At 43.5% G+C, this 144,179-nt stretch overlaps 2 long non-coding RNA genes across 2 annotated transcripts; one reads left to right on the top strand and one right to left on the bottom strand.

Moving 5' to 3' along the window:
- Positions 1–44,735: 44,735 nt before the first annotated feature.
- On the bottom strand, positions 44,736–94,423 carry LOC134911403 (uncharacterized). Its single transcript, XR_010176540.1, has 4 exons — positions 93,960–94,423; positions 58,524–58,645; positions 50,938–51,077; positions 44,736–45,356 (listed from the first exon to the last, which is right to left on the bottom strand). It is a non-coding gene; the product is annotated as an uncharacterized LOC134911403 (long non-coding RNA).
- A 34,115-nt stretch (positions 94,424–128,538) lies between these two features.
- LOC134911402 (uncharacterized) lies at positions 128,539–129,642 on the top strand. Its single transcript, XR_010176539.1, has 3 exons — positions 128,539–128,610; positions 128,914–128,994; positions 129,577–129,642. It is a non-coding gene; the product is annotated as an uncharacterized LOC134911402 (long non-coding RNA).
- Positions 129,643–144,179: the final 14,537 nt, after the last annotated feature.

The raw sequence follows: 144,179 nt of genomic DNA, 5'->3' as shown, positions 1-144,179 counted from the left end.
ATAAGTGTACACCACCAGTGAAGGGAGTAGACCACAATTAAAGGACAAAGGACCCCTCCCATCCCTGGGACTGATACCAAAGGACAACCTGTAGGAGCAACTTGTAAAGCCTACAAAGGACACAACACTTATTTTGGTGAGTTAATTGCCGCAAGGAGTATCACCTCTACTATAGTCCAGCATTACAGTGAAAATCACTGTACACAGGCCCTGTCTTGTATGCTGTAAAAATACAGGGGTGCTGTTGTTAAAATAAAAGTACACTGGCCCTGTCTTTTATGCAGTAAAAATTATGGGGTGCAGTAAACTAAATGTACACTGGCCCTGTCTTGTATGCTGTAAAAATTTTGGGGTGCACTGAAAATCAATGTACACTGGTCCTGTATGCTGTAAAAATAAAGGGGTGCTGCTGTTAAAATAAAAGTACACTGGTCTTGTATGCTGTAAAAATACAGGGGTGCTGCTGTTAAAATAAAAGTACACTGGTCCTGTATGCTTTAAAAAAAAAAGGGGTGCTGTTGTTAAAGTAAAAGTCCACCAGTCCTGTATGCTGTAAAAATACAGGGGTGCTGTTGTTAAAATAAAAGTACACTGGTCCTATATGCTGTAAAAATATAGGGTTGCTGCTGTTAAAAAAAAGTACAATGGTCCTGTATGCTGTAGAAATACAGGGGTGCTGTTAAAAAAAATGCGCTGGTCCTGTTTGCTGTAAAAATACAGGGGTGCAGTGAAAATAAATGTACACCAGTCTTGTCTTGTATGCTGTAAAATTACAGGGGTGTTGAGAAAATAAAGGGGAGCTTGCACTGTCCATGGTTGCGATGTCTAGGCCTGACCTTCACAACACTGTATGGAAAGAGGAGGCTCCTACCACCATTTGCATGCCCCCTGCAAGTGCTGGGTGGAGCACTGCCAGTCCATTTGCTGATTTTGACATTAAGGATGTCACTGTAGAAGTACACCAGGATGAGGAGGATATGGGTGTAGCTGGTGCTGCGGAGGAAGCTTACGATGAGGATTCTGATGGTAATGTGGTTTGTTTGAATAAGGCACCAGTGGACACAGTTGTTGGTCATAGGATGAAAAAGTCCATTGACATGCCTGGGCAAAATACCCAAAAAGCCACCTCTTCGGTGTGGAATTATTTCTCCACAAATCTGGACAACAGGTGTCAAGACATCTGTTGCCTTTGTCAGTTCATAATAAGTAGGGGTAAGGATGTTAACCACTTAGGAACATCCTCCCTTATACGTCACCTGCAGCACATTCATTATAAGTTATTGTCAAGTTCAGAAACTTTGGGTAATAGTGTAAGCAGTCCACTGACACCTAAATGATGTGGTTTTGTTTGAATATTATTTCTATGTGAGTATGAAGATGAACAACACTGAAGGGGGATCTGAGGATGAGGATGACATTTTGCCACTGTAGAGCCAGTTTGTGCAAGAAGAGATTAATTGCTTCTTTTTTGGTGGGGGCCCAAACAAACCAATCATTTCAGCCACAGTCGTGTTGCAGACCCTGTCGCTGGAATGATTGGTTTGTTAAAGTGTGCATGTCCTGTTTATGCAACATAAGGGTGGGTGGAAGAGCCCAATGACAATACCATCTTGCACGTCTTTTCTTTGCCACATCAATCCAGGGGTGCTTCCCTATATGAGGTGCTACCCCTCTTACCTATCAGTCCAGGGGTGCTGCTCCACTGACATTTAAGTCCAGGGGTGTTGTTGCCTGTCTGCTGTGCTGTGTAATTCTCCAGGGGTGCTGCCTATGCTGTATAAATCCAGGGGTGCTGCTGTGTAATTCCATGGGTGCTGCTGTACTTGATCCTAGGTTTAACTGAAAGCCTAGAGCAGATATGAAACAAGCTTCAACATCACAAACAGATTTGTGAAAACATAGCCGGAGAGGTGGAAATGGAAATTGCTATTTTGACGAAGTGCTTTTAAATAAAGTGGGGAGAGACCACATTTGTGGCCAAAATCAGTGTGACTCAGAAGTGACTGAATCATAATTCAGCGCAATTGCCGGAGAGGTAAAAGTGATATTTTCTGCCGGAGAATTAGAGAGAGGTTCTTCTCAATTATTTCATGTTAGGGACTCACTCAAATTAATGGCTCCAATTAGTCAACCTTAATTTTGATTTATTATTGATGTTCCTCATTTTGGGATTATTTATTTAGAAGATGCGCATTTGTTGTACAGGGATCTTCTTTTCCTAAGGGCTGTGTAGGGTTATCGCAAGACCTTGTGGTGTTAGAAGAACAGAGTTTCAGTGATCTTGCACTGCATCAGCTTTCTACTGAAAAGCTGCACTAGATGGACCAGGAGCTCCTGTGAGGCACAAATAGTTACTGAATAAGGCCCAGTATGGATTCTCATGGGGGTTTACAGTCAGTAAGATGTCTGGCTTGCCAGGTTGAGGCATGCTGTGGGCACAGAGGTTAGCATTGCTTCCTCCCACAGTCCTACTTATAGTATGAAATGAGTTTGGACTGTAGAGTGGTAAGCTCCATTGGGGCAGGAGCTCAATAACAAAAAAATTCACTGCACAGTCCTGCTTAGTACTTTACAGAACCCACCCAAACTCAACTTGCCCCATCCGAGGCTGCTATGGGGGCTCAGGAGGCACTGCTAAAACATCGAAGGGGCTCCTTTATTTCAAAATAAAATATACAAGACACACAGGTATGCTCACATGCGTGTAACTGGGACACACAGGTACAGATGGGTCCATGTTTATCTTGGCCTTTAATAAGATTAACTGAGACTGGGCAGTCGGACTTAATCCCCTTGCGGCGGCCGCAATGCGCATGCGCGACGTTGCCCAGCGACAGGAGTCGCCGGGTTACATCGCGTCTAACAAAGGAAGCAGTCGCAGAACCGACCGCAAAGAAAATTGACAAGAAGAAGGCGTACCTGGGCAGATCCAGACCGTTGGAGATCGTTTTCGGGGAGTAGTAAGGAAAATGCAGGCGTGTCCAGCAGAACAGAGGGCAGATGTCTGACGTCAAAGCCGGCTCCAGCATCGCAGAGATCGTCACACAAGGTAAGTAGGTATAGGGCTGGTCTACTTCTGCTTGAAATTTTTTTAGCTTAGCAGGGCTGCACAAGCGATCACAGCCCTGCTAAGCTAAAATACACTCCCCCATAGGCGTGTACTAGTTGATCGCAGCAGCAGCAAAAAGTTGCTGGCTGCGATCAACTCGGAATGACCACCTTAATCCCCTGCTGTATTGTTCTTTGTATTGTATTGCAGCTGAGAACAATAGATGAAGGGTTTATGTAATTAAACCATAGTTTGCCTAGGCGCAGCAAAGAAGCCAAGATAACCGTGGATCTATCTGTATGCTCACATGCATGTAACTGGGAGCTGTGAAAAACAAAAATAAGGCATCTGCCACATAATATGTAAATAAAAATGCAATAAACAAAATGGAAAAAAAGAAACCCAAAAGATTTTCACAAAATAAGTCTCCAGACACCGTGGAGGGGAAAATATCCAATCTTGATCCTGTGGTATACACCAACTTATTTGCATCCCAGCATTAAATCCAAGATTATCTTAATCCCTGAACATGGAGAAGGTGGTACAAATTCGGAGGCTTTGCCCCCTAGTTTTTCAGTTTGTCCAGTAATGTGGTAATTAATAATTATATATTTGCTTGGTTGAAGTCCTTTCTGTTCCACACCAATACAGGAGTGGAGGTGAAAGCCTGTGTGGTGTTCCTGATTGCGTGTGCCTCTCTAATTTTTAATTACCTTCTTGACACTGTCCTCTTCCTCTTGCCTCTTCTCATAATGTGAAAAGTCATCAAAGAAGGAGGTGGTATGTTTGTAGCTAGTTATGATTCGGAGAACTTGGCAAGCTTTTTCCAGGGGGACCACCTGTCGCTGAAATGATGGGTTTATTAAACTGTGCATGTCCTGTTTATACAACATAAGGGTGGGTGGGAAGGCCCAAGACAATTCCATCTTGCACCTCTTTTTTCTCTTTGCATTATGTGCTCTTTGGGGCCTAGTTTTTAAAACTGCCATCCTGTCTGCCACTGCAGTGCCACTCCTAGATGGGCCAGGTGTTTGTGCCACCCACTTGTGTCGACCTCGGTGCAACCTTTTGGCCTAAAAACAATATTGTGAGGTGTTCAGAATAGACTGGAAATGAGTGGAAATTAATGTTATGTTATTGAGGTTAATAATACTGTAGGATCAAAATGACTCCCAAATTCTGTGATTTTAGCTGTTTTTATTGTTTTTTTTTAAAAATCATCCAGATCCAAAACCAAGACCCGAAAAGTGTCCACTGCACATCTCTGATTATCACCAATATTTTTATGAGGCATTCTAAAAATAATAAGGGTTGAAAAAGTGTTTGCAAAATACAAGTACTCTTAGACTACATGCATACCATGAAACTGGGTTGTCATCACATTCAAATTTATATTTCAATAGATTTTTTTTTTGTTTCAGGACGATTTGTACTTGAATCACTAATTCAGTAATAGGATACAAGGGTTTACCTGAACAGTTCAGAAATGCTAACAGGGTAGATCCTGTTCCTTATACCACAATGAGACACTCCGTCATCTGGGTAGTGCCAGAATAAAAGAAAAACCCCTAAATCTAGGAGTTGGTATTGTTGGAGAAGTCCTGAGGCCCTTATATGAGGGGTCCAAATTTATTGTTGTGCTTCCTGGTGGAAAGTCCCCTTCCCTGGAACCAGGCAACCTATGTCATGAGATGCAGAGTAAAGATTATCTGCACTTCTTACTTCCCTCCTATGCTTACACCTACATTAATCTTGCTTGTCCTATCCTCATATCTCAAAGTATAGAAAAGCACCAAACAAAGCAAATGCGCAAACACCACAAGTGCAGCCCAGGTCAACTCAAAATGGCTCACCACACCATAAAAATGCATACAACAGAAAAGAGAGAGACACCGTGGCGCAAATATGGTATATAATACAATACAGTCCTCTTTATTCCCTTAATAGGGATAGTAGATTTCCTCCAGAAATGTAGTCCTCCTCTCAAGGGATTCACTCCAGACAAATACCTCAAATAGGAGGAAAATATTATTAGTGCAACACTGTTGTATCTAGATGAAAACACACTTTTAATATATGATGTCGCACTCACATTCTAGAATTATTATATATGCCCATCATCCTCCACATGTACGTTCATCCTTCTCCACAGTATATGTAGCTCAAATGAAGAGAGATATATTTAGTGCAACACTGTTAGTTTAAAAACAAGATTGATTTATTACAGAATTACACTCACATAGATTCAAAAAAACAAGGCATATAGAACCTCCTCAAAAGGGTAGGATGACTCTCACGACAGCGAGATTCGGAACCAGCCGGTCCAGCCGCTAAATAAGTATCACCGTCCCCAAAAAGATGTTCCTAGAGGCAAGTCCAAAGGTCCAGAGCACAAGATCCACCTGCTTTACGCGTTTCGGACTCAAAGGTCCTTCGTCAGAAGCATGGTGGAATAAAATCTAATTGGGTTTTTATACCCAAATCACATAATTGGGACCACCCCCACCCCACCTGAGAATGGGCGCCAAATTTAAAACAACAAATAGGGTAGAAAAAACTGAGCCGTTATTAAGATTACATATCTTCCGATTACCGGAAGTATGCGTTCCACTGCGTTCCATTCAATCGTGGAGGTTACGTCTGCTCACTTCCGGTAACGCCCGGAAGTGATGATTGCGTTCCACCGCGTTCCATTGCAGCTCTCCATAGCGCTTCCGTCTGCACGCTCCCCTTACTCTAATTCGGAGGCCCAGCGATGGCGGTTTCCATAGTAACGGGGTTAGTGTTTAGACAGCGGCTCCCATTCTCTTGGGGTGAAAGTGGTTAAAAGTAATCTGTAAAAATAAACACAAAAACATATTGTTATCTAGATAATAAAATACAAATCCTTAAAAAGCCATTTAAAAGGTGCTACAATCTAGAGGAAGTGCTTCAGCTCAAAGTCCCCATTTAGACCTCTAGGGACCAGAGTTTTTAATAAATAAATCCATTTCATTTCAGCCTTGGATAGTCTGAGATCCAAATCCCTTGTTTTCCAATTTGGTTGTATTGATTGAATACCCCAAAAAGATTTAACATGACACTCTTTTGATTGATGTTTCTCTTTGAAATGGGCCGATAATGTATGTAACTCTAAGCCCTTTTTGATATTATATATATGTTCAGCTAACCTAGTTTTCAGATTTCTTGTTGTTTTGCATACATAAATTAAATTGCATGTACATTGTATAGCATAAACAACATTTTTTGAATTGCATGTTATAAAGTCTTTTATGGGGTAAGTTTTACCATTCACCACAAATTCTCTTATTTTAGGGGGATTATTCTTCGTCGTGGTCCTACACATTAGGCAGGATCCACAGCTATGAAAGCCTTGTATTCTGAGGCTGCTTCGTTTAACTTCATCGATACTGCTACGTACTCATTTGTTTTTTAAATTCGGGGCTTTCCTGTATATAAAAGATGGTTTACATGGAAGCTCCTTTCCAATTATAGGATCTTTAAGCAATAAAAACCAGTTTCTCTTAATACATTTTTCTATTTCTTTAGAGTTGGAACTGAATCTACTGGTAAACGCCCATGTATAGCTCTTATCATTTTGTTCTTTCGATTTGTTCCTTAGAAGATCACTCATTTCTATTTTTTCAAGTCGATCTTCTGCCTTGTTGAGTTCTTCCATTGTGTAAACAATAAAAAGGATATTAGCGCTTATTGGTCACAAATGCAAAGGTGTGTCACGATTAAATCACATTTAATGTAGGAATAAAATTGTAAAAAGCAATGCACATTGGTGGTTGATACCACATAAAAACACTTGAATGAAAGAAATTGTGTAACTCCCAATAGTATATTATCCTTATGGAAAGTTTAGCAAGAATGGACCTGTTCCTATGTGTGTCCCCTTGGTTAATAAGGTTCAATGTCCTATTCGTGGATTGAATAGTTACCACCAACGTGTCTCGAGGCAATTAGGCGAATCTGCGTCCGCAAGATGCTGTTCCTCGGCGGGTGGTGAATGATGACTTTCCACGGTGGAATAGGAATGTCCTTGTATCCAATAGGAAATGTTCAATGGGGACTTGGTCCAGGTCCAGGGATTCCAAAAGACGTGGGAGTATACACTAACAAGCAGGTCTCACCGACGCGTTTCGTTGTATACAAACAACTTTTTCAAGGTGCTGGAAGTCCTGCTAGATGGTGATTTATATACCCTACCAATATGGTTGCTCATTAGCATATGTGATTGATTGTGACCACCTATTAGCATTAAATGACCAAATAATGACAGACATTGGAGGTATGATGTATTAATAATTAAGGATTAAATGAATTCATATTTTATAAATAATTTTGCTTAAAACTTAAAAAACATTATTTAATAAAAAGCCAGTCACATGACTACTGATGGGTATGCCCAGGTTAAGATTCTGGAAAGCCTGGAATGGTGATTGAAGGCTGATAAACTAGGAATATAAGTGAAGGAAATGGAATGTATTCCATATTTTCCACTCATCATTAGAAATCGGGGAACGCCCCCTCCGCTCGACATCCCGCGAGAAGTGAACCAGAGACGTGACGATGACACAACAGGGCCCCAGCCAATTAGCTGCCTGTACGTGTAGACGCGGGCGGTGCACAAATGCCGTCGCGTCATTCGTCCGCGCCTCTGGAGACAAAGTGTAACGTGGTTGCCATAGTGACGTACTGACGTCACCAGCATGCTGCCGGGGACAGATGACGCGGTAACTAGCACCAGAATGTCCCCGGAAGTCTCATTACTGATAAACGTAATTACGCAAAGGTTGCCATGGCGACGGTCAATAACAAACGTCGCCAGGACAACCAACTGAATGCCGTCCACTCCTTTATTGATATAGTGGGATTTAGGAAATACACTATTTTATTAGTATGATGGGACTTGATTAAATCAGTCTCCCATAGTACAGCAACTGGTTTGTATTAAAGTGTAATTTATTACATATTGCAAAAAAGCTAAACACTGTATCATTAAAAAATCATAATAAAACAAAGTAACAATATGAAACAATTATTTTAAAGGCTATATATATTTGTGTCTCTTCAGACACCACTGTATTCTCTTCCAATAGTATTCTGACAGATTAATCTATACTGTTGCAGCAACTGTATAAAATTTGATAAACAACACATACATAGAGATATCTATATATATAATAGAATATAAAATATAAATGTATTCATATAAAATAATGATATTAATAGATGAATGAATGAAAAAAGAAGAAAGAAGGAAGAAATAAAAAAATAATAAATAAAAAGAAATAAAAAGAGAAATAAATAGAAAAATAAAATGCACATAAAAAAGGCCGAATAGACACTCGTCTCTAATAGATAATCTCTATAGAAAACAAACTGTCTGTGAACATCACATAGACATTAGTTATTGACTCCAGAATGCAACCAATCATTGATTTGAATTGAATGCTTGAAGGGAAGTTGGGGGGGGGGGGAGGAGGGAGGGGGGAATTTGGGAGATGTGGGTAGGAGGGAAAAGGGAAGCAGATGTAAATTGTGAGAGGGGAGAGAAAAGAATGGGGCATTTGGTAGAATCAGCATTACAATATAGAGTTGAGCTCCACCGCCTCATTCAATCCAGATGGGTGAATGGTATTCAACCTATACATCCAGTACAGTTCTTGTTTGCAGAGTGTTTTATAACGATCCCCTCCTCTTTTGGTCATTACAATGTGTTCAATTGCTATTAAGCCAAGAGAACTAGGGTCACCACCGTGTTTATCCCTAAAATGTCGAGAGACACTATGGGTGGGTAATTTATTAATGATATTGCGACGATGTTCCATAAAACGAACCTTAATGCTCCGAGTGGTGCGTCCCACATACTTCTGATTACAACCACAAGTGAGGAGATAAATTATGTAGTTTGTGTCACAGTTCATAAAGCTAGCCAGATTGTATTTCTCTCCATTTTCAACGATGATATGAGTGGTTCTTCTAGGAATATATCTGCATGTTGTACATTTGGTAGCCCCACAACGATGGAAACCTTTTGGTCTGGAGGGTAACCAAGTGTCTTGTGTTGCACCCCCTTGCGTGGATATAGGTATCTCTTTCAAAAAACTAGGTGCAAGGATATTCTTGAAAGAACGATTTTTCTTAAAAATAAATTTGGGTCTTAGAGGTAAGTGTGCCCTAAGTATGTTATCTTGATTTAATATACCCAAATTTTTTGAAATTATTTTCTTAATTTGCATACTATCCCTATTATATGTAGATATAAAAGCTAAGTTATCCTGTTGGTCATTGGAAAAATCTGACCTAGTCTTATTATTATTTTTATTATTATCTTGATTTTCATTTTCAACAGTTGGTTCCCTTGGGCAAAGTAGATTATCTCTATCTAGATCGGCCACTTCTCTCATGGTTCTCTCTAGCGGAGACCGTGGATAACCTCTTGAAGTGAATGCTTCTACCATGGATTCTGCTTGTTCTATATATTTTGCCCTATCTGTACAATTTCGCCGTAGGCGTAGGAACTGTCCTCTAGGAATGTTCCTCTTCCACGGGGGATAGTGGGCGCTGCGGTAGTGCAGGTAGGAGTTAGTGGAAACCTCCTTAATATAATTCGAAGTATAAATTCTGCCTTCCCTGGCTTCTAGAGTTATATCCAAAAAATTAATGGTGAGAGGGTGATAAGTGTGAGTGAACTGTAAATTAAAATGGTTGGAATTAAGACTAGAAACGAATTGTTGTGCTGAAGTGTAATCCCCGTCCCAAATAATAAAAAGATCGTCAATATAACGGCCATAGAGGACCAGACTCGCGCCAAAGTCCCCACCCCACACATGGATGTCCTCGAACACACCCATGTACAGGTTGGCATAACTAGGCGCAAATCTGGTCCCCATGGCCGTTCCCATCACCTGTAAATAATAAGTGTCCAAAAATAGGAAATAATTGTGTTGAAGAATAAAGGAGATAGCATCCAACAAAAAGGTCCCGTGTCTCGCTGTGAGGTCACCATCAGCACGTAATCTAGTAGCTATAGCCTCACGACCCAAGTCGTGTGGAATATTGGTGTATAAGCTTTGTACATCAAGGGTCATGAAGGCGTGTCTCTTTCCAAACAAAGCCCTGTAACAGTTGGAGGAAGTGTGTTGTGTCTTTGATGTGTGACCTCAAAGTCGAGACACGGGGTTGTAAAAAAGAATCAACGTAAAAGGATAAATTGTAAGAAAGAGAGCCTATACCAGAAATAATAGGACGCCCGGGAGGTGAAACGAGTGACTTGTGTATTTTGGGAAGGTGATAGTATATTGGAACTGTGGGGTGTCTAGTAAACAAAAAATTAAATTCATCTTTGGAGATAACTCCATCAGCCAGGGCGCCATCTAAAAGATGTTGTAGTTCTCTCAAGTAATTTGACGTCGGATCATTAGTCAACTTTTTGTAAAATTCTTTATTCTCTAATTGTCTGTTGGCTTCAGCAATATAATCCCTCCTATCCTGCACAACTAAACCGCCCCCCTTGTCAGCCTCCCTAAAGATCAGGGAGGTATCTTTGGTAAGATTCTGCAAGGCTTTGCGTTCCCATTTGTTGAGGTTCATCCTAGATTTTTTATTATTTAACTTCCCTTGTTGACATAGTTTGTTTAGGTCATCTAGAGTAGTTTTGTAGAAGCATTCTATCATGTTACTCTTGTATGTGAGAGGATAGAACTCTGATTTGCGTCTGAACACACTCTTGTTTATATCAAACACTTTATTAGGGGTATTGATCGTAGCACTGGGATTTTCATCAAGTAATTGTTGTAAAATGTGGAGGGCTGGGTCATCCCCTGAGTCTAAGGTGATGGCCAATCCCTCCTCATTATGTCTGTGCATATTGCGCTGTATGAAATAGCGCTTCCTGCACAATGTACGAACAAAACGATTAAGTTCTGCAAAAAGATTAAACATATTGGGGGTACTAGTGGGTGCATAGCTTAAACCCTTCGTTAAAAGTGATTTTTCAGTTGCAGTAAGTTTCCTAGTGGATAAATCAAAGATGTTGGTGGGGATTCTAGTCTTAGTTGCTAGTCCCACCCTCTTGGCTGTCTCCTTTTTCCCCCCTCCGCACCCTCGAAACTTCTTGATCTTCTTCTTTTTGGTGTTTGTGCTCCCCAGTTGTTTCTGGGGGATGGCCCTCGTCTTTTTTCCTGTCTCTGTTCGTCACGTCTCTGGTTCACTTCTCGCGGGATGTTGAGCGGAGGGGGGCGTTCCCCGATTTCTAATGATGAGTGGAAAATATGGAATACATTCCATTTCCTTCACTTATATTCCTAGTTTATCAGCCTTTAATCACCATTCCAGGCTTTCCAGAATCTTAACCTGGGCATACCCATCAGTAGTCATGTGACTGGCTTTTATTAAATAATGTTTTTTAAGTTTTAAGCAAAATTATTTATAAAATATGAATTCATTTAATCCTTAATTATTAATACATCATACCTCCAATGTCTGTCATTATTTGGTCATTTAATGCTAATAGGTGGTCACAATCAATCACATATGCTAATGAGCAACCATATTGGTAGGGTATATAAATCACCATCTAGCAGGACTTCCAGCACCTTGAAAAAGTTGTTTGTATACAACGAAACGCGTCGGTGAGACCTGCTTGTTAGTGTATACTCCCACGTCTTTTGGAATCCCTGGACCTGGACCAAGTCCCTATTGAACATTTCCTATTGGATACAAGGACATTCCTATTCCACCGTGGAAAGTCATCATTCACCACCCGCCGAGGAACAGCATCTTGTGGACGCAGATTCGCCTAATTGCCTCGAGACACGTTGGTGGTAACTATTCAATCCACGAATAGGACATTGAACCTTATTAACCAAGGGGACACACATAGGAACAGGTCCATTCTTGCTAAACTTTCCATAAAGATAATATACTATTGGGAGTTACACAATTTCTTTCATTCAAGTGTTTTTATGTGGTATCAACCACCAATGTGCATTGCTTTTTACAATTTTATTCCTACATTAAATGTGATTTAATCGTGACACACCTTTGCATTTGTGACCAATAAGCGCTAATATCCTTTTTATTGTTTATATTATTAGGGGTCTGACCAACCCCTGTTTATATACAGCTGCTGTGGTGAACCTCGCATCAAGCGCCTGGGAGTAGCAATACCTTAGGGTATTTCTTTTTCCTATTCTCTGCACACTTAGTCATACTCCAGGCTGCAAGGGTGGGGAGTTTCTCCACATTTAATGACAGACATAATAGGAGGATGGGTTTTCTCAAAAAATGGGATAACCCTATAGATATGGAATGTATGAATGTAAACAATCATTTGAAAGATGAATTTTATAAGTTAGAGGACCTTATGAGATCCGAAACCAAGCACTGGCTTGATGGGACTAATTTACGGAAGTATGTAGACAAAAATATGATACCTAGAGGCCTCAGGTTATTCAAACCCTCTATTTTTAATGGTAATAGGGAATTTGAGGAACTTTGGGAGAAGGCACTAGATAAGTGTTCCCTTAGCCTTATGGAACTCGTGATTTCCTATAGAGACCAAAAGACTAGGGAAGTAGAGGCGGAGATAGAAGCTCTCAAAAATAAATTAGAACCTCACAGTAACACTAAGGAATACAAAGAGAGGGATCAGTTGGTCATGGAAAGGATGACCAAATTTGAACAGTTGGTGGTAGATAATAAGTGCAAAAAATTCCAGAGAGATTTAGAAGATTACAATACTGGACATGTTAGAAGTTATAGAACTCTCAATCGAGAAAGAAATAGAGATCGTGCTCCTAGCAATAGAGAAGGAAAACCCCGAGGGACTTTTAGACCTCGATTTACCAAATTTCAAGCAACAAGAAATGATAATTTTGATCATAGATCCCCCCGAACAATTAAGGAAAGGAATGGTCCTGTAGACCGAATTGATCCCACTCCTAATTTAGGAGCTAGACCACGTGAGTCTAGATTGGACCAACAACAGACTTCTAAAAACTCTGAAGTTTTTTTAGAACAGAGACAGGAAAAAAGACGAGGGCCATCCCCCAGAAACAACTGGGGAGCACAAACACCAAAAAGAAGAAGATCAAGAAGTTTCGAGGGTGTAGAGGGGGGAAAAAGGAGACAGCCAAGGGGGTGGGACTAGCAACTAAGACTAGAATCCCCACCAACATCTTTGATTTATCCACTAGGAAACTTACTGCAACTGAAAAATCACTTTTAACGAAGGGTTTAAGCTATGCACCCACTAGTACCCCCAATATGTTTAATCTTTTTGCAGAACTTAATCGTTTTGTTCGTACATTGTGCAGGAAGCGCTATTTCATACAGCGCAATATGCACAGACATAATGAGGAGGGATTGGCCATCACCTTAGACTCAGGGGATGACCCAGCCCTCCACATTTTACAACAATTACTTGATGAAAATCCCAGTGCTACGATCAATACCCCTAATAAAGTGTTTGATATAAACAAGAGTGTGTTCAGACGCAAATCAGAGTTCTATCCTCTCACATACAAGAGTAGCATGATAGAATGCTTCAACAAAACTACTCTAGATGACCTAAACAAACTATGTCAACAAGGGAAGTTAAATAATAAAAAATCTAGGATGAACCTCAACAAATGGGAACGCAAAGCCTTGCAGAATCTTACCAAAGATACCTCCCTGATCTTTAGGGAGGCTGACAAGGGGGGCGGTTTAGTTGTGCAGGATAGGAGGGATTATATTGCTGAAGCCAACAGACAATAAGAGAATAAAGAATTTTACAAAAAGTTGACTAATGATCCGACGTCAAATTACTCGAGAGAACTACAACATCTTTTAGATGGCGCCCTGGCTGATGGAGTTATCTCCAAAGATGAATTTAATTTTTTGTTTACTAGACACCCCACAGTTCCAATATACTATCACCTTCCCAAAATACACAAGTCACTCGTTTCACCTCCCGGGCGTCCTATTATTTCTGGTATAGGTTCTCTTTCTTCCAATTTATCCTTTTACGTTGATTCTTTTTTACAACCCCGTGTCTCGACTTTGAGGTCACACATCAAAGACACAACACACTTCCTCCAACTGTTACAGGGCTTTGTTTGGAAAGAGACATACGCCTTCATGACCCTTGATGTACAAAGCTTATACACCAATATTCCACACGACTTGGGTCGTGAGGCTATAGCTACTAGATTACGTGCTGATGGTGACCTCACAGCGAGACACGGGACCTTTTTGTTGGATGCTATCTCCTTTATTCTTCAACACAATTATTTCCTATTTTTGGACACTTATTATTTACAGGTGATGGGAACGGCCATGGGGACCAGATTTGCGCCTAGTTATGCCAACCTGTACATGGGTGTGTTCGAGGACATCCATGTGTGGGGTGGGGACTTTGGCGCGAGTCTGGTCCTCTATGGCCGTTATATTGACGATCTTTTTATTATTTGGGACGGGGATTACACTTCAGCACAACAATTCGTTTCTAGTCTTAATTCCAACCATTTTAATTTACAGTTCACTCACACTTATCACCCTCTCACCATTAATTTTTTGGATATAACTCTAGAAGCCAGGGAAGGCAGAATTTATACTTCGAATTATATTAAGGAGGTTTCCACTAACTCCTACCTGCACTACCGCAGCGCCCACTATCCCCCGTGGAAGAGGAACATTCCTAGAGGACAGTTCCTACGCCTACGGCGAAATTGTACAGATAGGGCAAAATATATAGAACAAGCAGAATCCATGGTAGAAGCATTCACTTCAAGAGGTTATCCACGGTCTCCGCTAGAGAGAACCATGAGAGAAGTGGCCGATCTAGATAGAGATAATCTACTTTGCCCAAGGGAACCAACTGTTGAAAATGAAAATCAAGATAATAATAAAAATAATAATAAGACTAGGTCAGATTTTTCCAATGACCAACAGGATAACTTAGCTTTTATATCTACATATAATAGGGATAGTATGCAAATTAAGAAAATAATTTCAAAAAATTTTGGTATATTAAATCAAGATAACATACTTAGGGCACACTTACCTCTAAGACCCAAATTTATTTTTAAGAAAAATCGTTCTTTCAAGAATATCCTTGCACCTAGTTTTTTGAAAGAGATACCTATATCCACGCAAGGGGGTGCAACACAAGACACTTGGTTACCATCCAGACCAAAAGGTTTCCATCGTTGTGGGGCTACCAAATGTACAACATGCAGATATATTCCTAGAAGAACCACTCATATCATCGTTGAAAATGGAGAGAAATACAATCTGGCTAGCTTTATGAACTGTGACACAAACTACATAATTTATCTCCTCACTTGTGGTTGTAATCAGAAGTATGTGGGACGCACCACTCGGAGCATTAAGGTTCGTTTTATGGAACATCGTCGCAATATCATTAATAAATTACCCACCCATAGTGTCTCTCGACATTTTAGGGATAAACACGGTGGTGACCCTAGTTCTCTTGGCTTAATAGCAATTGAACACATTGTAATGACCAAAAGAGGAGGGGATCGTTATAAAACACTCTGCAAACAAGAACTGTACTGGATGTATAGGTTGAATACCATTCACCCATCTGGATTGAATGAGGCGGTGGAGCTCAACTCTATATTGTAATGCTGATTCTACCAAATGCCCCATTCTTTTCTCTCCCCTCTCACAATTTACATCTGCTTCCCTTTTCCCTCCTACCCACATCTCCCAAATTCCCCCCTCCCTCCTCCACCCCCCCAACTTCCCTTCAAGCATTCAATTCAAATTAATGATTGGTTGCATTCTGGAGTCAATAACTAATGTCTATGTGATGTTCACAGACAGTTTGTTTTCTATAGAGATTATCTATTAGAGACGAGTGTCTATTCGGCCTTTTTTATGTGCATTTTATTTTTCTATTTATTTCTCTTTTTATTTCTTTTTATTTATTATTTTTTTATTTCTTCCTTCTTTCTTCTTTTTTCATTCATTCATCTATTAATATCATTATTTTATATGAATACATTTATATTTTATATTCTATTATATATATATATAGATATCTCTATGTATGTGTTGTTTATCAAATTTTATACAGTTGCTGCAACAGTATAGATTAATCTGTCAGAATACTATTGGAAGAGAATACAGTGGTGTCTGAAGAGACACAAATATATATAGCCTTTAAAATAATTGTTTCATATTGTTACTTTGTTTTATTATGATTTTTTAATGATACAGTGTTTAGCTTTTTTGCAATATGTAATAAATTACACTTTAATACAAACCAGTTGCTGTACTATGGGAGACTGATTTAATCAAGTCCCATCATACTAATAAAATAGTGTATTTCCTAAATCCCACTATATCAATAAAGGAGTGGACGGCATTCAGTTGGTTGTCCTGGCGACGTTTGTTATTGACCGTCGCCATGGCAACCTTTGCGTAATTACGTTTATCAGTAATGAGACTTCCGGGGACATTCTGGTGCTAGTTACCGCGTCATCTGTCCCCGGCAGCATGCTGGTGACGTCAGTACGTCACTATGGCAACCACGTTACACTTTGTCTCCAGAGGCGCGGACGAATGACGCGACGGGATTTGTGCACCGCCCGCGTCTACACGTACAGGCAGCTAATTGGCTGGGGCCCTGTTGTGTCATCGTCACGTCTCTGGTTCACTTCTCGCGGGATGTCGAGCGGAGGGGGGCGTTCCCCGATTTCTAATGATGAGTGGAAAATATGGAATACATTCCATTTCCTTCACTTATATTCCTAGTTTATCAGCCTTCAATCACCATTCCAGGCTTTCCAGAATCTTAACCTGGGCATACCCATCAGTAGTCATGTGACTGGCTTTTATTAAATAATGTTTTTTAAGTTTTAAGCAAAATTATTTATAAAATATGAATTCATTTAATCCTTAATTATTAATACATCATACCTCCAATGTCTGTCATTATTTGGTCATTTAATGCTAATAGGTGGTCACAATCAATCACATATGCTAATGAGCAACCATATTGGTAGGGTATATAAATCACCATCTAGCAGGACTTCCAGCACCTTGAAAAAGTTGTTTGTATACAACGAAACGCGTCGGTGAGACCTGCTTGTTAGTGTATACTCCCACGTCTTTTGGAATCCCTGGACCTGGACCAAGTCCCCATTGAACATTTCCTATTGGATACAAGGACATTCCTATTCCACCGTGGAAAGTCATCATTCACCACCCGCCGAGGAACAGCATCTTGCGGACGCAGATTCGCCTAATTGCCTCGAGACACGTTGGTGGTAACTATTCAATCCACGAATAGGACATTGAACCTTATTAACCAAGGGGACACACATAGGAACAGGTCCATTCTTGCTAAACTTTCCATAAGGATAATATACTATTGGGAGTTACACAATTTCTTTCATTCAAGTGTTTTTATGTGGTATCAACCACCAATGTGCATTGCTTTTTACAATTTTATTCCTACATTAAATGTGATTTAATCGTGACACACCTTTGCATTTGTGACCAATAAGCGCTAATATCCTTTTTATTGTTTATATTATTAGGGGTCTGACCAACCCCTGTTTATATACAGCTGCTGTGGTGAACCTCGCATCAAGCTCCTGGGAGTAGCAATACCTTAGGGTATTTCTTTTTCCTATTCTTCCATTGTGTATCCCTTTTCTAAAAAGCGTCCTTTAGTTTCATTAATAAGATCTTTACAGATCTTGGGTTCCGAGCAATTTCTCTTAATACGGCTGTACTGCCCAAAGGGAATACCACTAAGCCTATTGTCGTGATGTTGACTGTCCCTATATATGTAACTATTACAGTCAGTGGGCTTACGATAGTTTTTTGTTTCAATTTTTCCATTTTTTATATATATCAACAAGTCCAGAAAAACTATTTCGCTTGTACTTGTTTGAAAGGTGAGAGAAATATTAAAATCATTAATATTCAAAGAGTTACAAAAAATCTGAAGATCCTTTTCTGTTCCATTCCAGATGAAAAATATATCATCTATGAATCTTTGCCAGGATACCAGGCCCGTCCCCAGCTGGCCGTCATGCCAAATAAATTGCTCTTCCCAGTAGGACATGAAAAGATTGGCATAACTGGGGGCGAACCTGGTACCCATGGCGGTTCCAATAGACTGTAAATAGTAGGAGCCATCAAAAAAGAAATAGTTATTTTTCAAAATAAATTCTATTCCTTCCAAAATTAATGCTGAAGTTTTTTCATCAACATTGCTCTGATCAAGGAAAAAAGACACTGATTCCAATCCTTTTTTACAGTCAATCACCGTGTATAAAGTACTAACATCTGCACTACATAAAATAAATTTATCGTCCCACACCATATCACTCATCTTATTCAGAACGTCCTTGGTGTCTTTTAAGTAGGCTCGAGTGTGTTTAACTAACGGTTGTAGGTGGCTGTCAATAACCGCTGACAGGTTACTTGTAGCACTATTAATCCCAGCAATTATGGGTCGCCCTGGGGGGTGTACCGGATTTTTATGTAGTTTGGGCAAAATATATATGGTAGGAGTATTAGGGGTTTGGATGTTAATGAATTCATATTCTTTCTGAGTTATAACTCCCTTTTCTACTGCAGTTTTTGTAAATTCAATTAACCCTTTTAATACTTTCTCTGTGGGGTCATTCTTTAGTTTTTTATATGTATTTCCATTATTTAACTGACTGTAAATTTCAGCCATATATGCCTCCTTATCCATTAGTACAATACTTCCCACCTTATCTGCAAGTTTTATTATTAAATTCTTATCATCCTGAAGACTTTTTAGCCGATGTCTAAACGCTAACCGCGTTACTATGGAAACCGCCGTCGCTGGGCCTTCGAATTAGAGTAAGGGGAGCGTGCAGATGGAAGCTCTATGGAGAGCCGCAATGGAACGCGGTGGAACGCAATCATCACTTACGGGCGTTACCGGAAGTGAGCAGACGTAACCTCCAAGATTGAATGGAACGCAGTGGAACGCATACTTCCGGTAATCGGAAGATATGTAATCTTAATAACGGCTCTGTTTTTTCTACCCTATTGGTTGTTTTAAATTTGGCGCCCATTCTCAGGTGGGGTGGGGGTGGTCCCAATTATGTGATTTGGGTATAAAAACCCAATTAGATTTTATTCCACCATGCTTCTGACGAAGGACCTTTGAGTCCGAAACGCGTAAAGCAGGTGGATCTTGTGCTCTGGACCTTTGGACTTTGGACTTGCCTCTAGGAACATCTGTTTGGGGACGGTGATACTTATTTGGCGGCTGGACCGGCTGGTTCCGAATCTCGCTGTCGTGAGAGTCATCCTACCCTTTTGAGGAGGTTCTATATGCCTTGTTTTTTTGAATCTATGTGAGTGTAATTCTGTAATAAATCAATCTTGTTTTTAAACTAACAGTGTTGCACTAAATATATCTCTCTTCATTTGAGCTACATATACTGTGGAGAAGGATGAACGTACATGTGGAGGATGATGGGCATATATAATAATTCTAGAATGTGAGTGCAACATCATATATTAAAAGTGTGTTTTCATCTAGATACAACAGTGTTGCACTAAGAATATTTTCCTCCTATTTGGGGTATTTGTCTGGAGTGAATCCCTTGAGAGGAGGACTACATTTCTGGAGGAAATCTACTATCCCTATTAAGGGAATAAAGAGGACTGTATTGTATTATTTACCATATTTGCGCCACGGTGTCTCTCTCTTTTCTGTTGTATGCATTTTTATGGTGTGGTGAGCCATTTTAAGTTGACCTGGGCTGCACTTGTGGTGTTTGCGCATTTGCTTTGTTTGGTGCTTTTCTATACTTTGTGCTATCTTTCACTAATACCAACTAAGTATTGCAGCAAGCATGTTTGCATTTCGGGATTGTCGAAATGAATCTGCTAAGAACCTTTTTGAAACCTCTAATGTGGAGGAAGAATGTAGTGATGAAGATCTCTATAGTCTTAGTAAGAAATTAGAAACAGCTATGCTTAAGGAAAACAGAGTATGGTGGGAGGTTATGACCCTAGACAAGTATCAAACTGAGAGTCTAATACCTAAAGGGTTGCAAATTATAAAACCACCACTTCTTAATGGGATTGATGAAACCTTCTCCACTGAATGGCAAGCTACGCTAGACCATTGTTCTCATAAATTGATTGACCTCATTCTCCGAGAACGGAGGAAATTGTTGAAGACCTTAAATGAGGATATCAATAACCTCCTCGTTCTAATTGGTCCCTTTAAAGATCAAAGGGACTTTAAGTCATCTGAGGAGGAGATAATGAGAAAAATCAATAAAGAGACTCGAGAATTGAAAGAAAAATTCGCAAATTTAATAGAGATCTTAAACAAATAAAAAAACCACCCATTATCCAAATAGATGAGGTGAATATTGATACACCTAAGCTAAAGACCCCAAATGTGTGGAAGAGATTTTTTCCTCCTAGGAATCCAGAAGATAATCATAGGGAATACAAAGCCCCATTATATCAAAGACCTATACAAAAAAATAGATCTAATTCCAGGGATCAAAGGAGTTTCAAATTGAATAGAGAGTTGTGGAGAACACAAGAAAATGAAAATGAAGGATGGGAGGAGAGTCGGAACCACCAATCGAGATTTACTACATAAAAATCCGGTACACCCCCCAGGGCGACCCATAATTGCTGGGATTAATAGTGCTACTAGTTTCCTGTCAGCGGTTATTGACAGCCACCTACAACCGTTAGTTAAACACATTCAAGCCTACTTAAAAGACACCAAGGACGTTCTGAATAAGATGAGTGATATGGTGTGGGACGATAAATTTATTTTATGTAGTGCAGATGTTAGTACTTTATACACGGTGATTGACTGTAAAAAAGGATTGGAATCAGTGTCTTTTTTCCTTGATCAGAGCAATGTTGATGAAAAAACTTCAGCATTAATTTTGGAAGGAATAGAATTTATTTTGAAAAATAACTATTTCTTTTTTGATGGCTCCTACTATTTACAGTCTATTGGAACCGCCATGGGTACCAGGTTCGCCCCCAGTTATGCCAATCTTTTCATGTCCTACTGGGAAGAGCAATTTATTTGGCATGATGGCCAGCTGGGGACGGGCCTGGTATCCTGGCAAAGATTCATAGATGATATATTTTTCATCTGGAATGGAACAGAAAAGGATCTTCAGATTTTTTGTAACTCTTTGAATATTAATGATTTTAATATTTCTCTCACCTTTCAAACAAGTACAAGCGAAATAGTTTTTCTGGACTTGTTGATATATATAAAAAATGGAAAAATTGAAACAAAAAACTATCGTAAGCCCACTGACTGTAATAGTTACATATATAGGGACAGTCAACATCACGACAATTGGCTTAGTGGTATTCCCTTTGGGCAGTACAGCCGTATTAAGAGAAATTGCTCGGAACCTGAGATCTGTAAAGATCTTATTAATGAAACTAAAGGACGCTTTTTAGAAAAGGGATACACAATGGAAGAACTCAACAAGGCAGAAGATCGACTTGAAAAAATAGAAAGGAGTGATCTACTAAGGAACAAATCGAAAGAACAAAATGATAAGAGCTATACATGGGCGTTTACCAGTAGATTCAGTTCCAACTCTAAAGAAATAGAAAAATTTATTAAGAGAAACTGGTTTTTATTGCTTAAAGATCCTATAATTGGAAAGGAGCTTTCATGTAAACCATCTTTTATATACAGGAAAGCCCCGAATTTAAAAAACAAATGAGTACGTAGCAGTATCGATGAAGTTAAACGAAGCAGCCTCAGAATACAAGGCTTTCATCGCTGTGGATCCTGCCTAATGTGTAGGACCACGACGAAGAATAATCCCCCTAAAATAAGAGAATTTGTGGTGAATGGTAAAACTTACCCCATAAAAGACTTTATAACATGCAATTCAAAAAATGTTGTTTATGCTATACAATGTACATGCAATTTAATTTATGTAGGCAAAACAACAAGAAATCTGAAAACTAGGTTAGCTGAACATATATATAATATCAAAAAGGGCTTAGAGTTACATACATTATCGGCCCATTTCAAAGAGAAAAATCAATCAAATGAGTGTCATGTTAAATCTTTTTGGGGTATTCAATCAATACAACCAAATTGGAAAACAAGGGATTTGGATCTCAGACTATCCAAGGCTGAAATGAAATGGATTTATTTATTAAAAACTCTGGTCCCTAGAGGTCTAAATGGGGACTTTGAGCTCAAGCACTTCCTCTAGATTGTAGCACCTTTTAAATGGCTTTTTAAGGATTTGTATTTTATTATCTAGATAACAATATGTTTTTGTGTTTATTTTTACAGATTACTTTTAACCACTTTCACCCCAAGAGAATGGGAGCCGCTGTCTAAACGCTAACTGCGTTACTATGGAAACCGCCGTCACTGGGCCTCCGAATTAGAGTAAGGGGAGAGTGCAGATGGAAGCGCTATGGAGAGCCGCAATGGAACGCGGTGGAACGCAATCATCACTTCCGGGCGTTACCGGAAGTGAGCAGACGTAACCTCCACGATTGAATGGAATGCAGTGGAACGCATACTTCCGGTTATCGGAAGATATGTAATCTTAATAACGGCTCAGTTTTTTCTTCCCTATTGGTTGTTTTAAATTTGGCGCCCATTCTCAGGTGGGGTGGGGGTGGTCCCAATTATGTGATTTGGGTATAAAAACCCAATTAGATTTTATTCCACCATGCTTCTGACGAAGGACCCTTGAGTCCGAAACGCGTGAAGCAGGTGGATCTTGTGCTCTGGACCTTTGGACTTGCCTCTAGGAACATCTTTTTGGGGACGGTGATACTTATTTGGCGGCTGGACCGGCTGGTTCCGAATCTCGCTGTCGTGAGAGTCATCCTACCCTTTTGAGGAGGTTCTATATGCCTTGTTTTTTTGAATCTATGTGAGTGTAATTCTGTAATAAATCAATCTTGTTTTTAAACTAACAGTGTTGCACTAAATATATCTCTCTTCATTTGAGCTACATATACTGTGGAGAAGGATGAACGTACATGTGGAGGATGATGGGCATATATAATAATTCTAGAATGTGAGTGCGACATCATATATTAAAAGTGTGTTTTCATCTAGATACAACAGTGTTGCACTAAGAATATTTTCCTCCTATTTGAGGTATTTGTCTGGAGTGAATCCCTTGAGAGGAGGACTACATTTCTGGAGGAAATCTACTATCCCTATTAAGGGAATAAAGAGGACAGTATTGTATTATATACCATATTTGCGCCACGGTGTCTCTCTCTTTTCTGTTCTATCCTCATATCTGTTCCTACCTCCCTAAGGGCTGTTTTAAGAGTATTGTAGGGCCTGGGCAAAATAATGCACTAAGGGCCCCTACACACCCATTCACAGGAATACATAGCAGCTGGGCGGCCTGCTCAAAGGTCCCTAGAATCGTATGGCATCTGGGCAATGGCCCAGTGTGTCCATATATTAAGATGGCCCTGACCTCCCTAATCCCTTCTTCGCCCAGTGCTGGATTAACAACAGGGTAGCCTGGACGAATGCCCAAGGGACCCCGCACACAAGGAAGGCCCGGTGTGTAGCTACTGTACATCTTCAGCATCGGACTGGCCCATGGAGGGGCAAGGTGCAGATGATGTGATGACATGTGACATTGGAGTAGATGTATTAAACCTGAAAAAGTGATAAAACAGTGATAAAGAAGTGATAAGTGAAAGGTGAAAATGCATCAGCCAATCAGCTCCTAACTGTTATTTTTTAAACTCTTAATGATTGGCTGGTGTGCAGGGCCGGCTCCAGGCACGTTTAACACGTGCGTCCACGCAGGGCGCCATCCTTAATGGGCGCCGCTATTTCAGGCTTGCCTACTCTGTTTTTTACTTTAGCCTCCCGCTACCCCGGCAACCCTGCTAGTCCTCCCGGTTTTTTACTTCCCCTCCGTGAGATTGCGGGAGTCCAGAAAAGCCAGGAGGCGGGGCATACATGGGACGGGAGACAGCACCTTGGGGTTGCATGTAGCAGCTTCTCGTTTCCCTATTCAGTGAGTGAATGGAAAGGGCTGGGAAGGCTGTCAGGCCATATATTGCATCTCCACTGCAGGACAAGCCAGTGCCGGCGCTTCCATCCCCTGCGCAATAGTTCTCCGTTAGGGAACACACTTAACAGGGTTGAGGAGACCCAGGTACGCATGCGCGCCTGTAAGGCACTAGAGCCAGCCGTTGATGTGGAGGCAATTCGTCACCCAGGGAGATGCCGATGATGGGAACTGTTAAGCCGAGGCAGAACGCAGCGGGAGATGTATTCTGCCTGGAGGTATAGTGGGAGAGACCACGGGTCACCAGCGGGGTCCAGTACTGCAGACTTTGGACCCGTGAGGAGAAGGCAAGCCAAATCAAATGTTTATGCAGCAAAAGGATAGGGCAGGCCCCTCCCAGTCAGCACACAGTTCCCCGGGGTGCAGGCACAGGGACATAGTGGTGGTATGAAAAATACAAAGAATTTGTTTGAAATAACGTCTTTGCATTATTCTAATCATTTCTATAGCAAAAACTGTGGAGTAAAAAGTCTATGGCAGGGGAGGCAGTGCCTCACCTGCTTATCTTTTCCGCACATCTCTGATCAAAACTCACCAAATTTTCAGGCGCTTATACTGCCATACTGGTGCTAGCCAGTGCCTCCTGAGCCATTTAGCTCACCGCACGTCCCTGTTGTATAGCCCAGCACGAGACATCCACAACAGTATTAATCACACGGTTACATAAACTGTTGCGGTGCTACTGTAATTACAGGAACAAGCCTATTATGTACATTTTGCAGTCTGTAATGTATAGTATGCTCCTTGTTGCCTGTGTATTTACACTGTAGCACATTGTTCCGTCTTGATTAATTTCTCCCCAAAATCTCAATTCACTTCTCCCCCTCACTTTATTTTTCACCCTCAATGCAATTCTACCCTGAACCTCAATTTATTTTCCTCTTTGATTAACTAATGCCCCCCCCTCCCCCCCCCCACCCACCCACTACCTTAATTTCAGCTCCAGCGCCTTCAGTTTGTCTTTGCCTCAACATTAACGCATAGGGTTGGAGAGACACAGAGGGTCACATACACACAGATGGACACACAGAGCACACAGGAATAGGAATACACAGGGGGACACATTGGATCACAGACACACAGGCTCACAGATAGTGGGGGTCATTCCGAGTTGATCGCTCACTAGCTACTTTTTGCAGCACTGCGATCAGATAGTCGCCGCCTATAGGGGAGTGTATTTTTGCTTTGCAAGTGTGCAAACGCTTTTGCTGCAAAGCGGTACAAAAAAGTTTTGTGCAGTTTCTGAGTAGGTCTGAACTTACTCAGGCGCTGCGATCACTTAAGACTGTTCGTGTCCGGAATTGACGTCAGACACCCGCCCTGCAAACACCTGGACACGCCTGCGCGTTTTTCCAAACACTCCCAGAAAACGGTCAGTTGCCACCCACTAACGCCCTCTTCCTGTCAATCTCCTTGTGATCGGCTGTGCAAATGGATTCTTCATTAAATCCATTGCTCAGCAACGATCCGCTTTGTACCCGAACGACGCGCCTGTGCATTGCGGTGCATATGCATGCGCAGTTTTGCCAGCGGAAAAAAAACTAGCGTGCGATCAGGTCGGAATGACCCCCAGAGTGAGGGACACAGAGAGTCACACAGAGGAACAGACACACTAAGGACACACAGGGGGACACATTGGGTCACAGACACACAGAGTAACACACACAGGGTCACATACTGTATTCAGTGTCACGCAGACACACGGGGTAACACACAAATGGTCATACATACAGTATACAGAGACACACAGTTTCAAAGACTCAATGTAACATATACAGTGATACACAGTGTTACACAGACACACTCATAATAACACACAAAGGGTCACATATACAGTACAGTGTCATACAGTTTAACACACACATGATCACACATATACAGTATCACACAGACACAGGATTACACACAAAGGGTCACACATATAGTGGCACACAGTGTAGCACACACAGGATCACACAGTCACATAGAGACACACAGGGTAACACACTCACACACACACAGGGTCACACAGTATACAATGTCTCACAGAGACACATAGGTTCACACACATAGGTGGGAACCGGTAGAATAGCAGGGAGAATAGGAGAAGATGGTAAGAATAGTGGGAGACAGGAGGAAAAGCGGAAGATGGTAAGAATAGTGGAAGACATATCATGTGTATCTGGCACTGCTGGGGGGGCATAGCATGTGTATCTGGCACTGCTGGGGGGGCATATAATGTGTATCTGGCACTGTCCTACTGGGATCATTATGTGTATCTGGCACTGCTGGGGGCATATAATGTGTATCTGGCACTACTGTGGGTGTATGTGTATCTGGCACTACCGGGGGCGTATGTGTATCTGGCACTGCCCTACTGGGGTCATTATGTGTCTGACACTATACTGGAGACATTATGTGCAAGGAACACTACTATGGCTGTTATGTGTTAGGCTGCTAATTGTGTGTGTAGAGGGGGTGTGAAAATATATTTATTTATAGTTTAATAATATGAAGTTGCGAGGCCATGTCCACTTTTCCACCCTGCTGGTGCGTTATCACTGCTTTATCACTTCTCCAGACTTAATACATCTGCCCCATTGTTAGCTCAGGTGGTCGGAGTAGTGGAGATGTAAAATGTGAAATGGGGCACTGTGTCGTAACATGAACTGGGGGAAATGTGAACAGGGAGCCTACAGAGGGGCAGTGTAGCATAATGTGGAACTGATGCACTGTAATGTGGAACTGATGCACTGTGGCATAAGATGATCTGAGGTAATGCATGGTAGCATCTGAACTGAGGGCTCTGATGTAAACTTGTGGCGCTGTGTAACATAACATGAACTGGGGGTACTCAGGCACAATGTGAACAGGGGGGATTTATGGCATTATATGAATGAGGGCACTACAGTGTGTTCCACAAATGTATTATGCTGGGAGTATTTACATATTAAACTTTTTAATAACATCACCAGTATATCATTTACATCATTTTAATGGCACGGACCCCACAAGTTAGTTGCCCTGGGGCCTCTACAAACCTTAATCCACCAATAAGCACAGAAATATCCCCTAAATGCACCAATGACATTGAGGGGACATCAGGACTCTCTATACTGTATGTAGTACCACTGTGAACTTTAATGTTTTGACATGCACCTAGAACTTTTCAGTAGAGATGAGCGGATTCGGTTTTACTCATCTCTACTTTTCAGCAGAAGTGCAAATTGAAAGTACAAAATATGCCTATTAAAATTATAGTGAATCAATATCCACCACCTCAAAAATGGGAAGAAAAGGGTTGTTAAAAACGTTAAAAAAAAAACAACAATTGCATCACTACATTTATTTGCTTTCAGAATATAGAGATTATTAGGAAATAGAATATTAAGGGACATATTCAATTACTGCACTGGCCCCGATCCAATTAGCGAGGATTCCCGAAGGTGTGCTTTTCCCCACAGCTTCATGAGCTGCGAAGAATAGTCCACGAGAAAACAACACAATCGAGGGTTCAAGCGCAAGATAAAACCTTTGATTCCACTTCCACAGTTTACTTTGAAACAGTGAGTTTCCATGTGGTAATCCCTGATTTTAGGTGTGGAGAATTTTTTTTAATTGAATAGCCTTTCCCTGCATCACACGGTAATTACCTGACAATTAGCAGCAGGGTAAACCCCGCGGCTAATTGAATATGCCCCTAAGCCTCCTTCGGTTATATTAGTCCTCTGCTCAGTAATCCAGAATACAAGGGCTAGTTCAAATAATTATCCAAATAATTAATCCATTAAAACTTAAACTGTAATTATCTATACACTCTCATGTTGTGAATACTGTATGCTAATAGCTGGTATAAAGCCCTGCAAAATGACCAGTCCAAGTCTCCCTCTATTAAAATAAAAGATTCAGAAAAAGCTACAGTATCTGATAAAACATTATAGTATGCCAACATTAATCTCTTTTGATAGATTAAATGTTCTCTATTCATTTTTGATTTTCACTGTCAGCTCTCCAATCCCTCAATGACACTAAATAGCTACAGATAGTTTCCTGTTTGCCGCAGGCATAGGAAAGGTTTGACAGATGAAAATGACAATTACATGGTGAAATTAAATATTAATGTTTTGGGCCTGTGGGCTTTTGGTTCTCCCAGTAGATGTTAATGTAAATGTCTTTGAGGCTCTGAACACAGTCCTCTGTATGTTACAGACCAATGGTCAGTGCTTTGAGGACATAGAAAGGGAGTACTCAATGAACTGTGCTAGATCATAAAAGTCATATTGTAGGCAATGTTCATTGTATATAAGTGTATATCAAATATTACTGTGTATTCTGCAAAGCTATTTTATACTACTCTGCTCAAAAAAATAAAGGGAACACTAAAATAACACATCCTAGATCTGAATGAATGAAATATTCTTATTAAATACTTTGTTCTTTACATAGTTGAATGTGCTGACAACAAAATCACACAAAAAGTATCAATGGAAATCAAATTTATTAACCCATGGAGGTCTGGATTTGGAGTCACGCTCAAAATTAAAGTGGAAAAACACACTACAGGCTGATCCAACTTTGATGTAATGTCCTTAAAACAAGTCAAAATGAGGCTCAGTAGTGTGTGTGGCCTCCACGTGCCTGTATGACCACCCTACAATGCCTGGGCATGCTCCTGAGGAGGTGGCGGATGGTCTCCTGAGGGATCTCCTCCCAGACCTGAACTAAAGCATCTGCCAACTCCTGGACAGTCTGTGGTGCAATGTGGCGTTGGTGGATGGAGCGAGACATGATGTCCCAGATGTGCTCAATTGGATTCAGGTCTGGGGAACGGGCGGGCCAGTCCATAGCATCAATGCCTTTGTCTTGCAGGAACTGCTGACACACTCCAGCCACATGAGGTCTAGCATTGTCTTGCATTAGGAGGAACCCAGGGCCAACCGCACCAGCATATGGTCTCACAAGGGGTCTGAGGATCTCATCTCGGTACCTAATGGCAGTCAGGCTACCTCTGGTGAGCACATGGAGGGCTGTGCGGCCCCCCAAAGGAATGCCACCCCACAACATTACTGACCCACTGCCAAACCGGTTATGCTGGAGGATGTTGCAGGCAGCAGAACATTCTCCTTGGCGTCTCCAGACTCTGTCAAGTCTGTCACATGTGCTTAGTGAGAACCTGCTTTCATCTGTGAAGAGCACAGGGCGCTAGTGGCGAATTAGCCAATCTTGGTGTTCTCTGGCAAATGCCAAACGTCCTGCACGGTGTTGGGCTGTAAGCACAACCCCCACCTGTGGACGTAAGGCCCTCATACCACCCTCATGGAGTCTGTTTATGATCGTTTGAGTAGACACATGCACATTTGTGGCTTGCTGGAGGTCATTTTGCAGGGCTCTGGCAGTGCTCCTCCTGTTCCTCCTTGCACAAAGGTGGAGGTAGCGGTCCTGCTGCTGGGTTGTTGCCCTCCTACGGCCTCCTCCACGTCTCCTGATGTACTGGCCTGTCTCCTGGTAGCGCCTCCATGCTCTGGACACTACGCTGACAGACACAGCAAACCTTCTTGCCACAGCTCGCATTGATGTGCCGTTCTGGATGAGCTGCACTACCTGAGCCACTTGTGTGGGTTGTAGACTCCGTCTCATGCTACCACTAGAGTGAAAGCACCGCCAGCTTTCAAAAGTGACCAAAACATCAGCCAGAAAGCATAGGAGCTGAGAAGTGGTCTGTGGTCACCACCTGCAGAACAACTCCTTTATTGGGGGTGTCTTGCTAATTGCCTATAATTCTCACCTGTTGTCTATTCCATTTGCACAACAGCATGTGAAATTGATTGTCAATCAGTGTTGCTTCCTAAGCGGACAGTTTGATTTCACAGACGTGTGAGTGACTTGGAGATACATTGTGTTGTTTAAGCGTTCCCTTTATTTTTTTGAGCAGTGTATATTTTTTTTACTTCAACTGGAAGAAAAATTCTGTATAAAGGACTTTCACCATTCTAACTATAATTATATGTTACCCATTACACAGCAAGGTCGCTTGTTAGACATCCTAGGAGGATGTTTAGAGTCAAGGGCGTAGCTACCATAGGTGCAGACAGTGCAGCTGCTATGGGGCCCAGAGCTGAGAGGGGCCCACCTTCCCAATCAAAGTTACATGTTGGGTGGTACGTAGTGGTCCTTTCAAACTTTTTCCTTGGGGCCTGCAATATATCTAGGTACAGTATGCCGCTGGACCTGCACATTGTAGTGTGTTATAAAATGAACTGGAGGGCATTTTAATGTTATATAATATGCACCGGGGCACTGTAATGAGGAACCATATGAATGAAAATGATGTAGGGCACTATTTACTACATCAGAAAATGATGTTGGGTACTATAATAGGGCATAAAATTAACAACTGCGGCAGAGAAGTGTCTCTCTAGAAGCACTGAGATGGGGGCCCCTTCAAAAAGTTGCTATGGGGCCCACAAAGCTCTGTCTACACCCCTGTTTAGAGCCCACTGGGTCCGAGTGGGTCAGCTGTGTTTTAGTAATATTACATAAAGAATCTCAATTGGGGGAAATGTATCAATCCCTGGGGAGGGATGGATCATGCATCACATTTTGCATATGATGTATCCCTCCACTCATTGCAAGCATAGTAACATTTAGTAACGCTGCATGCTTAAAAAATATATCAATGGACAGCTTTCCTGATAAGATTTGTCTTTTGCTCTGCAAGATCCTCTGGGTATATGACCTGGGAGTTCTTCTGTGCATGCATCACATAATGTGTGCACCGCAGGGTACACTGGGAGGGATCTGATTTTATCTATCTGCAGTCTTATTTGTCTCTGAATCTGTATACAAAGTGCTACAATGCAGCGGGCACAGCTTTTTTCCATGTCCAGTTCCTTGTGCTTTGTATACAGATTCAGTCGTACACAGATATAAGTTGCACAACAAATTAATCAGCAGTACCTGAAGATGCTCCAGGAGACTGATGATTATGACGCACTTTTGGCAAAAAAGACGTTCGACGCTAGCATACTGTAGTTGAATGGGACCTGGTGGCTCATTCACGCCAGGCATCTCACACTGCATGGCATATTGACGTTAGATGTATGAGGATACATCTGTAGGAGTAGACCAGAGGGTATTACATGCTCTGCAGAATGTTATGCTATCCTGTCGACATAGAATCCAGTGAAAGAGCACCAATCGATCACACTTCCTTCTTTATGTGTCACAGGCATTTATTTACCATTCCTCGATGTGTTTATGTTCAAAATTAAATAGGTCAACATGGGGTGTTTTGCTATTAAAAACATTGGGGGTAATTCCAAGTTGATCGCAGCAGGAAATTTTTTAGCAATTGGGCAAAACCATGTGCACTGCAGGGGGGGGCAGATATAACATTTGCAGAGAGAGCTAGATTTGGGAGGGTTATTTTGTTTCTGTGCAGGATAAATACTGGCTGCTTTATTTTTACACTGCAATTTAGATTGCAGATTGAACACACCACACCCAAATCTAACTCTCTCTGCACATGTTAAACCTGCCCCCCCTGCACTGCACATGGTTTTGCCCAACTGCTAAAAAAATTTCCTGCTGCGATCAACTTGGAATTACCCTTATTATCCTAGTAAATAAACCAAAAAATGAGGAATAATTATTTTGCCTACTCGACAGTGTATAAAAACCCTGCGTGATGAATCAAGGATTTCAGATTTTGATTTAACAAGCCATAACACCTCCTTCCAGTTTTCAGTAATCCACTGGTGGTGCTTAATGCCTTGGACAAGCCACAGCTGTGAGTTAACCCATTACTTGTTCCAAGAATTAGGCCTTTCTTTATATCTCTGAAGTGTAATAAACTTTTTTTTAACTTCTAGCATTGTACCACGCTTATTTTTGTACCATTTCATGGTATTCGCTGGACTTCAATTTCAGTAAAAACTCAAAAAATTAAGACAAAGGAGTATTAATGGTGCACCATAACTAGGCTTACCATACTATCACATAACCTCTGTATTACCCTTTCACACCGCAGCTATAACCCGGTAAATTGCCGTTTTTTAAGCCTTCCAAAACGGTTCTAGCTGCGGTGTGAAAGAGCCACTTTGAATTTACTGGTTACAGATTACTGGTATTTTAAAACGGTTAAAAAGCAGGGTCCTACGCGGTTCAGACCCGTTTCATTGTGCAATGTGAAAGGCTCTGAAACGGTATTTCCAAACCACAGAAGGTGATAGGCTGTCTCCATGTGTGATGTCACCAGGCAGAAGCAGGAAATAAACTGGTGGAAACACATGAGAGTGAAGAAGCATTTTTTTTTATACAGAATACAGTTTAAAATGGCAAATTGGAGTGATGAGGAGGTTAGGGAGCTGCTTAGGATGAGAGGGGATGAAGAAATTGCTAGACAAATCACTGGGACAGTGAAGGATGCAGTAATCTACAAAAACATGGTAAAGATGCTTGAAGCTGCTGGGTTCCATCGTACGACTAGCCAAATTATTAATAATTAATTAATAATTATTAATAATGTGTGGGCTAGAAAAGTCCATTTAAAATGACAACCACTGTTTTCTATGGGAGAAACGGGTTCAGTGTGAAAGGTACCAAAACGGTAATGAAACGGTAATATACCAGTTACAACATGCATTGTGAAGGGGGTTTAACTGCTCAGACCAGTTTTAAGAACCATTTAAAGAACCGTTTCAAAAGCAGGGTTTGTGATGTGAAAGCAGCATAAGTGTCCCGGTAATGGGATAGTATGGTTAGCCTACCCATAACTTACAGCAGTAAATATACTTCTGCACGTAAGGGGGCTTAACTGAAGTATCTGAAGTCTTCAAAAGATTAAGTTTAGCCGCAGTGCACCGGATGGCAATATCTTTTCCAATTTCATATACTATATACATGCAGAAGAGATTTATCTTTCAATTTTGATGGCAGAGTACCACACCCTGCACCCTTCCCCAAAGTTTAGTTGGTGCTTGGGGAGGGGGTTCCAATAGGTTACCAGAAACAGATTCTTGGGAGGACAGCAATCGCCTCTGTCATCCACCTCTCAATCCGACCCTGCTCTGCACACACTGCATGTGGATGGGGTACTTCAGTGGTGCCCCTAAATGCCAGCACCCAAGACAGCTACCTTAGCCAACCTCCATTTGGTATTTGACACACAAAAAGTGATGATGCAAAGTTGAAGCGTATGCTCCACACCCAAGCATAAGTACAGTACCAGTCATATAGAGCCATTTGTAACTCATTTCCACTAATATAAATAAATAAATAAATAAATAAATCAGTATTAAAATACATACATTAGATATATATATATATATATATATGACAAACTAAGAGCATTTTCCTAGTGCTATCTGGTAGTACCAACACACAATGCTATATGTTTTCCTTAGCTTCATGCATAGGCCTGGCAACAAGGATGTACAAGGGGATCCACCTGTGAAGAGGAGCAGAAGGCAGTAGTAGGTAAGTGTGGTCTGGGCTGCAGATAGAAGTGACACAGTGGGACAGGGGGAATGAGCTGAAGACAAAGCACTGGGGAGAAACATCTGGGGAAGGGAGGGGGTCTGAAAGTCACATAGGAAGGTTATGCTGAAAGACACAAGGGAGATGAGCCAATGGCTGGAGATGAAGAGACACAGGGGAATGGTGGTGAAGACACAGGGATGGTGCTGGAGAGGGTTGAAGCAACACAGACAAGGATGAGGCTCAAGAGATATGGGTATAATACTGAGAGACACAGGCAGGTTGAGGCTGCTGTGACAAAGGCTGGAGAGACATGGGGGAGATGAGGCTAAAAGACACGGGAGGAATGAGGCTGAGAGACGCAGAGGAGTTGAGGCTAAGCAACACAGGGGAGATGAGACAAAGGCTTGAAATGGGGATGCACAGGGGGGATGAGTCTGGAGACATAAGGATGATGCTGAAGAGACACAGCAGACATGAGGCTGGAGAGATTGTAGGATGATGTTGCAGCGACATAGGCAAGAGGTGAGGCTAAAGCTGGAGCAACACGGGAGGATAATGCTGAGAGACACACAGGTGATGATGAGGCTGGAGCGACACAGCCAAGTATGAGAATGTATGATAGAGTGACCTGGGCGCCCCCTTTCAGTGGCTGGGTGCAGATGTAATTACTGATGATTCACTTTTTTAACCAGTATAATCAGTAAATATCTCAAAATGAATGTCATCCAATTATATAAAAAAATTACAATAAATTTAATACAATAAGATAAAACAAACATGCATAAAATATTTCTAAGGACAAATGTCCTAAACTCAGAATGAAATCGTACCCATAGGGTAGCAAAGGAGCCGCAGGTGGTATATATGGCAGGGTGGTCCAGGCTTCACCCTGCTCTGGCTCCTAAGCTTACCAGTGGAAGTCTATCCGCAAACGTCCTGGACCCGGAAGTGTGGATGTCCAATAGCCAAACGTGTAGATGTCCAATTACCAACGCGTTTCGAGGTGTATAACCGTAAAGATACTTTGTTTTTAACTTGTTTTACTAATTGTTTGCACTATAGGCACGTTCACTACCAGCGCATGTAGCGCGCATAAGTCATTTATTTAAGTGCTTTGTTTTCTTTCAGCCTCCGGCCCTCCCCCAGGTGACGCATCCCTGGCAACGGATAGAGAGCTGTAGCCGGGCATAGAGGAAACACGGGGTGGGTGACGTCAGCACGCCTGCAGCCGTAACCGGAAATGCAACGGAAGGTGCTGCCCGGACCCAGGGAGACGCCAGCATGGGGCAGGAGGGGGCTGTCCTACATCACCTCAATCACCTACTTAAGGTATGTCACTTGCTAGTGTTTTTTTGTTTAGTTTGGTGTGTTTCACTTTCAGCATAGCACCTTGAAGAAAACGCCGGTAGGGCGTTGAAACGTCGGTGTAACCACTATGCCTGTTTGATGTATTTGTTGTGACCATTACATGTTTGGCTTTTTTTCAAAATCCCGGAGTGCCGCCTGGTTCTTTTGCAGTACGGACAGGAGCAGTAATCCTAACCAGAGAACCATATCTTTTATATCCCTACAAAGGAGGGCACCTGGGTGGCTGAATGTATGGACAGTGAGTGCCGTTCATCTTTAATCAATATGTAATGAACCGCCTGTGGGTCTGAACACTTTAGGCACCGATCCGCTGTATATATATATGGATACAAGACTTTTTACATAGAATTATTCAAAACAAACGAAAACACACTGTGAGTAATCAGGGTCTACCTGCAGCAACAGCACTTCAAGGGCTCATCGTCCCTTGTTCATTCTTAATTCTGCACCATGGATATAACAGCGGCTTTGGCAGATACCTTCTGCTACACGGAGGAAGAAGCGGGTAAAATCCTATTTACAGAGGATCTCCTTACTAGCAATGACAGTACAATGGTGGAGGAGATTTACAATAATCTACTACGATTACAGAAAAAATAAGTGGATTTTCTCCTCCACGGAACTTCAATTTCAGACTACTTTAGAGCTAAACGTATCCCGAGGGGATTCCGGGTTAGGAATGTTCCCACCATAGGACGGAATAACCCGGAATTTTGCTACAAGTGGATCTCTATTTTGAACAAATGTAGTCTTGATTTAATGTTGTTGGTCACAGAGGAAGCGGGTAAGGAGCTGAACAAGTTTAGAACAAAGATTCAGACATATAGGACAGAGAATGCAACGCACTTGGATGACAGCAAGCATAAAGCACTTTGGGAGAAACTAGAGGCACAAGTATCCTAGTATAAAAGTGATTTGATAAGTTTCAAGAAAAATAAATTACTCACTGTAAACCTGGACTATGAAGAAAACCGGGTATACCGGTGGATGTATGGCATGGATAATGATACCCAGACGGGTACCAAGAAACGGGTCAATTGGAGGGAGAGAAAGGCAAGAGGCCGTAGGAATTATAACACGTCTAACAGCGATAGCAACTTCAACATCAATGACTCTGATGAAGTACTTACCCCAGGTCGTGCCCCTTTAGGGGTGACAACAAGAAGAAAGGTGGCAGGGAGAGGAATCGCCCGACTAGACGAGGGGGACAAACCGAAAGGATCCGGAAAGCCTCCAGCAAGTACATCCCGCAAGAGAAATTAATATTTAACCTCTCTCAGAGGCAGTTGAGTGAGGTTGAAGAAAAAGTATTGAGCAGAGGTCTATCTTTCATACCAACGAACCCACACGACCCGTTTAAATGGAAGGTAGAAGAATTCCGTTTCTCAAGATCATTAAAACTCAAGGAATTCTTCCAACATCAACCGAACAGAGAATTTAATCCTAATTTATCTAAACTAATGAAATCTACCTTTGATCCGCCAACATCCGCTGGTTCAGTTAGGACGTTTACTAGACTAGTAGATGACTCAATCACCAAATATGCGGGTGCCCAACCTCGTACCTACAGTAACATCTCCTGGGAAGAAAACAAAGCCATAAAAGATCTAGCAGCATACCAAGATATTGTGATCCGCCCTGCAGACAAGGGCGGAGCAATAGTGGTATTAGATAAAGTGAAATACATAGAGGAGATTGATAGCCAACTTAGAGACCAGAATACGTATAGAAAGCTGAGGGGAGACCCCACAACAGGATTTAAGAAGAACTTGGACACACTCCTTAAAGCAGCAGTGGAGAAAGGCCTGATGGATTCTAAATTACTGAAGGCTCTCACCACACCATTTCCCATTACTCCCATATTTTAGACGGTTCCAAAAATCCATAAAGACAGCCTCAACCCCCCTGGCAGACCAATCATCTCTGCCAGGGGATCACTCACACAACCCATCTCTCAGTATTTGGATATTTTACTTCAACCCTTAGTATCTGCACAAGATACGTACCTCAAGGACACTACACACCTGTTGACCCTTTTGGGTGAGTTAGAGGAGGTACCGGAGAATACCATCATGAGTACGATGGACGTTAAAAGCCTCTATACCATCATCCCGCACGAGGCGGGTATGGAGGCGATGAGGAAGTTCCTGGAGGACAATGAGTTTACTTCTATGGATATCCGGCTATTCATGGAACTGTTGTACTTTACCCTAACGCATAACTACTTTATACACAATGGACATTATTTTTTCCAACTGACAGGATGTGCCATAGGGTCCAACGTGGCCCCTATGTATGCTAATGTATACATGTTTTCAGTGGAACAGGATTTCTTCAGGTCTTCACCAGCTATCAGCAATAATGTACTAATGTACCGCCGCTATATTGATGACCTGCTCCTCTTTTGGTCTGGAACGGCTGTAGATTTTCAGGACTTGTTGTCTTCCCTAGATTCCAGGGAAGCTGACTGCTACATGGAGTGAGAAATCCATCAATTTTCTAGATGTTAATATCTCCATCAACAACAGGAGACTCAGCACTGAGGTGTATACCAAACCCACGGATCGCAATACCCTATTGCAATACAGTAGCTTCCACCCACCAGCCCTAAAGGCAGGGCTTCCAAAATCACAACTTATGAGGGCCGCCAGGATCACGAGTGACAGGATGAAAGTGGAACCAGCCTTGGACAGAGTGGTGGACAGATTCATGCAGAGGGGATACCCGAGAAAATCCCTCCATGAATGTAAAGAGGAGGTTTTGAAGACACCTCGAGAGAGCCTCCTCAATCCAGCCAAGAGGGACCAGCAGGGAAACAGAATACCCCTCATTACGGAATTCACCACCGCAAGTTCAGTCCTCTCAAGGGCCACTAAGGCCTTGTGGCCCATAGTATCTACAGATCCTGAAGTACCATGCTTTAAAGGGAAAAGGATAATGCCAAGCTTCAAAAGGGGACGTAACCTCAAAGATCTGGTAGTAAAACTGGATGTAACCAAGAAGCCGACGACCTTTCACAAGAGCGGGTGTTATAAATGCCTCAAGTGTGAGACATGCAATTACATGGCCCCGGGACAGACGTTTGTACATCCAGGGACAGGTAAAAAATATGATATCAGACACTATGTCACATGTACATCGTCATTTGTAATCTACGCGTTAGTCTGCCCGTGTGGCCTAATATATGTCGGTCAGACCACAAGGACATTCCGTGAGAGGATGGCACTCCACAGATCGGTCATACGTGCCACACTGGAGGGAAAAGGGAAAGACCAACCCGTAGCCAGACACTTTAAGGTAGCCAACCATCGTCTGAATGACTTGAAGTATACCATCATAGATCATGTACCAAAGCCTTTGAGGGGTGGAGACCGGGCCAGGATGCTATCTCAAAAAGAAACTAAATGGATTCATCAATTAGACTCTCTGACCCCGAAGGGTCTTAATGAACAAATCCAGTGGAATGTATTCCTATAGACCTTCTATTAACTGGACTGGAGTCTATTCAAGTATACGATGTAGCAGTATTTCTCAATCTGTATAATATGTCACTTCTGGGGGGCATATTTGCTGCAGTTATGCCATGGTATTGGCTGACGGCAGTAAATATGAGCCTTCCCTAAGTAGGTGCCCCTTGAGCAGCCTCAGTGCCCAGTTAATCCCATGTAGTTCATACCACCCTGTAGTAGTGGTATTACCAGTGATCTCCGTGTATATAAGTGGAAGTTACCTCTGATGCATTTCTCTAGTAATTATTTATATGTGTTATAATGCATAGCTTGTTGTCTAGACAAGTCTTATTAATTGCTTAAATATGCTTGGCAGCCCTGTAAAGATACTTTGTTTTTAACTTGTTTTACTAATTGTTTGCACTATAGGCACGTTCACTACCAGCGCATGTAGTGCGCATAAGTCATTTATTTAAGTACTTTGTTTTCTTTCAGCCTCCGGCCCTCCCCCAGGTGACGGCGTCCCTGGCAACGGATAGAGAGCTGTAGCCGGGCATAGAGGAAACACGGGGTGGGTGACGTCAGCACGCCTGCGGCCGTGACCGGAAATGCAACGGAAGGCGCTGCCCGGACCCAGGGAGACGCCAGCATGGGGCAGGAGGGGGCTGTCCTACATCACCTCAATCACCTACTTAAGGTATGTCACTTGCTAGTGTTTTTTTGTTTAGTTTGGTGTGTTTCACTTTCAGCAAAGCACCTTGAAGAAAACGCCAGTAGGGCGTTGAAACGTCGGTGTAACCACTATGCCTGTTTGATGTATTTGTTGTGACCATTACACGTTTGGCTTTTTTTCAAAATCCCGGAGTGCCGCCTGGTTTTTTTGCAGTACGGACAGGAGCAGTAATCCTAACCAGAGAACCATATCTTTTATATCCCTACAAAGGAGGGCACCTGGGTGGCTGAATGTATGGACAGTGAGTGCCGTTCATCTTTAATCAATATATATATATATATATATATATATATATATCCTGTATATACAGTGGGGCAAAAAAGTATTTGGACAGCCACTGATTGTGCAAGTTGACCCACTTAAAAAGATGAGAGAGGTCTGTAATTTCCATCAGAGGTACACTTCAACAACTGTGAGAGACAGAATCTGAAGGGAAAAAAAACAGGAAATCACATTGTATGATTTTTAAACAATTTATTTGTATATTCTTGCGGAAAATAAATGTTTGGACAGTCAAAAAGTTTAACTCAATACTTTGTAATATAACCTCGGTTGGCAATTACAGATGTCAAACGTTTCCTGTAGTTCTTGACCAGGTTTGCACACACTGTAGCAGGTATTTTGGCCCACTCTTACATGCAGATCTTCTCTAGATCTGTCATGTTTTGGTGCTGTCGCCGGGCATCACAGACTTTCAACTCCCTCCACAGATTTTCTATTGGGTTGAGGTCTGGAAACTGGCTAGGCCACTCAAGGAGCTTGAAATGCTTCTTACGGAGCCACTCCTTAGTTGCCCGGGCGGTGTGTTTGGGGTCATTGTCATTCTGGAAGACCCAGCCACGTTCCATCTTCAGTGCTCTTACTGAGGAAAGGAGGTTTTTCCCCAAAATCTCACGATACATGGCCCCATTCATCCTCTGCTTAATACGGATCAGTCGTCCTGTCCCCTTTGCAGAAAAGCAGCCCCAAAGCATGATGTTTCCACCCCCATGCTTCACAGTGTTCTTGGGATGCCATTCATCATTTTTCTCCCTCGAAACACGGCGAGTGGAGTTTATACCAAAAAGTTTGATTTTGCTCTCATCTGACCACATAACATTCTCCCAATCCTCCTCTGGATCATACAGATGGTCACTGTCAAACTTTAGACGGGCCTGGACATGTGCTGGCTTAAGCAGGGGGACCTTTCGGGTGCTGCAGGATTTCAATCCATTACTAATGGTAACCTTTGTGACTGTGGTCCCAGCTCTCTTGAGGTCATTGACCATGTCCCCCCGTGTAGTTCTGGCTGATTCCTCACTGTTCTCAAGATCATTGATAACCCATGAGGTGAGATCTTGCATGGAGCCCCAGGTCGAGGTAGATTGTCAGTGATCTTGTATTTCTTCCATTTTTTAATAATTGCGCCAACAGTTGATCTCTTCTCACCAAGCTGCTTGCCTATTGTCGAGTAGCTCATCCCAGCCTTGTGCATCTCTACAATTTTGTCCCTGGTGTACTTAGACAGCTCTCTGGTCTTGGCCATGGTGGAGAGGTAGCAGTCTGACTGTTTGAGGGTGTGGACAGGTGTCTTTTATACAGATAACCAGTTCAAACAGGTGCCATTAATACAGGTAATGAGTGGAGGATAGAACAGCTTCTTAAAGAAGAAGTAACATGTCTGTGAGAGCCAGAAATCTTGCTGCTTGGTAGGTGTCCAAATATTTATTTTCCACAAGAATATACAAGTAAATATGTTTAAAAATCGTACAATGTGAGTACCTGTTTTATTTTATTTTTTTCAGATTCTGTTTCTCACAGTTGAAGTGTACCTATGATGGAAATTACAGACGTCTCTCATCTTTTTAAGTATGTCAACCTGCACAATCGGTGGCTGTCTAAATACTTTTTTGCCCCACTGTGTATATGGGATGTAGTCAATTTACCTCCAATCAAAATCCAGACAGCAACTGACCGACGGTAAAAATCCCGGCAAGGTCAAAATCCCGACATGGACAACATACCGACATTTAAAATACTGACAAGGTCAAAATATTGACATGTAAAATGCAGACAGGTCAAAATGCCGACATGAGTTTTTCATGATTTTTTCATTGAAACTGACTTGTTCATACTTTACCATCCCAGTGGACCTGGAGGGGGAATATAATAGTGTGCCGAGCGCAGCGAGGTATTGTGTCCAAAGCATGGCAAGTGCAGCGAGCCATGCGAGGGGATGCGGTACACTTATATGGTGTCCATGTCAACCTATGTCGACATACACACATAAAAACAATCAAAACCGCATGTCGGTATTTTGACCTGTTGGCATTTTACATGTCGGTATTTTGACCTTGTCTGTATTTAAATGTCGGGATTTTGTCCATGTAGGGATTTTGACCGTCGGTCAATTGCTGTCGGGATTTCGACTGTCGGGATTTTGATTGGAGGTATTTCATACCGATCCTGTGTGTATATATAGAGAGAGAGAAAGAGAGAGAGGGTGTGGGGTGGGGGGGGGGTTCAGATATAAGTACTTAACCAACCTATTTCCAGTCAGGAGAGGAATGTTTCTCAATTATCAGAGGTTAACCTGTCACTTGAACTAAACATTGCTGAACCTCCTAGAGAGCAATAGGAGGAAACGAGAGATAGATATTTTGACTCTTAAATGCATTAAAGGAAAGCTTGATAGTCAGCAACTGCTTATCTTCTGTGTAAAGGGTAGTGACAGCTCTCCCAGTGACCATAAGTGTTGTGCGAAAATATTTACCTTTTTACCTCAAAGGAGGAGCCATAAGGAGAGCGAGAAGCAAAGAAAGGAGACATAGGGCCCTTTGGAATAGAATCAGCCTATCCCTGCAAACCTTACATATTTAACATACTGCGGGTGGAGCTTACACTGTCATCCCAGCATTTACAGCACTGAGCAGGGCAGTATCAGGGTCAGGACGGGGCAGAGAAGGAGGCGGATTATTCTCCTCGGTGCCAGCCTTTTGAAAGCATCAATTCGCGGAAGGCCCGCCCAGACGTGCGGCCTGACAAAGATTGGCAGCAGTGGACGGAGCATGTCCTTTTGTAATTTAATTGCTGATCTTCTGTGATAACCTAACCAGTTAACTTAAGGTACAGATGTGTCCACTCACATCTTTGCTATTTTGCTAAATTTGGCACAACATGCCAAACACGGTTAAGCTGTTTTTCACAAGTAGCGAGTGGTTGGACTTTAAAAATGTTCTTTGCCATAACAGAATATGTATAAAGTAACAAAGAAGCTAATTAAGAAAAATCACAAGGCATGGCTAAATTTCTGAGTCTATGGCATGAAAAACCATTCCATACATGGCGGGATATAGCAAAGATATATGTGGACACATCTGTATATCCCGTTGTCCAGAAAATAAAACAGACAGCAGATTCCCGTACAATAAAATCTGTTTATTGTTTTGGTGTGTTCTCAGGCGGTTTAATAGAGGGGCACTTTGATGCTACCAGTTCTCAACAACATCCTACCACAAGTGAGCCTATTTTAAAAGCAATATTAAATTTGCTTAAATACCAGCACTTTTCATTTCTTTGTGATTATACTTGAAATTCCGTAGCGAAGCACGGGTATTCAGCTAGTAGTATATAAAGGTGAGTACAAGGAGGCAGAAGGCATAGACTGACAGGACCGTTGCCTGGAGTGCCATAGCCTGAAGGGTGCAACCTTGGGCCACCACCTGGACTGTTGTCAGTGAGATCACCTTGATTTCAGGCACTAGGTGGACTAGGGATGAGGGGCAACAGGCAATGGCAGACTTTGGGAGTCAGGGTGGTGGAGAGGACAGAGTGCAAGTAAGTCAGCCCTACAGTGCTAGAGGTGTGAGGGAGGACTGTGTGGTCTGTGAGGGAGGGGCCTCTGTGGAGGCAGTGTAATTTGTTAGAAAGTCCTGTGTGAAGGCAATGTGATTTGTGTGCATGAGGGGGGGGGAGTGTAGAGGCAGTGTGATCTGTAAGGGGATGCCTGTGTGGAGGCAGTGTGATCTGTAAGGGGATGCCTGTGTGGAGGCAGTGTGATCTGTAAGGGGATGCCTGTGTGGAGGCAGTGTGATCTGTAAGGGGATGCCTGTGTGGAGGCAGTGTGATCTGTAAGGGGATGCCTGTGTGGAGGCAGTGTGATCTGTAAGGGGATGCCTGTGTGGAGGCAGTGTGATCTGTAAGCGGGGCCTGTGTGGTGGAGGCAGTGCTATCTGTGAGAGGGGAGCATATATATGGAGACAGTGTTATCTGTGAGAGGGGAGCCTGTGTGTTGGGGCAGTGCTATCTGTAAGAGGAAAGCCTATATAAAGAGGCAGTGTTATCTGTGAGGAAACCTGTGTGTGATCTGAGAGGAAGAATCTGTGAAAGTAGGGGGCTGCATGTGTGGGGCGGTGTGATCTGTATAGGGAGGGGGGCTGTTTGAGTAGGGCCGAGTGATTTGTGAGGGGACAGTGTGAGTGTGTGTGTGTTTGTTTGTTTGTTTGTGTGTGTGTGTGTGTGTGTGTGTGTGTGTGTGTGTGTGTGTGTGTGTGTGTGTGTGTGTGTGTCTGTCTGTCTTTGGAAACAATGACAGAAAGAGCACCAAAAGGATATCTCACCATGGGCTCCACTTGGTCTAGAGCCAGCCCTGGGTGGGACTGAGTTGGTTTGGGCAGTAATTTTACAGCAACATTAAAGCACATACTGTATGTGCTACTAACAATAATCACTCCCAAACTCATTTTCCTACATTTACTTTATACAGATGTTGCACAAGAGTAACTATTGGGATACCTAGCACAGTGGCATACTCACATTCTTCTGAACGTCTAGGCACAAATGTTTGAAGCCTGGAGTGTGATCCACTACTAGACATGCACAGCTCCCCTTTAGTCATTTTAAATATGGTGCATCCACACTTTTTGAAATCTTAAAACAAACCGATGGCGCCCATCTCCGCTTATATTTGTCGGTCAACCAAAATACATTTATTAGCAACCTGAGTTGGCAATGTGCCTCTTTTGCAGTGCACACCCCGTGTAGGCACCCTGCCTGCATGCCGTTGGAAATAGCTTTCTTCCAAAGGAATATCTGTAATTTACTATTTTTTAGGGATAGTTGTCATTTGAATTTATGACTGCTTCATAGATCTGTGATGCCACTGATAATCTCACCAATGTGTAGGTATCTTTGCTACTTTTGCATACTCTATATTGGTTTAATACACACATTTTTACTATATAGTCCACATATGTTATGGCAACCAATCAGTGTAGAGGAATGTAACAAGGTTTCATCTCACCTTTGACTGGCACCCATGAAGTACTGGCATTGGGCTAATTGCTCTCCCTGCTGCCTGAAACCTAAAATGTTTCATAATACAAAACTAGCTACACTTTACTTCTGTCCTAAAACTATTTGGTCCCTTTCCACTGTGTCTCTACTGAATGCTTCATGTACTGTATGTGTGTGGAGGGGGGCAGGGTACACAGGGGGAACTGTAGCTGGAAGCTCAAGGGCCTATTTCAGATCTGATCGCTGCTGTGCTCTCCTAAAACTGTGCAGGAAGAATAAGCAAATGAAGGATTGTGAGCTTTAGTATTTCTTTTTTTTTTTTTTTTTTTTGTAATAAAGCTATAGACATCATTGCTTGGGATTGGCTTTTTTATGTTCCCTGCATGCTACTGCCCTAATCTCAATTGCATCTAAGTTATCATTGGTTGAATCGATAAATCCATCTCTACTGTTGACCAGTGTATAGATTTATTGCTAAGGGACAGTGGTCTTGTGCTGGTATTTATGTCATTATTTTTCCCCCTCTCTTCAATGTTGCAAGTTATTAATCATTTTCTAGTATCAAAGACACAATATTATCAGAAATGACAAGCAAGAAATCCAAACTAAAAAAAAATGATTGTCAACATTACAAGGCATTATTTTGACAACACCAAAGGTTACTTTTTCCCATATTTGTAGCAGACAGTTTTGGGCCATGACCTCTATTCGCAGTGTGTGTCCTTGAGATATGAAGTAATTTAGACGTTCCAATCACAGTCTGCAGTAATTCAGTCAAGTTTGATTCGCTCCACACTCTTGGGCTCCTTGTAACATTTATCCTTGTTACAGCTGACAGTGTCGAGGTTTCTTCATCTGTGCCCAGCATACCAAGGACCTCAAGTGATAGACCTACAAAAATTGAGTCCATTGATTTTTCACTATATGAAAGATAAGTTGCATTAGATTGGTTTGCCGGCTGATAATATAGTACTATATTTCCTTTTCTGTAGTATATGACATTTTTATTTCTGGAGTTTTTATTGACACATTCAAATGCTGTATACGTGCCAAACATTTTCCCTGTGTGTGTGAGGTTCAATAATCCATTCAGAATTTGTGCAGCAAAATTGTGTTACGTAGCACTGCATTTTGTAAACAAATAAAGCAACCACAAACATGTAGTCATAATCTATATATGCAATATTCCACCACAGTGAAATCTCCATGTGTGATAAACAAGCATGTTCTGTGGATCATAATACTATAATTAAATAAATTTAACATAAATCTTGATTGAAATGTTTAGCTATCCATCCCAAATGCTACTGAGTCTTGGCATTACCATGTGTGCTGTATGTGAACGAGAGGAGCCCAGTTATAAAACCTTAATGAGGAATATTAACAGTGGGTGTTGGGAGTGCATTGGGGGGAAGGGGGAGGGGGTCAGGGGTAGCTGAATTGTCAATTATTCACATTGGATAGGCAATGTGTCAGTTGATCACAGGTTGACGTTAGTGGGCCTTGCATAGGCAAAGTGGTTTCTAAGATTCTAATATCTGACAACTTCCACACATTCTACTGTACAATATCATTGTTTTCTTTATTGAATTCAGTAGCAACCTGCTCCAGCTTCGCATGGGAGTTGACTTGCTTTACTAAAATTGTCACTGCTTGGCTCCGTTTTGTCATAGATTAATGTTTCACACACCTAAACCTTCCCCGATAAATGTTCTATAGAAGTGAAAAACAGCATCAAAATCCATCCAGAGGTTCTCGAGATTAGCTTGAACAAACAGACAGACGTCTACCAGGGACTTTATTTTATATTATGTAGAGACACAGGCAGGGGCGTAGCTAGAACTTTCATTATTAAAAGGAAAATTGTTCTTACTGGCCATCTTTAGTTTTAATTATGTGTCTCTGAACACGGACTTGTCTCCTTTCATCCATGCTACTTCTAATTAGAAGAGGGGAGATGACAGGTGCACATGGGGAGGCAGAGGCACTCATGGGGAGGGGAGTAAAAGTCACACTTAGGGAGGCAGAAGGCAGACTGGTGACTCATGAAAGCAGGTGAAGGAGAAGCATTAAGGAAAAATGTGATGGGGACATATGTGAAAGATGAGCTGTGATGACTTCCTTCCCATTGCAGAGTTGCAGACTGTATCAGAGAGAGGAGGGACAGGGGAGCTACTGCTTATCAGGCTGACAGGGGGCCTGCAGCGCTAATGATCCCTGCAGCAAACTGCTTCCTAATCACAAGCTAAAGCCTGCCTGTGACTAAGGGATTTATTTACTATGCCTTGGGTGGAGATAAAGTCAGCGGAGATAAAGTACCAGCCAATCGGCTCCTAAATGTCATTTTTCAAACACAGCCTGTGACATGGCTGGTACCGATTGGCTAGTTTGCAGGAGGGATTATCACTCCTGCGGTGCTGATATATCACACCACTCACTGCCCCACACTAAATGTTTCATGCAGCAATATCCCATGTAGCCCTTCCCCCGTGTAGGCCTGCCTCCATAGTTACATAGTGGGAGTAACCAGGAGTCAGAGAGCGCAGCTGTCTGTGATCAGCAAGTTGCTGCATGCTGCAGCCAGTGCAACAGCCACTTTGTTCTCTCACTGTCATCATTGTCATGTCCCCTGTGGTGAGCTGGGTGCAGGGAGGAGGCAGGCCCACATGTGCAGCAGGCCCCATAGCAACTGCACTCCCTGCACACACGGTAGTTACTCCCTTGGATACAGGAATCTGGACTACCTGTAGCTCTAATTAAAAAACTGAACACAGCTACTGCAGTACCACTCTTGGCCATTGTGTGGCACTATAGAGTTCTACCATTATTCTCTTACTGAATTCCTTCACTAAAAACGTCACTGCTCAGCTCTTTTGTCTTAGATTAATGTTCCAGACACTTAAACATTCCTCTGGCAGTTCTTGAGAGGTTTGTGTACAACTATGAATGAGACCCTAAGTTTGTAACTATATTGTTCATCTGTGCAGACATGTACGTGTAGAGAGTTTGTGTGCAGTCACTTCTGACTTCCATTTAAGACCTGCCAACTAACATGATAATTTCTTAAAGTTTTAAATTTATGCTGGATTGAATTCAAACTTTATTAATCATTTATTAATCATTCCATTTAACCTTATCTACTTTTCCACAAGGCATATTTGTTGTATAACTCAACACTGTGTGCTTTAATATTTCATTATTTATACACTTTTGTTTGATTTATCTTGTATATTTTGTTATCAGTTGTTCTAAAAATGTAGGTAATTGAACTCTTTTTTTCTGCTGTTGTATAATGTTATAGTCTTTGACATTTCAGTTTCTTAAACCGTAAATAATTATTTATGATTATGATTGTTTTATATTAGAAAAATATATAGTATGCCAAAACAAAAAGTGAAATATTTTTAGAAGAAAAAATTAATGCGCAAGTCATTTTCTATCATAGGAATTAATGAGCATACGAGGAATGTTAGTTGTTGCATTCCCCAGATAGAAAATGTAACATCGGTTAGCCCGGGAGCAAAAACGCTCATATTGTATGTTTCAAAATATATAGAATTGATAAACTAGGCTATAAACTAGAAAAACTCAATTTGTTCACAGGAGGGTGATTGATCATTACAGTTTTGTATTTTTATACTGTATAACTTCAGCTGACACAGCTAAAAAGTGTTTGTGCTCAAGCAAACATTTTTGCCAAAATGCCTAAATGAGTAATAAATGAAACCCTGGCCATTTTTCCCATTCTACCAACCAATTTATTTTGTGTACCATCCTCCAATGTGTCAATTGCTATAACATGAAGCTTTTGAATTTTACTATAGACAGTAACAATTTGATTTAAAGTGGACCCTCTAACAGAGACTTCACAATGGAACACTCTGCATCTATTATCCCTGTGAAACTGTGTCTGGGCTTTTCGCAGTATAAATGATTAGTAAAGACTCTACAGAACAGAGATGCTTGGCTGGTCTACAACTAGGAATTAAGCCACTAGAAAGACAAAAAAAAAAAGACTTTGGTGCCGTTTCTTTAGATTTAAATTAGTTACCAGCATACAGAACAGCTGTCTTAAATTTAGCACTTCAATCTATAGGAAGAAAATCATGTGATTATTGAATAAAAATGTTTTTGTAGACTGTATTAGGCTTGTGTACCAGAACATAGAAGAAATCACAAAATAGTGGATCCCAAGCTTTTTAGAAAACTTTGTAAAAAAAAATTAAATAATAATAATAATAATGTTATAGGAATGTTTAGTTAAGAAATGACAGTGGGTGATGCGAAAGAGAGCACAGTAGTTCATGGAATTAGCAACCAGGCCAAGCTTGGTGAATTTGGCATTCAAGCAGCCCCCAGTAGCAACATATGAATGTTGCTTACGCAATCAAAATTAGGGGATCTATGAAAAGATCTTTGAGATCTGCTTCAGCCCCTCCTACACAGGGTCGGACTGGCCCACAGGGGTACCAGGGAAACCACCGGTAGGCCCCACTGCCTGAGGGCCCGCTCCTTCCTCTAGGGATCAGGTTTCAGACTGTGCACTTGTATTGTATTATACATGGTAGATATGTTGCATTAAACTGCACTAAACTATTGTGTATTTCAAGCCTCTGTGGAGGCTGGCCACACACCCTTTTTAGGCTGGCCACACCCCTAAGTAAGGGCCCCTATCACTGCATTCCCCCGTTGGGCCCTTCATGCCCCAGTCTGACACTGCTCCTACATACAATCAGAGGATCCTTAATAATTATGGGTACATCCCTAAAAACAGGCCCCTAAAATTGATGCAGTGTTTTGGTGGAAACCACAATAAACCTTGTAGGAGGTTGTAAGGTATATGCTACATGCTATCCATCAATCAGTACCAGGAGCTGGGTATAAGCTTCCTAATATCACATTAAAGCGGCAGCACTGGTTGCCTGAGGACATGTAAGTAAACTAGTGTGCTGACAACTTTAGAGCTGGGATATGCTTTGTAAAATCACCAGAGATCTGGGATTTGTATCACAACCAGATATCTTGGGCCTGATTCTGAGTTGCACACATCTCATAATTTATTTTTGAAATTGGTTTATTTAAACATTTTACAACATTTTACAACAATATCTCTACAAGGAAGAGAAGATACTGGTAGTACAATGGTATACATCAGTATGTACCTGGCAATAGGGCATAAATAAATCACACAAATATACTGTGGAACACTTAGAGCAATATAAGAACTGACAATGTACAGAAAAGCCCCAGCTCCAAACCAGACATTAAGTGAAGGGTGTCAGGTAATTTGTAAACTCAAGTTTGGATCTGTGTGTGGCTCTGTGGTAGGTACATGGTGCAGGAAATGTAAAGAATTACCAGGTAAGCGCTCAATACCAATGATGAACACAAAAATATAAAAATAAACCAATTTATTAAACAAACTAAAAACATATAACACTTTAAAATATATCAGACCACAGCATAGTATTCATATAAAACTGAGGTTTCAGAAACCTCTGGAATGAGCAATGGCATGGACTAATTATAAGTACTTGGAAGGCAGTCACAATAACCTTGGATAAGAGATAATTATCTATTAGCTTTTATCTTTGTTTAAATACTCACCCAAAAATAGAAGCACAAAGATTCTAACACAGCCGTACATATGAGTGTCCTCAAATTTGTGAAAGTTCAATTCCAGTTGGAAAAGTTCATCAACTTCCAAATCCACTAGATGTATGAACGGTGCAGAAATAGGAGTTGTATAATAACTGTTACTCACAGTCTATGTCGGCTTTTCCTCGCTGCACCACAGCTATTTGTTTGAAGCCGCTCTATATCACCCTGTGCACGGGTGAGACATCCGTCAACGGCGGGATTCGTCAGTGGCGCAATCCGTCTGCGGCGCAAGCGGGAAACCGTTCTCCACCCTCCGGCACAGTGTGGATGCACCAATACACCGTTCTCTACCCCCAGCACAGATGGAATAATGCTCACCAGGGCAGGATGTATGGTATTCCCAATAAGGTACAGGGAAATGAACGGTGCAGTCTCGCTGGAGATAAGCAGTTGCCGGCAAATGCTGTAATCAGCTGCTATGAGGACACAATCTTATTCTTGTGGGCAATTGGGTATTGGTGACCCCTTCTCTCTGTACCCTCAACGCGTTTCTCCGCACCCAGTGAACACTCTGCCTCTTGAAGAAGTCGCCTGGGGTGCGGAGAAACTGTGTTTCCCTGTGCTTGCCAACGATGAGTATATGACGAGCCTTGTATCTTTATTCACTTATATGGAGTAAATACGGCATTTTGACAAAATTACAGTGTGCTGGTCCTGTCTATGTTGCTACGTGGATATGAGATGTTATATATATATATAGATATATATCTCCAAGAACAAGCTGGCACTCATGAAGACTTAATAAATGCGCAGACACAGTAATGTGATCAACGTTTCAGGGCTGCTGCCATTTTATCAAGACCATCTGTAATATACAAATATAAAACATTTATACCTTACCCACACCTCGTGCACTTGCTTCCACGGCGCCCGCTGTGAGCCGATGACGTCATTGGCGCGCACCCGCGCCGGCGACCCAGCATCAAAGGGGGGCGTGGAAAATCCTAGTGACGTCCCATCACCATGGTAACCCGTTCTGTCTACGGAAATAAAAACATGTAACAGAGATTCACCCGTAGCCCGCAATACATACAGCACAATAGGTCTAGGGGGACTAATGGATTATAGTAAACTGATATCATATGTCACCCGGAAACAAACTTGTCAACCTAAAGAGGCACATTAACTGATATTCGGAATCTACATGAGACTGAATTATAATAACAGATGTCTAAAGAACCTAGTACTGTCACTGTAACTCGGTTCATATCTCTTCAAAGTATGTAGAAAAAGGCAGTGCTATTATCACAAATTATAGGAAGCTGGTAAATGATATAATTTCATTGAGTCCAAAAGGCTTCATGGACTGTAGTGTATGGATCCACCAGGATTCTTTTTGAAGTAAGATTCGACCTCGGTTGCCTCCTCTTGGGGATTCAGGTACTCCATCAATGATTTTATAACGTATAGATGACATACTGTGTTGTAACTCCTTGAAATGACGGGCTACCGGCTGGTCCGAGCCCCGTCCCTCCAAAGCCGCACGTATACTAGATCGATGTAACGCTATTCTTTCTTTAAACTGGCGAATAGTCTTGCCAATGTATAATAACCCGCAAGGGCATTTAATATAATATATAACGTATCGGCTTGTACAGGTATAAGGTCGTTTAATCCTAAACTCCTTTCCTGAGCGTGGATGATGGAAAACAGCACCTGGTTCCAAACTGCTGCATGTGGTACACCCGAGGCATTTAAAGTTACCTGGCTTCCTTGTCAAGAAATGGCCAGGCGGTGATACTTTAAGATTAGAAACGTCATTATGTACCACCCAATCTTTGATGTTTCTTCCTCTTCGATAAGAGGGTAAAATCTTCACTCCTTTGAGAGACTGTAATTGTTTGTCTTGGGTGATGATAGGCCAAATTTGTTTGGCCTTCTGCATGGTACTCATACTGGTGGTGGAAAAATCTTGAGTCCAAACTATGAAGTCCGGCTTTCTTGTATTTTGGGTTTTGTTTAATAAGCTTATTCTATCATGCTTCAAAGCCCTGCTTTTGGCTTCCTTTAGATGTTTTAGTTTATAACCTCTTTCTATGAATTTTCGTGTCATGATGTCCATCTGTTTAATGGTCTCAGCTTGATCACTGCAGATACGCCTGATCCTCATGTATTGGGAATATGGCAATCCCCATTTAAGGGTCGGCGGGTGGTGACTGTTAGCATGCAGCGTGGTATTTCTGTCTGTTTCTTTGACAAATAAAGAGGTGTGCAAGTGGTGCAGATGATCTTGTTTGATAGCCACATCTAGATAGTGTATTTCTTCATAGCTGGTAGAATATGTGAATTTTATGGAGTCATCCAACCGGTTGATGTCAAGCATGGCCTGTTGGAAACTCTCTTGCGATCCTGACCATAATACAAAGATATCATCTATGTAGCGGAAGTATGCTTTAATACTACCCGCTACATTAGGATTAGTTAGAAAGAGGTCATTTTCCACTTCTCGCATAAAGATGTTTGCAAAGCTCGGGGCCACGCAAGACCCCATCGCGCACCCCGAGCATTGCCGGAAAAATCTACCATCGAAAATTAAGTAATTTCGTGTTAGAGTTAACTCCAGTAACTTAATGAAGAAATTGATGTCTGGACCATTATATTTGTGACTGCCTGTGATGCACCGTCTGATGGCTTCAATACCTCTTTGATGGGGGATGTTGGTATATAAGCTGATCACATCTATGGTGCACATCAGGTAGTTCTCCGGCAGCGGTGACAGCTTCTCCAATTGTAACAAGAAGGCCGTAGTATCTTTCAGACAGACCTTTTGATCTTGTACAACCGGCTGCAGGAAGAAATCTAAGTATTTAGAAATGTTGTAGAAGAGGGAATCTCTTGCCGCTATTATAGGTCTTCCTGGCGGGTTCACGGGATTTTTATGAAGTTTGGGGATCGTATAAAGAACCGGGATAATAGGCCAGTCCTGTATTAATGTTTCTTTTATCTTGTAATTTATGATATTATCTTCCACGGCTTTGTTCAAAATGTCATCTATTTCTGCTTTAAATATAGACGTTGGATCCGAGGGTAACTCCTGGTAAGTAGTTTCATCCGCAAGCTGTTTGTATACTTCAGACTTATATTGCCCCACGTCCTGGACTACTATACCTCCGCCCTTACCCGCCGAGCGGATATGATAACCAGCTAAATTTTTCAAAGCTGTATGTTCTTCCAAGGACAGATTATTGAAATCGGGCATACGGTTCAACTGTGGCTCCTCAATTATGGTATTCATGAAGTTGATAAAGCATTTTATATTGCTGTTAGAGGATACTGGATCAAAGGTAGAGGGTTTGTGCAGGGGGATGTCATGTGTTGATAGTGGGGGACTATCTCCATAGTGTTCCTTCAGTCTTAGCCTCCGACCGAATTTATATAAGTCCACTTTATTTTTGAAGATATCCGGTTTCTTTGTGGGAACAAAGGACAGCCCTTTATTCAACACCGACAATTCATCAGTTGTTAGAGAGCGTGATGACAAATTGAAAACTAAGTTTTCTTGTTCTTGGCTCTTTTGGACTTTCCTTGCCCATTGTCCACCACGGCGGGTGTAGGGCCTTTTTTGAGCTCTCTTGCTGCTCTCGTAGTGACCCCCGTCGGGGGTTTCCTCCCGTTTTTTGACGAAGATGTGGCCCCTGCACATTCTGTGTCACTAGATGACTGTGCACTCGAATTATCTGTATCCAAATTAAATCTCTTGTTCCGTCGGAATTTAGGCCTCCTATTTGACTCGGTGCCCCGATTGTATGCCCACGAATAAACTTTATTTTCCTGGTAATCTCGGTCCACAGTAATTCGCTTTGTTTTTTTGAATTGGATGAGGTCCAGGCGATAGTTATCTATATCCGTGGTCAATTTATTCAATAAATCTTGAGAGGTTTCCCCCTCTATAACTGCAGAATGACTTACTTCAAATTTAGCAATTTTTTCTCTGGCAAGGAGAAGCTCTCTGCGAGATTCCTCTATAACCAGAAGAATTAAATCGTAGGAGCACTTGTTTAAAACCGCTGCCCAACGCCTGCAGAAATCAGGATTATGCCGTCCAATTGTGGGAATATTGCGGATACGAAAACCGCGGGGAATTTTCTTTTCCCTATAATAGTCAGATAGGGTTACTCCGTGAAAATAAAAGTCTATTTCCCTTTTCTTCAGTCTATTTAAGGCCAGGAAAATCTGTTCTGCCGTCTCACCTCCACAAGCATCCTCCAATTTGTCTGTGAATAGAATAGCCTCAGCTTCTGTGTCTGTTAGGCTTAATCCTTCTCCCACCGGGAGTGCAATGTTGCTGTAGCCCGGTATAGAATCTGCTGTAGACATGCTATTCCAACCAATATACTGTTAAAAAGTGCAAGTGATCTTGAGGTAAAAAATATTAGTCTACCAAACACTGGGTGCCCAGGCAATCCTGTCTGGTGATTACCAGAAAAGCACTATGTATATGTCCAATTTGCGTCCAGCACTCCAAAGGTTAATGCGGTGTACGCTCCGGTGCCCTGCTCCAACAAGCAATTCAATATCTCCAAGAACAAGCTGGCACTCATGAAGACTTAATAAATGCGCAGACACAGTAATGTGATCAACGTTTCAGGGCTGCTGCCCTTTCATCAAGACCATCTGTAATATACAAATATAAAACATTTATACCTTACCCACACCTCGTGCACTTGCTTCCACGGCGCCCGCTGTGTATATATATATATATACACACACACACATGCAAAAAAAATGGGCATGGCCACACACAAGAAGGAGCTTGTTCACATTGGGATTTTGTAAGTGTGATTTAAGTGTCTGGCAAACACAAGAGCGATATTCTAATACTCTTAATGGTGGCAGCTTGAGTAAAACCCACGCCATGATCACCCACCTGCATTAGGTTGGTATATCTGAGCACAGGCTGGGGTGCGGTTCTGTGACCCGCCCCGTCAGGTGCACCTCTATAAAGCATATTATCAAAACCCTATTGTTTGAGCTGTTTAAGTACCAAAGAGCTCTTCAATTTATTATTAAGGCCTCAGACTTTCCAGGACAAAGCAAGCATTAACTAATTTCCTGGGCATAGATAAACAAATAAATAAAAAATTATACATGTCAAAAGGGGATGACCCCAGGGTACATATTCAGTTAGCCATAGGAATATCCCACGGCTAACTGCCCCACCACTCCAGTTCAGTTAGCAGTGTACTTTTCTTCACAACTTAATTTGCAGTAAAACAAACTTCAACAAACCTCAGGAGCTTAACTGTCTATGACCTGATATATGGTGGCCCAGCCACACTGCAGCATCCCTTGGCATGTCAGAGAATTTTGTTTCACTATCCATCACAACTCATAGCCTAGACAGAAAAATCATAGAGTAGGGTAACTGAAGACCACAAAGAAATCTCTTATTTGGAATAAATTTTGACCGACTGATTTGCACATCAATGAAAAAGTCAGGAAAAACTGAGATATGCAGGTTTTTCCTTTTAAGGGGACCGGGGACCTTTAGTGTGGGACTAGATCAGGATGGTATCTCTATATTGATAATCTAGGAATTTGGCAATAAAAGTGCAAGGATGTACACCCGGAGGCAATGATCTGGTAGGTATCCTGTGGGCTCTGGAAACAAAGAAAAAGAGGAGACACCCACAACCTGAAAATCTGGGGAAACTTACTAATGAAGCACGTCTTGGAAAAAGGGAAATTGCCTACCCCTAAAAATTCAGTGAAACACAAACAGAAACCAAACAGAGTGCAAAAGGAAGAAATGAATTAATATTTTTTAATATATATGGAAGTATAAATAAAATTCATAATTCAGATGGACCTTGAATGATATTTGTATATATAATATCATATGAATTTAAAACATGCAATAACCACAAATAGTAATTGAGAAATTAAGTGTATATTGCACCTCTTGATATAGACTACACTATTATATAATAGTTCCCCTTTTCTTCCATCTGCAGTACGGAATAAATTTGTATCAGGGGATCTCACAAGTGTATCCATTTTATAATGAAATGGAAGAACGTCTCATTATAGCCACAATCGTTCTGGGCAGAAACAGATCATATATCAGTTCATAGATTCAGTGTTGCCTCATAAATCTGCGTAATTATTCCAATGAACAATATAATGTTACAGACGGTGTCACCTTATAGCTGGCTAGCCTGGATAAATTGGTTAGTTGATCCCCAAGGATAGACTCACGTAACTCACTTGCAGCTAAAGCCGTTGTAGCCATGCGACTGAGATGTGTTGTCTGGGTGCTTCCCGGACGTGGCGGTTTAAAGCAGCGTCCTCTCGCTTGGTAGCGGTGCTCAATGTCCAGTAGTGTGATGGCTCGTCACTTGGTAGGTAGGCGCTGCAATATGGAAACTCATCTAAGGCTTCTATTGGTAGCAAGATTTCAGAGGCAATCTTAAAAGGCAGTAGGTCACTTGCAAGAGTCTAACACTAACGCGTTTCTCGACCCATCAAGCTGGCTGTTTCATCAGAGGAAAGACAATGGTAGGAGGTACTAACCTGGCCATATCAGGTTAGTACCATCAGGGATGATTGTTTAGTTTTGAACAGCTGAGATATTGAATCTTGTTAATCCTCACAGACATGGGTATCCGGATTGATACTTCATCACTGTTGTCATCAACTAGTATAATTTCCTTTAGAAGATGCACAGGTGTGTGATTCACTGCACTGTGTACTGATCAGAGAATCCCTGACAAGGCTTCATTTACATAGATGAAAATGATTGAAATCTGAGAAAGTTCCTAAGGGTATTTTAACATCTTGCACCTTGAATGGTGAAAGATGAGGCTCAAAAGTGGGCTCTGTCCACAGCAGACTGTCCACAGATGGATGTAGTGCATGCTGACCTGTACTTTAGGATTGGCTGGGACCCAGACCAGAGGAGCAAATCTAACATGCCAGGCGACCCCCAAAAGGGGATTTGGGCTTCGCTGCCCGAGACACGCAAGTCTCGTCCCTCTGTCTGGGTTCCTAAATACGGGAGCTGGTATACACTGGAACAAGAACTGAGTATTTGCAGTGCGGCGTGCTCTAATGTAACCATCAGATTCGAGCGGGATTGGATGGAAAAACCTGCATTATTATACACTATTTTAAGTCACACATATAAATGCAATTCAAAATACTGTTACCGCATTTTATTTCTATGTCCAAGAGCAGCCGACTAGCACTAATCTTTAAACGAGAACCTACAGTACCAAAAGCCGCCCTCACATACCTTAAAAATCTTAAATCACCACTGAAGTGAAGATCCCAAATGATAGATTTTTAGTGAGCAAAAACAGGACATGTCCTGAGTGCACAGAACATAAGTCCTTTGGGTATCGTTATGCTATTAAACTCACAGGCTACTGAGAAATGAAAGGGGCAGGAAAGATGCAGGGAAGTGAAGGTCATATCCTTGCCTGAATTGATGTTACTGCACAGAGGATTTATTATTCATGTACGTAAAATATAATCCTTGTTTCTATTAAATAGTTTCTCATTAGATAAAATTCATTATTTTTTATTATTGGATTCAATATGTCTAGTCTTTCATTTAAGTTTGGTATGCAAGAGAGAAGACAGATAGCACAGATGTAGCCTTTCATACACAGACTGTAAGATATTCAGACAGCGAACCTTCAGTTTTACTTTTTAATGGTTCTAGAGTGATTTACTTTGTTTTTGCAAGTAATTTCAGGGTGGAACAGATGGTGCAAGTTTTGTTTAAACTGGTGTTATGATTTTAATGAATATTGGCTATTACTTGCTCAGCAGACCTTTTGTTCTTTCTGTAATAAGTTTCATCGTTTTACTCTTTTTTTATTTTTTAAAGTGACATTGTGGTGGACATACGATATAATTTAGAGGAGATGTTTTCCAAGTGGCTTCTTTATCATTGCAATAATCTGTTTGCTATCTATTCTTTTTGAGTCATCAACATGATAAAATAAAACATAAATTTAAAGGGAAAGCATCTGCTTGAACATCATTAAACATTACTATAAAGTGTATCTGCAATATATTTAATAATAGTTTGGTATAATAATGGTTTACTGCTAATTTGTAGTTCCTTTATAAAATCTTTTGTCTTCTGTACCTTCATGCCTCTGGGCTCTTAATAAATATATCTAGGTGAGTGAAAGTGTATAGGTCTCACCTTGATCTCTTGGCATGTTGCCTCCATCCAAAGCTTGGTCGGAGACTTTGGGATAGTAACCATTGCCCAACTCACTACACGCACTTCAAAAGCTTTCCGGCATATTTTTTAACATCAGATAAAAAGGTGAAGTCTGAGTGATGACTCTGAGGGCCAATTCGTCATGCCTATAAGTTTATTTTGCAACTACTGTAATTTTTGAGGAAGTAAGTAACAGACCCATTAATTATAAAATTAACACAGGAGATATCACTGATGCACTGCATACCTTTCATCCCTGATGTGGTTCCATACACCATCCCATGGACCTTAATTTGTCCAACTCTGCAACTAAAAGTTTTTCAAATTTGATTCCGGGAACTTTGAAGATGTAAATTAGATCCTGAAGACCTGTAGGCATATATTTTTATTTTAATAGAGTTTATTCTAAAAAAAATTTGCAATAGCAGAGAACATAAAAAGAGAAACTTGGCATTGTATAAATAAGAAAGAAGATATAACCAACAGAGATACATTCACACTTACAGCTTATAGTAGTAATACAGTTTGATCTATATATTTTGGCCTCTGACAATGGGCCTTATTCAGGTGTGTTAGCAAACCAAAAAGTTAGCAATTGGGCAAAATCATGTTGCAGTGCAGGTGGGTCAGACATAACATGTGCAGAGAGAGTTAGATTTGGGTGGGTTATATTGTTACTGTGCATGGTAAAGACTGGCTGCTTAATTTCTACATTGCAATTTAGATTTCAGTTGGAATACACCGCACCCAAATCTAACTCTCTCTGTACATGGTACATCTGCCCCAACTGCACTGCAACATGGTTTTGCCCAATTGCTAACTTTTTTGGTTTGCTAACACAACCGAATAAGGCCCAATTTTCCTAATTTTGCCTATGCAATTGATTTGAAATGAAACAGTGGAGATGCAAACGAAGGACCTTATTCAGCTTCAGTACCGGATTCTGCTAAACAGCAGAATCTGCTACTGCTGACGATCGCATGATGGAGGCCGCCCAGCACAGAGCAAGGCCACCCAGCATGCTAATCTACAATCTGCAATGTGATTGCATTGCAGGATGAGAAATTAGGCTTTACCCCCTGCATACGCCTTTAAAAAATGGCCGAGATCAGCTGTCTTCCCGCCGAGATCAGCCGTTTGGTACATATACAACAATTGCGGTTGAGAAGTGATATTCCCTGCAGACATATTATTGCTGTTGTAACAAAATATATTCTTACCATATCTGCAGCTATAATTTCTGCCAGTGATAATGCCAGCCCAGTAATCTCTCATTGGCTGTGCTGGATCTGAAGATTCAAAAGCCAAAAGCAGAAACAAAATAGTTCCCACACTCTCTGACATCTACTTATTTTCTAAGGGCTGGCACTCGCCCCTCATTCAATTTGTCAGAAAATGAGGGGAAGTAGAATTCGGAAAACGCTGTTTTAGCCCCGTCTGCTCTAAAACTAGAGATGTGCACCGGAAATTTTTCGGGTTTTGTGTTTTGGTTTTGGGTTCGGTTCCGCGGCCGTGTTTTGGGTTCGAACGCGTTTTGGCAAAACCTCACCGAATTTTTTTTGTCGGATTCGGGTGTGTTTTGGATTCGGGTGTTTTTTTCAAAAAACCCTAAAAAACAGCTTAAATCATAGAATTTGGGGGTCATTTTGATCCCAAAGTATTATTAACCTCAATAACCATAATTTCCACTCATTTTCAGTCTATTCTGAACACCTCACACCTCACAATATTATTTTTAGTCCTAAAATTTGCACCGAGGTCGCTGGATGACTAAGCTCAGCGACCCAAGTGGCCGACACAAACACCTGGCCCATCTAGGAGTGGCACTGCAGTGTCAGGCAGGATGGCCCTTCCAAAAAACACTCCCCAAACAGCACATGACGCAAAGAAAAAAAGAGGAGCAATGAGGTAGCTGTGTGAGTAAGCTCAGCGACCCTAGTGGCCGACACAAACACCTGGCCCATCTAGGAGTGGCACTGCAGTGTCACGCAGGATGGCCCTTCAAAAAAACACTCCCCAAACAGCACATGACGCAAAGAAAAAAAGAGGCGCAATGAGGTAGCTGTGTGAGTAAGCTAAGCGACCCTAGTGGCCGACACAAACAACTGGCCCATCTAGGAGTGGCACTGCAGTGTCACGCAGGATGGCCCTTCAAAAAAACACTCCCCAAACAACACATGACGCAAAGAAAAAAAGAGGCGCAATGAGGTAGCTGTGTGACTAAGCTCAGCGACCCAAGTGGCCGACACAAACACCTGGCCCATCTAGGAGTGGCACTGCAGTGTCAGGCAGGATGGCCCTTCCAAAAAATACTCCCCAAACAACACATGACGCAAAGAAAAAAAGAGGCGCAATGAGGTAGCTGTGTGAGTAAGCTAAGCGACCCTAGTGGCCGACACAAACACCTGGCCCATCTAGGAGTGGCACTGCAGTGTCACGCAGGCTGGCCCTTCCAAAAAACACTCCCCAAACAGCACATGACGCAAAGAAAAATGAAAGAAAAAAGAGGTGCAAGATGGAATTGTCCTTGGGCCCTCCCACCCACCCTTATGTTGTATAAACAGAACATGCACACTTTAACCAACCCATCATTTCAGTGACAGGGTCTGCCACACGACTGTGACTGAAATGACGGGTTGGTTTGGACCCCCACCAAAAAAGAAGCAATTAATCTCTCCTTGCACAAACTGGCTCTACAGAGGCAAGATGTCCACCTCATCATCATCCTCCGATTCATCACCGTGTACATCCCCCTCCTCACAGATTATCAATTCGTCCCCACTGGAATCCACCATCACAGCTCCCTGTGTACTTTGTGGAGGCAATTGCTGCTGGTGAATGTCTCCATGGAGGAATTGATTATAATTCATTTTAATGAAATCATCTTCTCCACATTTTCTGGAAGTAACCTCGTACGCCGATTGCTGACAAGGTGAGCGGCGGCACTAAACACTCTTTCGGAGTACACACTTGTGGGAAGGCAACTTAGGTAGAATAAAGCCAGTTTGTGCAAGGGCCTCCAAATTGCCTCTTTTTCCTGCCAGTATACGTACGGACTGTCTGACGTGCCTACTTGGATGCGGTCACTCATATAATCCTCCACCATTCTTTCAAAGGGGAGAGAATCATATGCAGTGACAGTAGACGACATGTCCGTAATCGTTGGCAGGTCCTTCAGTCCGGACCAGATGTCAGCATCAGCAGTCGCTCCAGACTGCCCTGCATCACCGCCAGCGGGTGGGCTCGGAATTCTGAGCCTTTTCCTCGCACCCCCAGTTGCGGGAGAATGTGAAGGAGGAGATGTTGACAGGTCGCGTTCCGCTTGACTTGACAATTTTCTCACCAGCAGTTCTTTGAACCCCTGCAGACTTGTGTCTGCCGGAAAGAGAGATCCAAGGTAGGTTTTAAATCTAGGATCGAGCACGGTGGCCAAAATGTAGTGCTCTGATTTCAACAGATTGACCACCCGTGAATCCTTGTTAAGCGAATTAAGGGCTCCATCCACAAGTCCCACATGCCTAGCGGAATCGCTCTGTGTTAGCTCCTCCTTCAATGTCTCCAGCTTCTTCTGCAAAAGCCTGATGAGGGGAATGACCTGACTCAGGCTGGCAGTGTCTGAACTGACTTCACGTGTGGCAAGTTCAAAAGGTTGCAGAACCTTGCACAACGTTGAAATCATTCTCCACTGCGCTTGAGACAGGTGCATTCCACCTCCTATATCGTGCTCAGTTGTATAGGCTTGAATGGCCTTTTGCTGCTCCTCCAACCTCTGAAGCATATAGAGGGTTGAATTCCACCTCGTTACCACTTCTTGCTTCAGATGATGGCAGGGCAGGTTCAGGCGTTTTTGGTGTTGCTCCAGTCTTCTGTACGTGGTGCCTGTACGCCGAAAGTGTCCCGCAATTCTTCTGGCCACCGACAGCATCTCTTGCACGCCCCTCTCGTTTTTTAAATAATTCTGCACCACCAAATTCAAGGTATGTGCAAAACATGGGACGTGCTGGAATTTGCCCATATTTAATGCACACACAATATTGCTGGCGTTGTCCGATGCCACAAATCCACAAGAGAGTCCAATTGGGGTAAGCCATTCTGCGATGATCTTCCTCAGTTGCCGTAAGAGGTTTTCAGCTGTGTGCGTATTCTGGAAAGCGGTGATACAAAGCGTAGCCTGCCTAGGAAAGAGTTGGCGTTTGCGAGATGCTGCTACTGGTGCCGCCGCTGCTGTTCTTGCGGCGGGAGTCCATACATCTACCCAGTGGGCTGTCACAGTCATATAGTCCTGAGTCTGCCCTGCTCCACTTGTCCACATGTCCGTGGTTAAGTGGACATTGGGTACAACTGCATTTTTTAGGACACTGGTGAGTCTTTTTCTGAGGTCTGTGTACATTTTCGGTATCGCCTGCATAGAGAAATGGAACCTAGATGGTATTTGGTACCGGTGACACAGTACCTCAAACAAGTCTATAGTTGGCTCTGCAGTAATGATGGATACCGGAACCACGTTTCTCACCACCCAGGATGCCAAGGCCTCAGTTATCCGCTTTGCAGCAGGATGACTGCTGTGATATTTCATCTTCCTCGCAAAGGACTGTTGGACAGTCAATTGCTTGGTGGAAGTAGTAAAAGTGGTCTTACGACTTCCCCTCTGGGATGACCATCGACTCCCAGCAGCAACAACAGCAGCAGCAGTAGGCGTTACACGCAAGGATGCATCGGAGGAATCCCAGGCAGGAGAGGACTCGTCAGAATTGCCAGTGACATGGCCTGCAGGACTATTGGCATTCCTGGGGAAGGAGGAAATTGACACTGAGGGAGTTGGTAGGGTGGTTTGCGTGAGCTTGGTTACAAGAGGAAGGGATTTACTGGTCTGTGGACTGCTTCCGCTGTCGCCCAAAGTTTTTGAACTTGTCACTGACTTATGATGCATGCGCTGCAGGTGACGTATAAGGGAGGATGTTCCGAGGTGGTTAACGTCCTTACCCCTACTTATTACAGCTTGACAAAGGCAACACACGGCTTGACAAATGTTGTCCGCATTTCTGTTGAAATACTTCCACACCGAAGAGCTGATTTTTTTGGTATTTTCACCAGGCATGTCAATGGCCATATTCCTCCCACGGACAACAGGTGTCTCCCCGGGTGCCTGACTTAAACAAACCACCTCACCATCAGAATCCTCCTGGTCAATTTCCTCCCCAGCGCCAGCAACACCAATATCCTCCTCATCCTGGTGTACTTCAACACTGACATCTTCAATCTGACTATCAGGAACTGGACTGCGGGTGCTCCTTCCAGCACTTGCAGGGGGCGTGCAAATGGTGGAAGGCGCATGCTCTTCACGTCCAGTGTTGGGAAGGTCAGGCATCGCAACCGACACAATTGGACTCTCCTTGTGGATTTGTGATTTCGAAGAACGCACAGTTCTTTGCTGTGCTTTTGCCAGCTTAAGTCTTTTCATTTTTCTAGCGAGAGGCTGAGTGCTTCCATCCTCATGTGAAGCTGAACCACTAGCCATGAACATAGGCCAGGGCCTCAGCCATTTCTTGCCACTCCGTGTGGTAAATGGCATATTGGCAAGTTTACGCTTCTCCTCCGACGATTTTATTTTAGATTTTTGAGTCCTTTTTTTACTGATATTTGGTGTTTTGGATTTTACATGCTCTGTACTATGACATTGGGCATCGGCCTTGGCAGACGACGTTGATGGCATTTCATCGTCTCGGCCATGACTAGTGGCAGCAGCTTCAGCACGAGGTGGAAGTCGATCTTGATCTTTCCCTATTTTTGGAACCTCAACATTTTTGTTCTCCATATTTTAATAGGCACAACTAAAAGGCACCTCAGGTAAACAATGGAGATGGATGGATACTAGTATACTTATGGATGACGAGTGACTGCCGACACAGAGGTAGCTACAGCCGTGGACTACCGTACTGCGTCTGCTAGTATAGACTGGATGATAATGATATAAAAAATATATATATATCACTACTGCAGGACAGGTATATATTATATAATGACGGACCTGCTGGACACTGTCAGCAGCAGACTCCTAAACTACTAGTATGAAGAAGATAGAAAAAAAAACCCACCACAGGTAGGTATACAATAATGGACGACCACTGCCGACACAGAGGTAGCTACAGCCGTGGACTACCGTACTGCGTCTGCTAGTATAGACTGGATGATAATGATATAAAAAATATATATATATCACTACTGCAGGACAGGTATATATTATATAATGATGGACCTGCTGGACACTGTCAGCAGCAGACTCCTAAACTACTAGTATGAAGAAGATAGAAAAAAAACAACCCACCACAGGTAGGTATACAATTATGGACGAGCACTGCCGACACAGAGGTAGCTACAGCCGTGGACTACCGTACTGCGTCTGCTAGTATGGACTGGATGATAATGATATAAAAAATATATATATATCACTACTGCAGGACAGGTATATATTATATAATGACGGACCTGCTGGACACTGTCAGCAGCAGACTCCTAAACTACTAGTATGAAGAAGATAGAAAAAAAAACCCACCACAGGTAGGTATACAATTATGGACGAGCACTGCCGACACAGAGGTAGCTACAGCCGTGGACTACCGTACTGCGTCTGCTAGTATAGACTGGATGATAATGATATAAAAAATATATATATATATCACTACTGCAGGACAGGTATATATTATATAATGACGGACCTGCTGGACACTGTCAGCAGCAGACTCCTAAACTACTAGTATGAAGAAGATAGAAAAAAAAAAACCACCACAGGTAGGTATACAATTATGGACGAGCACTGCCGACACAGAGGTAGCTACAGCCGTGGACTACCGTACTGCGTCTGCTAGTATAGACTGGATGATAATGATATAAAAATATATATATATCACTACTGCAGGACAGGTATATATTATATAATGACGGACCTGCTGGACACTGTCAGCAGCAGACTCCTAAACTACTAGTATGAAGAAGATAGAAAAAAAAAACCCACCACAGGTAGGTATACAATTATGGACGAGCACTGCCGACACAGAGGTAGCTACAGCCGTGGACTACCGTACTGCGTCTGCTAGTATAGACTGGATGATAATGATATAAAAAATATATATATATCACTACTGCAGGACAGGTATATATTATATAATGACGGACCTGCTGGACACTGTCAGCAGCAGACTCCTAAACTACTAGTATGAAGAAGATAGAAGAAAAAAAAACCACCACAGGTAGGTATACAATTATGGACGAGCACTGCCGACACAGAGGTAGCTACAGCCGTGGACTACCGTACTGCGTCTGCTAGTATAGACTGGATGATAATGATATAAAAAATATATATATATCACTACTGCAGGTATATATTATAATATAATGAATGACGGACCTGCTGGACACTGTCTGTCAGCAGAATGCGTTTATAGAATAAAAAAAAAAACCACCACACGAGTGTTTAACTTTTTCAGGCAGACAATATACTGGTGGTCACTGGTCAGTCACACTGGCAGCAAAAGTGTGCACTGTTATGTACTCCTGCTATAACTGCTCCCCAGTCTCCCCCACAATTAAGCTGTTTGAGCAGTGAGCACTCAGCACAGTCAGATATACATAGATGATATTATCATGCAGCACACTGAGGCTGAGCACAGATATGGTATGTGACTGTGTATCGTTTTTTTTCAGGCAGAGAACGGATTTTAAATAATAAATAAAACTGGTGGTCACTAGTATAACTATCAGCAAAACTCTGCACTCTCTGAGTACTCCTAATGCTCCCCAAAATTACTAAAATTAAATTACTAGTAAATCAAGTGTCTCACTCTCTATCTAAACGGAGAGGACGCCAGCCACGTCCTCTCCCTATCAATCTCAATGCACGTGTGAAAATGGCGGCGACGCGCGGCTCCTTATATAGAATCCGAGTCTCGCGATAGAATACGAGCCTCGCGAGAATCCGACAGCGGGATGATGACGTTCGGGCGCGCTCGGGTTAGCCGAGCAAGGCGGGAAGATCCGAGTCTGCCTCGGACCCGTGTAAAAAGGCTGAAGTTCGGGGGGGTTCGGATTCCGAGGAACCGAACCCGCTCATCTCTATCTAAAACCACTGGTTCTCAACTCCAGTCCGCAAGTACCCCCTACGGGTTGGGTTTTAGAGAATTTCTTTAATCATGCACAAGTAAATTAATCTATTTTGCTTGGTCGGTAATTATCTCACCTGCTTCCACAGACAACAATCCTCTAACCATGACCTGTTGGGAGTTCTTCAGGGTTAAATTCTTGAACCACTGCTCTAAACCAAGCTGTAAACATTTCAGTATCATTGCCAATGACAGTTTTTAGCCAATGGGTTTACAATTCTTTCTGGAAAGCTCTCTGTTAGCTTTCGGAAGCATCAAATTATCTTATCTTTAAGGCTCATAAAGTCATACTTCGAGTCTATTCAGGCACAAAATTTTATTATTATTATTATTATTATTATTATTATTATTATTATCATCATCATCACCGGTAGACGAGGATAATCAGGTAGCCAGTTGGGTCACTGTTAGAAGGATGAAAAAGAGGGGGAGGCACGACATTTCTGAACTATCAAACCAGAACAAATTTGCCCGATTGGACAAATATTCGGTGGATGATAGTGACGAAATGACGGAGCCGAAGGAGACTGTTCCCTCTAGCAACCGGAGGAGTGGTCCCTCTGGCTCAGATGGGATGAAAGCTAGAGAGGCACCCAGGCAGATGGTGGTGGTAGGAGACACTATCAACAATAAGGCAGATAAAGCAATCTGCTACCGGGATCGGGATCGCCATATGGTCTGTTGTCTCCCGGGTGCTCGGGTACGGCACATCGTGGACCAGGTAGATAGATTGTTGGGAGGGGCTGGGAACAACCCGGCGGTCTTGGTGCACATTGGCACCAACAACAAAGTTAGTGGTAGGTGGGATGTCCTTAGGAAAGATTATAGGGACTTGGGCCAGAAACTAAAAAAAGGACATCTAAGGTAATATTCTCTGAAATATTACAAGTGCCACGCGCTACCCCAGGGAGGTGGAGGGAGATCAGGGAGGTAAATGTGTGGCTTAGAGAATGGTGTAGGAAAGATGGGTTTGTATTCTTGGAACACTGGGCGGACTTTTCAGTCAGGCGCCAACTTTTTGTCTCGATGGATTGCACCTGAATGAGGAGGGGGCTGCGGTGCTGGGGGGAAGGATGGTTAGTAGGTTGGAGGAGGTTTTAAACTAGGAGCCTAAGGGGAGGGTTTAGCTAGAAACTATGGGTCATGCAGTGAGAATAGTAGGGATGGTGGTAGTGAGTTAGATGGGGGTGGAGAAGGGGGAGGGAAAGAGCAGACGGCAAGGGCAAGGGTATTTACATGGGTTCTGAAAAGGGTATTAGCGAAGGTATTGGCAAAACATTAACTAACAACAATCTTGTGTCATCATTACAGCATATAGAAAATGATGTTCGGAGAAAAAGGGAAAATACTTATGTCAGGGCGGAGAATTTAGATGGAAACATTGGGTTGCCCAAAGAGAAGAGTAAGGTGGACAGTATTAAGTATGGTGGGGGTGGGGGTGGAGAGGGAGTGAGAAGGACAGTAAGTAAGAGTAACTCTAGGGACACACTAGTAAACCATGATAGGTTACCTTTAAAAAAACAAACGGACAAGGGAACCGCTAAACTAAAATGTATGCTTGTACATGCAAGAAGTCTAGCAGGTAAAATGGGGGAATTGGAATTGTTAGCATCAAAGGCTGAGTATGACATTATAGGTATTACGGAAACATGGTGGGATGACTCTCGCGACTGGCTTGCAAACTTGGAGGGGTATTCTCTTTTCAGGAGGGACAGGGCAAGCAAAAGAGGAGGAGGTGTATGTCTTTATGTTAATCCATCTCTTAAACCATACTTAAAGGAGGTTGTTTATGAGGGGACTGGCGATAATGTGGAGTCACTATGGGTAGAAATCTCACGTGGGGGTATTGATGCAAAAAAATTAGTCATAGGCACGTGCTACAAACAGCTGGATATTAGCATACATGAGGAAGAAAAACTCTTGCAGCAAATCAAAGGGCTGTGGGATTGGGGGACATCATAGTGATTGGGAATTTTAATTATCCTGATATAAAGTGGAGTAACGATTCATGTGTTAAAGCGAGGGGCAACAGGTTCTTAAATATGTTAAAAGATCATTACTTGTCACAATTAGTCGAGGACCCAACTAGGGGTAAAACTACTCTGGATCTAGTAATTACTAATAACGTGGACATTAGATCGAACACTAAAGTTGGGGAGACTTTGGGTAACAGTGATCACTATATGATCACATTCGACATCAGTTTCAGGAAACATAGCTATAAGGGTTAAACCAAAACATTTAACTTTAGGAAGGCTAATTTCAGTATGCTGAGATGTGCACTTAAAGACATTGAGTGGGAAGTTTTGTTTCATAACAAGAACACTTCGGAAATGTAGGATGCTTTAAAAAGGTTGCTAGATAGCAGTATTCACAAATTTATTCCCATGGTCAGTAAATGCAGGAGTACTAAACTCAAACCAATGTGGCTTAACAAGAAGGTCAAGGCAGAAATGGATAGCAAAAAGTGCTTTCAAAGCATTTAAATCTAATGGAAGGAGGAGTCATTTAAGTATTACAAGGAATGCAATAAAAAAATGCAAAAAAGCAATAAGAGCGGCTAAAATGAAAAGCAAATCGCTATAGAGAGTAAAACCAATCCTAAAAAGTTTTTTAAATACATAAACAGTAAAAGGTTAAAAAAGGAGAACATAGGTCCAATAAAAGATGAATTTGGAGTATTGATAAATGATGACGAAATAAAAGCGGAAATATTGACATTTGTTTTTCATCAGTGTTCACCAGAGAAGAACTGATGGTGGGGGGAGTGCATAACGATAGTGACAGTAATGATTCGTGGTTAGATACTTATTTAAGTGAAGAAGTAGTCCAGGAGAGGCTAAGCAAAATTAAGATTAACAAATCACCTGGTCCTGATGGACTTCACCCGAGGGTTGTTATGGAGCTTAGGTCAGAACTAGCAAGACACCTATACTTGATTTTTAATAGTTCAATTAGATCAGGCATGGTACCGAAGGATTGGCGTATAGCTGAGGTAGTGCCATTATTTAAAAAGAATCCAAAAATCATTCAGGTAACTACAGACCGGTTAGTTTGATGTCTATAGTGGGGAAAATATTGGAAGGAATTCTAAGGGATAGCATAAAGGAGTATCTACAGACCGCTATGATTATTAGCAAGAACCAACATGGGTTTATGAGGGACAGATCATGTCAAACTAACTTAATTAGCTTCTACGCGGAAGTGAGAAGTGAGCAATAATCTCGACCAGGGAAAAGCAGTGGATGTGGTCTACTTAGATTTTGCAAAAGCCTTCGATACAGTGCCTCACAGGAGACTGATCATCAAATTAAAGGAGCTTGTCCTAGGAAAAACTGTTTGCACATGGATAAGTAACTGGCTGGATAACAGGGTACAGCGAGTAGTGGTCAACGGGAAGTGCTCAAGCTGGACCCCAGTAGTCAGCGGAATACCACAAGGGTCCGTACTCGGGCCACTACTGTTCAACATATTTATCAATGACCTAGAAATAGGCCTGGAAAGCACAGTGTCAATCTTTGCAGATGATACTAAACTGTGTAGGGTAATTAATTCGGAAATAGACGTGGAGTCTCTGCAGAATGACTTATCTAAACTTGAAACCTGGGCGTCTAAATGGGGAATGAGGTTCAATATAGAAAAATGCAAGGTTATGCATTTCGGGACTAAAAACAAACTTGCATCCTACATATTAAATGGGGAAAGTCTAGGGGTAACAGTATTGGAAAAAGATTTGGGGGTACTCATTGATAATAGGCTTACTAACCATACACAATGTCAAAGCGCAGTAAAAAAGGCAAGTAAGAGGCTAGCGTGCATAAAACGGGGAATTGAGACAAGGGAATAGTATGTAATCCTGCAGCTGTATAAATCATTGGTACATCCGCACCTGGAATACTGTGTTCGGTTTTGGGCACCACTGTATAAAAAAGATATCGGTGAACTCGAAAGGGTTCAAAGATGAGCTACTAAATTGTTTAAAGGGCTTGAGGGACTGGATTACGTGGAAAGACTTACTAGGTTGAATATGCATACACTGGAAAAGAGGCGTCTAAGAGGAGACATTATTAATATCTTCAAATATGTATAGGGTCATTACAAAGAGTTATCAGAGGAATTATTTATTAAAAGAACACTGTTTAGGACACGTGGGTACTCGCTGAGGCTGGAGGAGAGAAAATTCCGTATGCAACGGAGGAAAGGGTTCTTCACTGTTAAGGCAATAAGGATTTGGAATTCACTACCAGGGAAGGTAGTAATGGCGGACTCTGTAAATGCATTTAAAAAAGGATTGGATACATTTCTGATTGAAAATGATATCCAAGGTTATAACATTTAAAATATTGACGTTAATCTGGGTGTAACATAATTTATAGTTGTTAACTAGTCATAAAACATTACTTCAGCAGGTACATTATAATCAACACAAGTTAATATAGGTTAAACACGATGGTCATTTTGCCTCTATTCAAGCTCAATTACTATGTTACTATATTATTATTATGATGATGATGATGATGATGATGATGATGATGATGATGATGATTAGCGAAGCTATTTTTTGTGAAAGCAACTACTCCGAAATTACAACACTGATTTTGATGGTTTAGGTGTCATTTAATAGGGTGTGTAATATAGATGCGTAATAAGGTTCGCAAAATTTGATAAGTGGACAGACTGTCAAAGTCGTTTTTTTTTCTATAGAAAAAGCATTGAGTGTGGGGGGGGGACACGACGTACTGTTTTTTGGCTCAATTTCGAGCAACATCATTACGTCAAATAACAGTATGGACAAAACAAGAAAAAAGTGACTTTAGTACAAAACATTGCAGAACCCCGACAAAGTTTATAAACATTTGCTGCTGCAGCAGTCAAAGGGGGGAATCCAATTAGTACCAAAAAATTTTTGGACACAAACAGGGGCTTTTCACGTTTTTTGTTATCGCCTTTTTTTTCGGCCTATCCAATTAGGCCCCCTGTTTTTTGCGTCCAGAAAATTTACTGTTATTTCGCATAAATACATAAGATCTGTGAAAAGTCATGGACCTATGTATTTTCACAGCCAGAAAAAAATGCTAGTTTTGAGTGGACTTGGTTTTGCCTTCCTCAACTCCCTGATAAGTGCATCAGGGCTAATTGGATAGCACCCTCAGCTGTAATTACCCGTGGTAAATTACCATGGCTAATTGGATACTGCCTTAGAACCCAAATGAGTAGCATGGCAGCAGGTCCGGATTAAGCCTTGGGGGGGCCCGGGGCACTTAAGACAGTGGTGTGTGGGGAGGGGGGGGTGTATATTAGATTGTCATATATATTACTTTTAAAACAATAGTGTATATTGGATTTCAACTAATCGTTTAATAATGCCTAGGTACTGTTTAAAGCCCCACTTAAGTAAGAGACAACTATTTTGTAAAGTTTTTTGTAGTGGAACAAAGACAACTTAACCTTAAAATACACATAGAAAAATGAAATCTTGCAAAAATGCAATAGCAGCAGCCTCTGTACTACTTAAACACTGGGACAGGACTCAGGAGGTCTGTGTGTGTGTGTGTGTGTGTGTGTGTGTGTGTGTGTGTGTGTGTGTGTGTGTGTGTGTGTGTGTGTGTGTGTGTGTGTGTGTGTGTGTGTGTGTGTGTGTGTGTGTGTGTGTGTGTGTCTCTCCAGACCCGAATGCTCTCATTAGATAACAGGTTACACAGGACTCAGACACCCAGGTGGGAAGGATAAGAAGCTGGGATTCCTGGGTAACTTAAAGCTCTCTCTCCCCCCTCCTATCTATCCTCTGGCCGGGAAGCTCCATTGGTATCTCATAAAACCTGATACTACTGTGTCTCTGACTACGCTGCAAACTGTTTGGCTTGCATTTTGGCTGCCTGGTTCTGCTTCTGTAGAAGAGGGAGTGCTTGTGATCTCAGTGAGCCCTGGCCAGGGGGCCCCAGGACAGATTAGGGCCCGGGGAATGCCCTGCATCCCCCCTTTAACCTGGCTATGCGTGGTAGTCAAGCTCAAAAGTTTGGCGCTGTTGATGGCAATGGGAAGGAGATGATGGTTAAGTAAGGGAAGGAAAAGCACATTAGGAAAGAGGGCCCCTACAATTAAAGGCAGGGCAATTTTCTGTCCTTTTGTTCTTCTCTTTTACCACCTCACTAATCTATTTTGAGAATATTTTGGCTATAGTATACTGCCCAGTAAAGACAACTTGTTGAACATATACTCCACAAAGAAGGATAAGACACTGGTGCACTCGACTCAAACTAATCCACATCTACAGAAAAATATAAATGTGCAATAAAATGACATGGAGAAGGTACTCTGCAAAGGGTGGTCTTCACTTTGCTGGCGGTCGGGCTCCCAGCAACCAGCATACCGGCGCCGGAATCCCGACCCAAATACAGTATACTCAAAGACCACCACTCAGGGAGATCGAGACAACCATTTATTGAACGGAAAGTTATCAGTCACCGCTGTAACTCAATTCTGGTTAGGAACAATTGCATAGGTTAGACATTATTACAATACCCCAATTCCTCTACTGTCTATGACAGCAATCACAGCTTACACATTCGAAAGGCACAACAATGGATTAGTCAAACAATCATATACATCATGTGCAACATTAATCATTAAGATATGATTATCCGCTTTAAACACTTTAAGGTGAGAAATGTCCTGGCAGTAAATTTGGTACATTACCTAAACAGTCCACAGGGTGGCACTGCAACTCATACAATAGCATTTAGTTCCTGCGCCTTAGTTGGCGCTTGAGGTCAATGTCTCCTTTTAAAAGAAAACTTGCACTTTAATAGTGAACTCCTGGGAAAGCATCAGTGGACGTAAGGTGAGTATTTGTAGGAAGGTGTGCAGGTTGGATTATTTGCAATATAACACAGCAACAATGAATAACGGTGCTAACCGTATTTGTATCCATGAAAAGGTAAGTCAGTGAGCAGAACTATACACCTTAGTGTTCCTAAGTATATTGTATCCACGGAAAGGTAAGTCGGATGGACTAAAGCTACTCCAGGTAAAATGTCACACAACATATGCCGTCCCGTAGTACCAGCTAACGGGGTATAAGTAAGGCACTGGTTTACGCGTAACTGGCGTTCAGTTCTGGTGATCCAGTCACGTTGGTAAGAATGGAGTCACAACCCTACGGTGGTTATACACGGATTGCAGTCACACGGGCTAACGGCTGGTATGTAAAGGGTTCACAAGTCTCTGCCTAAGGTGCAGTGGGCAAGGTGTCTCACTCTGCAAATATGGGGAGATCACCATTAGAGACTAACCCCACCATATACCAATTGGCTGGAGTGGGGTGCGTACCTGCACCTTCAGTAGTGATTGGTACGCCTGCTGACTGTGGGTAGCTGTAGTTGCAACCCCATCCTTGTGTGCAGGTTGCTATGAGCCTTCTTCTGCGTCCCCCCCTCTGTGATTTCCTGCAGCGCAGCGGTGTCCCTGTGTGTCTGCTAGGAAGCTCTGGACCCTCAAGCAGCGATACCTTTGACTCTGGTGGCTCTAATCCCCGTCGCGGGTCCTCCTCCCTGTGTCATGCGGCTGGCAGCTTCAGGTGCTCTCCCGCTATCCTGCCCATGGACTCCAGGCTGGCCCTCCCCAGGCACAGCGGTAGCCAGTGGTGCCCTCTGCGGCTAGCCGCTACTCGCGGCACACACACTCAGCAGGTCCCTTTGCGTGCAGTGGTGACTCGCTGCGTCCCGCTGCATCTCACTCTCTCCTCTCTTTTCGAGCGCGCCCCACGGCGGCTTCCTCTGGACACACATGGTGGCTCTTCTGCTTCGCGCACCACGGCTCACTTCCTCCCTTCCTCCTCCTTTGGCGCGCAGTGCTCTCCTCCAATCTCCGGCTCCCTAGATTCCCGCTCTTGGGAAGTCAACGGCTCGGCTCTCCTGGGTCCCAGTGCCCCACCCCTCAATTCCCTTAGTCGGGGCGTTGCTAGGCAACACAAGGGGGAAAGTAAGCTTTTTCATGGCCACAGGAGCTGCAAATAGGGTTCCTTAGTGCCCAGGAGGGGCATCACAAACACGGGTACCACACCTAGACAGATGGGCAGCTGCAGCAGCAGTGAGATCCAGAGGGCCACTATCACCCTCTCCCCCATGAAATAGTACAGCTGCTATCACATGTGCCGCTGCTGCATGCAGAAAGAGAAGACAGAACCCTGTGGTCACACACACATACAATAAATGGTAGCCACACTTATATGCTGTACGTGCAATGCAATAGGCTGCCAAGAACTCCCCGCCCCCCCTCCAGTGGTGCACTGCTGCATCACAGATACTATATTCACAGCATGGCCATACCTCACACACTTGGACACAACCCCTCCACCCTTTCAAACCTCCCCCCCTTCCTCCTCCATACACACACACTGAATATGGAGCACCCTGTCAAATTTTTCCTAATCTGCCACTGGGGGAGATGTAGATGAAGTGACACAGGAGGATGGAGCAGAGAGGCACCAGCGGGAGGGGGGGTGGAATAGGTCTGTTACACATGGTAGGATGAGGCAGGGGAGACACAGGCGGACATTGGGCTGGTAAAACATAGGCGAGGATGAGGCTGGAAAGTGTGGAAACCTATCAACAGTTCAATAGATATTTACTTTTATAAGTGGCCTCAATGCTATTTTTCTAGGAAAACAGGTTCAGGAACTGGGGATGGGGCAGATGTGGGCGGTGATATGGGTGGAGCTACCAGTGGAGTGGGGCATCAATTGGTGAGTAAACCTTTTTAAAAACACTGTTTAGGTTATGTGTGTGGTCCCCATTGATAGGATAATTTATTTGAAGGGACGCACAGAAGAACCGCACCCCAAAAAAGCGAGTTGTCTCACAAGGAAGGGACATATTATGCCCCACACAGTAAAGCCCCTGACACCATATTATGCTCCCACAGTAATGCCCGACACCAAATGACGTTGCCACAGTAATGCCCAACACCATATTATGCCCTTAAAGTAATGCCCCGACACCGTATTACGCCCCCACAGTGTTGAAGGGGAAAAGGGGGGGAGGGGAGTAATCTGTGCACAAGTTAAACAACCATGTAGCTGAGTTATATGTGATTTGAAAATGTTATACTATAGCCACAATTTCAGTCAAATATAGAAAGTCACTGTTATTAGACAGAGGTCTCTCGTGTGGAGGTGCATCCCGGAGAGTAATTGTATATCAAGTAGCAGGGGAAAAAAAGATAGGAAAGGTACTCTCGTTTTTTGGGGGACACTCATAATTAATAAATTAAAACTTAACTTTTATTTTTACAATAATAAAATCAAAGTAATGCTCATTGAGTAGTACTACACCATATAGGGCAGAAATCAACAAATCAACAACAAAAAATCTAAAAAGTTTTTAAAAGAGAAAACAAAACACATAAAGGCAGAGTATTTATAATGTGAGACTATAACAGTATGTAAACTCAGATCAGTATATGTGCTATACTGTTGCCAAGTAGCACCCAAAATCTAGATATATATTGATAACTGAAAAAAGTGTTTTCAAGTGAAAGATGATTCTTTTAGTCTGTTATTGTCAGTTATTGATATTGTAGCATGTAAATGATCGGAGACATGGGGGGTCATTCCGAGTTGATCGCTAGCTGATTTCGTTCGCTTTGCAGCGATGAGGCAAAAAATCGGCACCTCTGCGCATGCGTATGCGGCGCAATGTGCACGCACGATGTTCTATTACAACGAGCGATGTAGTTTCACACAAGTTCTAGCGAAGCTTTTCAGTCGCACTGCTGACTGCAGAGTGATTGACAGGAAGAGGGCGTTTCTGGGTGTGTACTGACCATTTTCAGGGAGTGTTCGGAAAAACGCAGGCGTGGCTGGGCGAACCCAGGGCGTGTTCGTGACGTCAAAACAGGAACTGAATTGTCTGAAGTCATCGCAAGCGCTGAGTAGGTCTGAAGCTACTCTGAAACTGCACAAAATTATTTTGTAGCCGCTCTGCGATACTTTCGCTCGCACTTCTGCTAAGCTAAAATACACTCCCAGTGGGAGGCGGCATAGCGTATGCACGGCTGCTAAAAACTGCTAGCGAGCGAACAACTCGGAATGACCACCATTGTTAACAAAATAGCAGTGTGATTTGATACACATATAGTAGTTTCTCCTGCAGTGCTACCTATCACTAGGTTAAATCACAATGTGTCCTATGTGCGTAATCAGTAAATCAACGATCATACAGTTTTTCCAATAGCAGTCGAGTTTCATAACAACAGATATATATCACAGAAATAAATGGCTTATTAAACAGAAGTTTATCACAGCAGTAGATATATGTGCCATAAAGCTATCAAACGGCAGAGTGATAGTAGTATTTGTTTGAGTTTCTCCATATGTCTCTGAAATACTTATTTAATTATAAGGAATAACTAGACCTTTTGGTCCACCATACTTTTACCAGGTTAGGTAAAAAAAAATTATTATTCAATCTGTTTTTTATTGATTTTCAAGCACAAAATTGTATACATAGTCACAATAAAGAGGGACATATCACAAAGAAAAAATGAGAATTGTGGTGGCAGAATGTCGCGGTGTCGGATAGGGATGTTAGTCCACAATTAACCAGGATGATTGGTTTATTCAGATAACAGAGATAACAGCTTGTAGTATATAGAAGATGTTCTGCAGCAACAGGAACTCATTTGAAGCAGTACAGCGCTAACACAACATCTCAGTACACACAGGATGCGACTATATACACACAGGGTGGGGCTGCTGGGTAGACAAAGACACACTCAGGCGCTTGCACACACAGGGGGGGTTTCCGAGTACCTGGAAACCCCCCTGATGAGACAAGTTTTTTATTTTTGAGACGGAGACTGTAGTGTCTCCGTCTCAGTAAGAGCCGCGATAGCGGCGCTACTGCAGCAGAGAGCAATGTAGCTCTCTGTATAGAGAGTGTCCCGGGGGGGCTGCTGGCTGCGCATGCTCAGCCACAGCAGCTCCCTCCGTCCTCACACAGTGCCGCTGGTTTGCCCCCGCCTCCTATGCCCTGGTGGTACTGTATGTAAGTATACTGTATATGAAATTTGTATGTATGTATGTGTGTGTGCTTGTGTGTTTATATATGTATATATGTATGTATGTGTGTTTGTGTGTGTATGAATGCATGTGCTATGTATGTATGTGTGTATATATATATATATATATACTGTATATATGTATTTATATATATATATATATATACACACAGTATATGTATATATACAGAGTATATATATATATATATATATATATACTCTGTATACATGCATACACTCACTCCACGGTGGAAACCCCCTTACTAAATTCTGCATTTGCACCACTGCCTGGAGAGCAGAAGCTGCACGTCAGTGCAGTTTGTCTCTCCCAGGAGAACTCTCTCAGACTGTGCACTAAGAATCTCCTCCTGCACTGAGCTAACACTAGGAGGGAAAACACTAATGCTGTGAACGGAGACAGACAGCAGAGTGGTCCACTGTCTAACACCCCACCCCCCCCCCCCTCGCTCAAGGCTGTCTCCGGTTACATACATGTGCATAATACTTTATCAAAAACATTTCTCATTAAAGTTTTCCTGTAACTGAAAACACATTAATAAAGCATGGTAAGCAAACAGTAAAACAAATCAACATTTCTCAAATTTATTCCAGTCCACATTTAGTCATGAACATATTCAGCAAGTGTGATGACAGTCCCTTTGTCAACATATCAGCAGCATTGCTCGCGCTTGCTATGTATTACGCATTGACAGACTTATTTTCCACTAACTCACGGATAAAGTGATGTCTAATGGCAATGTGTTTGGACCATCCATAGTGCTTGGTGCTGGAAGACAAATCAATTGCTCCCTTGTTAACACATGCAATGTTAATAGTATCACTGTGATAAAGAAGGCTCACATAAAGTCTCCTTTAACCATAAAGCTTCTTTTGCAGTTTCTGTAAGTGCCATGTACTCCACCTCAGTGGTGGACAGGGCAACAGTGGGTTGCTTTCTGCTCACCCAGCTGACGGCTGCACCTGCCAAAATTAACACGTATCCCGTGTAGGAACGACGGTCATCCTCATATGATCCCCATTCGACATCACAGAAAACTTCCAAAGTCGTACCTAAACACCAAGTTCAATTAACTTGCAGTAGTCACTGCTTCCGCCCAAAAACTTTTCTCCAGGCCTGAGTCACACAACATAGTCCGTGCTCTCTCAACAATTGTACGATTTGTACGCTCACTCACACCGTTTTGTTCTGGCGTGTAAGCAATTGTTAGTTGATGCTGTATGCCATATTTTTTCAGGAACTGTGCTAAAACTCTTGTCATACTATCCAATATTGTCGGATCTCTAGACTTTTAATTTCAGACCCGTCTGAGTCTCCACCAGGAAATTGTATTTCACAATTTTATTGACAACTTCACTTTTAGCTTTCAGAAAATATACATGTGTCATCCTTGTGGCATCATCAATAAATGTTATAAAATACCTGTAGCCACTCATTGATTCCATCTCCATCGGACCACATACATCAGTATGTACTAGGGCTAGTGGTATTTCTGCTTTACTAGTATACTTAGGAAATGGGGTGCAAGTCTGCTTTCCTTTTATACAACTCTCACACACAGGTCTCTTAGTATTACACACGGTGATTCCAGTTGCCATTCCATCGAGTAGTTTCTGGACATTGTCATATCCCAGATGACCTAGGCTCCTGTGCCACAGCTCCATCGGCAGGTTTGAATCAGAGGCCGCCATTGCAGAACACTGCTCAGTGTCCAGGACATACAGTTGGTTGCACCAGGTTGATGAAGCAGTTACAGTCCTTTTCTCATTTTGCACCATACATTTGCCCTATGGAAACTGGACTCTGTAACCCTTTTTCTCCAGAACGATTATTGCAATGATATTGCTTCCCAATTCTAGCACGAATGTAATGGGTTCACATGCTGTCAGTGAATTGAACCATTCCTGATTACAACTGAAATGCCTAGTGGCCCCCGGGTCCATGTACCAGCAATCCTTCTTGTGACTATCTGCTACATTCAATGCTGACTCATTTGGTTTGTCACGCTTCTTCTGCGTACCACTGCAATTTCTCAGTCTGCAATCTGAGGCCTTGTGCCCCACCTTGTGACATATAAACCACTTGAACTTGAGCTTTCTGGACTTAGTACCTTTTGTGAATAAGCCAGAACCCTCAGCATGTGTCTCGATAGGAATATGTTCTTGGAATTGCAGCAGCTTGGCTCTTACAATTTTTGTTGTCAGCTTGGTATTGTTAGACTTCAAAGCTACTACCAGGAAATTTAATTCTGGTGTCAGATTTTGTTACATCACCACCGCCACTTCCTCGTCATCCACCTGTGCCCCCACAGATGCCAACTGCTGAGCTATTGACAGTATTTTATCAATATAATCGTTCATGTCTTTACAGGCACTTAATTTTTGCCCAAACAGCATACGCCTCAAGTTTATTCTTCTCATCAGACATTTATGCTCATACGCCATTTGCAGAGCTGCCAACATGTTTTTGGCTGACACTTTCCCACTGATAATGGAGTAGACGTGTTGTTCCATGGCCAAGTATATCGCCCCAATGGCTCTATCCACTTCAACTGGGTTTGGGTCTGCTCCTGGCTGAATTTTGACTTTCCGCAACTTATTCTGCTTAATCTGCATCTCCATGGCGAATTTCCACGTTGTGTAATTCTCTGAGCCGTTTAGCTTTGTAAAGTTCATGCTGTACCCTGTACTGTACACTCTTCTCTATATTTAATAAACATACTCCTTTAATCAGCTGCACTTTTATTTCTTATGTACCTCTGTTTTAGAATGCCTTTCCGACTTGGGGTCCTGGGCCCATAACCTGTTGGCAGAGTGTTGTGGTGATGGATAGGGATGTTAGTCCACACAATGGCACTTAACCAGGATGATTGGTTTATTCAGATAGAGATAACAGCTTGTAGTATATAGAAGATGTTCTGCAGCAGGAACTCACAGTATACATGTGAAGCAGTACAGCGGTAACACAGCATCTCAGTACACACAGGATGTGTCTGGATACACACAGGGTGCAGCTGTGGGGTAGACAAGGTCACACACTCAGGAGACCAAGTTGCATATCAGTGCAGTTGTCTCTCCCGGGAAGAACTCTCTCAGATTGTGCACTAAGCACCTCCTCCTGCACTGAGCTGACACTAGGAGGGAAAACACTAGAGCAGTGAAGCTGCCTCTAGTCCTGGAAACAGAGACAGACAGCAGAGTGATCCACTGTCTAACAAATTGAACAGAGCATTAAATGAATAATAGCAGTCTGTATAAGATGACATACAATCAAGTAGGCAATCTCATTCTCAGAAAAAAAAAGTATACACATAGATGGAATATAATCTAATGAGAGTGTAATTACTGCAATAAAAGACTGTCTAAATCAAAGTTAATAAAGAAGAGTGACAGAGAAAGAACTGAGAAACAGAGAGAAAGTATAGAAGAAAAAAGAATAGGGGAAGAAAGGAGGGGGAGTCTATCCAGTGTCAGAAATCAAATCAGGTCACTGGGGAGGCATCAAAGGCTCTAGGTATTTAAAGTAAGTTCAGACCTACGAAACAATATAACCCAGGTTAAATAAATTTAAAGGGGAGGAGGGAGAAGGAAAAGACAAGAAAGGATTCTATTAATCAGTGAATGGCCCCAATAGTACAGGTACACCACCGTTTTTCCGGCATCCTCGGTTCCAGTGCCGTGCCGGATTATCGATTTTGCCGGATTAATGGTGGAAACTAATTTTGCACCTTCAGAACATTTCTAAAGCAATAAATAGTAAAATATATGCTACAGTATAATATTAATTAATGAATAAACACAGTAGTGTATGCAAAACTGTTTATAAGCAAAACAGGTGTCAGGTACTTGCTGTGACCTTGGACGCCATAACAGCCCCACTGATGCTTGCTGTGTCACCTGCAGTTCCCTCAGAAGCTGTACTCACTGACACTTGTGCGCGCTGTGTCTTCCGCCCATGTGTGGTACTTGCTGTGACCTTGGACGCCATAACAGCCCCACTGATGCTTGCTGTGTCACCTGCAGTGTCCGTGGAAGCTATACCCACTGACACTTGCACGTATTGCGTGTTACGCCCATGCGCAGAAAATGTTCCGGATTAAAGGATGTCCCTAACCCCCTTTAATCCGGACAAATCCGGATTAAAAGAGGTTCCGGATCATCGGTTGCCGGAAAATCGGTGGTGTACCTGTATCATGCCAGTGGACTGCTGCTTTTTGCTTTGCATCAAGTGAGACCTGCATTACCAGGTATTCCAAGGTGTTCTCAACAAGGGCAGCAAGGTCTTCTGGGAGCAGTAGTTTCTTTTGAGTTTCTTCACAGTACTACAGTAGTTGGGTGAGCTGGCGGACACTGCACGGTGGTGCCAACACCACTTCTTGCTTGGCAAGTCTCCTGGAAGATGCTACACAAGGGGGTGTTTCATATGTGCCACAGGAGGTTCCGGAACACCATTCCTGGTGTTACAAAAGACCTTCAGGAATGGTGTTCCGGAGTGTTCCAGCTCAAAAGTAGCACTGAGTGGCCTAACATTTGAGTTTCAGCTGGTGGCAGGAGTTATCAAAATTGCTAAGGCTAGAAGGCTACCATGTCCTATCCATTTAAGAATTTTTTATGGGGCACAATTTTCTTTGCCCTAGGCACCATGAACCTTTGTTACACCTCTGCACACTACTCACCTCAATGTTTGACCATGTTTCTGGAAGCTCTGCCATCTTACAACTTATGTTGGGACAGTATGACTGATATAAGGCACAGTCTAATGGCTGTAAGGGAAGCAGTGGTCGACCTGCTCTGGCCTGGCAGGAAATTAGAATGAAATAGAGAACATTACACATGTGAGAGGTCTTGTTACCTTACTCAATGAACCACCCTTGTAATTCTACTTGACAATTTCCTATATCACAACATGGTCATGGCCTATTACCACACCCAATGTGAGATCGTTTGACAACATATTTAATGCTATCATATCAGAATGCATGTGGATTGCGTAACTGTAAGAATTCCCTAAAATGTAGGAGCCCTAACCCTGAATATATACTATGTTCTTGTAGTTTGTGCAGCTCCCATAGGTTTTAAATGTGTTTTAAAAATTGCCAACTCTCTTTGACTTAAAATGGAGAAATCTTACTAAGTATGAATTCAACACTCAGTAAGGAGAACACTTATAAAAATGTATTCATTAAGCTATTATATCTCTTCACCTATCTGTCTGTACTAAATGGAGAGAAATTACTTTTCTACTTATTACATTTTAATGGGCAATAACATATTTTTCTAATTTAATGACCCAACTTTTGTTTCCCGCAATGAAAGCCAAAGAAATTTTTCAGGAATATTATACTTTAGTATATGGATTATCCTTAAGAATATAAATAATTTAAGTTAATAGAAATGCCCAAGCTTGCATTAATTAAATTAGGCCCGATGCCTAAAGATATAAATGTCTGGATGTTTTACTACACTTGATTGAATCCATTGCTGAGTACAGAAGGATTATTCATAATAATGACACCAGCTCAGTGGACGATCATTGGATAAACTGTGCTGCCTTATTGGACTCTTCGTAGGTGCGAAATTGCACCATTTATCACAAGTAAACTCACTCCATCTGCATCATCAAATGCATTCATATAGATTTCACCCATGCTTATGATGTATTTATATTTATAGTGTCCCTATTGTGTTGCTATTGTGTTTATAGTTTTATTGGTGGTGAAAATGATTGTTTATCGGAATTCTTTAGTCTATATTAATGTAATTTCTGTTTTGTTTAATTTTTATTTACAAATATTATTGATTTTTGTGAAAAATTTGTCAACATGACATTTTGTACTGGCTACATCACCCATGCGGAACTAACGTTCTTTCCAACAGTATTGATTGCATAGAGAAATAAGAACATTCCCTCCTAATGTTACTGCTCTCATTACATTTAGTGACTCTTTGGAAGAATAAAGCTACCATTTACTGGAATGTTTCAGTCTTTAACAAGGAATGGTAACAAGTAAGGTAATTAGAATGAACAAAGCACAGCAGATTCTAATTAAAGAAAGCCTTCTACTGCAGGATTTCCGATCTCTGCAATTGGTTGACTTTACAGCTTAAAGGCAAAGTCCATTTATTGCGAAATCAAGGTTGGCAATAACAGTCGTGGGGTTTTGCTTGGGGGTTTCCTATATTCATCTCCAATGAAATCATTATTTCCATTATGTTAAATATGACAATATACCACAGTGCTGGAATCAGATAGATACAGTATGTTAAATGAGATATTTCTTATTGACCATGGGCCACTCAATAGTTTTGATGCCAATGGAGGAATTTAATTAAATCCTGGTCTTTCAGTAACAATTGAACAGAAAATATTTCCAACTTTTAAGTAGGTTGTTATTGTGCTTGACCTTTTTCTAGAAATGTACTGATATGTGGAAAATGCTGACTGTCCGCATATGTGATGCAGAATGATGGTATTTGGGAGTTTACAGTATCAGGAGAAACATACAGACCTTGGTTTATTGACACTAAACATGCACAATCTCAGCACACTTCAGTTATCATAACCTTTCCCTTTAAATAAGAACACATTTTTGAATTTATTTGACTATGGCCCTGATACAGAGGTGGGCGCTAATGCAGTAGGGGCTATGAATTTCGTCCCAGTGGCTACTGAGAATTTATGCTAGTATCACAGCTGATGGGATGTCTACTGAGGTGCCAACCTGTTGCGGCCATAATCTGCTGTGGTGCGCAAATAGCCACACAATTGAGTGGACGTCAGCTGCACCATTGGACATTAGAGTGACCCTATGGCTGCTCAGAATGTCTGACAGTGTATGGACACCAATGACAGCGGAACTGCATCTTCCAAGGCAGCCCCTGACACTGGCTCCTCCCTGACATTCCCACCTATGCAAGTCAGTCCCAATCACTGACCAGGAACATCTATCCGAATTACATGGATCGCTATGCAAATCCGATCTATGTTCTGCAGTGATAACCATTGAGAGGATGGTGCAGCGCGTCTACTGTATGTCGTATGCACAGATTTAAAACATTGGGCACTTGCATCCGATGTTTTAAGTGCATCCACCTCTGAATCAGGCCCTATGCCTCAGTTAAGGTTTGCTCCCCATTTCATATGTAACAGTCATTATATGGACCCCAGAAACCATCTCCATTTGGCACCATCTTGCCTATGATCCTTTGGACTTGATGCTTAGTTGAGCTGTTGATGGAGTGTATCTATGTGCACTTGCACTTTGTATGCTCCAGATCTTGTGCATGTAAGTACAGCAGGTGCAGAGCGGGTGCACATACTGGGATCACATTTACACTTACCACAGAAGAGCCTAACTGGACTGTAATGGCACATTCTCACAATGGTGACGGAAATGCAGGTTTTGCAGAATTGGACAGTCCTTCCAGTGCACACTGATGATGACCAGTAGCAAATCAAATGCACAGGTACGGCATGGATGCAGCAAAATGCATACAACCCAGGTGAATATATGTATTTTCTAATGCACACAGTCCAGGAGCACTTCTGCCTGGTTTCCGTATATCAATCCCTTTCTGCATATCTTTAACACAGGAGCATAAAGCCGCAATAAAATAAAAACTCTGTAACTCTGTATTTGTTGACTTTCTTGACCCCCAGTGACATTTAGGCTTGTCGCATACATTATAATATGATTACTGAAATCTAGGAAATGGCCTTATACTAAGCATACTGTACCGTATGTGAGACTTTAAAGAAGCACATTAATGATCAAATAAAAAAAGGATAGTATAATTATTATGTTGGAAGTGAATGGGCAATCGACATGCTGTCTGTGAGGTCACTCCACACTCACCTGCTGTCACTCACCATTGCTATGTAGGGAATGTTATCACCTATCAGAAGTACACTTATAGGCAGATGCACACCTCTTGCTCACACAGCTCTCGCATAGGACACATTCCTCTGTTACTTTTCTCTTAAGAAAATATTGTGCTTGTAGAGTGGTATCCAGAAGACTGACAGGCAGCATGTAGGTAACATATGCACAGACTGAACTGCTGACTGTACTTATTACAGCACTGAAAAAGGCCCTTTCAAATATGTCTGTGCCAGCTCTCATCTATAAAAGCTAGTGTGGCCAGGGGGCAATTGCCATTCTGCCATGCTTGCCAACACAGCCAGAACAGAAACATGATGAGAAATTGTTTACCAGGGCAGCATACAGTATGCCTCCCAGACAACTGAGAATTCAGTGTCATGGTCATAAGACTCAGAGCTTAAATCTCGCTGTCTGACAGTTTATGAAACGCTCATCAGTCACTTACGCCATGTTCTCTACTGAGATAGCTGCTGTTAGTGTCATAATGAGAGGATTCTGCTAGTTCCACATTGGTTTCTGTAAGCCCATATAGAAATACTTGTTTATTAATCTTTGTGACTTTTTCCTATTATAGCATATCTGGTTTCATATCTCCATTACTGTAAGGTGATTTGTATTTGCACTTTAACAGCCAGACCCATTTTCACACCATATTTTTACGACACATACTGTACATAAAGGGGGTAATTCCAAGTTGATCACAGCAGGAATTTTGTTAGCAGTTGGGCAAAACCATGTGCACTGCAGGGGAGGCAGATTTAACATGTGCAGAGAGAGTTAGATTTGGGTGTGGTGTGTTCAATCTGCAATCTAATTTGCAGTGTAAAAATAAAGCAGCCAGTATTATTTACCCTGCACAGAAATAAAATAACCCACCCAAATCTAACTCTTTCTGCACATGTTATATCTGCCTCCCCTGCAGTGCACATTGTTTTGCCTAACTGCTAACAAAATTCCTGCTGCGATCAACTTGGAATTACCCCCAAAGTATTTTGGTTGCATAATGGAACATATTATTTTCTGGCCAGTGTATAGGGAGAACAGGCAAAAGCCACAAAATACAATTACTGGAATTGTTTCCTGTTTACATAATTACCACACCCCATAAATAATATCACATCATGTTATACAATGTTTTCTTTCTCCTGGTTGGAATTTTATATTCATATATTTCTGTTACAGTATGCATTGAGTCTGGTCAGCTGTTTATTGTATTAGATACATTGTCACACTAAAGCTGGATACATACTATTGGTGGGATGTAACGGCATCTGATATCATCAGAGACGCGGGATGCTGGCGATCTTGGACATTTTTTTAAAGGCGCAATCACTTACAAGGCATGGTCCGGGATCGGTCGACACCCGGTCCTCCGGCGATCTCGGATACCAATACATCACACCATTATCTGTCCAATCTTTCTGGTTGAAGTGAATATCTGGTAATGTATGGGAGCAAATGATCAACCATTTGCTCCCAAGAACCAGAAAATGGACAAAAATGGTCGTTCAGATAAATTGGTTAACTCAAATGAATTAAACCAATATGTCTGAATTTCCATTTTTGTCTGTTTCTCGTGTTTGGTGGCAAATGGGCAATTGTCATTTGCTCCAATTCTGTACATTACTAAATTTTCGTTCCAACCAGAAAGATTGGACAGAAAATCTTATAGTGTGTATCCAGCTTGGGATCCGGTCTGAAGGTCGACACTGTCTAGGTCGACAATTTTTAGGTCGACCACTATAGGTCGACAGTCACTAGGTCGACATGGATGGAAGGTCGACAGGGTTTCTAGGTCGACATGTGCTAGGTCGACAAGTCTAAAGGTCGACATGAGTTTTTCACATTTTTTTCTTTTTTTTTATTTTTTCATACTTAACGATCCACGTGGACTACGATTGGAACGGTAATCTGTGCCGAGTGAAGCGGTAGCGGAGCGAGGCACCTTGCCTGAAGCATGGCGAGCGAAGCTGGGTTCACAGTCACTTTACGAAGAAAACAGTCACTTTACGAAGAAAACAACACCAAAAAAAAAAACTCATGTCGACCTTTAAACCTGTCGACCTAGCACATGTCGACCTAGAAACCCTGTCGACCTTTCATCCATGTCGATATGGTGACTGTCGACCTATAGTGGTCGACCTAAACATTGAGATACTGTCGATTTGATGAACTACACCCAGCAAGCTTTAGGCCAGTATCCAATTAGCTGCAGTCATTTACAGCAGCTAACGTATCCAATAGCAGGCCCGGCGCTACCCGCTCAACAAAGGGATGCAGTGCGGGTAGGTGCCGGGCAGGAGAGGCGCCTTCACTGCTCTGCATCCCTGCTGAAGCGCCGTCCTGTCCCCCCTGCTGCTGGCTGCTGCGCCTGCCCTGTCACACTGACAGGCAGCCGCAGCAGCGCCGGCAGCATGACTCCTTCTCCTCTGTCCCCTGCAGTGGTGCAAGTGGGCGGGTACGGGTGTGTACAGCGTACTCTTAAGAATTTAGCCCTCACACAGACAGGATGGCAGCGGCAGCGGTGAGCAGGGGGGGGGGGGGGGGGCATGCATACCTGAAACTGGGGGATATCTGGCACTGGGGGGGCATGTATACCTGGCACTGGGGGATATCTGGCACTGTGGGGGCATGTATACCTGGCACTGGGAGCATATCTGGCACTGGGGGGGCATGTATACCTGGCACTGGGGGATATCTGGCATTGGGGGGGCATGTATACCTGGCACTGGGGGATATCTGGCACTGGGGGGGCATGTATACCTGGCACTGGGAGCATATCTGGCACTGGGGGAACTTGTGTACCTGGCACTGGAAGCATATCTGGCACTGGGGGACTTGTGTACCTGGCACTGGGGGATATCTGGCACTGGGGGGCATGTATACCTGGCACTGGGAGCATATCTGGCACTGGGGGGACTTGTGTACCTGGCACTGGGGGATATCTGGCCCTGGGGGGATATCTGGCACTGGAAGGACATGTGTATCTGGCACTGGGGGCATATCTGGCACTGGGGGGACATGTGTATCTGGCACTGTGGCCATATCTGGCACTGCGGAGACATGTGTATCTGGCACTGGGGCATATCTGGCACTGAGGGCATATCTGGCAATGGGGGCATACTTGTGTATCTGGCACTGGGGGCATTTCTGTATCTGGCACTGGGGGAATATCTGGCACTGGGGGCATACTTGTGTATCTGGCACTGGGGGCATTTCTGTATCTGGCACTGGGGCATATCTGGCACTGTGGGGGCATTTATGTATCTGGCACTGGGGGGCAATGTGTATCTGGCACTGTGAGGCAATGTGTATCTGGCACTCTGGGGACATTTGTGTATCTGGCACTCTGGGGGCATTTGTGTATCTGGCACAGTGAGGCAATGTGTATCTGGCACTGTGGGGCAATGTATATCTGTCACTGTGAGGCAATGTGTATCTGGCACTGTGGGGCAATGTATATCTTTCACTGTGGGGCAATGTATATCTGGCAATGTGGGGCAACGTGTATCTGGCACTATCGGGGTCATACGTGTATCTGCCCCTCCCCCCATATGTGTATCACGCCCCCATTTTCATTGGCCATGCCCCATGTGGAATTTGGCCACACCCATTTTTTTGCGCGCGCGCCTCGGTCACGCACATAGTACCCGTAAGACATTCTTTCTACTTGCACCACTGGTCCCCTGTGACAGTGAGAGGAGTGTCAGTTTTCGTTCTGATGAAAGGGGACGGAGCTACACGGACCAAGGTGGCGGAGCTACACGGACCAGGCTACCAGACTGTGGAAGATCTGGACAGCAAGATTGTGGTAAGGGGATATATAAAGAGTGTGAGAGAGAAAGTGTGTGTGTGTGTGTGTGTGTGTGTGTGTGTGTGTGTGTGTGTGTGTGTGTGTGTTTGTTTGTTTGTATTTAAAAAGTGGATGCTGTCTGCCGTAATGTGTAAAAAGGGTGGCGCTGGCTGCCGTAATGTGTAAAAAGGGGATTTTGTCCGCCGTAATGTGTAAAAAGGGGGATGCTGTCTGCCGTAATGTGTAAAAAGGGGGATGCTGTCTGCCGTAATGTGTAAAAAGGGGGATGCTGTCTGCCGTAATGTGTAAAAAGGGGGGTGCTGGCTGCCGTAATGTGTAAAAAGGGGACGCAGTCTGCCGTAATGTGTAAAAAGGGGACGCAGTCTGCCGTAATGTGTAAAAAGGGGACTCTGTCCGCCATAATGTGTAAAAAGGGGACGCTGTCTGCCGTAATGTGTAAAAAGGGGGACGTTGTCTGCCGTAATGTGTAAAAAAGGGGATGCTGTCTGCTGTAATGTGTAAAAAGGGGGACGCTGTCTGCCGTAATGTGTAAAAAGGGGAATCTGTGAGCCGTAATGTGTAAAAGGGGCTCTACTTGGTGTAGTGGCGCTACTGTGCTGCGTAGTTTGAATAATGGAGACTACTACAATATGTAATATGAATTGGTATTATTTTGTGGCCACACCCCTTCCCCGTGAAGCCATGCCCCTATATTTTTTGCGCGTGCCCGCGGCGTGCACTGCCCCTATTTTACATACGGGGGCGATGCACAGCGGTAAAATGTCTAGTTACGGCACTGTCTGTGTGCAGAGCCGTAACTAGCGCTGCACATAGTGTGTGTGGGCAGAGAGTTCACATCCATAGGCTTGCACGGATCTCCTGCAGCTCAGGGGCCCAAGAGACCATAGTAACCCCCCGGCCCTGCATGTAAAGTATGGGAGGGCGAAAATTTATATTTTGCAGGAGGGCGCCGAACACACTAGCACCGGCCCTGTCCAATAGGGACTATTAAATTATCCCTGATACCCGTCATTTATCGGGAATATGCTTCAGGTGCCTTAAGAGAGACTACAGGGGACAGGGCGGACAGAGAGAGGCTGCAGAGAACAGTGGTGGAGATGACAGGAGGACAATGGGAGAGACTGCAGGGAAAGGGAGGAGAGTGAGTGAGACTGCAGGGGATTGGGAAAACCTATGTAGTTTGCTGCTCCTCAGCCAGTTGTTAGATTGCCAGGACTCCTCTGAGGTGCTAATGGAAGCAGGGAGGAAGAGAGAAGACAGGAAGAGAGTTGAGGGCGGGTCTACTGCAGACCCTTGGAAGGAAATCTCTGCTGAGTTTGTGGGGCGGCCTGAGGGAGGCACCTGTCTGTGAAAGTGTTTTCCAGCATAGTTTCCAGTGGTGGCTCCAGAGGTGGGGCTGCAGAGCAGTCCAAATTTCAAATAGAGGAGCCACACCAACTGCCAGTGAGTTAGTTTGAGATGACATTAGGTGTGGTTCCTGTATTTGAAATTTGGACTGCGCTGCAGCCCCACCTCTGGAGCTGCCACTGATTGGTTCCTCATCCTAATCTGGTCCTGTAGCAGACACCATTGATCCCAGTGACTGCTTCACAGAAGCAGTTTGTAGCAGTGGTGGGATTCAAATAAATTTACAACAGGTTCTATGTCCTAATGACCATTTTAAGTATACCGAAAGGTAGTTTAATAATTCATGCATTTAATACTCAAATAACACCCATTATGCGTTATGCCACACACTGTAACGCCAATTACATATTATTATACACACAGTTATGGCCTGACACCATTTTATGCCCACACACAATAATGCCACTTACATTGCTAGGGGTCTCCTGTGCGTAGCCAGGGGTTTCATGCGCGTTGCTAGGGGTCTCGTGCATTGCCAGGGGTTTCATACGTGTTGCTAGGGGGTCTCCTGTGCGTTGCCAGGGCTTTCCTGTGTATTGCCAGGTATCTCCTGGCCGCTGCATCAGTAAAGTTAGGGAGGGTGGGTGCGGGCATCAGTGGTTACTGCTAGCCCCCGCAATAGATTGAGACGCGCTGGGGGCTGTGGAAGTGCTTCTGTACCACAGTAGTGTACAAAAAACACCCTCTTAAAATGCCTGCCGCCGAGGAGACAGGCGCTAGAGGTCAAATGTGACCTCTAGCGTCTGTCTCTTCCTTGGCAGCGGCCATTTTGTATTTTTTTTTCATTGCTATGGTACAGAAGCGCTTCTGCAGCCCCCAGCGCATCTCAATCTACTGCGGGGGCTGCGGGGGCAGCGGGGGCAAGCTCTACTGGGGTAATGGAATCGGCGCCTATGCTGGTGGCGCTCATTAGCAAACGGTTCTCAGAACCATACCTAACATTAGGTATCGGTTCTGAAGAACCGGTGCGAACCGGCTGAATCCCACCACTGCCTGTATCTGTATGAATCACATTATGTCTATAGTTGTTAAACATGCTCCTCAATGTTCCCATCTGTAAATTGTAAAACATGCTCCATTCACATTACATTAAAACACCCCACCAGCACCCACGTTACTACATTACCAACGTTCATCCAGAGTGGCAGGCTGGGGTGCAGGGTGTGCTGTAACCTCCGGGCAACTACACTTCTGCAGCATTACAATATGTATGCATATACCAGATAAAGAGGTCTATTTACTAAGCCTTGGATGGAGATAAATCTGGCAGAGATAAAAGTCCCAAACAATTGGCTCCTAGCTGTCATTTTTCAAACCCAGCCTGTGACATGTCAGTTAGGAGCCGATTGGCTGGGACTTTATCTCCATCGGATTTAGTAAATAGACCCCAAAGCCTGGAAGGATCCTCTGCCTGTTTCCCAGCTGTCAGTGTCAGACTGTGGCTGCTGCATTGTGCTATGTCCAGCTGTTGCATCTACAGTACCATGAGGTGGTACCGTCATATGCAGATAGGGCCCCATCAGGGGGGTACAGGTCATACACCTGTATGGGCCCTGGGCAGATGGAGGGGGCTCCAGTGATCCAGACTACAAACCAGTGGTGGGATTCAGCCGGTTCGCACCGGTTCTTCAGAACCGATACCTAATGTTAGGTATGGTTCTGAGAACCGTTTGTAATGAGCGCCACCAGCATAGGCGCCGATTCCGTTACCCCAGTAGAGCTTGCCACCGCTGCCCTTGCAGCCCCCGCAGTAGATTGAGATGCGCTGGGGGCTGCAGAAGCGCTTCTGTACCATAGCAATGGGAAAAAAAACAACCAAAAATGGCTGCCGCCTAGGAGGAGACAGACGCTAGAGGTCACATTTGACCTCTAGCGCCTATCTCCTCGGCGGCGGGCATTTTAAGAGGGTGTTTTTTTTACACTACTATGGTACAGAAGCGTTTCCACAGCACCCAGCGCGTCTCAATCTACTGCGGGGGCTGCGGGGGCTAGCAGTAACCACTGATGCCCGCACCCACCCTCCCTAACTTTACTGATGCAGCGGCCAGGAGATACCTGGCAATACACAGGAAAGCCCTGGCAATGCACAGGAGACCCCCTAGCAACACGTATGAAACCCCTGGCAACGCACAGGAGACCCCTAGCAACACGTATGAAACCCCTGGCAACGCACAGGAGACCCCTAGCAATGCGCATGAAACCCCTGGCAATGCACAGGAGACCCCTAGCAACGCGCATGAAACCCCTGGCAACGCACAGGAGACCCCTAGCAATGTAAGTGGCATTATTGTGTGTGGGCATAAAATGGTGTCAGGTCAAAACTGTGTGTATCATAATATGTAATTGGCGTTACAGTGTGTGGCATAACGCATAATGGGTGTTATTTGAGTATTAAATACATGAATTATTAAACTACCTTTCGGTATACTTAAAATGGTCATTAGGACATAGAACCTGTTGTTAATTTATTTGAATCCCACCACTGGATATAGGGGGACATACTCTATGCAGAGTGCAGACATAGAGATAGATTCAATTAGCCGCAGAGCTTAACTACACCTTACTGTAATACTGTACAGCGGGACGGATCCAGAAGAAAATGACAGGGGAGGGGCCACCATGGAAGGGGCAAGTACATCTGCGTGCACCTTCAGCGCATGCACTCCCAGAAAAGGGGTGTGTCCCCAGTGACTTGCAGTAGGTGACAGGGAGAGTGACTATCAGTGGGTGACAGCTAATGGTTGACGGAGAGTGACTGGCAGTGGGTGACAGTGGGAGGGTGATAGGTAGAGTGACTGGCAGTGGGTGACGGAGAGGGTGACTGGCAGTGGGTGACAGGGAGAGTGACTGGTAGTGGGTGACAATCAGTGGGAGAGAGGGTGACTGGGAGAACATGACTGGTAGTGTGTGACTGGGTATAGAGTGACTGGCAGTGGGTGGCAGGGACAGTGACTGGCAGTTGGTGTCGGGGAGGGTGACTTGCAGTGGGTGACAGGGAGAGGGTGAATGGCAGTGGGTGACAGGGAGACTGGCAGTGGGTGACAGGGAGAGGATGACTGGCAGTGGGTGACAGGGAGAGGATGACTGGCAGTGAGTGACAGGGAGAGGGTGACTGATTGGCAGTGGGTGACAGAGAAAGGATGCCAGGGAGACTGGCAGTAGGTGACAGGGAGAGGGTGATATATGGGTCAGTGTGATGTGAGCCCCTATGACACACCTATAAGTGGGGAGGGAAAGGGGCACAGATTAAAAAAAGAAAGATTTTTTTTTTATACAAAAAAGTCTATTGTCATCTTGCATAATATAACACATATACATAAACACACACACCTCACTGACTCACTCACCTTCCCTAGGATATAACAGGTGGATCCCTCTGGCGGGAGTTCTATTATGCACAATGACGGTAGGCTGGGGTGAACAGAGGATAAGTCTCCCCCAGCACTGAGCCCACTCCCGCAGACTCCAGTAGTGCTCCCCAGTCTCGAGAACAGTCCGCGGCACCGGGCACACAACAGCACTCGCTGTATTGTGACAGCAGGCAGCCGCCGGGTCTCCTGAAACTACCACGGCTCCATGAGTGGGTCCGCGCACACATCAGCACTTCAATGCACCTAGTCTGCTACATTAGCAGTATGGTGGCAGCAGACAGCCGCCGGGCCTCCTGCGCTGGGACTACTGCCCTAGTGCCCGCTGGCTCTGTCAAGGGGAGATTGCAGCAGAGCTATGGCCAATTAAAAAAAAAACCTGCAACAAATGACAGGGGGGGCACGGGCCCGAGTGCCCCTCCTCTGGATCCGCCACTGCTGTATAGTATCAGCTTGCACTCTGTATATCTGCCATGGACAAGCTCTCTTGAAACAGAAAGCATATACTGAGAGCTTTCTACTTTAATGAAAATGGTCTATGAATCTCCCATTAATGTTATAAATATGCTTGGGGATGCATAATTACATTTTATCAGTAATGGAAAACAATTACAAGAAATATAATTTCCATCATCAAGATAATGAAATGTGTTTAAAGAGTTTAGGCCAATTTCAGTTAACTCCTTTATATGATTAATTACATCTTATCTTGGAATATAAATATATGTACTTTTTGGTAATTGCTTATTTGACTTGGGTGACAGTAGGATCACGTTTTAGTGATTGTAATTAGATAGACATGATCTGGTGACTTCATTTTAAGTCACCCACATTTTGCTTATTCCTGCTATACTCACCCGTGTGGACACTGCAGGCTCCCTTACCTCCAGGGGAGTTCACAATTGCAGTCTTTGCAACAACAAAAAAATGGATTATACTGTACATTGGGGGTCATTCCGAGTTCGCTCGCTAGCTGCTTTTAGCAGCATTGCACACGCTAGGCCGCCACCCTCTGGGAGTGTATCTTAGCTTAGCAGAATTGCGAACTAAAGATTATCAGAACTGCTACTAAATAATTCTTTGCAGTTTCTGAGTAGCTCCAGACCTACTCACAGATTGCGATCAGCTCAGTCCGTTTAGTTCCTGGTTTGACGTCACAAACACGCCCTGTGTTCGGCCAGCCACTCCCCCATTTTTCTCCAGACACTCCTGCGTTTTTCCCTGACACGCCTGCATTTTTTAGCACACTCCCGGAAAATGCTCAGTTACCACCAAGAAACGCCTCTTTCCTGTCAATCATTCACCGATCAGCAGTGCGTCTGAAAATCGTCGCTCGAACACCAGCAAATCTACTAAGTTTTGTGTTAAATAACTTAGCGCATGCGCTCTGCGTACCATGCGCATGCGCAGTTAGCAACAAATCGCAGCATAGCGAAAATCGGCAACGAGCGAACAACTCGGAATGACCCCCATTGTAAAGCTGGATTATTATTTTTCTTAGCAGTTTCATTTTTTTTCCTGCAAATTGCTCAGTGATATGATTTGATGCATCACAGATAGCAAACATCTTCACTCACTCAGCATCAAGGGCCAGAGGTATGTTGACTAAAGAACGGATTTATAGAAGTGGAGGTGTTGCCCATGGCAACCAATCAGATTCTACTTTTAATTTATCTAGTACTCTCTAGAAAATAATAAATAGAGTCTGATTGGTTGCTAGGGGCAACATCTCTAATTCTATAAACCCGCACTTTTAGTATATATACCCCTAAGTCACACACAATGCCAATATTTGACCAATTTGATACATTTTTTCAACTATGCATGCTTTTATGTCACTAAAATATAGCACAGATGCAAGGTCTCAGTATTGGAAAGGTATTAGGAGTTCTTAAATGGTGGCTGGGAGTACCATCGAATGGGTGTGTCACAGAAGTAGTTGCAAACTCAGATGTTTAATAGCTTACATTGAAGGCCATACCTCTGCATCTAGCTTAGAACAGGTAACAAGCTTTCATGGTGCATCTGATGGTAGCATCTAAAGAGCACCAAGAGGGAACATGCGGGGTAATTCCAAGTTGATCGCAGCAGGAAATTTTTTAGCAGTTGGGCAAAACCATGTGCACTGCAGGGGGGGCAGATATAACATTTGCAGAGAGAGTTAGATTTTGGTGGGTTATTTTGTTTCTGTGCAGGGTAAATGCTGGCTGCTTTATTTTTACACTGCAATTTAGATTGCAGATTTAACTCACCACACCCAAATCTAACTCTCTCTGCACATGTTATATCTGCCTCCCGTGCAGTGCACATGGTTTTGCCCAACTGCTAAAAAAAATCCTGCTGCGATCAACTTGGAATTACCCCCATTGTGTCTAAAGATGCACAAAGCCGGCATCCCAGTCCTTGCACAGTCAGACGCTGGCTTGTAAATCAGATAAAGGGCTGACACTAGTATTAGCACAACGTCGCAAATGCAACTACAGCAGAAGACACTAAAGCAGTCACAGTAGCTTGAAACTATGAGTCAGACCCAAATCTGACCTTTTAATGGCAGACTCATATTGTGATTAGCCCAGTGTTTCCCATACTAGGTGCTAGGAGGCACTTGCAGGGGTGCCCTGGGTGGGTGGTCAAGAACCAATTCAAATTATTAATGGTCAATGTAATAGGCAAAACCAGTTCTTCTGGTTTCCAGTCATAAAATAAGTGCACAAACAGAAGCGAGTCCTGTCCCTCAATACATAACTGAACCTAAGGATGACATATAAACAAACTTTACTTCAATTTATGTTGTTGTTTTTCTGAATTCCTCAGTAAGAAACTTTTGCCTTAGGGGTGACGTGAAAAGAATTCTGATACTCTAGGCTAGGGAGCTGTGATTCAAAAAATTTGGGAACCTCTGGATTAGCTATTAGTGGGTCAATGCACAACCTGGGTAGACTTATTGTCACCTCTCAAGATGTTTTTACCCTTTCATTAAGCCATTAAAATATTTGTCTTTTCTACACGTTAAACTTAATATAACACTGATATCCAGTGGTTAAACTTAATCCACCACACATGTGTCAATCCAATATTGTCTCCTCAACAGTGGAAGGGACTACAAATTGTGCATGGGCACAAAAACAAAATGGCTTTTAGAGGCTGCAGCACCTAGAATCAAGGTAAGACTGGTGTCACATTGCTAGTCCCACCCCTTTCTATTAGCAATCTGTTCTGACAAACATCTCCCCTTGGAACTGCCTTTTTGGTCTGTGATTAGCAGGAGAAATAGAGTAGCTTCCAATGTGAAGCCAGTGAGGGCTCACTGGGGGTGGTATATTTTGCTGCCACTGCAGCCCTGCAGCCTCTATGTGAAATCTATCAATGGTTGTGAGCGTTAATCATAATCAGGGCCTTTATAATGTGTGGAGCACTTCACCTTGGAAGGATAATGTGAAGGCAAAGTGATATCTTCCAGGAAAGTACATTTTAAACACCTAACAGCCTTCAGAGGAAGATGTCTGCCAGCCACCTCAGTACATTGCACTCATACAATACTTAAGTGTGCTGATTGGAAATGCTGACACTAATATATGAGCCGGGTCTCCTCAGACTTCAACACCCCCCCCCCCCCCCCCTCCCCAGCTCTGCACTCTCCGCCTCACACTTTGCTGATTTGATGCTCCACACTGTCACGGCTCTGTCCCCGAAATTCCATCCTGAAATCTGCCCCTCCTTGTTGCTCCCCCTCGCCCCCGTCTTCCATACTTACCTTATTCCCAGCAGTCAGTCCTCCTTCCTGCTTATCTAGGTTTTTCCCTTCTCCATCGCAGTGGGTGCCATTACACTTCCACTGTGTTCACATGTAGAAGATGGGACAGACCTTACACAATTATTATATACATTGCTTTACTTAAAATAATATTTCCTGATGTGCTGTAATTCGAAGGGTACTGTTGCATCATTAATGGTAATGTTTTGGCCTCCTGCCAGACCTGTCTAATTATACCACAAGACCTTTATATGAATAATAATTAGACATATTACTCTTAAACTGTATTAAATTGGTCTGCTCTTTTACTTTAGTGGAGTAAGAAACCCTGAGTCCCATCACAGCCCAAACCCCCCCAGCTGCATTCACCAACTCTCCTGAAAACATTAGAGTCTCAGGGATTGGTTCTCATCTCTAACTGGTTACCTGACAAAATCTTTATTTACATAACAAAAGAGAGAGAAGAAAATACCATTTTGTGACGCCCTCAAAGGGAAAAAAATATTTTGTAATGAATTTTTAAAACATAACATTTAATATTAATATTTAAAAATGTATATTACCCTCTAAGATTTACCGTATTTAAAGAGAGCTAATTGCCCTCTGAATAATTATTATCACTTGTCACTCCGTAATTGAATAATGTGCAGCAGGGGCAGGAAAACCCAAAGATAACAGTCCTTAATTGAACTAAGCATCATGCACCATAATATCAATGGGATACAGTAATTAGGTCGACAAGACTTAGATCGACAGTCATTAGGTTGACCACTATTTATCGACATGCATTATGTCGACATGGTCACTAGGTCAACCTGGTCATTAGGTTGACATGTACTAGGTCGACATGGAAAAAGGTCAACATGAGTTTTTCACATTTTTTTTCCATTTCTTGAACTTTTTCATTCTTTACGATCCATGTGGACTACGATTGGGAATAGTAACCTGCCCGAAGCATGGTGAGCGAAGCGAGTCATGCGAGGGGACACGGTGCACCAACTGGGGTTCCCCATCACTTTACGAAGAAAACGAAACCACAAAAAAGTAAAAAAAACTCATGTTGACCTTTTTCCAATAGTGGTCGACCTAAGTTTTGTCGACCTAATGACCCATACCCATATCAATAATGTCTATTTATAGACCTACTCAGCATTCAAAAGGTCCTCAACACCTTTCTACTATAGAATACCAGGTCATCCAGCAAGGATAGCTTTGGATGAAGTCCAAATGATAATTACATAGTTATGTCACTTTCTACTACAGTGTATGTGCCAAGGGATAGCAATAGTGGAGATAAAGTAGTGAATCTGCTGTCAACGTTAGACGGGAGTGGTTGTTCTTCAACCCAGACCTACTACACTGGGCCTTCCCTGGGGTTCGCTCAGAAAATATATCTTTAATCAGACAGGTGACAGGATTGACCCATGAGTGGCAGCTTGAGCTTTTTTTAACTGTTTATGTACACAAGTTAAAGATGAACATGACAGAGACTATCCACAAAGATCTAGGTCTTCGGTTAGGCGGCACAAAGATATGTGGAACTGAAGAATTGCATATTGGAAATTCAAAAATGACTTTAGATTATTGTTTTTCTATGTTTAGCCATATAAATGTTATTTACTGATATGAATCTATTTTGTAAAATATAAAGCAAAATGATGATGGCAGTAATGGTGTCAAGCATACTAGCATAAAAAAATGTTCCTTGATTTTTGATTAAATTAACATCTTTGTAATGTATGTTCTTTAGTACTTGTGGTTGTCTCAAGCTCTGGATGGTTTGAGGATTGCAGCTGGTAACTTCGGGCAGAAAATAATGACAAGGAAGGGGATTAAAAATATCTACATGGCAAAGAAACCATGTAGCCCTTCATAGTGTCATGGCAGATTTTCAAGCAATGTGAGTAAATGAGATGTACAGGCATGTGGGTATTAGATCAATAACCATATAAAAACAAAATATTTTTTTTAAAGACAAACTAGGTCTATATTTGTGGAAATGTCAGACGACACAATTTTAAAAACCAGAACTACACTTATAGAATAAATTAATAATGTTTAGAATTTATAAAAATGTTATCTCCCTACTATGCATACATGCTGGGCACTAGGATCCAGGGAGTTCTGACCTCCAACCTGATTTAGTGCTCCACCATGTGACTGCAGCCATCTTTAGAACTGTTTGAGAGGAGACTTTATGGAGTCACATGTATACTACTTATCTACTACCTACAAGCAGCATACACTCACCCGCTGGTGAGTTGTACAGAACCCCACTTTGCTGAAAGCTTTGCGCCATCACTAGTGAGTATAGAACAGTGAGTACAGCTGTAACTTTTATACTTCAATAAACCAACACCACTGGTTAAGGAGCTGGTTGAGTCATCAGCTGTGTGCGCCTATATAACTCTACAAATAATAACAACAACTGCACACACATTTCTCACAACAGAAAGCAGTAGTGTAGCCAGAAGCAACTGGATACAAATGCAAAATATAAAACATGGGTCATCCATAAACAGCTACAGTGACCTCATTGCCGATATATAGTGTAATGTACCTTATAATATATTATACTGGGTAATGGAACCCTCCCCCCATTGCCAAGAGGCACACCCACTTTTGCGCAAAATCATAATGTGAAAGATATTCCATTTGTAAAGAGACACCCCACAGATTCCTCCACTGTTATAGATACACTTATGGCTGATACACTTATGGCATCTTTCTTAGGCCTCATGTTCTTCACCAGAGAGATTGCTGACTGCTGCAACCTCTAGAGCTTTCACTACTATCCTGGGGTGTAATTACAACTGTATGGGTCCCATATCAAAATTGTCATATAAACTCCATGATGTCTACTCCATAGCTTATTAGAACCAACAGGGTATTTTCGCTTTGCAAGTGTGCGAACGCCTGTGCAGCCGAGCTCTGCAAAAACATTTTGTGCAGTTTCTGAGTAGGTCTGAACTTACTCAGCCGCTGCGATCACTTTAGCCTGTCTGGTCCCAGAACTGACGTCAGACACCCACCCTGCAAATGCTTGGACACGCCTGCATTTTTCCAAACACTCCCGGAAAGCGATCAGTTGACACCCATATACGCCTTCTTCCTGTCAATCTCCTTGCGATCGGCCAAGCGAACGGATTCTTCTTTAAATCCATCGCTCAGCAACGATGCACTTTGTACCTGTATAACGTGCCTGCGCATTGTGGTGCATACGCATGTGCAGTAATGACTTGATCGCTGCACTTCGAGGAATGGCAACGCGCGAACAGGTCAGAATGACCCCCTATAGGCGGCCACTATCTGATCGCAGCGCTGCAAAAAGTAGCTAGCGAGCGATCAACTCGGAATGACCCCCATTATACATCCGGTATAGTGCTGGTGCCTCAGTCCTGCCAGACCCCATAGCAATTACATGGACTCTATGGCGATAGTTACACCATTGCCACCAGCACAGGCTGACTAAAGACTAAATGAATCTTGAACAGAAGTAGATAATTGTATCTGATAATGATTCTCATAAACATTTTAATGAAACATTACAAATGCTTTTAATCCTGGCAATGTAGGTTTGCAGTAATAGCACATAAAGAGAACAAAGGCTGGGGAAAGTTGCACAGAATATAGAAAAGGGCTGATTTGCATTGTGACCACATACTGCTGCAGACACATAACCACTCATTTACAAATGCACAGACATTAGTAGCTGAATGTTTTATGGGCACAATGAAACCACAATCAACCAGATATACAACTGACTGTCCCTAAAAATAAAGTTTTCAGGTTTCTTACAAGACACAGAATTAGGAATGAAATCTCTGACACATCATCATGTATCTTATAAGAGATGTAATGAACCTTTCAGTACTTAATATTCTCTTTATAGGTTAATGCCTAAGCACAGCTATTGACACTTTTGTTCATTTAATGAATAGTGAGGTCTATATTTTCAGATTTGTGGTCTGTCATATGACTGCTTCCATTACTGAAAGACTATTGCAGACTTTTTAAGTCGATGAACTGTAAAATAGCATCATAGAGCTTGCATTATAGTATATCTATATAAGTAATAAACGGGATCCGGTCTGAAGATCGACAGTGTCTAGGTCGACAATGTTTAGGTCGACCACTATAGGTCGACAGTCACTAGGTCGACATGGATGGAAGGTCGACAGGGTTTCTAGGTCGACATGTGCTAGGTCGACAGGTCTAAAGGTCGACATGAGTTTTTCGAAATTTTTTTCTTTTTTTGAATTTTTTCATACTTAACGATCCACGTGGACTACGATTGGAACGGTAAAGTGTGCCGAGCGAAGTGGTAGCGGAGCGAAGGCACCATGCCCGAAGCATGGCGAGCGAAGCGAGCCATGCGAGGGGACACGGTGCACTAATTTGGGATCCCGGTCACTGTACGAAGAAAACGACACCCAAAAAAAAAAATCCTCATGTCGACCTTTAGACCTGTCGACCTAGCACATGTCGACCTAGAAACCCTGTCGACCTTCCATCCATGTCGACCTAGTGACTGTCGACCTATAGTGGTCGACCTAAACATTGTCGACCTAGACACTGTCGATTTGATGAACCACACCTGTAATAAACATGTCAAGCCCTTACAATGAGCTGGATCTAGTCAGCCCACAAATTGGGTAGTCCAATAAATTATATTCCAATCAATTAACATTCCACATGCTTTCAGTAAAAACTTGATTCCAGCTGGTTATTCTCAGAAGAAAAATCCTTACAGTATGTACTACTACCAGATACAGTACCAGTATGTACTACTACATAGTTCTACTATATATGAGAAGGGGAGGGTGCTAGAGGACTATCTGTAGTAGATCAAATGCATTGATAATACCAAGGGTTAAAAAGATCATAAGAAAAAGGTAGGTAGCAGTGCTTATCAATGCATTTGATATATTACAGATTGTGCTGATGGTCCTCTGGCACCGTCCACTTGTCATATATAGTGGAGTATACCATATATATTTATACACTCCTTGTCATACAAGTTGTAGCATAGGTGCCGATTTATGTGATTGCTGGTGGGTGCTCTGTGGGAGGCGACAGCAGGAATGAACGGGCAGCCACGGCATTGACTAATGCCCATTACACATTATGCTACACACCGTAATGCCCATTACACATTATGCAACACAGTTATGCCCATTACACAACACACCATAATGCCCATTACACATTATGCAACACACAGTAATGCCCATTACGGAACACACTGTAATGCCTATTATGCAATATGCCACACACTGTAATGCCTATTACACATTATGCAACATACCGTAATGCCTAATACACAATATGCCAAACACCGTTATGCAATATGCCACACACCGTAATGTTTATTACACGTTATGCCACACACCGTAATGCCTATTACACAATATGCCACATTGTAATGCACATTACGCAATATGCCACACTCCGTATGTTTATTACACATTATGCCACACACCATAATGCCTATTACACAATATGCCACACACCGTAATGCCTATTACACATTATGCCGCGTACAGTTATGGCCCTGACACCATTTTATGCCCCACACATAATAATGCCCCTTACAAATTATGCCAACCAGTAAGGCTTCTAATTACTTTAAATTACCTGCCTGTTGTCAGGGGTCTCATGCTTGTTGCCAAGGGTTTCATGCACGTTGTCAGGGGTTTCATGCGCGTTGCCAGGGGTCTCCTGGCTGCTGCCCAAGTAAAGTTTGGGAGGGTGGGTGTGAGCATCAGTAAGTTTACCGCTATCATTTTCCAAGGCTTAGTACATATGTCCATATGTGAGAGTAAAAATATATAGTAATACTGTAGATATAGTAATATAATAATGCAGTCAAAGTACCAAAACTGTCAACTTTTAAAGTAATGTTTTCCATACAGTTCTCTTGTCCAAAGGATCATAAGCCAGAAAATTTACAACCAGTGATAAAAGATACCTGTGAATATTAACCACTTTTTCCCAATGTAATATTATTTCAAAGAAATATGAAACTCTAAACTGTATGTGTTAAAGTGGGTGTGATTGAGTCACTTTATTGTATCCAGAATAAGGAGCTATTTGTGCTGAGCGAGCAGCAGCTTGTAGACTGTGATAATGTAGATGATGGCTGCTGTGAAGGATTAATGTGGAGTAATCAAGTAAAGTTTGTGAGGCATCAGTAACTTTACCGCTCACTCCCTCAGCCCCCACAGTGGATAGAGGGTTGATTCTATTTCAGAGTGGGAGAAGGGACCTTCTGACGTATCTAGGGGAGGAGACACGTCACCAGGGGGAGGAGTTACGGGCGAACAGGGTACCCGAAAAGTACCCTCGCGGGCTCGCTTCGCTCGCCACGCTTTGGGCTCGGTGGCTCGCTCCGCTCCGCTCGCCACCTGATTACTAAAGGTAATAGTTGGTGGCGTGGATAGTAGAGCAACTGTCCCGCTGGCCTAGCTCCTCCCCCTTGTGTCGTAACTCCTCCCCCTTACGGAAAAGGTCCCTTAGCCCACTTGATTCTAGCATCTACCGTGGATAGAGACACGCTGGGGGCTGCGGAAGTACTTCCGTCCAGTGCAAAAAAAAAACCTCTCAAAATGCCCGTCGCCGAGAAGGATACTAAAGGTCAAATGTGACCTCTAGCGTCTGTCTTCTCCTTGGCGGTGGCCATTTTTGGTGGGGGTTTTTTTACACTGCATTGGACAAAAGTGTTTCCACAGCCCCCAGCATGTTTAAATCCACTGCGGGGGCTGAGGGGGTGAGCGGTAAAGTTAACGGGGCAGCGGCTGGTTCCGTGGGTGCTCCTAATTTTCGGTGGGTGCTCGGGCCCGGGAGCACCCACGGAATCGGCGTGTATGCACAACTTACTGTATATATATATATATATATATATCCAGCAATTCCTAGCAAGCAGCGGCACTCAGAGAATGACACATAGATTATTAAAAAATCCTGTGTTTTAATCCATAGTGGTAAACAAAACCATCCAACGTTTCGGGGTGCTAACACCCCTTTGTCAAGGTGAAAAAACAGAAGTGCATAACAATACTACGTGATTACCTTTATGAGTGAAGAAGTCCCGCCGGCGGGAGGTACAGCAGACTCCAGGGGAAGAGTTGACTTCCGCCCCAGCTTGCGTGTGTACAGTGACGTAAGGGCGCTGGTCATGTGATCCGACATCGCGCCATTGGATACCCTGGTTACCTTAGCTGTACGAGCTGTATGTCAAACAGCCCCAGTCATCATCATGGAAACAAGGGGTTCTCTGGGTAACCTGGACGCGGCGGTCATGTCTCAGCGCTATAATAAAAAACATACTGTGTTTAAATAAAGTGCTAAGTGCTTCAAAACCAAACAATACTCATATTAAGATTCTGTCAGCAATCTAACTATAAGTACATTAGTGTTATACATAAACTGTAATGTCTGTAAATTGATTCAAACTAAAGTCAGGTACAAAAAATAGCAACATATTAGAGACATCTACTAATATCAGGCAACTTTCTGTGTAAGTCTTTACATGATGTCCATATACATACAGTATGGATAAGTTGCATGCATGCATATATATATAATATATATATGTACCATATACATTTATACACTCCTTGTCATACAAGTTGTAGTACTGTATTTATATACAGTATATATATATATATATATATATATATATAAAGAGCAAGTTCAGGCGGCACTCCACGGATTTACAAAACCAAATAAGACAGCTACACCAGCTTGATTGTCTCTTTGTTTCTGCTCTGTCTGGACCGTTGGAGGGCACCCAGGTAATTAACAAGTTGTTTGGAGTGCCGGTCATTTGGGAACTTTATATATATATATATATATATATGTACACGAAATGTCTTTAAACTTGCGCTCACGTCACCAGCAGCATTTTGGAGAAAGCCCCTGTCTGGGACTCCCAAAAAAACAATACATAAAAGAAAAAAACAATTGCGCACAGCCTTAGAAGATACTTGAATTCACTTTTTCCATGTATATTCAATGAATGTTCCCCCAAGGTGTGGGTTTTGTATATGATGTCACCTGTAAGTATACCCTCACAGCAGAAAAATGGCCTAATTAGACATGATACTAAACTTTTTTAATATTAAAAAGTACATAATAAAAGCTTCATACGTTCACATGAACATTATAAAAGAATACATTGAGATGTCAGTTTCAGCAATTGAAAAAATTCACCCTCACCCTTGCAGGTGTAAGCTCAACAGTGTGTGGTGACAAACTGAACAGGAAACCGTAGCTGACTTAATCCAACGCATTTCGTCAGAAGGACTTCCTCAGGGGTTTATATATGGTATCACAGAAAGAAGAAGAAGGAAGGAAATCCTTCATGAATGGTAACATCCATATTCCATATATAATAAATAAAATTTGAAAAGTTGAGTGGTCCACCCAGTGTGGTTATAGGGCAATGGAACCAGGCATAATCAACTTTCTTTATAAATATTCAGCTCTTTATACTGAGCCTGATTGTGATCACAGATATTCTCTCCGGACAGTGTCTTTATAGTGGATCTGCGATCTGTGATCACAATCAGGTCCTGATATCTCAATTGTCACTTTTTGGGGTCTGGGATCATGGTTCCCCACTTTTCCATGCACTTCTTCCAGGTCGCATTTTGTAGAAAAGTTGTGCAGCCTCGCAGTGAATGCCACAAATTGGCATTTCTATTTGGATCTTGCATATTTTGGGTGCGCCCATTGCCATGATAAATGCAAATTTCATGATACAAACTCACTTTCGCTATCTTGCACTTTATTAGCTGACTGCATTGTGTCTAGTCCGTCCCATATCCCTACTGCTGTTATATGATCTGTCTCTTGTGTTTTTTATCTATTTCCTCAAAGCTATATTTGCCTTAATAAGGAACCTCAAAAGACTGATGAATGAATATCAATAAATGAGATACAAATAAAAATCATCTTTCTAATCACATTGGTATAAAACTGCTGAATTCAAGTAAAGTTGGGTTTGTGGTCAATTTTGTGGCAGACCATTTACTGATTAAATTTTTCTTGTCCGTATAAGAGTGCTGAGCTGAATTCCTCATTATTCATGAATGGCAGTCAGATTAGATCTGTCTCATCTGTCTTCACCAAATCTTTATTACAAAGTTTGGAGAAGAAATTAAGATTCTTGGAGAATAACGTAATGTTCCAGGAAAGGTAGAATATTGATCAGAGGGATCAGTGGATGGACATGTAAGTATTTCTCGTACTCTGATCTTTTCTCCATTTTGATCTGTAAAATTATCCTGTTGATCAACAAAACTACTTCTCCATGATCATAAAATGAGTCTCTGCTCACCACGTCTCATACTAATGATAAATAGTGTATTAACAGATTTATGACTTCGGGTGACATCCCCTCTTCAGTAACTTCCCCCATTAAAGCAATAAGTTGTCTATTCATCAAGCAGTGAAAACTTCTCCACAGGCTCACTTCTCCACACTTTTCACTGCTTCATGAATAGACCCCTAAGTGTCTGTCAGTCACTTTAGGACCCCACCATTACCTGCACAACAGTACATAAAATCATTGCTCTCAAACCACGTCCCTGCTGCAGACTAATATTTGTTCCAATATTGAGCTCACTTTCAGGACTCAGAGGCTCATTTTAAACCCAAGAATATGAAATATTATGTACCAAATTATTGTATTTTTGATAATATCGCTACTGCCACTTTCATTTTTGTCAGCCTTAGAAGATAAATGTGACAGTGTTCCCCCTCTCAATGGATGATGTTGGAACTGTGTAAGATTATGAAACAACGCCAGCAGTGTGCTTAAATGCAATTTCAAAAACTCAGATGTACTGATCTGGGTGCTGGTTAGAACTATACCTGTGCACCTCAAGTTGCTGGCCTACTTAGGTCACCCAAATAGGACCCAAATGGGAACAGAGTGGAAGGGTGCAATAGGCGCTACAGGGACCCAGGGTGGTGGTATGAAGTGTGAAGCAATATAGTTATTTACTTTCCTTGCATGGATCTCTTTTGTGTCCTAGAACAATGATGTTCCTGTATATATAAAAGCAAAAAAGGGAATACAATAGTGTGATACTCTTATGGTGTTTGGTAGGAAAGTGCTGAGGGGTCAGTAATTGCTAAGAAGGGGTCAGTGCATGCTGAGAGGGGAGCAGTGCGTGCTGGGAGGGGGTCAGTGTGTGCCGAGAGGAGGTCAGTGCGTGCTGAGAGGAGGTCAGTGCGTGCTGAGAGGAGGTCAGTGCGTGCTGAGAGGAGGTCGGTGCGTGCTGAAAGGAGGTCGGTGCGAGCTGGGCAGAGGTGGATTTAGACCTCATGGGACCATAGCAAGATACCGATTTAGGGCCCCCATCCCTCAAACACTCTATAGCATTATATTTTCATTCCTGATTTATGCAACTTACATTATATGTTGTTTTTCCTCCTTACATTCTATTACATTATATTACTTCCCCCTTCACTGATTGCACCGTGTCCCCTCATCTCTAATTTCCATTATTACACCACTCAGTTACTGCATTTTAGATCAGTGCTCCCCTCACTGAATGTAGCAGGTCCTCATACCCCCTTATTATAGCCTCACTCACTGATTGCATTGTATATGAGTGACCCAGGCTTACTGATTGTAGTAAGCCCCTCTCACCTACAATCTCCCCTCACTCACTGACTGCATGTTATAACAGTAATTTATAATACAATAGCATTTTATAATCCCCATTATTACACCCCTCAGTCAGTTTTGATTATATATCATACCCTCCAACATTTTACACAAAGTAATCGGTACAAAATTGAAAGCCACGCCCCTTTTCCTATACTTTCAATGGAAGTTTGAAGAGACAAAAATTGGTACAGACCATAAAAAAAGATACTGTACCTGGCAAAAAGAAAAGGTACAGTTGGAGGGTATGATATATCAATGCCAGTGGTGTAGCATCAGCCCACGAAGACACCAGTGTCGGCGCTGATGCTCCCGCCAGTGTTTATGCAGATTCCACGCAGTCTAGCCATCCTTTTGGAATCTGCTGAAAAGGTCCCTCCAAAAATGACCTAGGAGGAGGCAGATGCTAGAGGTCCTACTATTCTCTAGCGTCTGTCACGTCATTGAAGCACAGCGGTATAGCGTTATCCTAAAGTGCTGGGAAAGCTGCATCTTCTATCATGAAACCCCTGACAATGAGATGAAACCATTCGCAACGAGCATGGAACCCAGAGCATGAAACCCCTGGCAACGAGCTTGGAACCCAGAGCATGAAACCCTTAACATAATATATGTAATGAACATTTCATTTCTAGACACAGTATTCCCCTAGCTCTGTAATGTTGACATCTGCTACAGAGGTCTCGCTTCTGTGCATGTGTTGAACCCCTCACTTGCTGGGGTAGGGGGACAACCTCAGAAGCTGATGAACACATATTGCTGCATCCCCAAACCAGATATCCATATGATGTACGTAGACATTTATATAGTTTTTAGCATAATTAAAACTAACGTTAATAAAATATTTTTTATCTTTTATTTCTATTTTAAAATTGTGTGTGGGGGGGGGTTATGTTTTGTTACTAGATATGTTTTATTTATTCATTTTTTAGCCATTTTCTTTTCTGGTACATACCGGGTCTTGGTAGTTGTTAGTAGAAATTAGATTTTTCATCTGTTTTCTCAATAGAAAATAAAATTAAAAATAGTGGATAAAATCTGCATTATGACCACTTTCAAAAATCAATTACCAACAGTAAAAGATTCAAAGGAAGAAAATGTCCATTTATATCAACAAGAAATAAAACATAGACTTATATCCACTGTAGTTTTAGATTATCTTTCTTTAATCCTAAAACGGATATTGACTAACAAAAAGAACATCCCATGTGCACAGGCCCTCAATTACCATTAGAAACATTTTACTCCCATACCATTGGGAAATTCAGCAGCCTGTCATGTTAGCCAAACTGATGCAGGGATTAATATCAAAGTAATAAGTAACATCAGCTGCAAGCATCGATGCTTAGCAGGTGATCCACATTGCCATTTTCATTGCCATAAAGGGAGCAGGCAAAGCTGGAACTCTACTTCATGATGGATGGTCCCTTCATCAGGGACCAGCACCGATGTGCCGCAATCATAGATCCCTTTCCCCCATAGAGTCCCCACCTTTTCTTCTCGTCTCTGCCCTGCCCTTAATTTGTATCCCAACTTCCCAATCTATACCCATCTCCTCCGCAGCTACGCTTTACACCCTGGCACAGTCAGGGGGACCCTTCAAGAATAGGCAAGCACCTGGGAAAGGTGCGTGGGTATTAATAATACTTGGATGTGGTGGGGTGTAATAATGTTATATGAGGGGTGTAGTAAAGTTATGTGGAGTGGTGGGGTGTAGACTACATATACATGTATGCATACAAATACCCAGGGCCGCAACTAAGGGGGGACGTACGTGCCCTGGGCACTGGATTTGAGGGGGCGCCGAGACACATACCCTCCAATAGGTCCACCATCAGGGAGTCAACTAGCAGTGGAACTAGTGTTGGTGCATGATCATCCCGTGCATTTCACCAGTACCCGCCGCAACGAAGAGACCTGCAGCCTCCGGCACTATGATGAGTCCATCTGACTCATTAGATGCCATCGCTACGCAGCCAAATTACTGCCTTTCCCCGGCTGACAAAAATCCAGTGTCAGCCATTAGACACAGTATATTGCTTAGGCCCTGTGGGGTCGGGTAGGGCTTAGGTAATGAATTATTTTGTATCTTTCTTCATTAGCTCTGCCCCATTCAGAGTTGTTAGTCACATTAATATTAATAACTAACTCCATTGGACAAGTGTAATTAGTTGCTGAAATCTCCATTCATCCTCATATAAATATGTTTCTTTTTACCAGCAATTTCCTGTGAACTGTAAATTTGGAGTATCGGACTTATTCATTATCTCTGTAATGAGGAGATATCACTGATATCTCCTGGTTACATTTTATCCCCAATATATGGTGTCGTTCATATAACACCCACTATTGGGGGTGTCGTGGGCAGCATGGACAATGTAATGGTTAGTAGTACTGCCTCACAGCACTGAGGTCATCGGTTCGATTCCAACCATGGCCCTAACTGTGTGGCGTTTGTATATTCTCCCTGTGTTTGTGTGGATTTCCTCCAGTTTCCTCCCACAATCCAAAAATATACTGGTAGGTTAATTGTCTCCCAACAAAATTAACCCAAGCATGAATGGGGGTAATTCCAAGTTGATCGCAGCAGGACATTTTTTAGCAGTTGGGCAAAACCATGTGCACTGCAGGGGAGGCAGATATAACATGTGCAGAGAGAGTTAGATTTGGGTGGGTTATTTTGTTTCTGTGCAGGGTAAATACTGGCTGCTTTATTTTTACACTGCAATTTATATTGCAGATTGAACACACCACACCCAAATCTAACTCTCTCTGCACATGTTATATCTGCCTCCCCTGCAGTGCACATGGTTTTGCCCAACTGCTAAAAAATTTCCTGCTGCGATCAACTTGGAATTACCCCCAATGTGTGTGCATGTAAATGTAGTAGGGAAAATAGATTGTAAGCTCCAGTCTGGTAGGGAATAGTAAGGAATATGGATTGTAAGCTCCAGTGGGATAGGGAATAGTAGGGAATATGGATTGTAAACTCCAAAGCAGCAGGGAATGATGTGAATGGCCAAATATTTTCTGTAAAGCGCTGCGAAATATGTGTGTGCTATAAAAAATAGCTGGTAATAAATAAATACTTTAGTAATGACTTAAACAAGTTCCTGAGATTGCGTATAGGCCCCAGAAGTCTTCACAAGCTGTCATTTAAAAGGCAGCGGACCCATCTCCATCCCTCCTCCCCTCTATGGCACCTACATGACCAGTCACAGCTTTGTAGAATCAGCAGAAACAGTGTGCATGCCCAGGATATTTAACAAGCATACGCAGTTTAATAAATGTAGTGAAAATTAACGGACCAGAGCCGGCCCTAGCCAATTTGATGCCCTAGGCAAAATTTTGTCTGGTGCCCCCTAGCTCCGCCGCTAGTTCTGCATCTGTACCTGCAACACTCAGGTAGTGGGGCCCACCGGGGGGTTACCCTGTGGGCCAGTTCAACTCTGCACAATGCCACACAGTAATTACCATAATACATATAATTCCACACAGTAAAGGAACCTTACACATATGCCCCACATTAGTAATGCCCATAATACACATAATGCCACACAGTAATGCACCTTACACATATTCCCCACATTAGTAATGCCCATAATACACATATACTGCCACAGATACTGCCACACTTGCTGGTTATACAAAAAGATCAGTATCAAACATGTAGAAACTGTCCATTCTCTTCACTATTCAGTGTGTTTGCTGGTGTCTGTTACTCCCGTTAACTGCATGCACTTTACTTTATACTGTGGGAGCTAAATGCTCTGCCCTCCAGTCTGATGTGTCCAAAAGTCACGCTGCACTGATGTTTCATATAGAAATAGCACAACGCAACTTACTGACCACGTTACAGTGCTAGATGGCAGGGGAGTTTTACGGTATGGACTGACTAGGAAATAAAGTGTGGGGAGAACACTGCCCATGTTATGTCCCTGCAGACACCTGGGGTTTGCACAGGGATAAGGGACACACACAGGATGGCAGGGTCCCCCTCCCCCATGTGCACAAGCAGTATAGGTGATGTCAGGTTTCTGTGAAGCATTCTTCCAAAATACAAGTGTTATCATAAGAAGCCATCCAGTAATAACCTTATATAGTCATTGAAAATGTCACAGGTCCAGGAATTGCATTTACTGGGCTTCTGCTGTCTGTCTGAGGTCTCACAAATCAGGGGCATTCAAGCATGTCGGAGGAAGTTTAAGGCACAGTGTGCATTTTTTTTGACAAATGTAAACAGCAGTGTATACAAGTACTGATTGAATACATTTGGAAAGTAACAGTTAGTTTGTGGACTGTCCCTCTCAGCATGAGATACTGCAGGGACATGCTTGGATGCCCCTAGACATGCTTGAATGCCCTAGGCAAATGCCTAGCCTGCCTATAGCTAAGGCCGGCTCTGGAACGGACTAGTGGAACAGTAGGTGACATCTCTCCACAGAGAGATCAGTAGTTCAAAAATGATGTTAAAGTAACTGAGGGATGACGAATGTGTCCGATATTTACTGCAACCTCGCTGTTTATCAGAGCAAGTTCAATACTGAGCTATTACCCCTTAATAACAGGGTTTCTCTAACGTCCTAGTGGATGCTGGGAACTCCGTAAGGACCATGGGGAATAGCGGGCTCCGAAGGAGGCTGGGCACTCTAGAAATATTTAGGACTACCTGGTGTGCACTGGCTCCTCCCACTATGACCCTCCTCCAAGCCTCAGTTAGATTTCGTGCCCGGCCGAGGTTGGATGCACACTAGGGGCTCTCCTGAGCCCTTAGAAAGAAAGTATAGTTTTAGGTTTTTTATTTTCAGTGAGACCTGCTGGCAACAGGCTCGCTGCAGCGAGGGACTAAGGGGAGAAGAAGCGAACTCGCCTGCTTGCAGCCGGATTGGGCTTCTTAGGCTACTGGACACCATTAGCTCCAGAGGGATCGACCGCAGGCCCAGTCCTTGGTGTTCGGTCCCGGAGCCGCGCCGCCGTCCCCCTTACAGAGCCAGAAGCAAGAAGAGGTCCGGAAAAACGGCAGCAGAAGACATCAGTCTTCACCAAGGTAGCGCACAGCACTGCAGCTGTGCGCCATTGCTTCTCATGCACACTTCACACTCCGGTCACTGAGGGTGCAGGGCGCTTGGGGGGGGGGCGCCCTGAGCTGCAATAAAAACACCTTGGCTGGCAAAAATACCACAATATATAGCCCTAGAGGCTATATATGTGGTAAATACCCCTGCCAGAATCCAGAAAAAAAACCGGAAAAGGGGCGGAGCTATCTCCCTCAGACACACTGGCGCCATTTCTCCTTCACAGATCCGCTGGAAGGAAGCTCCCTGGCTCTCCCCTGCAGTCTACACATCAGAACAGGGTAAAAACAGAGAGGGGGGGGCACTAAATTTGGGCGCAATACATATATAATATAAAAAGCAGCTATAGGGGACATAACTCAGTTAGTCCCTGCATTATATAGCGCTCTGGTGTGTGCTGGCATACTCTCACTCTGTCCCCCCAAAGGGCTTTTGTGGGTCCTGTCCTCATTCGGAGCATTCCTTGTGTGTGTGCGGTGTGTCGGTACGGCTGTGTCGACATGTTTGATGAGGATAATGATGTGGAGGCGGAGCAGATGCCTTTAGAAGGGATGTCACCCCCTGCGGGGCAGACACCTGAGTGGATGGGCTTATGGAAAGTAATGAGTGCACGTATAGACTCCCTATATAAGAAAATCGACGACATGCCAAATGTGGGACAGCCGTCTTCTCAGCTCGTGCCTGCCCAGGCGTCGCATGGGTCGTCAGGGGCTCTAAAACGCCCGCTACCTCAAGCAGACCCAGATGTCGACACTGATACTGACGCCAGTGTCGACGACGATGAGTCAAACCTGATGCCCACTAAGGCCATTCACTGTATGATTGAGGCAATGAAAGAGGTGTTAAACATTTCTGATATAACTACTGGTACCACTAAAAAGGGTATTATGTTTGGAGAGAAAAAACTACCCGTAGTTTTTCCCCCATCAGATGAATTAAATGAAGTGTGTGAAGAAGCGTGGGCTTTCCCTGATAAAAAATTGGTAATTCCTAAGAAGGTACTAATAGCGTTCCCTTTCCCGCCAGAGGATAGGTCACGTTGGGAAACACCCCCTAGAGTGGATAAAGCGCTCACACGTTTGTCTAAAAAGGTGGCACTACCGTCTCAGGATACGGCCGCCCTCAAGGAACCTGCTGATAGAAAGCAGGAGGCGATACTGAAGTCTGTATATACACACACAGGCATTATACTTAGGCCAGCTATTGCGTCAGCTTGGATGTGCAGTGCTGCCGCTGCTTGGTCAGATAAACTGTCAGAAAATATTGACACATTAGACAGAGACATGATCCTGTTAACCATAGACCATATAAAAGACTCAGTCTTATATATGAGAGATGCACAGAGGGAAATCTGCCGACTGGCATCTAAAGTAAGTGCATTGTCCATTTCTGCTAGGAGAGGCTTATGGACTCGCCAGTGGACAGGAGATGCAGATTCTAAAAAGCACATGGAAGTGTTGCCTTATAAGGGTGAGGAATTATTTGGGAATGGTCTCTCGGACCTAGTTTCCACAGCAACGTCTGGGAAGTCAGCATTTTTACCCCATGTCCCCTCACAGCCTAAGAAGGCGCCGTTTTATCAGGTTCAGTCCTTTCGGACCCAGAAAAACAGGCGTGGAAAAGGCGGGTCTTTTCTGTCCAGAGGCAGTGGTAGGGGAAAAAGGCTGCAACAAACAGCAGGTTCCCAGGAGCAAAAGTCCTCCCCCGCTTCTTCTTCCAAGTCCGCCGCATGACGGTGGGGCTCCACAGGCGGAGCCAGGTACGGTGGGGGGTCGCCTCAAAAATTTCAGCGATCAGTGGGTTCGCTCACAGGTGGATCCCTGGATCCTGCAAATAGTATCTCAGGGGTACAAGCTGGAATTCGAGGCGTCCCCACCCCACCGATTCCTAAAATCTGCCTTGCCAATTGCTCCCTCAGACAGGGAGGCGGTGCTAACGGCAATTCACAAGCTGTATTCTCAGCAGGTGATAATCAAGGTACCCCTACTTCAACAAGGCCGGGGTTATTATTCCACACTATTTGTGGTACCGAAACCGGACGGTTCGGTGAGACCCATTCTAAATTTGAAATCCTTTAACACATACATAAAGAAATTCAAGTTCAAGATGGAATCGCTCAGGGCGGTTATTGCAAGCCTGGACGAGGGGGATTACATGGTATCCCTGGACATCAAGGATGCTTACTTGCATGTCCCCATTTACCATCCTCACCAGGAGTACCTCAGATTTGTGGTACAGGATTGCCATTACCAATTCCAGACGCTGCCGTTTGGACTCTCCACGGCACCGAGGGTATTTACCAAGGTTATGGCGGAAATGATGATACTCCTTCGAAGAAAGGGAGTTTTAATTATCCCGTACTTGGACGATCTCCTAATAAAAGCGAGGTCCAAGGAACAGTTGTTGGTGGGAGTAGCACTATCTCAGGAGGTGCTGCACCAGCACGGCTGGATTCTGAATATCCCAAAGTCACAGCTGGTTCCGACGACACGACTACTGTTCCTGGGTATGATTCTGGATACAGTCCAGAAAAAGGTGTTTCTCCCGGAGGAGAAAGCCAGGGAGTTGTCATCTCTAGTCAGAGACCTCCTGAAACCAAAACAGGTATCAGTGCATCGCTGCACGCGGGTCCTGGGAAAGATGGTGGCTTCTTACGAAGCAATTCCCTTCGGCAGGTTCCATGCCAGAATCTTTCAGTGGGACCTGTTGGACCAGTGGTCCGGATCGCATCTTCAGATGCATCGCTTGATAACCCTGTCTCCAAGAACCAGGGTGTCGCTACTGTGGTGGCTGCAGAGTGCCCATCTTCTAGAGGGCCGCAGGTTCGGCATACAGGACTGGGTCCTGGTGACCACGGATGCCAGCCTTCGAGGCTGGGGGGCAGTCACACAGGGAAGAAACTTCCAAGGACTATGGTCGAGTCAGGAGACTTCCCTTCACATAAATATTCTGGAACTAAGGGCCATCTACAATGCCCTAAGTCAAGCAAAATCCCTGCTCCTACACCAGCCGGTGCTGATCCAGTCAGACAACATCACGGCAGTTGCCCATGTAAATCGACAGGGCGGCACAAGAAGCAGGATGGCGATGGCGGAAGCCACAAGAATTCTCCGATGGGCGGAGAATCATGTACTAGCACTGTCAGCAGTGTTCATTCCGGGAGTGGACAACTGGGAAGCAGACTTCCTCAGCAGACACGACCTCCACCCGGGAGAGTGGGGACTTCATCCAGAAGTCTTCCAGATGCTGGTAAACCGTTGGGAAAAACCACAGGTGGACATGATGGCGTCCCGCCTCAACAAAAAGTTAAAAAGATATTGCGCCAGGTCAAGGGACCCACAGGCGATAGCTGTGGACGCTCTAGTGACACCGTGGGTGTACCAGTCGGTTTATGTGTTCCCTCCTCTGCCTCTCATACCAAAGGTATTGAGAATAATAAGAAAGCGAGGAGTAAACACCATTCTCGTGGTTCCAGATTGGCCAAGACGAACGTGGTACCCGGAACTTCAAGAGATGCTCTCAGAGGACCCGTGGCCTCTACCGCTCAGACAGGACCTGCTACAACAGGGGCCCTGTCTGTTCCAAGACTTACCGCGGCTGCGTTTGACGGCATGGCGGTTGAACACCGGATCCTAAAGGAAAAGGGTATTCCGGAAGAAGTCATTCCTACGCTTATTAAGGCCAGGAAAGATGTTACGGCAAAGCATTATCACCGCATATGGCGGAAATATGTTGCATGGTGCGAGGCCAAAAAGGCCCCAACAGAGGAATTTCAACTAGGTCGATTTCTGCATTTCCTGCAAGCAGGAGTGAATATGGGCCTAAAACTAGGCTCCATTAAAGTACAGATCTCGGCTCTGACGATTTTCTTTCAAAAAGAACCAGCTTCAGTACCTGAAGTTCAGACATTTGTGAAAGGAGTGCTGCATATTCAGCCCCCATTTGTGCCTCCTGTGGCACCTTGGGATCTCAACGTGATGTTGAGTTTCTTAAAATCACATTGGTTTGAGCCACTAAAAACCGTGGATCTGAAATATCTCACGTGGAAAGTGGTCATGTTATTGGCCTTGGCTTCAGCCAGGCGAGTGTCAGAATTGGCGGCTTTATCATGTAAAAGCCCTTATCTGATTTTCCATATGGATAGGGCAGAATTGAGGACTCGTTCCCAGTTTCTCCCTAAGGTGGTGTCAGCGTTTCACCTGAACCAGCCTATTGTGGTGCCTGCGGCTACTAAGGATTTGGAGGACTCCAAGTTGCTAGACGTTGTCAGGGCCCTAAAAATATATGTTTCCAGGACGGCTGGAGTCAGAAAATCTGACTCGCTGTTTATCCTGTATGCACCCAACAAGCTGGGTGCTCCTGCTTCTAAGCAGTCTATTGCTCGCTGGATTTGTAGTACAATTCAGCTTGCACATTCTGTGGCAGGCATGCCACAGCCAAAATCTGTAAATGCCCATTCCACAAGGAAGGTGGGCTCATCTTGGGCGGCTGCCCGAGGGGTCTCGGCTTTACAACTTTGCCGAGCAGCTACTTGGTCAGGGGCAAACACATTTGCAAAATTCTACAAATTTGATACCCTGGCTGAGGAGGACCTGGAGTTCTCTCATTCGGTGCTACAGAGTCATCCGCACTCTCCCGCCCGTTTGGGAGCTTTGGTATAATCCCCATGGTCCTTACGGAGTTCCCAGCATCCACTAGGACGTCAGAGAAAATAAGAATTTACTCACCGGTAATTCTATTTCTCGTAGTCCGTAGTGGATGCTGGGCGCCCATCCCAAGTGCGGATTGTCTGCAATACTTGTAAATAGTTATTGTTAACAAAAGGGTTATTGTTGAGCCATCTGTTGAGAGGCTCAGTTGTTTTCATACTGTCAATCTGGATATAGTATCACGAGTTGTACGGTGTGATTGGTGTGGCTGGTAAGAGTCTTACCCGGGATTCTAAATCCTTCCTTATTATGTCTGCTCGTCCGGGCACGGTGTCCTAACTGAGGCTTGGAGGAGGGTCATAGTGGGAGGAGCCAGTGCACACCAGGTAGTCCTAAATCTTTCTAGAGTGCCCAGCCTCCTTCGGAGCCCGCTATTCCCCATGGTCCTTACGGAGTTCCCAGCATCCACTACGGACTACGAGAAATAGAATTACCGGTGAGTAAATTCTTATTTTTTTTACATTATGGCTGTACACTTATATTAGTATTGAAACATACATTGGAAATACAATGGTAGATTTGCAAGAGCAAGATAAAACCTCTATACTGTATGACTGGGGAGAATACCATGTGCACATGTGGTGCACATATACACTGTGATGTATAGGAAAATTGAAGCTCTAAGGACTATGATGAATGCAATGCATTTTAGATGGGGGGTTTTAACACACCTGCCACCAGGTTAGACTACATTGCTGGGTCATATAAAAAGAAAAATTTGCTCTTTGCCATTTGTATAACTCTTAGTTATTGTTCTTCTGCCCCAATGAATTTTTTTTATTGGGGTCTCCTCATGTTTTTTCTTCAACTCTTATGTATCTCCTGTGCCTATATGGTGGTTTCTCTGCAACAGGATATCTAAAGGAATTAAGCTTCTCTGGACAGAAAAGTGCATTGAGCCGGTATTCACTATACATATAGGCAGAAGTGGAACTAGTAAATGGAGTGCCCAGGTGGAAAAATATGCTTTGGACTACCCCACAAACCGCCCACCAACTACCCACCACAACCGGTAGAGGAATATGAGGCAGTTAGTAACAAATTTGCCCAATCTACAGCAGCATTTTCCCCCATGCTTCCTTGTATGGCCCTAAATGCCTTCTGTGTCTCCATGACATTCCTCCCCACCACAACATGTTCCCCACAGGACATGACTGTATTACATCCCCCCATATGCTGCACTACATCATTACATTACATCCCCCTATTCTAGGGTGTGCAGCGGGCTATTTGGGGTTTTGGATCTGGATCGCCTTCGTGTTTTGGATCTGGATTCATTTTGCCAAAACCACCCTTGCGGGTTTTGGTTTTGGATCTGGATTTTTTTAGAAAAAAATCATCAAAACAGCTACAATAACAGAATTTGGGGGTGTTTTTGTTCTTACTGTATTATTAACCTCAATAACATTCGTTTCGACTCATTTCCAGACTATTCTGAACACCTCACAATATTGTTTTTAACCAGTTTAGGCCAAACGGTTGCATCGAGGTACAGTAGCTGGACGGAGCAGCTGCGGCCCTTGGAGGTATATACTGGGAGGACAAAACATTTTAAAAAAACAATGTATTTAAAAAAAATATGCATTAGGCAAAGCTCAAGATTTCAGTTCATAAAAAGATGATTAAGGCGAAGAAGAATAAAAAAATATATATTTTAGATTTACTTTATTTAATTTATGTTAATTTCAATTTATTTTAATTTATTTTATTTAATTTGCTAGAATAAAATTCTTAATTTCCTCCAAGATATATTCGATATCTTGGAGAACGTTCAGTATATAAGTGTGAAGAGTTTTTTTTATATTCATTTAATTTAAATGTAGCCAATTTATAATATTAATCTGAATTAATTACAATATGGTGAAAAGAAGAATTATGAAAATAGGACAGTAAGTTATAATAAGAATAAGAGCTACAGACACCACACCCTGAAATGGACGGAGCACGCCTGGATGTATTCTGGGAGAATACAGCACGAAATATAAAAAAAAAAAAATATTTTATTTTGGGTGGACTGACAGAACACCCCTAGATGGACAGAGCAGTTACAGTGTCGCACAAATTAATCAGAACTATATATAATAATTACACACTGCGGTTGACTACATCGACAGTGTTGCACAATGCGTTTATGAGTAACGGCAGCGTTTTTTCACACACACTCATAAAACGGTCAGTTTCCGCCCAGAAACACCCACTTCCTGTCAATCACACTCCGATCACCAGAACGAAGGAAAAACCTCGTAATGCCGTGAGTAAAATACCAAACTTCTTAGCAAATTTACTTGACGCAGCCGCAGTGCGAACATTGCGCATGCGCAGTTAGCGGAAAATCGCACCGATGCGAAGAAAAATAACGACCGAACAACTCGGAATGAGGGCCATTGTGAGAAGCTTGCATTCTAAAGTGAAGTTTGGCTTTTTAAATGAATTGTGAGTTTGAAACAGCAGCAGGTGAGTTTTATAATACACAAACAAGAACACAAATATTTGCAATACCATTAATATCTGATATGTTTTGGCTAGTGCAGTGCATACTTGCCTACTCTCCCGGAATGGCCGGGAGGCTCCCAAAAATCGGGTGGCCCCTCCTGCCCCTCGGAACAGTGGGCAAGCCTCCCGTTTTCCCTGTCAGGCCCTCCACTCCCCCCCTCCTCGGCCACCCACAGCAGAGAACAAGTGGGCAGCCGAGGGGATCTGATGACGCAATTCGCGCTGAATCGCGTAATCATAACTTCACCTCCGCTATCCTAGTTTCTTGGCACTGTACAGCAGGGATGGAGCCACGATGACGCGTTGTGATGTCATGCCCTCCAAATTGCCTACTTCCCCGTCGTCACGCCCCTCAGATGTTCCATCATGCCGCTGGCCACGCCCCCATGCGCCTAAAATGCTGCCTCCTCCCGGAGGAGGGGGCAGCAAGGTAGACAAGTATGGTGCAGTGCAATGGATGTAATGCATTTGTTTTGCAAGAGGCATTATGGAGACTCAGCTGCTGTCCAATCTGTGAGCAATTTTCTTTGCTGAAGGAGGAGATAGCTAAACTACATGCTGAGATTTGTAGGATGTCTGTGTCTTTGAGGCCTCCACTGCCTCAGAGAGACACCAGACGACATTCTGCTTGGACTACTGTGGGCTCTCAAGGGCAGAGATTTCCAGAGGGATACAGACACCTCCTGCTAGCTGTGACACTGCAAAACTCATACAGGTGTAGCCAACTTTATCTTGACTGTTTCTCCGCCGAGACGGGCGTTTAGCCACGCTAAGGCGATAGCTGAGTTTAATCACAGGCAGGCGCGTTGAGACGATCTAGATACTCATCATGCATTACACATCTCCACCACTGTGTGGCTAATGCTCCACTAATCCAGTACTTTCGATCGTACAGTATAGCGGCGGATTGATCTACAGCTCTGGCAATACTGTAGGCGTAACGGGAAGCGGTGGAAAAAGTATGGAGTACAGTACTGTATGTGTATGGAGACGCAACTACAGTAATTGTGTAAAAGGAATAATGTACAGTACAATGTATAAACACCGTGCTTTTTAAAATATAAAATATATGAGCGTCTGAGTTCGCTAATGCATAATGGGAATGGAGGACTAGCAGGAGGCGGAGGAAAACACCGTGCTTTACAAATGCGAGCGTCCGAGTCCTCTAAGGCATAAACCAACAGCAATGGGGCGAGGGCCGGGCGCTGTTTGCAGTACTTTCACACATGAAATTAGAAATCTCTCATGAGGCGTCGTGGGCTAGGGGTGAAGGCTCCCACCTCCCTCACTGGGGGTCCAGGGTTCGAGACATGATGTGCTTTCTTTCTTTTTTTTTTTTTTTTTTTCTGTAATAATGCACTGTATTATTTTATTTCCATTGTAAGACAGTCAATGGAAGGATGCACACAGGTTTCACATAAATCAAAGTACATCTGCAGGAGCGATTCTTTACGCTAAATGCACCCAAACAGCGTGAATGAAATGAGTGTATTCTGGCGCTACCAACTAAGCAAAACAGTACTGTACTGTAGATCTTCAGCGTTTGTGCATTGCACAGGACCTGAATTTCCTCCCTGTGCAGGCCCCCAGGGGGGAAGGGCGATGGGGGTAGGGGGGAGACGATGGAAAATACTGTGCCTTTGAAATGCAATTACTGTACATGAGCGTCCGAGTACACTACGGCATACTGTAAACCAACACCAATGGGAAGGAAGTGCCAACCTTATTTTTAATGTGTTCCCGTGACATTCACTTTAACATTTTTTTTTTTCTCTCCAATACAGTACATCCAATGGAAGGATGCACACAGGTTTCACATAAATCAAAGTACATCTGCAGGAGCGATTCTTTACGCTAAATGCAACCTACAGTACGGTACTGTAAGTGAGCAAAATACAGTAGTACTACAGTGGGCGTTTGTGTATTGCACATGACCTGCATTCCCTCCCTGTCTACTGCATGATCTGTGCAGGCTCCCATGGGGGAAGGGCAACAGGCTAGCAGGAGGCGGAGGAAAACACCGTGCTTTACAAATGCGAGCGTCCGAGTCCTCTAAGGCATAAACCAACAGCAATGGGGCGAGGGCCGGGCGCTGTTTGCAGTACTTTCACACATGAAATTAGAAATCTCTCATGAGGCGTCGTGGGCTAGGGGTGAAGGCTCCCACCTCCCTCACTGGGGGTCCAGGGTTCGAGACATGATGTGCTTTCTTTCTTTTTTTTTTTTTTTTTTTCTGTAATAATGCACTGTATTATTTTATTTCCATTGTAAGACAGTCAATGGAAGGATGCACACAGGTTTCACATAAATCAAAGTACATCTGCAGGAGCGATTCTCTACGCTAAATGCACCCAAACAGCGTGAATGAAATGAGTGTATTCTGACGGACTGTGCATCTTCGGTATTTGTGTATAGCATAAGACCTGTGAAGGCTCCCAGGAGGGAAGGGCGTAGGGCAAGACAGTGGAAAATACTGTGGTCAAAGAAAGGGCATATGTAAAACTAAGGGAAACTGTCACAAAGTACAGTAACTACAGTACTGTACGTTGAATGCCTGGAACGCACGACGCCTGAGACGCACGACGTCTGAGACGCACGACGCCTGAGACGCACGACGTCTGAGACGCACGACGTCTGGATCGCTCATTGAGCATAAGCATGGCTGCTGTACCTGTAGTACCTGTACGTGACCGTCCCTATGCTATGGGTGAGCTGCGTCTCCTCGTTCGCTGGCGGGACAGAACTCTCGCCAGCAACGAGGAGAAAGTAAGGGCATATAGGAGGGCCAGCAGGGATATCCTCCGGACCTACAACCGGAGGAGAACGGTGAGGTCTCTCCAGAGGAGGTGGAGTGACCTCGTGAGGCGGACCCCACGACGCCTGCAGGCCATAAGGGATTGTAAGTACAGTACATTACTGTAGATTACTGTACTTTAAGTTACTGTAGTTACAGGTACAGTACATTATAGCAGGGGCTGCTGTAGCAGCAGGTATCCGGTCTATACAGCACTGTACAGTATTTGTGGTAAACAAATGGTTAAACAAGGACCAAACGTTAACCCGGGTCAAAAGGTCAATTTGTTTTTTTGCGTCGACCTAGATGGTGCGGCTTTTGAAATTGGTTGACACCAGTTACTGTAGGTTGACATGGTCGTTAAGTTGACATGGAAAAAGATCGACATGCGTTTTACAAAAACAATTGTTATTTTTTTAAACTTGTGTATATACAGTAGTTCTTTACAATCCAGGTGGTCTACGATTGTGCAGTGTACAGTATCATGCAGTGTACAGTATATGCAATGTATCACAGTGTATCGTGCTGCGTAATTGCAGCGTGTCATGCAGTGTACATTCAGAATATGGTATTGTGCAGTGAGTGTAATACATAGTGAATCACATCGTGCAGCAGAGCCGGCCTTAGGCATAGGCAAACTACAGTAGGCAAATGCCTAGGGCATTTGCTATGCTTAGGGGCACCAGCAGCTTCTGCTGATTAAAATGATATGCGGCATGCCTATATTTTGCGTGACTGCGGCTGTATCTGTACCTGGCTAGGGCCAGCACTGTCGTGCAGTGTACTGTATACACATGTGGTAATTGCAGTTTTTTGTGTAGTGTACATTGTATCATATTTTGCAGGGAAATGTGCAGTTTGTCATATCACGCAGTCGTGCAGTGCATTGTGTGGTTTAATTGCAGTGTGCCGAAATTTGTGTTTCAGATAGTACAGTGTTCTAAGGGATGTTACTTTGGCAGAAATTATTCTAAGGGATGTTACAGTGGCCTAATGTGTTCTGACGTGCATTACTCTTGCATAAGGTTCATGACTGGCAGATCTCTACTTTGTGACGTAATGTGGATATACTACTGCACTACTGTGACGTACAGTAACGTGAATAAGGTGCTCTACTGTGTGACACAACGTGAATCAAGGACAGTACTGTGACGTGAATACGGTGCTCTACTGTGTGACACAACGTGAATCAAGGACAGTACTGTGACGTGAATAAGGTGCTCTACTGTGTGACACAACGTGAATCAAGGACAGTACTGTGACGTGAATACGGTGCTCTACTGTGTGACACAACGTGAATCAAGGACAGTACTGTGACGTGAATACGGTGCTCTACTGTGTGACACAACGTGAATCAAGGACAATACTGTGACGTGAATACGGTGCTCTACTGTGTGACACAACGTGAATCAAGGACAGTACTGTGACGTGAATAAACTGCACTACTGTGACATGACGTGAATAAGATGAATTCAGGTGAGTACTGCATCATCTGTCATGAAATCAATTTGTAATGTAATGAACAGTACTGAGATGGTTAAGGGTGGGAGGGCTGCATGCTGATGTGTGTCATAATGTTTATAAGGGCAATGCTTATGTGTGTTACAATGTCTATAAAGGTAGTGTTCTGTCTAATACCCTGGACCTACTGTACTGTAGCGATACTGTAAGTGTACTGTATGTCACATTTAGAAATGTGCCCCTTAAGTTTTGAAGACAGTACAGTACACTATGCCCTCCTGAGTGATTAGGTGCAGGGTACTAGAATGAACAATTCCATTTATTGTGATGTCATAAAGATGCTGTCAATGTTGAATTTCATTGGCTGTACAGTATGCTGCCATTATACTGTATATATATTTTTACAGGGCTGGTAGCACGACGTCACAGGAGGCGGGACAGGCGCCGCCAAGCTGGTAAGTATTGTCAAATACAGTAGTGTACAGTACATAGTGATTTCTATAGTCCCAACCCCCTGTCCTGACCATCACAGATAACTCGCTGCAATCCGTTAATGTTAAGAATGTCTGTTTACAAAACTAAATGTAAATATTAAACACAAAGTATAAATAACATTGTAGGTAGCTGAATACCCGTGCTTCGCTACGGGATGAGGATGGTAAATTCCAGTGATAGTTGTTTGTTAATTTACGTTTGTTGGCGATCTAGTATATAGTACTGTATACTTTAAGCATACTGTATCTTGCTTCTCTGATGCAGATTGTTTATTGGCCGGACCCCTTTTTGGTCCTGGATACTGTGCAGTACATGTTTCAAATTGACAGCTTCACTTACAGTACTGTTATTTTTTTTCCCACAGTACCACCACCACCACCACCTGCTGCGCTGCCAGGTATTGTGTAACGAGAATTCTGGTGCTACTGTCATCGTTGTTACACTACTGTACATGTGTCCTGGATACTGTACAGTACATGTTTCAAATTGACAGCTTCACTTACAGTACTGTTATTTTTTTTCCCACAGTACCACCACCACCACCACCACCACCACCACCTGCTGCGCTGCCAGGTATTGTGTAACGAGAATTCTGGTGCTACTGTCATCGTTGTTACACTACTGTACATGTGTCCTGGATACTGTGCAGTACATGTTTCCAATTGACAGCTTCACTTACAGTACTGTTATTTTTTTTCCCACAGTACCACCACCACCACCACCTGCTGCGCTGCCAGGTATTGTGTAACGAGAATTCTGGTGCTACTGTCATCGTTGTTACACTACTGTACATGTGTCTTGGATACTGTGCAGTACATGTTTCAAATTGACAGCTTCACTTACAGTACTGTTATTTTTTTTCCCACAGTACCACCACCACCACCACCACCACCACCACCTGCTGCGCTGCCAGGTATTGTGTAACGAGAATTCTGGTGTGACTGTCATCGTTACACTACTGTACATGTGTCCTGGATACTGTACAGTACATGTTTCAAATTGACAGCTTCACTTACAGTACTGTTATTTTTTTTCCCACAGTACCACCACCACCACCACCACCACCACCACCTGCTGCGCTGCCAGGTATTGTGTAACGAGAATTCTGGTGCTACTGTCATCGTTGTTACACTACTGTACATGTGTCCTGGATACTGTGCAGTACATGTTTCCAATTGACAGCTTCACTTACAGTACTGTTATTTTTTTTCCCACAGTACCACCACCACCACCACCACCACCTGCTGCGCTGCCAGGTATTGTGTAACGAGAATTCTGGTGCTACTGTCATCGTTGTTACACTACTGTACATGTGTCCTGGATACTGTACAGTACATGTTTCCAATTGACAGCTTCACTTACAGTACTGTTATTTTTTTTCCCACAGTACCACCACCACCACCACCACCACCACCTGCTGCGCTGCCAGGTATTGTGTAACGAGAATTCTGGTGCTACTGTCATCGTTGTTACACTACTGTACATGTGTCCTGGATACTGTACAGTACATGTTTCCAATTGACAGCTTCACTTACAGTACTGTTATTTTTTTTCCCACAGTACCACCACCACCACCACCTGCTGCGCTGCCAGGTATTGTGTAACGAGAATTCTGGTGCTACTGTCATCGTTGTTACACTACTGTACATGTGTCCTGGATACTGTACAGTACATGTTTCCAATTGACAGCTTCACTTACAGTACTGTTATTTTTTTTCCCACAGTACCACCACCACCACCACCACCACCACCACCTGCTGCGCTGCCAGGTATTGTGTAACGAGAATTCTGGTGCTACTGTCATCGTTGTTACACTACTGTACATGTGTCCTGGATACTGTACAGTACATGTTTCCAATTGACAGCTTCACTTACAGTACTGTTATTTTTTTTCCCACAGTACCACCACCACCACCACCTGCTGCGCTGCCAGGTATTGTGTAACGAGAATTCTGGTGCTACTGTCATCGTTGTTACACTACTGTACATGTGTCCTGGATACTGTACAGTACATGTTTCCAATTGACAGCTTCACTTACAGTACTGTTATTTTTTTTCCCACAGTACCACCACCACCACCACCACCACCACCACCACCTGCTGCGCTGCCAGGTATTGTGTAACGAGAATTCTGGTGCTACTGTCATCGTTGTTACACTACTGTACATGTGTCCTGGATACTGTACAGTACATGTTTCAAATTGACAGCTTCACTTACAGTACTGTTATTTTTTTTCCCACAGTACCAACACCACCACCACCACCACCTGCTGCATCCGAGAGCTCCGGAAGTGGTAATAATTACTTTTTGTTACAGACACACTAGTTTCCTACAGTATTACTGTAATTTTTGTATTTTACAATACTTGTCATCTTTTACACACAGACCGCCTCGTAATTGATACAGAGGAGGAGCTCATTCCCATTGATTCGGGGGAGGAAGAGGAGCCAGATTATAGTAAGTACAGTAGGATTTTCTCAAGCCCATTCTTAAAAGTATTGACCAAGTCCACTTTTATTACTTTTCAGGCAGGGAATTCCAAACATGTACTGTACAGTATTTCCCTCACTGTGAAGACCCCTTTTCGCCTCTGTGCGAAATCGCCTCTACTTCAACAAGAGTTACTGTGCACGTGTCCTCTGTGTCCATCTTATCAAAAACCGTTCCTGTGTATTGTCCCCTTACTGTATACAGTATATTTGTAAAGGTTAATCATGTCCCCTCTTAATCTCCTCTTTTCCAATGTAAACATGCCTAGCCTGCCTTTCCTTGTATTCCATCTTCTCAATCCACTTCATCACTTTGGTCGCCCGCCTCTAAACCTTTTGTAGTTCCACGATATCCATTTTGTATTATGGTGCCCAAAATTGTGCATCCGACCCACCCTCCACTAGCCTAACCCTCCAATCATACTCTGAATCCACACTCTGCATTCTGAATGTCGGGATCCAGACAGCAGGTCTTTTAAATACAGTACTGTATGTCCCCTACCGCTGGACAGTCATTCTGCTCCTACTGTATTATGAATATATCTCTGCCTCCTGTAGCACTGTACTACTGTGCAATTTTGTAGTAACTGTACTCTACTGTATTTTGTTTATAATATTTTTTTATTTTCAACTCAGTAATTATTGACAGTGAGGATGAAAAACCCTCTCCCCAACTTGGTAAGTAAACTGCAGTATTGTACTGTACTGTACATTGTGTTAAACCAATGGGTTGGGTTTGCGTGACCAGCAGTCAGGATTCTAGCGGTCAGGTGACCGACAGTGGCATCCTGATTGCAGCAATCCCAACAGGGTGAGGTACGGTATCCTAACCCTCCTTCACTACCCCCTGATTCTGGCCTCGACATTCTCGTCTCTGTGTGCGAAATTTACTCTCCTCCTCCAATTCCTGACTGAATTTTTGCTTTACTGTATTCAACACAGAATACAAAAGTATATTTCATGGATTTTTTGCTTTCACAGGCCCTACACTGTCACAGGCGGTGGCGGAGGAGGAGGACCAGGACTCTACCTCTATGTCCATCACCTCACTGCACCCATTAAGTAAGTCCAGTCCGGTACATCGTGCCTCTGTAGAGCCAGTTTGAGCAAGGAGAGATTGATTGCTTCTTTTTTTGGTGGGGGCCCAAACCAACCAGTCATTTCAGCCACAGTCGTGTGGCAGACCCTGTTTATATAACATAAGGGTGGTTGGGAGGGCCCAATCACAATTCCATCTTGCACCTCTTTTTTTATTTATTTTTTTATTTATTTATCTTTGCATCATGTGATGTTTGGGGAAAATTGTTATAAGGTTTGATGTAAAAAAAAGGTTAAAAAAAAGAGGCAGATTAGATGGGCAAAGTGGTTCTTACAGTATTTGTCATCAAATTCTATGTTTCTGTATGCAGACCCTCCAACATGACCCGCCGCACTGCTCTGTTTCTAGACTTCCCTCTTAATTTATGATTTCCATCACCTGTGTTGAACTAGTTATATGATAAGAAAGCTGTTTCTTCACAGGTGATGGCAATAATAAATTAAGAGGGAAGTCCAGAACCAGAGCATTTTGTACCATGTTGGAGGGTATGTGTATTTCCTGGAATTAACCTTTTTTTTTTTTCACATTAATGTTTTTTTTCACAGGCCCTACACTGGAACAGGCCACGGAGGAGGAGGAGGAGGATGATGATGATGCTGCTGCATTTAGTGGTAAGAATTATTACTGACATTGATCTGATGCCATCAGAGTAGCACTTTTCATCAGATTTTTCTGGCAAATGCGTAGAAATCGGATGAAAATTGTTTTTGTTTGAACTGGTGATATTGCCCATACAGTAGCAACCGATCACATCCCACATTAACATTTACAGTATCTAGTTACACTTACAGACGATAATACAGTACAGTAGGTAATATTTGATTGGTTGCTACTGTATGGACAACATCCTGTTCTAAAAAAAACACCCATCTTACTCAATTTCTCTCTCTCTCTCTCTCTCACCCCTTGTCACTGTCTCTCCATTCATCTCTCTAGATACTGTCAGTGATGAATTTCCCATTAGGCACGAGAGGCACGTACTGTACCTAGTGGCGGCATCTGTTTGGGGGCCTCAGTTGGATGCTTACAGTATGCTAATACTGTCATCCCAAAAATTACCACTACAGTAACTGCTAAATATTTTAAGTGTACTGTACAATATGCACATACAGTACTGTACAGTATACATAATTCAAAAGAAAAAAGAGTTGCTACTGTACCTTATTCTAGTCATAATCACCGGCATACGGGTCACTCACAAATTTTCTGATGGTCTCGGTGGGGTCCCTTGGAATCACCATGCCTGTCACAAGCATACCTTTTTTTACCCACCTGACACTGGGCCTGGACACTAGTGTACTATTACTATACTTTTTACTGTATACTGTATCTTATAATATTCTTCTCTTTTACCCACAGACGACGAGCCAGAATACATTTTTGGTAAATACAGTATACTGTACAGTAGCAATAGTTGGTACTGTAATTACAGTATTTTTTTTTCTCCAACATTATTTTAAGTCAAACTGATATGACTAACTGTACTGTATTATCTTTTTACAGTCCGTCGCCAACCAGTGGAGGAGACACCTGGTAATAAAATAGAAATACATAATGCACTGTACTGTATTCTAACTTACTGTAACATGTATAACACTGAGCTGATCATCTTCACACCCTCTGACATAACCTTACAGTACAAACTGTACTTTCTCTCCTTTTTCACCCTCTTCACTCCACAAATGCATGCTGCGTTTCCTGACTACTGATATAATAGTGTGTAGAGCGTAGCGAGGCACCGTGCCCACCGCGTGGCGAGCGAAGCAAGCATGCAAGGGGCTGCTTTCCGCTCGCCGCCCCTGTCGGGATTGTGTGGTCGGGATTCCGGCGTCTGTATTTTGACTGCCGGGATCCCGTCCAGCGGGATTACGTACTGATCTCCAGTCTGAGCCTGCCCTAGGCATAGGCATACTTGCCAAATGCCCAGGGGCACAAGCAGCTTCTGCTGATTAATATGATATGCAGCATGCCTACAGTATATTCTGTGCATACAAAATGCATTACTAATGTGCATATCCGAGCGCTGCCACGTGCTGGGAGTTCACGGTCGGCGGCCATGTTGTCAGGTTGCTAAGCGATCCAGCTCGGTATACCGTAATGTGCATAGACCTCGCTTATCCCAATGTAATTGAGCTAGGGGATTGTGACGCTCCTTCAGCATTGCCCCCTGAACTGTGAAATGTATGCCATATTGTATCTCACTACATATCCGAGCGCTGCCACGTGCTGGGAGTTCACGGTCGGCGGCCATTTTGTCAGGTTGCTAAGCGATCCAGCTCGGTATACCGTAATGTGCATACAGTAGACCTCGCTTATCCCAATGTAATTGAGCTAGGGGATTGTGACGCTCCTTCAGCATTGCCCCCTGAACTGTGAAATGTATGCCATATTGTATCTCACTACATATCCGAGCGCTGCCACGTGCTGGGAGTTCACGGTCGGCGGCCATTTTGTCAGGTTGCTAAGCGATCCAGCTCGGTATACCGTAATGTGCATAGACCTCGCTTATCCCAATGTAATTGAGCTAGGGGATTGTGACGCTCCTTCAGCATTGCCCCCTGAACTGTGAAATGTATGCCATACTGTATCTCACTACATATCCGAGCGCTGCCACGTGCTGGGGGTTCACGGTCGGTGGCCATTTTTTGTGTGCATAGAACTCGCTTATCCACATAGGCCCCTGTGTTTTTAACTACTATATTGAGATGCACATTTCTAGGCCTACAGTATTTAATATACAGTAAGCAGCATTGTTGTTAGGCAATAATTGAAGAATTTACATACAGTACTGACATGTACTGTATGTAATGCTTGTACATCATGTCAGTCGACCCTTATGCTGTACACTACTGTAAGTCTCACAGGGCCCATGCACTTCCAAGGAGGGTTATTTACTGTACTGTATCTGTTTCATACAGGAAACTAATTGCAGTCCATAACACTGAAGTTGTATTTTCAGTACTGTACAGTATACAATACTTAAATTTGAACATCAGGTACTGGATAGTAAACATGTACAGTATTAACTTCTATCATAAAACTCTTATGCATTTTCAGATGTGTAAATTTTAGACTACAGTATTCACAAATGTTTTCTCTCCATACAGGAATTATAGTTGGACAACATGCCAGTAACTATCAACAAAACGATGAGCAAGATAATCGCCAACATGAAAAAAGAAAATAAAACCATCAAAGAGATCCATGCATGGCTCAAGGAAAGTGGCATTATAGTCACTTTAGAAACGGTGCGCTATCATGCATTCGAGAGAACAACGCCCAGATTTGTATTTCCTACAAAATGCACATGGTACGTACTGTACACTACTGTAATGTTTAAATGACTTGCTTTATACCATAAACAATTTTTTTGAAATAAAATAAAAACTTCATCAATTGTAACTGTGATTGTGCTGTTCATGAATTCATATTTTTCATACTGTATTGTACTGTAGGAGAGTGCAACAAATTGTGGAGGAACTAACTCGTGAGGATGATGAGCGTACTGCTCTGCAAATAAAACGAATTCTCCATTCCAAGTATAACCTGGACATATCGGCCACCAGCATCAGAAGGATGCGACGGAAAATGGGATGGACCTTTGGCGCAACAAGGTAAAATACTGAAAGCAGTATAAACCATACAGTAAATGCACTGTTAATAATCCCTTGATACGTGATATAATAATGCCATAAATCATTATACAGAGTGTGTACTTTATACTATATACAGTATGTGTGTGTGTATATACTGTATATACAGTATTCTATCCCAAAAGAGATACCTACTGTATAGGCACTCAGAGACAGCAATGAAGCATTGCCGGCTTATTGTGATGATTACATACTGTATACTGTGTGTGTGTGTTTGTGTGTATGTACAGTATGTATATATATATTACTCTGTATGTAACTTAATGTACTGTATGTACAGTTTAATGTATACAGTAGGTATATAATACAGTATACTGCACATACAGTCTACTGTATATACAGTAATCTGTAAATCTGTAATTTCATAACTGTATCTGATTTCATTATTTTTGGCTCTTCACAGGATATCTCCAATGATAAGAGATGTGAATAAAGAAAAGAGAGTGGAACAGGCACGGCGATGGATTGAGAGTGGTGAAACATTTGATGATGTCATTTTCACAGATGAATCGTCTGTTGCCCTTGAGCGGTTCTCCAGAATGTCATTCAGGAAACGTAACCATATCTCTTTAAAACCACGCCCAAAGCATCCATTGAAAATCCATGTATGGGGAGGCATATCACGATTAGGAGCTGGTCCCCTATTATTTTTCGAAGGTACAGTACAGTACTATACTTTATTCTGTGCCTGTGTTCTGTAAAAATACATGTTGTACTGTAGAGTACGTGTAACTGCACAATAAAAGGAGTTGCTTATTAATGAACAACATTTTTTGATTTCTGTAGGAATCATGGATAAGAAATATTTCCAAGAAACAATAGTAGAGAAATGTATGGTGCCATTTGTGAATAAATATTACCCAACTCACCATAGGATATTCCAAGACAATGATCCTAAACACTCCGCCTCAGCCAAATTTATGGAAGAGAAAGGTATGAATTGGGAACGCACACCACCAGAGTGAGTATTCTTTCAACAGTGTACAAGTAAAATTTTGGATAGCACTCTAGTACTGTAAAAAAAATTTTTGTTTAATAAACAGTACAATATTGTATGTTTAATTTTCTCTATTTACTGTAATGTACTGTAATTAATTTTTTCTATACGCTTTTTTTTTTTTTTTAATTAGATCACCAGACATGAACCCAATCGAATTAGTGTGGGCTCAATTGAAGAGGTACGTTAGGAGTGTTGCAAAGCCAACAACAAAACAGCAACTGGTGGATGGGATAAAGAAATTTTGGCTAGAAGTACTCACACCTGAACATTGTAATAATTATATAAATCACCTGTATAAAGTATTACCTGTTGTAGTTGAAAGAAATGGTCAAGCCACAAATATGTAGTTCTGTATTTTCTGTTTAAAATTTTAAATTGGTGCATTATTAAAAAAAAATGATAAAATTGCCTTTGTCTGATTATTGCATAAACTAATGTAGAATATTATACAGTAGTAATGTTATTGATGTGTACTGTATGAACAGTTATTTTCAGTTTTATAAGTCCTGAATAAGAGTACTGTACATTTTGATCAGTGCAGTACATGGAATCGGATGTTGTAATACTTTATTTTTACATTAATATTGATGTTTTTCCAATAAATATTCAATTTTACAGTATGGTACGGTACAGTACATGAGGGTACCTGTACAGTATGATACGTCATTATGGGGGAGAAATACTGTATCCACTAAATGTACAGTAAAATGTTTTTTTCTTATTACAAACACACAAATGCATCTCAGATGGAAATATGCTATACACAGCAGACAGCTTATGGTGACAGAACTTCCCTACTGTATCCCCACCCATAGTCGTGGTATATTTTAGATTGCCTAATGAGACACTCCTGCAGCATTGCCAATGATTCATGTAAAACCTGTGTGCAAACAGTATCTGTATTGAATGCAAAGTACAGTAAGAGTACAGTATACAGTATTATCAGAGCCAAACCTGACCAACATGATGCCCTAGGCTAGATTTTGGCTGATGCCCTCTTGCACAGATGCTACGTAGTTCCGCCTCTAACCCTGCACCCCTTTCCCAGCACCATCACCCATTTTGGCGCTCCTACCCCCTATAATCTAAATAAGAACAATGTGCACATTTAGTGCCAGCCCAAAACAGTGTACAGTATGTTCTTGCTGGGAAGGGGCATGGTAACACAATAATACCCGAAGATGAAATGACACAACACAGTACTGCAACTTTATTCACATTATATCATGCAGTGGTGTCTCTTATTCTCATGACATCATATCATAGTACCACATTACTCCTAACAGTAATGCCCCTTATTCACATTACACCCCACCACATTCATCTTTATTTACATTAGACCACAGGTTCTCAAACTCAGTCCTCAGGACCCCACACAGTGCAGGTTTTGCAGGTCTCACAGAATCACAAGTGAAAAAATTAGCTCCACCTACTGTATGGACCTTCTAAAATGTGTCAGTTAGTAATGAATACATCTGTGCACTTGCTGGTTTACCTGCAAAACATGCACTGTGTGGGGTCCTGAGGACCAAGTTTGAGAACCACTGCATTAGACCATGCAGTAGTGCCCTTTCCTTATGTTACACCAGAAAATATTGTAGTACACCTTATACACATACAGTACAGTAATGCCACACATTAGTAATGCATTTCATATTTAAATTTTCTGATTTAATTTCATAGAGCCGCAGTCACTCACAGAATATAGGCATGTACTGTAGCATCTCATTTTATTCTGCAGAAGCTGATTATTCCCGTTTGGCTAGTTTGCCGCCTCTGTACAGTATATCACAATAGAAAAAAGTTATAGTGTCAGTGAAAAAAGCACCTCATGACAGATACTGTACACAAGCTCATGTCTAAATACTGTATACTGTAAGCAGTGACATTAAGGGGTACAGTACTGTATATGCAATTGCAGTCGAATTCCGGAAGGAATACGGAAAAAATGGACACGGGATCCCCCATCTTTTTAGAACCAGCACCGGGCTCTGCGCCTGGTCCTGGTGCAAAAAATAAGGGGGACAAAAAAAGCGTAGGGGTTCCCCATATTTTTTGAATCAGCACTGGGCTCCACTAGCTGGACAGATAATGCACAGCCGGGGGAGACTTTTATACAGGTCCCTGCGGCCATGGAATTAAATACCCAACTAGTCACACCTGGCCGGAGTACCCTGGAGGAGTGGGGGCCCCTTAAATCAAGGGGACCCCCCTCCAGCCACTCGATTATCTCTATCACCCCTGTGTATTGTAGCTAGGGGATTGTGACGCTCCTTCAGCATTGCCCCGTAGCCTGCAAAATCTGTGCTGTTATTTGCTCCATAGCTGAGTGCCTCCTAGGAGCTACTGTAGGAGTCACAGGCGGTAGCCATTTCAATTGAGTCTGCCCTGCTATAGAATTGTACAGGTATGTGTACATTACCGTACGGTGCATAGAACCTTTACAGTAGAAACTCTCCTGCAGCTTTGGCCTGCTTTACTGTATGTACTGTAAAACTTGTGTTTTGTCAGTTTGCTATGCGACCGAGCCCGGTGTAACGTACAGTACTGTAATGTGCATAGACCTCGCTTACAGTATCTCTGTGTATTTTGGCTAGGGGATTGTGACGCTCCTTCAGCATCGCCCCGTAGCCTGCACAGCTTATGCCATTTCTCATTCCATACCCAACTGCTGCCTGCCACGAGGTGGGGGTTCAGGAGGTGGGGGTTCATGGGTAGTGGTCGTTTTGACAGTGTGCTATGCGATTGAGTCCGGTGTACCGTAATACTGTATGCAATCCTACAGTAGCTTATCCCTCCCCTGTGTATTTTGGCTAGGGGATTGTGACGCTCCTTCAGCATTGCCCCATAACCTGCACAAGGGTTCAGGGGCGGCGGCCATTTTGCCAGTGTGCTACAGTACTGTATGTCATCGAGTCCGGTGTACCATAATATGCATACTGTGTATTTTAGCTAGGGGATTGTGACGCTCATTCAGCATTGCCCCATAGTCTGTACAATCTGGACTATTACTTGCTCCGTAGCCTAGGGCCTCTGTGGGGCAAGGAGTCATAGGTGGTAGCCATTTCTATTCAGTCTGCCCAGCTACAGAATTGTATGTGTACTGTGTACGGAGCATAGTACCTTAACCTGCATAGAACCTGCACATTATGGTACACCGGACTCGATCGCATAGAACCGCTCATGCAGCTACTGTATGCCCTGGTTTGCAGTATGTGAATAAAAAAAATAATAAAGTGTCTGAAAAAAACTACAGTAACATGCATTCGTACAGTACTTAAGGAATCGAACCCTGGACTCTGAGTATAGGAAGCGAAACACTTCACCACTTCGCCGCAGACAAATGTATAAATCCGTTGGTTTTGATTATGCTGTAATGGCTACAGGATTAGGACGATAACACTGTAGAAAATTCCTAATCTTGAGAGGCAATAGTGAACTTGTAACACACATCCATTTGCGACAGTGTACACTACTGGTTTTACAGTACTGTGTTTTGTCTGCGGGACTTGCACGCTCACATACAGTATTCATAAAGTATTGTAGATGGATCATATACTGTATGCTGTACTACTGTATTTGCGTCGGTGTCGTACTGTATATACTGTACAGTACTGTATTAAATAATGCAGCGTAATGAGTACAGTATTTGCTGTATGCAGCGTAATGAGACGCCTTAGTAAAGTAGTCCTTATTATGTATGTCAGTATTGTATTTTACGGGAGACCACACGCATGCGCAGTGGTGATTGTAAAAAGCGACATCTGGTGGCTGATCGCAGGTATTACACGTAAAGGTAACGCCAAACGTCAAATGTCTGTCTCCGTGCGATTAGATAGCCTCTCTGTGGCTAGGCGCGCCTCGCTACGCCACAGTACGCTGCGTATGGTCGAACGGGACAACCGCCGCGGCCACTCAAGATAAAGGTGGCTACATCTGTATGCTGCTCCTGCAGGGCTGGCTGATACAACTAATAGAGGCACTACAGAACAGGAGAATATGGGAACTTCTACTAACTATAGGAACAGAAAAATTGCATCTCCAAAAAGGACTGCACTTCTCTTGGGAGATTCCATTATTAGAGGAATACATCTGGGAAATGAAAATGAAGTAGAGAAACAAGTGAGGTGCTTACTTACCTGGAACTACAGCCCCAAGGGATAAATGGCCTAATTCAGACCTGATCATAGAAGCACATTTTTTAGCAGATGGCAAAACCATGTGCACTGCAGGGCAGGGCAGATATAACATGTGCAGAGAGAGTCAGATTTTGGTGGGGTGTGTTCAAACTGAAATCTAAATTGCAGTGTAAAAATAAAGCAGCCAGTGTTTACCCTGCACAGAAACAATATAATCCACTCAAATCAATCTCTCTCTGCACATGTTATATCTGACACCCCCCCCCCCCCTGCAGTGCACATGGTTTTGCCCAGCTGCTAACAAATTTACTGCTACGATCAAATCTGTCCCAAAGAGCGCATGCTAAATGTGAAGGCAGCAAGAAAAGATGTGGAGGTGGATGTCAATGTCCACCTAGGGTCAAATGACCTGGCAAATGCTGAATTCATGGCCGTAAAAGATGAATTTAGGAAGTTAGGGACTGCACTGAAGCAGGTGGCAAATACTGTAACTTTTTCAGAAGTATTGCCAGTACACAGAGGGAAAGACAGAACTCATTGCATCAGAAACTTCAATGTTTGGCTAAGGACATGGTGAGGAGAAATTTGGATTTATAGGCCATAGTCACACCATCTGGCAAGATAGGAGCTTATACAAAAGTGACAGCCTGCACCCATCTTCAAGAAGAACGAGAATACTAACTGAACAGTTTGGATGCTTCATCAAGAACTAAATAGGAATAAAGCAATCTGCTCCCCAAGCCCAGAGGTATTGTTTCTGCAGGCAAAGGGAATAGGAAGCATATCCACAGCAACAGCAGAGAATTCAGATCAAAACTAAATAAACATAAGCAGAGAGATGAACATAGCTAGGAACAGGAAAAGCACAAACAAGACTCTAAAAGTTATGTGTGCAAATGCTAGGAGCTTAGGAAATAAAATCTCAGAACTAATTGCAATAATGACATGGGATGATCTAGATATTGTGGCAATTACAGAGTCATGGTGCAATGAAAATCATGACTGGGACATAGCTATACTGGGATAAACTTTATTTAGGAAGGATAGAATGGAAAAAATCGGGGGAGGGGGAGCAATGTATGTAAAAAAAAAGCATAAATGCTACCTTAATACAAAGTATTGAAGAAAAAACTGAGGCTCTTTGGGTGACCATAGAAACAGGGGAGAAGTCTATTATTCGTATTGGCGTGATTTACAGGCCACCAGGGCAGGAAAAGGAACTGGACAAGAACCTATTGCAGGACATTACTAAAATGGCATTAAAAGGAGAGGTAACAATCATAGGAGACTTTAAACTTCCTGATGTAAACTGGGAGGTGTCTGTTGCTAGTTCCACTAGAAGTAGGGACATTTTAAATTCCCTTCAGGGAGCATCCCTCCAACAATTGGTGAAGGAGCCCACTCGGAAAGACGCAATATTAGACCTATTACTTACAAATGGAGACAGAATATCAGACGTAAAAGTAGATGAAATCCTCGTATCCAGTGATCATCAAGCAGTACGGTTCAGCATAAAGACAGAGACTGACTCATCCCATACAAAAACAAAGGTGTTGGATTTTAGGAAGGCTGATTTTGTAGGGATGGGAAAATGTGTAAGCGATTCTTTGACAGAGTGGAGGAACTTGGAAGCAGTGCAGGAGAGGTGGGAAACGTTATAAAGTACAATATTCTGCATCTCTCCCCTGTCTCCAGTGCCATCTCGGGATGTCTACAGGGAGAGAGGTTACCTATGTGATTTTATTCACGCATACAGCATTAGTAAACGCCATTATGCTTGCAATCATTGACAGGATGCACCGCATGCAAAATGTGATGCTTGATGCATCCTGCCCAATGTTATTTAATTTGAAGTAACTGCATATACAATGCTGATTATTGGGATATTTGTGATGATGAGAATATATGATGAGGAAACATAAGAAGACAGTAAACACAGACAGCAAGTGGAGAAATGCAATGGTAGGGGCTCATGCTTAGGGTTGTGGCCAGTATCCATGAGACGGTGTTCCAGCCACCATAGAGGTTTGGCTAACCATTAGACAGTGCATCTTGATGTATTACTGCTAGTGCTTGTGTGAGAGGTGCGGGGGCCTGCGGGTGCGTGTGGTGGTGCCTGCTGCCGTGCAGGTGTAGACGCGGTACTCACCAGGCGCCGCTCTCTCTCACCTTCAGGTACCGGAACCTTCAACGGACCTGGAATTCTTCAGTCGGATCCGGACACGGCGATTCCCTCTTGGAGCTGACCGTCGACCGAGCTGAGGAGAGAATGGTTTACGTCAAAGGGGGTATCGACCCTTCTTCCGCTGGAACAGGGGATACCCCAGGGGTGGCCGCGACCTTCACCGGTTGGGCGAATGGTCATCACCGGCACAAAGCCTCAGCTACCCAGATTTCACACACTCGCGCTTTCGCACGTAGTGTGATGAAAAGGGATTCTCACGTCCGTGAGCAATCCTAACTCCGGCGCTCGGGGACAATCAAGGGACAGACGTACACGGATGCTACTCACCGTCACGAGTCTTGCACTCCGATCTTCTCCACTTACAGGTCCCTGTAAGGAGGCAAAGAGAAACAGCCGTGCAGGGCCAAGAACTACCCTAGTGTGCGTCCGCTACACTAGCTACATAAATAGAGCCCTCAAACTAGCTCGTGTGGGTGGTGCGACACAACTATGCACAACTTACACAACACATACACTTTGCCCTGCACGGTAACAACATATATCACACTATCGGAGTTACAACATAAAACGATGCTGTCCCTTTATCTACCCGACTCAGAACACCCCGTAGTGGGGGCCGCACAGCCCACCCACCTACCGTGCTCTCTCCTTAGGGGCGCAGGCCGAGCTGACCGGCCTACTTAACACCTCAGGGTGGCCGGGGCCTAGCGCCCAGGGCCACCTGTACTCACCTCGGGGGAACACTAATTCACTGGGCCTAGCGCCCCCTAACTGCACACAGGCCGGAGGCCTGACTTCGCCTACGGGCCTTGCGCCCGCCTAACTTGCCGCCCGTTGGGTGACCTGGGCCTTGTGCCCAGGGTCACCTTATCGTATCCCTGATTTGGCCACAAATACCCTAGGGCCTAACGCCCTCTATTACCCACAGGCCTAGTGCCTAGATTGTCCCCCCCCGGGCCTAGTGCCCGCCTAACTGGTGCCGCAGGGGTGGGGTGGCTTGGGCCTAGTGCCCAAACCACCTCATCAAATATTGGGGCCCCCAAACTCCTAACTGCGCCACAGGCCTAGTGCCTGACTTGTGCCCTCGGGCCTAATGCCCGTCCCTGGTGGTCGAGGGAGGAAGAGGATAGCCTCACTGAGGCCTTACCTAACCCGGGGTCTCCAACGTCCTCTTCTGCCGCTGACCCGTCCTGGCCAGCGGCGCCGCCTCCACTCTTCTGCGTCCAGCCGCCGCTGGACATCTCCTTCCTGCAGGCCGACGTCTTCTGGCCTCTTCCGCGGCCTCAGGACCTCCTCTCCCCGCGGTCGTCGTCTTCTCTTCCTTGCGCCGCCGGGATCTTCTTTCCTCTTCGCGCTCTTCCGCGCGCGCCCGGCATTCCTCCTCCGCTGCTCCCGCACGTGTCTTCTGTCTTCGCCGCTCTTCGGTGCGGCCTCCTCTTCTCCGTCCCGCCCGGCGTCTGACGTCAGACGCCGGGGGCGGGGCCTATGACGCGGCGAGCGCCGATTGGCTCGCCGCGTCTCTTCCTGATTGGCCGCCGCTCCGGGAGCCGCGATTGGCTCCCGGAGGGCGCCAACATTCGAATCCTCCTGCAGCCTCCTGTCCGGTGCAGGGAAAAGGGTAATCCCTGCACCGGACACCCGCCGCCACGCACCAAGCGCTGGGGACAGACAAGCTGCCCCAGCGCTGTCCCCAGCTAGGGACCACAACATGGATGTGCCCACAGGGCACATCCTTACATTTCCCCCCCCTTTATCCTTTGTAGTCCCTACAAAGTTCCTCACGACTTCCATTGTCCGCGGGTCAGGGAATTCCAAGGTCCTTCCGGCGAAGGTGCATTCGGGGGCCCAGCCTGGACCAGCTGTGACCCCACATCCCTCCTCCTCCAGCTCCGGGTTCCTCTCACGTCCTGACCTCCATCGGCGGATCCTCTGGGGGAGTGGCATCTCCTCACGGTCACTTGACGTTGGCCACCAAGGGGAATCTTCCTCCACGGGGACAACAGTCACCCACTCTTGGCCTCCGATATCGTCTGTGGCTTCGTCCCTGTCTTCCGGGTGTGGTATCGACCACCACCCAACAGCGGAATCCTCCGGGGCATCCATTTCCTCCCGGGCAACAGCCATCATATGTCGAATTTCCTCGTGGGGCATCTCCAAAGGTCCTGTGTCTTCCTCTGGAACGGGTCCTCCCACGGCATCGCGATCCTGTCCCCGTACGTCCGTCCATTTCGGTACTTCCGGCAGGTATTGCTCCAGGACTATCTCCTCCTCCTCATGGAGGGCATTCAACTGGGAGCACGACTCCACCCGATCCTGCCAGTCACTCTCGTCGGCGCTTCCGATGCCAGAGTCGTCCTCCGTCTGTTCTTGGAGGGATTCGTCGGCGGACAGCTCACCGTAGTCCGAGTCTTCCTCCGATACCCGGACAGGGGTATTATTTTCCTCCTCAGCGTACTTCTTTGCTTCCGCTGGCATCGTTACTTCCTCAGCGTACTCCTTCGCTTCCGCTGGTATCGTTACTTCCTCAGCGTACTTCTGCGCTTCCGCTGGCTTCTCTTGGTACCCAGGACACTCCTGTTCCGCACGTCCTGGTCGTGGACGGTTCCATCGCGGGGAGATTCCGGACGTCTCAGTCACTGGGTCTTCACGCTTTCCTTGGCAGCGTGGTCTCCCCACCTCCCAGTCGTCCACCTCCGCCTGCTGCGGGAAAGGATCCTTCGTTACTGGGGTCACTTTCTTGGGACAGAGTAGGTCCGCGGCATCTTCCCAAGGGCACTCACTGGCCGCATGTCCTGGTCGCCGACACTTCCAACAAGGGAGGGCCACTGCCACCTTCTCCAAGACGGGTTCCTGGTCCACCTCCTTCACTGGGGAATCTTTACCCGTTGGTTCCGGCTCCGAGGAAATGGGCACCTGCGAATTAACTTCAAGCAAGGCCTTCCGCTCCATTTCCCTGGTTTCCTCCTCCCATCTCTGGGCGCGACCATCCGCAATCATCCGGTCTTCATCCCACGGACAATCGGGAAGCGCATGTCCTCTCGCCTCGCAGAGCGTACACACAGGCTCTGCAGCCACCCGGTCCCAAAGCTGCTGACGAGACTCCGTCATCTGCTTCACCGTGGCCTCGTAGTCCGTCCTGTCTTCGGTCCATGGACATTCCAGGAGCCGATGTCGGGGATCTCCACAGTTTTCACACCAGGAATCAACCTCGTCTTGGCTCGACTCTTCGTCCCAGGGACAACTGTTGTGCTCATGCCCGTAGTTTCCGCAGAGCAAACATCGGGACACCTTCGCTTGGCCCTTCTGACGTCTTCGGTCCGCTTCCTGGACCACCTTCTTTGGGGACGTCTCTCGCCAAGTGCACTCGCTGGCAAAGTGCCCTGTTTGCCGACATCTCTTGCAGGGCGTCACAGCGGCCTTCTCCCGGCGCCCCTTCTCCCGGCGCTCTTTTCCACGCTGGACCGACCGCTGCACCATCTTCAGGATGTCTGCCCCAGACACCGTCACCCAGTCGCTCTGGTCCGCACACGTCCGGGGGTGAGTCTTCTCCGGAGCCGTCCGCAGGGAGGTCTTCTTGGTGGCGTTCCACATCGTGTCCGTGATCCGGTCTCTTTGATCCTGCCGACTACGCCAAGTGTGAGAGGTGCGGGGGCCTGCGGGTGCGTGTGGTGGTGCCTGCTGCCGTGCAGGTGTAGACGCGGTACTCACCAGGCGCCGCTCTCTCTCACCTTCAGGTACCGGAACCTTCAACGGACCTGGAATTCTTCAGTCGGATCCGGACACGGCGATTCCCTCTTGGAGCTGACCGTCGACCGAGCTGAGGAGAGAATGGTTTACGTCAAAGGGGGTATCGACCCTTCTTCCGCTGGAACAGGGGATACCCCAGGGGTGGCCGCGACCTTCACCGGTTGGGCGAATGGTCATCACCGGCACAAAGCCTCAGCTACCCAGATTTCACACACTCGCGCTTTCGCACGTAGTGTGATGAAAAGGGATTCTCACGTCCGTGAGCAATCCTAACTCCGGCGCTCGGGGACAATCAAGGGACAGACGTACACGGATGCTACTCACCGTCACGAGTCTTGCACTCCGATCTTCTCCACTTACAGGTCCCTGTAAGGAGGCAAAGAGAAACAGCCGTGCAGGGCCAAGAACTACCCTAGTGTGCGTC

The sequence above is a fragment of the Pseudophryne corroboree genome, chromosome 4 (assembly GCF_028390025.1).
Source record: "Pseudophryne corroboree isolate aPseCor3 chromosome 4, aPseCor3.hap2, whole genome shotgun sequence".
NCBI lineage: Eukaryota > Metazoa > Chordata > Amphibia > Anura > Myobatrachidae > Pseudophryne > Pseudophryne corroboree.
Note: the sequence above shows the minus strand (reverse complement) of the source record. Positions and strands in the feature narration are given on the sequence as shown.